Raw genomic sequence first — 144,179 nt, 5'->3', positions numbered from 1 at the left:
TGCGCTATCAGATGTCAACTGCGACAATTAAACTTAACAAAGAGCATTTTTATTATACATGACTGTTTTGAGCATACTTTTACATACTTTTGTCACCTTTCCAGCATGAACACACTGCATACTCAAAACCTGCTTTGAATTAGTACTTAGTACATAATTGGGACTCAACTAGTGTCTACCAGCTTCAGGGGTGGTGTTCAGCTCCTGACCCTGACCCCTGACCTCTCTGGAGGACTACAAGTAGGCTAGGTTTCCTTGCGGTGATCAATCACATTTCATATTACAACTACGGCTAGAATAAAAACATAGATATTTATCTTTCGACAAAGAAAATAATTTTGATTTTAGAAGATGCCACAAAACATTGTGACATTATCTTTCTGGCTGTGCACCTGATTCTTATAGTGGAAAATGGATCAGAAAAAATAAATAGGAACCAATTTTACACATCAAGATCAGTTTACTCGTCATAGGGTACTTACTACTCCCTGTGAAAACAGTTGTATAATGTCTTCTAAAACTCTTCCCAGGTCTGAAAAAAATAACCCTTGTTATGTCATCAGGGGTGATTATATCTCAGCTTGGGCCTAAAGACTTCAAAGAGAAATCCTGCATTTCAAACTGGGATATGAAGTTAGAAAGCAGCATTTGCCAGACAAACAAAAGATGCTTCTTATGAGAAATGTAGGGTCCACCATATCTTGACTTTTGCTGGAATGTTTGACATTGTTTTTCAAATCTGTCTCTTGCAAGTCCCCCAACTTTATGGAAGTGCAATACTAAATAGCTGGAGTACTCTGTTACGATCACAAACCCCAGTGTTGGTACTCCCTCTTTGTGACAGGAAAGAGTAACAGGACACATGATGGGCATAACATGATTTAAAGGGCATAATTCTGATAATGTCAGAATATTAAATGGGTCTGTTCAAAAATAAACCATCTTTTTGGTCAATACATAGGAAAACATTCTCTCAGTTTGGTAATGGGACAGATCACATACTAACTGTGCAATAGTTTCTCTCTGTCCACAGCTCTGTCTGGTCCCATCTGTCCTGTGATTTCAACAGAGCTGATCTTGTTGTCTAAATATTTCCTGTCACAGTTTAAGGAGTTTTGCAGGAGGGCAGATGGTATAAAACTCAGAAGCATAATACTTCCATTTTGCTACTGGGCTGCGAGCCCCTTTAGGCCCACTACAATATAGTGAGTGACAGAGTTACAGAGAGGCACCCTGGGTAGACACAGGCAAGATAATCAAAGCTATATCTTCCAGGTGTAAAATGTTGCCACCCCATTACCATTAATGAGCATGGATGTATATGTATGTGTACTACTCACTTGGCAGAGGCATTCAAACATGTAATATTTCATCAGTAGGTCATAAATCCAGATCATAAAAAGGCATATGCAGCCTTGAAAAGTCCACTTTACCAATTTGTTTGTACACATTCAGACATAGGCCATCGCTTGTTTGACCTGAATTCAATTTACACAATCTCCTCAAGCTGAAATTCAAGTTGTTCTCACTCACAGTCCAGGGCTCGTAAACTTTACAGCCTGGACCCTGTCAGAGACGCCACACTGCGCCTTTTGTCATGTGGACATTCAGCAGCAACAGCATGAAAAGAGGACATTTCTAGAAAACAGATTATGTGACAACTTTTGGCACTGTGAACTTAAGTGTGCGTCTAGTTCTCTCTTTACAGCCTTAATGGAGCTTGTAATGATTTCCATGGTCGCTTTTCTCATCTCTGCTTTTCTGTCCCATTAAAAGATATTTATTGGCAGCAGAAACACTTGATCTGTTGAAGACTGACTGATCTTAGGTGCCAAATATGCTGTTTCATTATGTCCTATATATCTATTGAGAAGATAATGTGTTTGCCATTTTTCTTCTGGTAAGGCAACGTGAGGAATTGTTTGGGATTCTTGCAGGATAAATACTGTACAGTGCTGGGTTGTTACTTGGTTTTGGTTGTTTGCTATGGCTGCATGTGGTATGTAGCCTTAAATGTGCAAATGCAAGCACTCATACAGTCATAAAGAAAAGCCCAAATCTGAGTCAATCATTATTTTGTTCTTTTTTGTTCAGGTGTGCAGCTGCCTTGTGACATCTATTTCTTTACTTTAGCTCCAGACAGCATCTGTATGTACATGTACTGTATGAATGAGTGAACAAGCACTCCACCCATTTGGAGGCTGCTGACACATGAAACACCTCAGGGAAACACACCCAATCTGCTCCTGATTTTTACACTTAACTGTAAATCCCCCCTGTCAATCTGGTGGTGTTTGGAGACAAGCTGGGCTCTCGCTGTGGCAGACAGAGCGAACAGGAATGTCTGTCAGGACGACATATGTGACTGGCTGGAAGGAAACCAAGCAGTGGCTAATGGACCACTGTAAGCCGCAGAGACTAAACAAGAAGCTTTGAATCTGTTTTGTCAGTACACACCTCTGTTCAGTTACCTACTGCAGACACAGTATGCATGGTAACATGATTTGTGTGATATGTGCTGTATAAATGTCACATTGTTCATTCCATAAACGGACTCTTGCACGTAAATGCCATGTAAAAAGAAATACAGGTGACCTGCTATCTGTTGAAGACTGACTGGATCAAAAGATTGGTACCACTCTAATATCGGCCTGTTAAATATGAGGCTTGAGTCAGGAGATGGTTAGCTTAGCATAAAGACTGGAAGTGGGGGCAAAGCTGTAGTCCTGTTTGTTGGTACTGTAGATACTGTACTGTAGCCAGGTCATCTGTTTTCCCCTACTTCTAATCTTTATGCTAAGCTAAGCTGACCAGCTGATGGCTCCAGCTTCATATTTAACAGACAGATAAGGAGATCAATCAGAATCAGAATCAGAATCAGAAATACTTTATTGATCCCCGGGGGGAAATTGTACAGTACCGGTGCTCCCATTCAAGAGTAGAAAGTAGCATAATTTTGAACTAAAAGTTTGTACAAAATATAAAAATAAGAAATAGAAAATACAAAATATACACATTTACAGTATTTAAGTGAAATGAGGTAAAAATATATACAATAACAATGTATATGTATGTATGTGTTGCACTAAAGTGTGTGACTATATATGTATTGCACTTAAACATTTAGAATAAATAGTGAGGTGGTGTATGAACAGGTGAGGTAGATACAGATACAGATTTCCAGTCTCTTCCTGAGTGTCTGACACTCAGAGGGAGGAGTTAAACAGTCTGATGGCCACAGGCAGGAATGATTTCCTGTGTCGCTCAGTTGTGCATTTGGGAGGAATGAGTCTCCCACTGAAGGTGCTCTTGTGTCCGACCAGTACATCATGGAGAGGATGTGAAACATTGTCCAAGATGCCCCGCAGCTTAGACAGCGTCCTCCTCTCTGACACCACCGTCAGAGAGTCCAGCTCCACCCCCACAACGTCACTGGCCTTGCGGATCAGTTTGTTTAGTCTGTTGGAGTCCGCCAATATCACTCTTATATCTAACTCTTGGCAAGAAAATGAAGCATATTTCCCAAAATGCCAGACTTCTAACTACTTTCAAAAGGAGAAATGTTTGCTGTCTCCTCTCAGACTTTGATGCATAATAGATACATTATGTTCTTTGAATGTGGATTTAGCTTTGTGGGGACTTTAATGTAGCATCTTCTGTAAAGCTGCAGGGGAATTTAACCTTCAGAGTATAAAAGTAACATAAAGGGACAATTTTGAATGCTTATCATAAATCTAGACATCACCTTAACACCATCATTGTCATCGTGACTGCATGCATGCTTGTTAGCCAGTTCCATGCTGTGCTCTGACTTTCAGTTTCAAGCCATGTTGTGTTGACAGGGAGACCTTGCACTTAAATTAAGACCATCTATCCTTCTGTTCCCAGGATGGATGGTCCCACTTTTACGATAGAACTGTAACCTCTCTGTGCCCTCAGCCTCCACATCTGAGGTGACCTGTCTGCTGAAGTCTTCACTTACACAACTGTCAGCCATATTGTTCCTGTTCCCTATTGACTCCTTCTGATCTGCTCATACCATACACTGTCAAACGGCTGCAGTGTCTGCTGCTGTTGAATTATTGTTCGTACTCTATGGAATTTTCCTTTTCTAGCAGCTCGCTTCAAACATCTGAGGTCCACATGAAGCCGGTCGGTCATCTGCTGCCGTGGATCTTCTCCAGAGCTGGTTTTGTGTTGCTGCCTATGTACCTGGAAACATGTCCAGTCCAGCACACACATTTGATTCACTGCATACTGTATATAAATATACACACAAGAACACTTTGAAAGGAAATTTCACTTGGAATAAGTGAGATGGAAATCATTACAGTCCAGTGCTTGGGCACAAGGTATCCATGACGGTATTCTTGTATCGTGGCAAATTGCAGTAAGTGATGATTTGTTATGTGACGCATTATATACTTGGCTGAGAATGTAAATAATTTGTCAGAGAAAAAGTAGAGGTAGGCTGTGTTATGTTTATGATGTAATTTATTTCTCAGTAGCAGAGCATCAAAATTGAAAAAACAAGGATAACAAAAGGCCCATAAAGATATTGCAGACATTTAAAGAAATAGTTCAACATTTTGGTAAATACTCTTATTCACTTTCTTCCACCAAGCACCCTGTTTGTCCACCAACCAGCACCTCTAAAACTTACGAATAAACAGGAAGAACAGGTTTGTTCCAGTTATTCCGTTTTGGGGGAGTTTGCACATTATTGCTGTGCTGGTAGGTGGATTTCTTTCGCCTTTGGACAGAGCCAGGCTAATTGCTCCCCCCGTTTCCAGTCTTTATGCTAAGCTAAGCTAACCGGCTGCTGGCTGTGGCTTCATATTTATCGCATAACATGCGATTGGTATCAATCTCCAATCAAGAAAGCGAGTGAGCATATTTCCCGAAATGTAAAGCTAAAGTTTTCCTATCCCATCAATCCTTGTTAAAGTTTCCCTTATAAAATGTACTTCACCCCAAACTTCTGGAGTCAAGCCGTTCAGTGGTGACAAGCAGACAGTGTGGATGTGTGTAACTAGACAAATGTCAGGAAAGTGTTACTGAAAAAGAACATGCATGCTGAGCAAACCTCCTCGGATATTACACAATTAGAAAAAAATCGTTTTCCACTTTCTTTTCTGTGTTGTATCCTTGTAAGGACTGTCCTCCTTGTTTCCTGTAAACTATGTACCATACATAAGGCAGAAACATCTACTGGATAGAGACAAATGGAGTGAGGGCACTCTGAACCCCCTAAATTGCTGAGAAAGGGAACAAGGGTTGAAACGTAATAGCTCTGACCTAAATAGATTTTACAGCCCTCCTTCGGCGCTGGGGGAGCCAGCATATGCAAAAAGCATCAAGCAGAGGTGAGCTGCAGCAGACATTATCTTCCTCTTTAGCATAGTCTGGCATGAAATATAGTTAAGGGTTAAGCTCAATGCCATGCGCGTCGCATCCTGCACACTGTGGTAAGAGCTGTGAGAGCCAGTCATGCCAAGTCTTACATAATGCCTCCCAGACAGGATTCATTCCAGCTTGCCCAAACCCAACTGTTTTTTTGTTCAGTTAACCTCTGCAGACAACATATCTTAGAGAGTTGAGGTACAGTTGAGGATGGATGGGAGAAAGACGTGAGGCTAGAGAAGATAGAGGATAGTAAAGATTGATTGAGCACCATTTCCCCTCAGCATGGTAGGAGCCTTTATGTTGTCTAGACTTCCTCTGATGCATGATGGAATCCCGGACCACTGAGCCCTGGGGCAATGGGGGATGGACACCCATCTGTATTAGAAACCACCATCTCCCTGTTTCAGGCCTCTTTCCAGGAGAAGCTGCGGAGCCTCCATGGTGAACTCCAGAAGCTGCTCTGAGATTAAGTCATGGAAAATCTGGGCCCCAAAGCTTGTAATTGCTTAATTGGACAGCCTCAGTCCCTCAACTATTTCTCTAGTCTTTCTTTCCCTATCTAGCTGACGCATTGATGAGAACATAAACCAGAGAGCTGCATCTGAGAGGTGTGTGTGTGTGTGTGTGTGTGTGTGTGTGCGTACGTGTGCCTGCACGTGCATAATAGTGATTGTTGGAACTGAACGACAGCCTGCCTGTGATTTGTGGTTCTCTGATTTAGAGCCATTTTTTCCACTTAAAACCACAGGGCTGACATGCCGGTGAGCTGGTCATGGAGGATACAGCTGGGAGGGGGGTGGATGTGTGTGTTTAGGGGGGAGGGGTGGTGATTTGTGCCCTTTCTCTGGTGAGTCAGACTGTCAGCTTCTCCGCCCATTGACGAGCAATAAAAGTGAAACATGGGTTCTAATGAGCAAACAGCAAAGAAACTGATCAGAACAGTGTCACTGAATCAATTCGTCCTCACTAGCTGTGATTTTATCAGCGTCAGGAGCAATCACTTCTTTATATCGTGTCTTGTAAACCAGTCAAATTATCATTCTCCACCACTCTTTGATATACTCTTTGTTTGTCATCTATGCCCGAATAGCATTAAAAGTGGACCGTATTACTTTTAAACTTCCTCTATTTGCTTTTACAAACCCGCAGAGAGATGCTATATGAGCCCGGTATATACTTTGCACTACAGAACGTGGGTTATTCACAGCTCTCAGGGGCCACGCTTTTGCCACATTTGCAGTAATCTTAACATCAACGCTGGCTTTTCTGGTGGGACACCCAGGTGAGCGTCCTTCCTGGCCAAGTCGTTATGCCACTTGAGTGCTGAAGCGCTATGAAAGTCAGCAGACCCTGAGGCCCTCGGAGGGCCGAAGATAGACCCACCCTAATACCGCAGAACGGTAAAGAAGCAGAACAGAAAGGGGAAATATTCAAGTTTACTGTCCTTTGAGATCTCATGCTATATGATGGCTTGTTCTCAAGGAGGAGGGCTTGCCAAGAGGAATGGTTTGGAGATCAGTCTGCATGTCTTAATGTCTAGCGGATGATGAATTTCTTTGTATGTACAGAAGGTAGCGCAGTGCAAACATGAGAGGGGCTTTCACTACTGATATAGTTCCCATTTCTTCATATAGGTAATAATCAGCCTGTTGTGACTGTTCTGATTCTCATTTACTCCCATGAGACTATCACCAGTCCTTGGCTGTCAGATAACACAACACCACACTCGTTCATCCATTCAGCATCAGGTTCTGAGCTGTTGAACAGATGCACCAAGTCAAAGGATTTCCTCTCGTCCTATATTTCTGCCATCCCTGTCGGTACGCAGAAGAGTTATGACACACGTCGGTGCTGATGTCATTATTGTGTAAAGGTTTAAACAACAGATTGAAATACCTGCTGCGGACAGAAAGCAGACCTTTCCCGAGCATGTATGACTTAATTTCATGAAAAAATATTTGGATTCTCCTTCACTGTGGTCTCGACTTGACTGCAGCTTAAAAAACAACCTTACCTCAATATTTTTGTTAAGATTTGTATGCATTTTAACATATTTCACCACATGTACTGGCAAATTACGTTAACTGACCCTTTTCATTCAAAGCACGGGACTGTGTAATTGCTGCTGGATGAACGTTGATGGGCTCAATTAAGTAGTAAAAATCCCAAATTACTCTCAAAGCTGACAGTAAAGCTAACACGACAGTGATAATACGGCTTTGGATTTCAAATAGGTAATGACATGTTTAATGTCATCATGCTGCAGATTGTAAAACTGAGAACTTTCTTTCCCCAGCAAAGCCAAGACAACATTATTCTTGGTGTAAAAGTGCATTTCAACATTTCCACAGTAAAATGATGTGGTCCTTTTCACTGCAGACAAATTAACATATCTTATGGGAAGCAAAGTGACAAAACAATCAACCAAGCCTGTGGAATAAAATAACCACATGAAATCATCAGAAAAATAAAGAAACTCAGTTTTAATAAGACAAAAAAGTGAGCTATATTTAAGAGGGGGGGGTCCGTGCTTCTGTTCCAGGGTGATATTCAGAGTTTTCTAAGCATTGAAAACTATCTTATAGAGGCCAAACTAAACAGAAAGAAGTCGGTAACTTCAGACACAAACAGGATGCTTGAACCATATTATGTGTGTGTGTTTGTGTGGGCTACAAACAGCTCAAGTGTTCTCACAAAATCACTTAGTTTGGTGGGAATGATAGGTGGGCGGATAGATGGAGTGAGCTTTACACTGAAAGGATAAATAATGCTAAATTGTTTCACTTTCATATTTGTTCCCACCATTATGATAACATTGGTTTTATTTCTTGTGTCAGTGTGGTAAAAACATTGGTGTAACCACCTTATGCAGACATTTATTTGGGTCTCTAGCGCGCACAACTAAAGCAAGTGAACTTAAAACAAAATCACAGCAAAATCTGATGGATGTTAAAGGGTAATTCCTACATCTTTAAATGTGGGCCCTGTTATCACAAATGTTGGGATCTAAATGACTAATAGTTACCAAACGTGCTTGTTTTTGCCAGGGGCAGGCTCAGATTGTTGAAGTGTCAACAACATTATGGAAAGGATCCCTACAGAGATAGACCCGTTTGATCAAGAGTAAGATCCTTTTTGTTTAACCAGAAACAGAAGTCTCCCTCAAGGAGAAGTCTCAATCTGAAATCCCGCGAGATGCGAGTTGTCGTAGGAAGGCGATGGTGGAAACGTGACTCAGAGTTCTTCTTACTCTTGGTGACATGATGATGACAAAGGATCCTGGCTGGAATCAAACCAGGAACACTGGAGTTACATGGTACACATCTCAAAGCACTAAACCACCAGGACGGCCCATGTTTCACTTTGACACTAAAGAAGACCGTCACCTACGTCAGTGTTGTGATGGATTATTATTCCTGACTGTCCCAGAGTTCTTACACATTCTCTACTTTTAAATTACAAACTCACTCTTAAACAAATTTCTTGACTGGATTTACTGATTTACTTGATCCTTTTTGAGACCAGAGAGCAGCATGTTGATAGTAACTGGTAGGGCTGTATTATGGTCAACTAAACAGACTTTTCTCCACAACAGGAAATATCGTGTTATATGAAATGACAGCAGATATAAAACATCATAAAATGTTGCATGTGCTGCATGTCAGCGAGGGACAACAATATTTTTGATACTTTTTCCAGACTTGTTGTGCAATGTCCAAACCTCAAGATCTGGAAACGGTCCATTAATTTTCTGCATTTCACTTTCCAGACCAGTTAAAGAATTCTGTGTGTAGTTTACCAGATACCCATTTTAACAGGACTTAGTTTACCATTTAATTCAGCATGCATTATAAATAAAATAAATCAGTAAATAAAATTAAGCTTATAGAGCATCTTTATTATAGCGATGATATGAGTCAGGCTGAGAGTAATAGCTGCTGCTTATCTCCAAATGTAGTTCGATGATGCTAATGTGATGATGAGATTAACAGCATGTCATTTTATTTTCTGTTTCTGACAAAAAGCAGTTGGGGAAAAAAAGTGAAGTCCTGACATCGGTTCAACTCGACACAGTCTACCCCATTAACAATCTTTGCTCCTGACTCAATCCGTCTGCCTAAAGAGTGACCTCATACTTCATTTAACACATGGTGAACAAAACTAAATGGAAGTTGCTGATAGCAATAGTGTAGATGATAAAATATCCTGAGGGATGTTTTCTAAAGGGAAGTGATGAATTAACTCCACCAAATGAAGTCATGTCACCATTTCTTTCCTCGCACACGTGTTGACAGTAGGGAGTTTGAGCCTCTGCCGTCTACGGACAGCACAGGGATTCTGTCTCTGCCGGCGCCCACTGGGCTTCATGATTAGTTTCCAAGCCTTTCATGCAAATTCAGCTCCCAGGCTTCGTTTTCCGCTCATTAAAAGCAGGCCCTCAAACTCCGGTTCAGCACGACAAATCTCTCCGGTCATCACATTTCTCCACTAAAACAATACAACAGTGTGTCGACTCAGCACTTCCTCCTCCTCCCACGTTTGTTGGGGCAGGACGCCTGGTTCTCAGGCTGGGACATTTTATTGACTGTTGGAGGAAAGGTTCAGAGGTGTGTGTGTGTGCTGCAGGTGGTGATTCATGGACACACACACACTCACTCAAATGTGTACATTACATCATCATGAGCGAGTTTGCGCTCTTTGACCAGTGAGGTTAAGTTACCCAGTGTTACTCTCATCAAGATTTCCCTTTTTGAAGTTTTCATTTCTCAGTTGTGGTGATGAAACTGAAAACCTGTTGCTTAACACCCTGTGAATGTAATGGGGGGGGGTGGGGGTGATTGCATGTGTAGAAATAATCACCATCCAGCAGGTAATGATGACCTCATTTGGCTCTGGCCAGCCTATATATATGTAACTGCCCCACTGGAATAAAGCTGAGGCTGCCATTATAAGCTCATAAATGGCTTCTGTAAGGATCTTGTACCCTGCAGCACCAGGTCACCGCAGACTGTTAAAAAAAGAAATGCCCCTAGAAATTTGTCTCAGGCTGGCCCGTCATGACCGACCCACAGACACTTCACCCACTGACCCACTTCTCACAGGTTGAAGACAAGAAAAGAGTACCGCTGTATAATCTCATCAACTTTACCATAACAGTAACACTATGAAGATTCACAAAATCCATCAGCGAATCCTGGAGCCATGATGGGGAGCCTCATTCACTGGATCACTGAAAAGTATTACATTGTGTCTGCAGGCAGCATAGTGAAAGCAGCACATCAGCAGCCCAGTAAACAATCACTGTTGTTGATGCAGGTAAAACTTGAAGTGTAAAAATACACCTCCGGTGGCAGCGACACTCCTAGCGGTAAAGTTCCACAGGAGGCAACACAACGCAAAGTTCGCCCTTCATTTTCTATGGGACATGAGCGGATGGCTTTGTCCGCAGTCTGGGATTCCAGGCAATGCGGGCAATGCAAAAAAAAAAAAAGGGAGGGGTGGAAAGTTTAAAACATTTAAAACTTTATGCAAATGAGCGCAATGCAGTGGTGGGTCAGGAAGTTTAGTCTTGAGACATGTCTGTGGAGGAGAGGATCATTGTTGCCCTCTGGGATCCCTCTCTTCTATGTCTTCGGCCTCCAGGATTACAGATACAAAACAAAGTGCGGCTTGGCCCGACGTCACATGAATTGTGGGAGAAAGTGCAGGTTTGTTGATGAAATCCTTGCCCCTGGAAGAGTGCAGCGGAGCTCTTTGATGATGAATTGGACGGAACAGTCAAAGCAACGTGGACGAAAGCTTCGTTCCTGCTGTATCAGACAGTTATCCTGACCAAAATGTAAAGCTTGGTGTGCTTTGAGGGGTTCTTGTGATTGGTGAAATAGACCAACTGTGGCGAATGTCAAGTATTCATGTGATCAGGAGTGGCAAAGTACACCAATAATTATACATTTAGGAGGGAATGGGTTGGGTTAGGGTTAGGGGTTATAATAAATCATTAACATCACAAGTATGAACCATAATTAAGAGTAGAAGATTGTGGAAAAATCTAACGTATCCGTGATCCGATGGTCAATGGATCCAACGGCTGCAAGAGGTCCATTCATTCATTCTCCTTTGGAATAAAGTACTTTGGGTATGTGCATGCGGCGTGAGATGCACAAGTGAAAAACACGGCTGAAACACATCCTGTGTTGACGGGCCTTGGACTTTTCTGAGGAGTTAGATACAGAATGCTAATTTACGTAAACCGGTGCCATGTGGGGACGACAAGGACAGTAATGTAGACAAACACTTTGATCGGATCTCTACTAGACCTGCACCTCTGTTGTAGGTTTAGTGGCTGTCCATGTGGATTAAAGTGGACAAAAACAAAAAGGGACTTGTTTTTTTAAACATCTGTTTATGATTCAGCAACCTTAGCACAAAGTGTAGACACCAGTAAGCCAGAGAAGATTTAACAGATGGAGAAATAACAGGCTGTCAACAAAAAAATCTTGTTTTTATTTTTTATGTGTGTGTTATTTCTTGTCCATGAATTTCTGGTTACCAATATCTCCAAAACTGATGAAAATCTCAGGACCTGGAACTCTAGCTGGCAGTAGGAAGTGTTGTGCTTTGTCATACATTACATAAGTCTTCAACAAAGCCACGTCTGAAGTCGGAGCAATTTGTTGCCGTTTTGCAAACAGAAAAGCAATCAGCATGACTCAGTCAGAATGAGTGTTCACCATAATTTCAGCTGTGGAAGATTACTTGTAAGCTGTGACCAGAGGCGGTCTGCAGCCTGCCTGCCTCCATGCAGAGACTGTAGCTGCTGAGCCCCTTTATTCTCTCTTAAGGCAGGATGTCAATAAACTCACCGAAGCTTTTGGTCAAGACAGACAGAGGAACTGCTCGGAGGCGTTTTATGGAGAATCTCGTAAGTTCAACACACAGATGTTTGAGTATATTCTGAAGGTGGAGGGAGAGCGGGAAGATGGAATCTGCAAAACTATGTACATTACATTTGGGGTCAATGCAGCAGCGCACGGGCTGTTTCTCAATGATACCTGCATTTAAAACCTCTGCATTTCAAGAAGAGAGGTGACACATTCAGTCTCTCTTCAGTTATTTATATGGCCACAAAAAGAGCAATGACTCCATCTGACTGCGTCCCATTTGTTGGGCTACACTAATACCAAGAAGCAGGGCAGGACACCACAGTGAGTAATGCGCTACTTAACGTGCCTTTGATTTGTTATTCTTTGCTTCTTAAACCTTTAAAGGGGTCATGGGTCAAAGTGATTGCCTGGAGAGAGATGTAGCCTGTTGATTAGGTAAACAACATGGTGGCAGTATCAGCTGAGCGCAGAGAGGCGGAGAGACATCGCAGACTCCTCAGTGGGGGAGGGAGAAGGCCAGGACCTGGTAATAGGATCCAGAGTGGTGAGGGATGATGTCACGAGGAGAGACAGGCAGGCGGCCAGGAGAGTCGGCGTGTGGATGGATATATAGACGGGCAAAACTACAGATTTAACACCAACTTTGAAAACATTTGATTATGTTCAACTGAATTCTTTATCTGATTGATTTAATTTAACCATGAATGAAATGTTACCTAATGAAAAGCTTACAAAAGGAAGTGTACTGCCAGATTTTGCACTCATTGAGGATTTTAACCAACTTTCTGCACAATCATGCCACAGTTTAAGTCTGCCGTTCTCAATAAGCTCACGTTAAGTGTAGTTATCTGCAGAAATGTGAAATTTCGATCACGATATCAGGTAGGCCTTTGGCAAGGGTGAGGCCGGGGGGGGGGGGGGGGGGGTCGAGCATTTGGCCAGCAGGTGTCACTGTTCATCTGCAGCACCTCCTCCCAGACTGAGACTGAGAGAAAGATGCTGAGGGCTATGCCTAGATAGCATCAAAGCTCCTGATAACATATCAATTCTGAAAATCTGGCTTGAAATATTTCATCTTTTAAACACAAACGCTGTAGTTATCTGACTGCATTCTGATACCTCCGAGAACCGCCTCAGGGCTCCCCATTGGCTGTTTGTGGTATCATTTGAACATGTGGGACAGGGGGAAGAGGGATTCCATTTTTGGGTGCTTTTGCTGTATAATTTCCCCCAGGAGATCAATAAAGTATTTCTGAGTCTGATTTTTGGCAGTCTGCCCTTTGACTTTTATGGTGCGTACTGACATTTCTACAAGAACTTTCAGTCGGCTATCTTTGGTGCTGCTATCAGAAGGATTGAGTAAGTTCCAGGATTAACGTCAACAGCAAACCATGTAAACATCCTCTAGATATTCACTCAAATTAGGCTCCAGAATGATCAAAACCAATCTCAATATACAAAATACAGCAAAGAACTCTCAAAAGGCCTAAAAAGGCAGCGTTTCTAGCTAAAACAAGGGCTGCAGTAAAACAAGGAACGCACAGAAAGACCTGGGTGTGCAATTCCCCACCTCTCTTAAGCCACAAAGAAAGGGCGTCGTCACACCCTGATTGGCCCGAGAGGGGAATGAACCAAGCTGCTCTCAATTATTATTTAGTAGGCAGCCCCCACACCTTGTGCAACAGGTGATCTGAATAACCCCACAATCAATTCAGAGGAATTTCGACATTCAGCCAAAATGAATAGGGAAAAGGGAAATGACATCACCAGTGAATGGATGACTGCTACACCATGGTTACTGTACACAAAGATGGCACCAGCTGTGGCCTCAGAAGAAGACAGTTAAAAATGCAAGAATTAGACTAAAATTTCACTGACTAAAATGTCTTTAGTTTTGACTAGAACAAACTACATTTTCAAGAGAAGAGGTGTAGGGTTTGAAAGAAGTGGGCAGGGGGTTTTGAGGCCCCAACTTTATGGAAGTGCAGTACTAAATCACTGGAGTGCCCATTCAAGAGACACAGTTAAATATTAACTATCCTTGTTGCAAGAGGCCTAAATCATTTTAAATTTGTGGAACGACACAAAGGCATGGTTTCAGAGACTTTGAGACCTCCTCTCAGAAGCAGATGCACAGAAATCTACCTAACCATGTCTTTGGAGATGAAAGTCACTTAGAACAAATTCCTCAGACTGAGACACGACACTCTACTCACATGGTTGATAATGTTTTCCAATCACACAAGAGCAACCATAGTCATGTTACTGTTTTTAAAGCTGACACACGTATGAAAAATTCAAAGAAATTCACACAGATGGAGATGAGTTGGGAGTGAGCCGCTATTTTTAAATAATTTTTCTTCTTTACACATTTATTCCTGTTGATATCAGAGAGTTACTGGAAATGCTGGGTTGTAAACACTTCAGCAGCAACTGATTCAGTCTTCCCAACATTTTTCAAGCAGTTACGTCATTTGGTTTAATTTGAATTTAACTTGACTGCATTTTATTACACACAATAAAATGAAGTGTATTTAAGGCTCCTCTACCAATCTCCCTTGTAAAAATTCCAATGAAATGCAACTAAATTCCTGTCATGTTACATATATGAACACCACATTTGAGCTAACAATGGACAAACTTAAGTGTTAATTTTATTAGAGTAGACTGTTAAACACTGGAGTATTTTAGAATTGTGGAGAGCAATATCAGGACAGTGAAAGACAATGTGCTTTTCTGCTTATGACACTGACTTTCTGTGCATTGACCCCCGCCTGCTATCTGGCTCAGGATGGTTATCAAAGAAGGTAGATCACTGAAACACCAGGGGACGCCTATTTAATAGCTAACTGCTGACACAAAGTTCACACAAACGCTCATGGATTCTTTATGCGTTATGAAACCATTAGATCCTAGATGATGATTGCGGGTTAATTTGGAAAGACTGTTCTTCTGGAGCGGACTTGCTTCCAGATGTGATCACCTGGCATTTGGATGAATCATTTTCACCATTACTTGGACCCCCCTGGCGGGGAGAAATTTGGACTATGTTTATGTGCAAAAAGTTCCAGTCACACACAGTCTTTTGATCTCACATTGCTGCCAGACAGTCATTCATTGTTTTCTATCAGAACATTTAAAATCTCTTCCGGGGTAATTACCCTTTTATCATTTGTTCTTTGTGATTCAGAGTCTTTTATCAACCATTTTCCTGATCCTCTAGTCTGTCTGGTCTCTCTTTGAGCTGTAGGGCTCTGCTCTCCATGTTGTGTGAAGATAGTCGGACACATGAGTTCTCTCTCATCTTCATCCTCACAGGCCCCAAAACCACAGGCCACATGAAGCTCTTTGCCCCTGAAACACATCTGGGGAATCTGGATGCTACAGGATACACAAACACAAACACAAACACACACACACATACATGCACCAACAGTGCTTCATACCCACACTTACAGATGCTTGTACATGCAAACACATGTACATGAACACACACACAACCAAAGGCATGCCTTCCCTTATTTACTGCATGTGTACTTCCGTAAACGTGTATGATGTGTGTTAATATTTCTGAAGACATTCCAGTAAAATGTCCTCAATGCCTGGGACATTTTGTCAACTTTCTGTCCTTAAAAGGAAATCTGGATCTTCTCCTGGAACCTCATGTATGATAATGTATATACTTTTCAAACTCAAAACATAAAGCTCGGTATGCAGTCTTCTTTAAACCTGGAATCCTTGACTCCTGATTCCCAACATACCTACCAGCTCATTGTGACTAAAGCTTGAGTAATACCCCCAAAATAGTCCCATGATAAGTTTAAAGAGTTGTAATGACTTTTAATTGGCCAGCTCTTTGAGTAGGAGGCATGCCTGAGGGCTGACCAGCATGTCATCAAGCTGCAAGATAGCATGCCTGAACATGAATGGAAATTGGTGAGTTAGTTAATGATTGAACACAACTACAATGGTCAATTCATTGGGTTGCGCTCCAATGCTGCCATTGTAGTGTGTGTGCTTCAAATCTGTTCACTGCTCTTGGGTGGTAAACAAGAAGAAAACAGTCTTAATTAATCCCGGGTAAGCAAATCCTGAGGCTGAGAAAAGGGGCAACAAGGCTGTTAGACTGTAATTAAATAATCACATGTTTGATGCTGTAACGTTTTCCAGAAGTATACTCAGAGAGAGAAGTATACATTTTTGTCTTTGCTTTTTTCTCCAGGGAGTGAAACAATTGGTATTAAATGAGCTTCCCAAAATATGAGCAAAAATACACTCCACAGAGTAGTCAGGGATTGTCTGTCTACCATTTCCCATGGCAGTGTGTCACTGTTTAGTCACGTGAAACCACAACACGCTCTCAGTGTTGAGTTAAGATACCAGTATCCAAACATCAGAGCGACAGCATTCTGTTAAATACCCTCTATTTACCAAACTCTGTAATAATGGCCAAAGGGAAACCCCCACTCTCCGTATTCCTTCTTTACTGGCTTCTATATTGGAGACATCAATCCATACAAGCAACCAAACCAAAAGAGATCTGTGGCCATCCGGCTCTCAGTTGTGGCTCTGGAAGGGGTTTTAGTGGATCCCTCATCAACGGAGCGAAGACAAACCCTGAAATTTGCACCATGTATGCCTCTCTGTTTCTGTCTGCCCAGCAATTTTGTTAACTGTTGCAGATGCTGGAAGGGCAATGGACCAGATTCCATATGGCCTGCAGTCACTCGGGTGCAGAGTAAAATTCTTTACGTTCTGTTAATTCATTGATTAAAAAGAAGTTGTTCCTTTAGGGCCAGTCTTGGATCCGGTTTTTTGCTTGTTCATTCATCAGGATTGCGGTTTGGGTCGAGGGCACGTTTGACTGATCCTCGATACCTAAGAAAGACTGCTTCACGCTGGAGTCAGGGGACCCGGGCCATACATGAGGTTTGGCTTGTTGAGAGAGATTTTCCGTTCCTCTGGACACGGCAGGTCCAGCTGCTCTTTTGCCTGCTTCGTATAGGCAGCCCCTACCCACATAAAAGCTGAGCTCATTTTCACAGAATCATGCAACCCCTGGAGTTTACCAGTCACGATCGAGTGTTGTATTTTCATTTTATAATGCCAAGGCAGACCTCAAGATCTAAATTTAGCACGTAGCTCTATTCAAAGATAATTAGGTATTTAAAACAACAAAGGCTGCTGCATGCACTTTGCTGGTCACCTATTTTTATCTGAGGTTAGTGATGGAGAACATTTTCACATAATTACAAGCAATGTGATTCAAGCTCTACATTCACAATTGACTTGAATTGACTACATTTATGGATAAACTTTTGTTTGGATCAACATACATCTTTAAAGTTAGTATAATCAATATTTTTAGATTAACAATGGATCAAATGATGTGTTATGAGAAAGGGTACATCGCTCGTTGAATCCACAGAGATTTTTCACCCAATTCTGCAGTTCCCCTCAGCTCTATGGAGCACTTTAGCATCTTTCAGCTCATTGTTTTGGATTTACGGCCCAAAACTGTTCTCGCCGAGAGAATGCAGTACCCTGGAGGTTTGTGCGACAGGGTGCATGGGAACATAGACTAGACGCACTATCTTGTATCAACATATGTCCTTTGATGTCAAGCTTTAGACTACTAATGATCTTTCTTTTACACAATCTAGCAACACCATTAGCTCTCCAAGTGGGGTTAATCAAGCAACAATCATCCAAAGTGCTCCTTATGTTCACTTAATCATTCAGGAGGTGGGATGTAAATATTTAACATTCATGTTGCTCACTTTCAGCTTTCCATTTCCTCGCCTTCTTTAAACGATGAGACATTTTGTTACTGTATATACGAACGAAATGGAGCTAATGTAGCGATTGTAGGGGCGGATACACACAGACATTACATTAACTGCGATGTAGATTGTTCTCACATTATTGGCAAGTGTTTCTCAAGGTCTCCAGGAATATATTTGCACGACAAAGAGAGGATTTATAACTTGCTATATAAAATAAGCTATGCTGTGGTGGTGGTTCTTTGCGTAAACAATACGGACATGTGCCTCCAAGGCCTTGTACTATTCAATTACAATCAATTGCTGTTTCACAATGGTGAGATATATAGCTGTCTCTACAGCTAGCAGGCCTTTCAAAAAATTAATTGCTATTGCTCACATTGTTGTGGTTTTTATTAGTATTATCACACATTGAATCTGTGGGAGGTTTTATTTATTTTTTTACTAGCAGCTGAGGACCGTGACATGGGAAGACCTTGTTTGTTACAAATGAGACATAATGAAAGCTGGTTTGCTATAGGAACAAATAAAAGTGCGTGCTCATTCTTAAAAACAATAAGCAGTATTTATTGTAATTGGTCACATCTGGACACACGGTACTGCTGTGGGATAAAAGCAAAAAGAGTGGATTAAGTGCAGTCACTCAGCAGATGATACAACTGTTGTAATCCGAGATATTGTTGAGTTTGATTTCTAAGCTCCGAAGCTGAAATGCACCCAATGTTTGTGGCCGGCGTAGACGAACCTGCCACTCAAAGCCATAGTGTTTGATCACAGTGGGAGTATAAAGTAGCTCCCCATCTTTCATCCCTCGAAACGGCAACATGCAAACGGAACAAGAGAGGTTTTGACAGCAGATCAAATAAATCATTTGATGAGCACTTGTAAGCGTGCCATCAGATCCTTAAAATGCCCTCATTGGAGTGAAATATGTATTTTAAAGCTTGAGGTGTTTGAGTTTGATTTCTAACACAGCCTTTAAACCCAAGTAAGCAACTTGTTCCTTTGAATTGACAGTCTGGAGAATATATATTGATTCCCCCCTCATACCTTGCAGTCACACTGCAGAACTCCCACTAGTAAGAGGCTATTTTGCAGACCAGATGTGAAGCAGTTGCAAAGCTTTTATTGTGTGCCTGGGCCATTTGGGTTGAATTGAAAAGAGTCTCTTGAGGAGAGTCTTTGTAGGAGGATGATACAGTAATTGTCAGATCAAATATCTGTGCTGCTATTTCACCCCAATTTTCCTTCAGATATTCACAGTTGTTGACAGCAGAGCAGCGAGTCAAAGGAACAAGCTGTGTTTGTTTCTTGTTTTAAAACTCAGAACTTGAGGGGAAATTTCTGCTCTGAGGTAGTTTGAATTAAAGCTAACACCAGAGAGTGAACACATTTGAATCCCCTCTGTAGCCTGTTTTGCCAGTTAACACACAAGGCTTCTTTGCTCGACAACATTTCTTCCTCTATTTCACATGTAGAGTAAGTACCTTAAGAAACTATTACTACTGTTTGTTATAGGAGTGAGTAACATGTTCTTTTCAGTTTTCATTAAAAGACATTCAAATAAACATTCCAAGCCAAATTAGTTGTAGTGCAAAAGAAGCATATTGCTGTGAACATTGCTTGATAACCAGAACTAAAACAGCTTGATTGGGTTGCACCAGCTACTGTATTCAGAAATCTATACGTGTGTTAAGTCCTTCCTAAGTTCTTAGTAACTACTAGCTAGTGTTGAACTAATTGCTAAATTGGGTTGCACCATTAAAGAGTGTGAAATGTCTAGTAACGTGTAAGCTGATTGCTATCAAAGAATCCACCATTTAGGGAGTCACTGTAGCATCACAAGTTGTAGCATAACTTCAAAAATATACAGTTTTATGAGGGGTAATGACATATATTAAACAAATGCTAATCCTGTAAGTATAGCTAGTCTGTCATGTGAGAATTAGTTTGTGTGCTGCAACTGTTTTAATTTAGTGATGTCAAAACTAGGCTTGAACTTACAGTGACATTAGCTAATATCCCACCATCTTTTGTCTTCCAAAAGCGTCAGCCTGGTGTTATATTGCACTGGAATAAGGTCGATGGCTAGACCCAGGAGCTGGTTATATATAGATTGAAAAACATCTGCTAAACCTATATGATAATAAGTACATTTTCTGATAGCCTCACTCACTTTAAATGCTCTTTGTACCACATTCCCCACAGGAACAATTTACACAGCAAGCAGCTGCCACATCATGGAAAGAAAATATCAGAGTAGGCTACCACCGCGAGAAGCATCTCCACAAACACGCCAGACCTCTAACCCGTCGTGTGATTTCTATCAGCGTTTCTGTAATTGTACGTTGGTGTATAACTCAATACCACTGTCAGCAGAAGTTGGATGGGATAACGTGAGAATGTAATAAGGAAAACATGGTTCCAATTCATCCTCATTGGTGGGCTCTGACATCTCCCCATCCCTCATCCTTTAATCTGTTTTTATCACGACTGTTCTCATCTGCAATGTCCGGATGGAGGAGATGTCAACAGTGTAAAATGTCTTAACTTTTCTTTCGACTTGCCAAAACACCTGAATCTTGTTGTTTCAGCTGCTTGTATCTCCTCGCCTGCTTGCTGTTTGGTTGCTTTCTGATGTGATCCGTGGCTGTTTGCATGTTTGTCAGTGAGACAGAGAGAGCAAAAGGGCATCTCGCATTAATGCACAACATGTTCATCATAAATCAACCACAACAGGGCTCACAGCATCAGACGCAGACATTTGAAATTGCTGTAGTGAACTCAGCTTTTCCACGTTACACCTCTGCCAGTGTGTCAGACCTCAGCCTGCGAGCTCATCGTCAGTTATAAATTCAAAGCGGGTTGTTGTTGATTCTGGAGGAGGAAACACAAACCCTGCAATCCCACAATGCTTCAGTTCGATGACATCGTGACTGTCAGTTGTCATTATACAAAAACTGAGAATCACAAATCCTCTGAGCTGACGAACGCTGAAGCATAGACAGTTTCATCTGCACCTAATTACTCCGACGAGAGAGACGTTTATATTTCAAACATTTAAAACTGCTTCACAGGAAAAATGGAGGGCAAATTCAACAACTGATCTTTTTACATTTGTTGGATTTGACCAATGCCAATGTCAATGTATGTGTTGTTTAAACATGAATACAAGAGAAATGTGTTCATTATTCCACAGTTTTCACAACCCCATGGGTCTTTAATTTTATAACTGGCAAAACAATGCTGTAATTGTACATGGGTGTAGTCAGTTCCATCTATCTACTGTACAAATGCTGCAATAATCGCTGCTGCATGTCTCCCTTCCTCTGTTTGCTGCAGCTGTAAGGATGTAGTGTATGGTGTATTTTTAACCATCCAGATGTGACTGTTTGAAAACCATCTGGTCCATCTGTCCATTCAGGAAGGGCAGGTACACAGCCTTTCACTTTATTCTGTCCATTGTCATGCTGAAATAATACCCATGGATGTCCGTGGAACATGGGAACAGATGCAGAACGATCCATTGAACACAACACGGCATGAAGCATTTTATTGAATTATTGGTCTTTTGGAATATGAGGTTAGCTGGGTAACTTAGCCAAGGCACAGGGACATTTAGCAAGTGTTGGCTACATGACTGAGTGATCACACAAGTATTGCACTACATGTGCTTTGATTTGCAGCCATTTAATAATCTATGAATTTGTCTATGAAGACACAACATACAGTACGGTAATCAGCTGTGACAATCTGCTGCAGAGAGATCACTAAACATCCAGCTCAGCTCGTCTGACAAGAAACACACAATGTGCACTGAAATAAGCTTTTCTATGCACTGGACTTGTGCATTACTTCACAGAATATTCATTGTTTTATAACAAAATTATAACGTAAACTGTGTCTGGCTGTAAACTTGGGCCTCCCCACCATGCTCAAGTGCCAACTTTGTCAGTATTTTAATTTTGTCCCTGGAGAGCTCATATTTGGATAAACTTCACAAACACAAAATGCTCTCCACATGCAAATCTCACAATAATTATATAATCATTCTTTATTATTCCAACATTGATGCAGATATAATTAGCCCTCCTGTCTTCAGTTGTTTTTGTCCTATTTAACAAGATCAAGATCCTAGTCATTTCAAATACCAAAGCTGAGAGAAAGAAGAAAAGCTCACAAGGCGTTAGTGGCAGACTGTTTTTACACCAACAGAAGAAGGACACAGCAATAAACAAATACTCTCATATCTTTTTTTATGGGCTGATGTGAGCATGTTACTTGTAAAAAAAACCCCCAAAACATTTAAATTGTACTTTTTTTCAATGACAAATGCTGAAAAATATTTAAATAGAGACAGGAAGGGATATAAGCAGAACATCAACTGCAAGTGGTTGACAGTTCAATGGAGACTGGATGAGTAGCACTTTTAGTCCCAGACCAGAAAATGAAACCTATGGTTACCACCTTAAACCTATATGAGTGTATTCTGATATTGCCTTTATACGACTATATGGTTGTGTGAGATCACAAGGGTGAAAACACTCCTCTGTCTGCTTCTTCCTGTTATAATTTTAAAGTTGAGATTCTGCGGTATTTCCCTCTAAAGCCTGTGGGTAAGCAATTAATCAATCCATAACTATGCTGAAGAAAAACAAACGCTAAGTCCAGTCATGAATCTTCATGGCAGAGCAGCCACATTGACTGCACTATGTAGATTTATGGAGTAATTAATGCCTGGAGAATTTCTCCAAATGGAAGTGCATGGAGTGTGCTGCTGTGCTCTTTGCATTAGAGTTTGACCAGAGAAGTAAGTACTTCCTGATTATTATTATTTTTATCCACAGCAGTTGGTGTCTTTTAAAGGAAAAGGCTGGTGATTTTCTATATTTTCTTACTGTGAACCAAAGACCAAAACCAACAATGAGTTGATGCTACTAACAAGTATATTGTATTCCTCTGTGCCACAGACTTCAACAGTTGTCCAAAAACTATAAGAACACACAAATCAGCCACACTGCTGCACTGGGTGACACATTTTTGATTACATTCAACACACACTGTAGATTATTTTGACTCACTCCCACATACAGCATCTTGCTGCTGTAAATAATAATTTGACACCAAACATGTATTGATCCACAGCTGAAAATAGTCCCCAACAAATCCACTATTTACTCCTGTTTGAGTAATGTTTGCTAAAAAAAACAAAAAACAGTGCCCGGCGGTTTTATGAAATTATTTATTACTGCTAATAACTCTTTTAAAACTGAAACTATATATTTGTGGCCCACTTTCAAATGGGCTTGGCGCCACAGACGAGGTAGGGAAGTCGGAAAGTACTGACAGATGAGCAAACATGTTGTTTTTGGTCTTTAGAATAACACCAGCTATATCCTTTAAATAATACAATTTAATATCCATTTAGTGTAACTCTGCAAATTTACCACTTACAAAGTGTATTCTGTAATTTTCCAGGACAGCTAAGAAAACATAAGTGCAAGGGAAGTCTTTATTTTTCCTCAATCTGCCATTAGTCGATGTGTGATGTGTATTCAAGGAGTCTTTGGCTGGGCTCTAAAGAAGAACGCATATTGTCTTAGACAAAGATCAGTGTGGTCTGGAGAGGTGCAGCAGTGCCAAGTGGCCTGCTGAAAGCTTTATATGGCTAGAAATGTGGAGCCTTTCTCTTAATGCCATTGCATAACAAGACCAGACTGAGAATAAGGGAGTTTTTGATGACATAACACTGCCATCTTAAGTTATTTATGATGGTTTGCTTTGGACAAATATTATGCGAGAGTCGTTTGGATAGTAATGAACCTGTCATAGAGGGGGGAAATCATTTTCGTTTCTTAGAAAGAATGTGGGCCCTCATGGCTATTTAAAATAAGACTTCTCACCTCAGATCAGTCTGGGGGATAGATCACAAGAGGTGAGAAAACTCTAAGTATAGTCACTAGCGTTTCATAGATGAAGCAACCGTAAACCTCATAAACAGCTGCTATCATACTTTGTCTGAGTGTCTCATCACATCTCTGAGAATTTTCCACTCGACAGCTTCTACAAAATCTAGTAAAGGGACCAAACTATGATCTGTCTGCTTCTGTCCACTGCTGTTACGCCATTTCCAGGATCCTCTTTGGAACAATAAATTACGCTTATGCAGTGCAGAAGTAGATAGGTGGCCTTGTCGTCCAGTAATGCCTGCAGGAATGGTTTAAGTTAGGGAAGACAATGACATGAAATGTGCAGATCTGCAAACTCAGCGATGACTCTACACTCCTTAAAATGACAATTCAAACTCATATCCAGGTTTTACACAAGATGAAATGAACTGAAGTAGGGTTTCACTAAACAAAATGTGAAGTACTAACAATTGCTTCATTTGTAATATAGATTTATCTACCATAAAACAGTTCACTGGAGATTCAGATCATCTGACACAAGTTTCAACATTAATTTCAGTTAAGATCGGATGGGGGCAGCTCATATTTATTCAAGGATTGTAGGCCTGCAATGAATGTACTGTATGGCATGTGGGTTGAATTAATATATTTTTATATTTTCCTTTTTGGTAAAGGTCCATTCCTGTCATGGTTTTGCTCCACTGGCAGCAGAAAAGAGTGATGTTCTGATGCCAGAGAAGATAACTCTGGACTGCAGTGTCCAAAATATTGGGATGCAATAATTTCTTCAAAAGGAGCTCATATTGTGTGAATTAGCTTGGGCTAAACTACGCAAACCCGCTGCTAGCTGTACCTTCATATTTACCTTGCAATAAAGTGAATAAGTGTAGCCTATTTCCCAAAATGTGATGAAAAGTTGGAAACTAAAAGGTTTTCGGTTCATTTGGTTAATGATAATATTACACTCATCATTGAAAGTGAAATTCAAAGTTTAAAAAGGGAAAACATGAAGAGGAAGTGTAATCAAACATGTACAAATGTGTGGGCCATGTTGAGAGCCATGTACACTGTAATCAGCAAACAACACAGTAATCATTTTTTAGGTTGACTCCCAGCTCGTCTACTCATGCGTCTCTGCTGCAGAGGCGGAGCAGCCTTTGTTGTGGGGGCTCCACACCCCCATGCGGACGAGCCGTTAAACTCACAAGATGATTGACAGCCAGCAATCAGAGAAAGCCGGGGGGCCCGCTTCTCTAACTGATGCCAAAAATAAATGCGTCAAGCGCAGCTGAAGGAAAAAAACAACGGAAAGTTTTGCAGGAAAGCTCACCACATGATAAGCATCTGAAAATGAAAAGCAAAGAAACCAATAATTACATTTAGGCTTTAATTTAAAGTTCTGTTTAGTTTCACAAGCATCCACCGAGTGCACCTGCAGGAGGGCATGTTGCACCGCCACAGTCAAACAAACATGTCCTGATCTGCACCTTTCTCCAGTGAGCAGCCTCCTCGATGCAAAATGTCAACTCGAGTTATGCCAACAATTCTTTTTAAACCTTATTCCTGTTAGAAGAGGCTGTAAAATCCCCATCATGCAAAGCGTCAGCATCCAAAGAAATGAGCAATAAAACCGGCTGCCGTCACATTCCTCCATCTCCATGACCTGTACGTGGCATCTGTGCCAGCACTCCCAGAGGTTGCGAAGCAGTAACACATGTTAGCAGAGGGAATTCCTTCTCTGGAAACACCTTTCCTGCTCCACTTTTTATTCCCCGCAGAGACTGTAGAGGAACACAGCACCTTCTTAGGAGCATGTTTGAACTTGAAAGAAAATAACTAGATGGGTTTTATACTGGCTACATCTGTGGCGAGCAGAGATGAAAACGACTCCACTTCCTTGTCAGTGTGTTATTACAGGTATATTTACAAGTGATGCATGTCAGAGTTATTTCCTACAATACCTCTGTGGTTTTAATGACAGAATCCCTCTATATGGTAGCTTGTACAGTTTGTTATGATGAGCTATTTCTGCAGATTTTAATGTAATTTGATAACTTCTCAGGAACTGAGAGAAAGTTAAATAAACTTGTAATCATCATGTCAATCATGTAATGTAATCATCCAATTTAGGTTAAAACACTGATGATTGGAATCACTAATGCTGGGTTGAGTTAGATTAGGCTGGATCACCAACTGGGCAAAGCGGGAAACTAGAGCCCCAGAGTCTGAGTGCCCACAGAGGCTCTAGGTTGTCTGTGTGGCAAGTAATTTGTGGTGATTTAATTTGTACAAATTTGTTTGGTAACATGAACCACGAAAGCACAATTAACAAGACTAAATGTCAACAGCCACACTAGCCGCTTTGTGAGGATGCAATAAGGGACAGCAGTGCTTTGAGCTAAATGCTAACACCATCATGGCAACAGGTTTAGCAGGTATAATCTGTATTTTACCATGTCGACCACCTTGGTTTAGTATTTTAGCATGCTAACATTTGCTAATTAGCACAAAACAGAGTACAGCTGAGGTTGATTGTAATGTCATCAGTTTTACAGGTATGTGGTCATAAACCAAAGTATGAAAATGAAAATTTTAACTTGATGATGGTGTTAGAAAAGTCCACCAAAGTCCTTATAATTCATCATGAAGGAAACTTGAATACCTTTGCCAAATTTAATTTCAATCCATCTAATAGTTGTTGAGACATTTCACTCAAAACCACAAATGTTTAACCTCATGGTGGCAGTAGGATGCATCCCATGGGGATCATGAATGTCTGTATACAATTTCATGGCAATCAAACCAATAATTTTTGAGATATTTCAGGGGGCCAGCTGGCAGACCAACATTGCAATTCATAGAGCCATGTTGCCAGCATGGCTAACAACTGAAATGGTATTAGGCCTTTTTACCCAGTTATAGGAAGCTCCAAAGATTCATTGCTACCTTGCATGGTGCAATTCGATCTTAATGAAATGCTCCGATCAAATGTGTGTTTCATTTATCAGACTTCCAAAAAAAAAAAACACTTAAGTCGTGTTTGGCGGTGATTTATTTCAAATAAAAAGCAAGTCTGGCTTTTATGAATTCTTCAAGCTGTCTTCGGTATGAAACATAAATGTCTTCCATCCCTGCAGAATGTCGACTTTCAAAATACAGACCCACTGAGCAGCAGATACCAGGCGCTCCGGAGGCCTCAGTGGTAATGAGCAACAGCCGCCAAACTCTCTGCTCAACACTGGCTGTTATATTACTGCCTGAAGGTATGAGGCGATCAACATAACTTCTTACAATCTAAATCATCAGGAGCATGTTCAACAAATGGAGAAAACTGAGAATAAGGATGAACAGGAAAGCTGAAAAATGATTTCCCATCATCCTCCCTCTGCTTCCTGTTCACAGCCACAATAAAACACCCACGTAGAATACACATTTCATGGCTGCAAAAAAACTGGAGTAGACAACTAAATATGGGATAAAAGAGAAGGACTGAGAACATCTGCAACTCTTAACTGTCCACATGTTAAAAACATTTTCCTCCTTTTATTAGTTCTTGCAACCAATATCTCCTCACTTTTTGACAAACATGGAAAATATACTGATTGAGTTGACTTGTTGACAAAGTTTTTATTCATACTAAGCAAACGTGAATGCGCCTTATTAGTCTTTTGCACGGAAGAGGTGGAGAGATTTGGAATTTCCTCTCACACATTTCATTTGAGAATGAAAAAGGCCGCCTGCATCCTCCATTCAGCAGAAGCCTGGCAGCAATGAGGCAAACCAACAGGGAGTCTTCTTGCCCACGGTCCTCCGCAGCATCTGCAAAGCTGTGATCTCAGCCCGGATGAAAATGTGTGAAAACAGTCAAGGGAGTTTGGTGCGCTCTGTTCTGGTCAGGATCAGGTTTGACTGTTGGCTGATCGGTGTTGAGGTGCGCGGGGTGTTTTGATAGGAGGTAAGTGACATGATGCCCAAAGCCAACAGCGGATTATATATCTCACACATCTGTAGAAACTCTTAAAGAGACTCACGCACCAAGCATTTTGGAAATGCCAAGTCCCCAAGCACTGAGGCCAAACTAAGCCATCTAGTTGTGTTGTGCTCCCCGTACTGCGAATATTATGTCCAATATGATCACCTCAACATGCAAACTGATGAGGACTACTTCGAACTTTTGATACAAAAATACAAAGCAGGCATATTAAATTTCAGTTAGAGATAAAAACAAAAAGTTACTAGACCAAAGGTGCTGTCTGTATCTGTGTGGTGGAAAGTTCGAGCTTTAAATCACAGAATATTTTCCTCAACACCCTGTCAAAAAGGAAGATGCAGCCATTAGCTAGTATTAAGTTTATGCTCCCGTGCTGGAGAAAATAACTGGAAAAAAACGACGAATGCCAAACTGAAAAGCAGGAGCCGCAAGCACAAAATAAAATAAAAAGTGCAGACATGTGATGGGCTCTGGAGGCTGAAAACGTGCTGATTTTTTATGGCGGTCTGGTGTATATGATGTCCACTTGAGATGTTAGGGCCAGTGATGTTGCTTTAAATGTTCATTGTATCTGTGTTATTCACATTCTTTACACTTCAGTAGAACAACATGGTTCCAAAACTAAATTATGAATGCAATAAGAGATGTTTTCTTAAAAAATCACTACACAGCAAGAAAGAAACACCAAATGGAATAGTTTCTATCATTTTCCCTCTCACCCATAAATGATATCTACAAACTTGTCCAGTACGTTGTCCATAAAGGTGAAGTGAATGATGGTCTTCCTTTCTACGTTTGCTGTAAATAGATGCTTGTTTCTAAAATGTATAACAGACCTGAATAAGACTCGAGTAGATATATGAGTTGGACTGAAACTCCAGTTCTCAGTTCTCATCCAGGTAAGAATAGACCATTCAAAAGATGAGGCTTCAAGCCAGCAGGGCATTGACATTTCTTAGCTTTTAAGCTGGGCTGCTTTCACAATACACACAAAAACATTACCTGGGAAGATCATTAAATTGTCCTGTTTACTTTGGAAGACTCAGAGGAACTCTTTCCTACCATTCTGGCAGGAGACATAAACAGGGACTGCCATAGCAGCAAATCCTTTAAATAATATTATCATACTTCATTCAATTTGTTTGCAGTGGCATCAGGGTTGAAATTAGGAGATGGTCAATAAATTTTGGGAGACTATAAACAACAAAAAGTGCCAGAGGCTGTAATAGCACAGGAAACCCTCTGTTGGTATTATCAGAGTGATTTACCGATTGGTGGCAGAACTGTGACAACACAAGTTCATTTAGTGTCAGTGCTTACTGGTCTTGTGTGATGGTTTAAGAACAAAACGAGTTAAAAAGACCCAGAATTTGTGATCTTTTGCTTTTATTAGTGCGGGTAAAATCCGCAAACCAAAAATGTTAATGGATCAGCTTGCAAAATTGTGATAGTATCTGGCATTCTTTGTGGCGCCTGAACATCTTCTCCTTCCTCCACAGCCATTTCTGCCTCTGGTTGGTGGAACTTTCTGCTGATTGTGTGCATTCGCCCACCGGTCTCTGATTAGGCTCCAGCTTAATTTCAAATCCAGTTGAGGTGTTTCCAGTGTTTGTTCGTAGCCTCAAACAAATCTCCTGGAAATACAAGCTCCCATAAACCGCAGGACAGAAAACGGAGGAAAATGTTTCAGCACATGGCTGGCTTGAGATGGGGAGAGGCTGTCAGACTGTAATATATACTCTCTTTGGGTGACACTGCCAGAAACCATGGAACAACAGAAATGTATATTATACAATACGATACTGAACGACTGTCTTTGTACACGTATTTTTGTCCCCCTGTAGTTCATATAATGAGTCTGTTTGGGATATAACAGCTACTCTGTTTGAAGACATGGCTTTTTATCCTAATATGTCAAATATGTAGCTACCTTCATGTAGCTATATAATTACTAGCTAATGGGTTCATCATTTACTGCATCTAACAGGAACATGATTCTCATTTTCAGTACATTTATGAATTTAGGAGCTACATCAGCGCTATGTCTTGCCAGCTATTAGCCACAAAGGTGCTCGCTAGCTTGCTACGAAACCACAAAGGTTTTCAGTCAAAGCACCATACAGTGTCATGACAAGTTATATTTCAGCACTTGTATAAATCTTTATTTCCTTTTCATGGCAGAATATTGACAGTGCCTATTTAAATTGAATAGGACCCCCAACTGATTGTTCTCTGACATCATTATGAGGTAAAGTAGAAATCGCTAATAGGGTGCAACAGAAACATTTAAGTACCACTGATTCCCCTATGCAGCTTTAGAATATAAAAATATAAAATAAAACAAATAAACAAACAGATGTCTGCTAACAACGGCTCATAAAATTCCCAGGTGTCATTTTAGATCACTGGAAAAGATTCACGTTGAAAAACATTTTCCACCTGATCCAGTCTCCTAAATCTTAAAGAGTGAGATTTGTTAGATGAGTATGTAATCTTCATGGCTACAACATCCCAGTGAAATAAGGTAATTCTACTTGCCTTTATTATCATCATTAAAGCTGGAGTGCAGGACTTTTACATATAAATGAACGTCCGTTACATTCAAGCCCTTGCCGAGTTTGAGTCTCTCAGTATTTCGCAGTATAGCAGCGTTTTTAAATCTGGTGTCTGTGGCGACATTCCAGCGCTGGTGCCAATGATGCCTTTTATGTCATCCAGCAATGATTGGCTTGCTAGAGCTTAAGGGGGGAGCAACCATAGCAACGCAGTATGCTACAACAGTATAGCAGTACAGTATGGCGGAAAAACCTAAAAAGTGCCCAAGAAAAGTTTCTGATGCTCCAGATAAAAAAGAAACTCTGCGTTTAGAGGAAGTATTACAGTCAAAAAAAGAAAGCGATTGACGGCGAGGACAAACACAGACAACCATTGGTGTAGCTTTTCCTCATCGGCGAGTGCTGAAAGAAGACTGAGTGTAGACGTGGATGTCGTGTTACTGCTCTTGGACAGGTTGGTATTTGTAAAATATTTGGTAGTAGGTTATGTAGCTATGACATTATAGTCTTGGAACTGTGGAAATTTCTCTGAATTTTTGTAACTATTCCTTAACATGAGTCAAATGTCATAAGCATGCGTCACCAGTGTTTGTGTAATTACTTGCACTGCCAGAGGGGGGAGAAATAAGTTCTGCACTGCAGGTTTGATATCTATTTGGTGCTTGGAGTGTAACGATATGGCCAGATGCAGGACTGAGTGGGAGTAAGAGTTCAGGGATTCTGGTCCAGTGGCTGCTGCCAGTTCAGAGAGATCACACTGTCTGGCCACCGTCAGTGTGTTTGTGTAATAATACATGTGTTGGTGTGCTGGTTTGTCTTTTGGAATAGACATATTTCTTCACACTTTGATCTCCTCTCAGCTGGCATTGCACATTCAACCACATATAAGCCGCAGACTGCTCACTCTCCTTCGCTACAACAGTTTATGATGAACAGCTCTGGTCAAAGTGGTGGTTTGGAGATGAGCACAATGTCTTGGCCATGTCAGAGGAGGACGTATTATACATTTGATTTGAGTGATTTCCAATAGGGCAGAGCTGTCAGATGATGAGCCGTGTGAAAATAAAATCTAATAGACAGGCATTTGATATGAAACACATTTACCAGCGTCTATGAGCTCAGCTGATGGAGTGATGAGGCCACAGGATCTCTAGTAATCTGCAGTAAGTTTTTGCTTCTCTCTATCGCCAATTCATTCTGTGAAAATAACGCATTTATCCAGTTGTTGAAAGCTTTCACATTTGTTACAAACATCCATTGTTGGATGGGACTCTCACAGGAAAAAACAAATCCGCTGGCAGTAAGTTATACAGTATATTTTATGATTTTTGGAACAAACAGTTGAACTAAGTACAAGTAATAGCCACAATGGTTGAGAAGGAAACGCAAAGAGCGCATGCAGAAATGCAAAATTTAACAACGAACCAGAAAAGGAATGAAAAACAAAGAACGAATGACTGCTCAGAGGAAGGTTATTGTGTTAGAAAGGGGAGAGACCATCTCTAAGACAGCCACAACTGAAGTGAACAATACGATTAGAAAGATGAAAGGACTCTAAGATAAGAAGGAATGACTCTTTTACTTTTGGACTGTTAGACTGCATGATTCTGAGTGGTGAGTTACTGAGTTGAGTGGCTTCTTATAAACAAGGAAATTGGCAAAGTGTATAAAAACAATTTTTTTTTTTTGATGAAATCATATTTTTAAACAGTTTAGTTTATCGTTAGTTTTACTTAGTTATAGTTTATATAACCCTCTGGGGGAACGGAGAGCCAGAGAGTCCAAAATGGAGAAAACCTATTAGCTGTGTTGCACCTTTGATGTGCATCTATTACAAATGATCCAAGACAACAAGTCCCGGCATTGTGATTACTTAACTGTAAATTATGGCAGCCCTCCACCCCACCTCCAGTATTTTCCATCTTCCATTCACCCTTTTACAAGGACAGAGCAGCCATGCAGTTTCCATTCCCACACTTTAAACATCTTTGCCAATCAATCTTATCAAATACCTGCGTAAGGTTTCTCCAAAAACCTGTAGTTCATTTGCAGCTAATGTGGTTCCTGTGATGATTTGTTCCTTGTGTGTATTTTGTTTCCAGTCTGTTTATCGTCCACATTATTCCTTGTACATGATCTCATAACTGGCATAAAACAACCAGAGCCAAGCAACTAATAAACTTAGACTTTAACATGCTCCGTGAACCGACACCCTTCAAATAGCATCAGTGCAGAGTGTTACACAGAGATGTCATCAAAAATATCCAATGTCCTACTTTTTTTTTTTTACATCAAGTTGATTAAAGGTGAAGGAAATGATCGTCCAAAGGGGTTTAGTGGTTTGTTCAGTTTATCTCAGAATTTCATGGTTGGTGTACATGTCAAGCCCAACATTACAGATTTGTTTGTGTCTTTTTTTTTTCAACATGCCAGGGAAAGACAGACAAGGAAATAGAAAACGGTTGTACAGGAAGGACAGAATATTATTAAATCTACCACACTGTGGTTGTCCCACCAATAGTCTCCTGGCCAGTCTTCTCCTAAATAACAAAATCCAATCCTCTGTGGTGAAGAAAGACAGAAAATGTCCAAACATTGCTCATTTTAAGTCACTCTGGTCAAGAGAGGCAGGTGAATGCCAGAAACAGAAAAATGAAATATCTCTTGAAGGCCCTGTGGGTGTTTTGTAAGAGCGTTAGCGCTCTGATGCTGCAATGTTTCAAAACCATTCACAGAATCACAGAACTGAAAACCACAAGAGGTGATGATCAAAGAGAGTGCAGGTGGTTTGTTAATGGTCCTGTTACCCCTCCATTGCTTTGTCTGTCATGTTCAGATCAGATTCTCTTGTTAAAAGTGTCTGACAACTGTTTGACTTATATATTGGGTGCCGTTATTGTTACATTTTGACTTAAAGAAAATTGTAACAATGGAAATGTGTTGGATCTGTTGTTGGATTGTCACTGTTTGATATTTTGAAAGATGACATTAAATGTGTATACACAGTGTGTTTAGGTATTTTTGCTCCATACTGTATGAATGACTTTACTCAATACAAGCCATTAATCTATGAACATTCTAGTGCGACCAAACTACAGACTGGCTACAGATGGAAAGCATTTACATGATAATAAAAATGATATCCTGCAGCTGCCATTTGGTCTTGTCTATTTTCAATATATATCAAGAGAAACCTTCACTATATACAGTATCTTCACTGTTCACAAAAATACAGGGTGTGGACATAAAAAGAAATGTACCTTAAATAAAACACAGTAGCCCTGCAGTAAATGTCAACTGGGCGAAACTTGTGATGCTGTTCTTTGTGGAGACTGTCAGCCCGCTTTTTGAAGCTGTGGCTTGTATGGTGTTGATACGCAGATATTCTGTTTAGTGTCATTGCTAGTGAGGGTCTACTTGAGTAGTTTTCATGTGTGTGGCATATGTTTTCATGAACCTTTTTGCAGTGTTTGTCCCACATCAAATCAGGCAGCAACTATCTGGCCTCTTTTTTACAGCTAAATTGCCTTGAAACTAGAAAAAGTAAAGGGATAGTTGCTGCCCTACATCATGGGTGCAAGTCTCAAACTCTGCCAAACAAGAATATTGCACTAATGATGAATAACAACAGTTACAGCACCTCTGACAGTCTCAAACACAGTTAGCTTAGGCAGGGCTACTGTATTATAGGGACTCTCCTGTATAAAAAAAACAACAGTATGCCTTATTATTCCATTCACTCCACTTAGCCGGGTGGCTTCAGTTCATCTGGGGCGGACGAGCTGAATGCAGCCCGGTGGCATGACCACCCTGTCGGACAGATTAGCACACTTGTAGCCAGGCGCAGCCAGGCTGTAATTCAGACTGTCAGCTGCGGCCAGGACACATCTTCCTGCTAATGCTGGAGGATTATTAGTTACTTATGGACAAACATCGAAAAAAAAGAAATCACATCTCTGCAGCCCCGTAATTCATCTGTAATTGTTATAACCATGATGACTATTGCTAATAGCTACAGCTGTCACTAACATGGAGTATGGTGTCTGCAGGCTGACGTCATTGTTGAAATGAATCTAACTTCATATGCCCGCCACAGAGGACTTATGGTTTTAATAACGAGAAGAGTTGCAAATTTAAACAAACTTTAAGAGGGGATAAAGTGAGTATGTGGAGCATAAGCTGTACTAAACTTTCAAAGATTTATTTCATATATTTCTGCTTTATTAGAATATACTGGAAAGGAAAAATGAAGTAGTGAAGACAAAGGGGGTGATGAAAGTGTGGTGACGGTCGCCAGCTTCACGCACAATGTCACACGTGCCGTTCCACCAGGATGCCTCGTTGTGGTAACATTAAAAAAAAATAGAAACATTTAATCTTGACTTAATAAAGCAGGATTAAATGCAGTAGCTGCATTAGTCTCTGCCTCTCCAGCTCGCAGGCTTCCTCCTCACAAGTCTCGAGCACATGTGTTGTGAATTAGCCTGCTGGCAACCGGCGTAATCTGGAGTCTTCCTCTGATGGACGCGGCCCAGGCAGACTTTTACTCATCCCCCGTTGATAGATCTTAGTGGAAAGTCTGTGTCCAGTTATACTGTAAAAACACTCAAAGCCCAAACCTGACCAGAGGTGATCAGAGAGAGAGACAGGTCAGTAAAAACGATACCACCGTGACATCAGGACACGATTATTAACGCTGTTACTGTACACGAGGGGAAGAGCGCTCTCCAAATCAACTCTTACACAAATATTTCATCTGACACAGTCTTATTCTGATGTCCATTAAATTCACCTGCTGCTGGTTATCAACACTAGTGACAGCTATGTTATTTCCCTGTTAGTTTTATTTTAACTTTTGCCTGACCTGTTTGTCAAAGCTCCTCATTAATAAGAGCTCCTTGTAGCATGTGTTCCCAATTATTCCAGTAATCTGCAAGCCACTGAGGTGCGTGATGGGGTGTCTTTGAAAATCCAGTGACAGCTTTATGACCATGTTGTGAGATGCGCAAATGAGTGGGTGAGTGATGACTTGTGTTTGAGCACACTTGGACCAGAGGTTGTTTCAAATGCTCTTCGCAGCTTCCACAGAAGATCATAGCTCCCCCTGACAGCTGCTCCCGCTGATTCAAAATTTTTTAATTAAATATGTTAAATGTTAAATATGTTGTCTCTCATAAATAATACTCTTTCCTTTGGGCCAATCACATTCATGTCACATCATCTGCAATTAAGCCCCTTTGGTCCAATCATGGCAGGACTGGAAACAGAGGTTAAATACTTCCCTATAATTTTGTCCGATTTGATAAAGTGGTGTGAGGAAAAAAGAAAAAGGAGAGCCATACTCTTAATTATTCAATGGTTTATATAGTAATTACAGCATTCTGAAAAATCACCTCTCTGTCTCGTGTCCAGAAGTTCGTCGCTCCCTCATTAGCACCGCTTTGGTGCCCTTGAGCAAGGCCCTTAACCCCCCCACTGCTCCAGTGAAGCAAAGGGTCAGAATGTAGTTGTACTGAACAGCTTTACACAAGTGTGTGTAAATGTGAGTGTGAACAGGGCATTGCTGGAAATTACCTGTATTGATAACGGTAAAACTGCATTCTGCATGCCTCTCTTGCTCAAACTGTATTACAATCACAAGTGTGGACATCTGGTCAACGGCCTTTCAGTCTGTCCAAGTTCAAAGAGAGAACCAAACATTACATGAAAATACACCTCAAACAGGTCAGATGTCAAAACAGGAGAAGGTACGTTACACAGCGTGCACATCATCCCAGACGCCTCCTTCACTGCCTCCCTCCATGGCTGTAACACAGAATATCCATCCTGGCAATCACTGGGAGCAGTGTGGTAATTTCATTTCTGGATCTTATGGCGAACCGCAAAGCAGAAACTATCTGTGCCTGTCTGCATTTCTCCTGTTACATGATGGTTGCTTGATGTCTACATGAACATGTGGCAACGCTTAGAGATCTTTTTCCACCGGTGCGAGAATCTGTCATGCATTTTTTTCTTTCCACTTCACGGAGTTCAAGGCCCCAGGGTTTACCGAACATTATGGAAATGTAAACCTGTGCATTCTGAATATGAGTTGTTTACAGAGATACTGTAGCAGCAGGGCTTTAGAGTCCAGCAGACCATAGTGTCCATAGTGATTTCTTGTAATGCCCAGCTGGAGAGTTCCTGCAGGACATAACGGTTCCTGTAAAACAGTGAACTTTGAGAAGTTTTTAGAGGTTTTTTTTAGACAGGTGGAAGAATGATGAGTCATCAAAAACTGCCAAATGAGTGGACCAAATAACCAACTCTCTTGACAGTAAAGTTCAGTTTTCAGAAAACAAGACGTGACAGTAGAGGAAGGAAAAAGCGATGAGGTATTTTAAATTTGGACACACTAGAAGCACACTCACTGCAAAGATGTGAACTATCAAATATGTCATCTGAGAGTTCCCTCATGAATTGAGGGTAAAATGAGTTTGTCTGGCAATTGCATTAAAGTTGGCTCTTTAATTTCACATAAGTAATAATAATAATAATAATAATAATAATAATGATATAAATGATGAACTGTCCCGTAAATGTTACAAGGACAAACAATGAGGATTTTTATTTAGAGCTGGAGCTGATTGAAACATTTCAATGTTGCGTTCAAGCGTGCCAATGTCATCATATGGTAATAAAATATGCTGTGAAACAATATTTTGAAGCATTTGTTTTGTTTAATAAATACCATGTTATGCAGTAATTAATAGTTTGCCAGAGCCAACAGAAAAATTTCACTTTACTTGCTCCAGATCTTTAGGTTCGTTGATCTCCTGGAGATCAGCACCATGGAAAATGGTTTGTTTAAAAAGACAAAACAGTGTGAAGCTGTTATAAATCATCTCTAACTATAATAATTATTATTTATGTAAAAATCTAATCCTGTTGTTGAACTTATAATGGCTTCAGAAAGCGTGCAGCATATTGATGTTGCTATACATATTATTCAAACTTCATATACAAACAGCAGCTTTAAAAGCCCACAGTACTGCAGGTACTGTAAAGCATGTGCATAATGATTTACTGCTCCAGCTATGAATGTGTGTGGAAGGCATCTCAGCTGTGGACATTATGAGTCACAGAGCCCAGACGGCCCTCAGATCCTGCCTGTACAGGTAGCGGGGCCCGGCGGTGGCAGTGTCTGGGAGAGCAGCACCATGGAAAGTGTGGTTTTGCGGTTCATTTGAAAGGACAACAGGGCACGGCCAACAGAGGCACCTTTAGTTTTACTGCAGCTTTGGTTACAGAACACTTAGGGGAAGTCTGAGCATCCCTGTCCTGGAAACCCGTCAGACTTATGGATGGTTTCTTTGTTACCATGCAACAGTCTGATAGATTTGACCCAGAATTCTTGATTAATAGCATATTATGTTTTAACATTATTTATGTATGTACAATCAGTCAACCAATGTATTTACGGCATACAATGGTAAAATAATAGCAAAATGTAAGAATTCATTACATACAGTTCTAGCACCAAAAACAGACATTTAATTTTTAAAGAAGCTATGCCTATACAATAAGAACTGTAATACAATGTAAGCACTTCAGTTGCTGTTTAAAGCTCTGTGGTGTTTTCATTTAAATGCATCATTGAAAATGTTTATGTGATCGCTCTCTGGATGAAGACATGAAAGCGGTCACGGTTGCCATCATAAAGTTAGCACCACACAACACAGCGCAAGCTCTCATTTCATTTTCTTTTTCTGAAACTATTTCCATCTATGAAATCAAGTTCCAGGAAACAAAAGCATTGTTTGGAGTAAATGAATCAGTGGAATATGAGACTTTACAAGGCTGTGCACCCTCTCATGGAAAGCTGACCAAAATGAAGTAAATGTTAATGCACAATGATGACCAGTGAAATATATTCCCTTTAACATCCATGTGTTATAGTATTTACATGTCATACGATATATTATAGGAGTGTAGTTACGTTTACTTAGGAATTTTCAAGAAAATGAGTTGAAATGAGAAGTGCAGCTAGAGCTCATATTAATCACCTTCCCAAACCAAGCTCCGTTTGTTTTCTTTCTAATGAAAGACATTACTGTATGTTATGAAACGTTTCATTCCCATGAGTCCCAAAAGCCTGTTATTAGGTCATTGTGGAAAGCTGTCGCCTGCACTAATTGAAATCATCCTTTAGCAATAAGACCAACTATGGCAGCTCTCATTATTCATCTGCTTCATGTAACTACTGTATATATTTTGTCTTTTCATTTTAGAGATCAAGTTTAGAAGCTATATCCTGTTCATTTTCCCCAGAGCTTGGGGTACTTAGGCCAGTCTCTGTATTTCCACAGGGTTGCCAGACTGTTACTGGACAGGACATTAAGTAATAACTGGTGTCTGCACTGCATTTAACACCAATAATAATCACTTAACATTGTCACTGGACACTGGGCTGTACCATAAACTGAAGAGTTGTTGGCTTCAGGCTGGCAACACTTAGCATGCAAGAGCAAGGGCACACAATGAAGCAATGAATGCATGAATGAATGATTCACTTCCTGGATCCACAACAAATAACACTACACATAATGTATTTGAACATTTCTGGACCTTTTGTTTTATTATGTGGCGTTGTAGTCTTATTATTATGATTAACAAGCGGAGCTCAGACAGTTTGACGCTAGTGTTGAGAATCTCCAGCGCAGCTACAATCAAGTCTGATTGCAGAGATTGAAAGCGAGACTGTGTAACTTTTGAAAGAAGAAATAACACATTTCCTTTTCTCACAAATGAAAAGTTGAATTCATAAGCAACAAAATGCACCCAATTCATTACGCTCAGGGGTTGTGCTGCTACAGCCTTACTTGGCCTGGTGTGACCAGCAGCTTATGGTGGCAAATATTATCTTACATTAGCAAACTTTAGGTAGATGTTGCTGAGTCAGATTGCTGAGTTAATGACTATCCTACCTCTACTGTAACATCAGTTGTGTTTAACAAATGTTACATAGGCTCGCTTGAAAGCATCAGTGTCTCTGTATAAAACTGCCTCTTCTAATATAAAGAGGCATCCTGATGGCATGGCAGTCTGTAATCAGCTGAGGACCTTTTTTGCATGTCCTCCAATGTTTCTTGTCAAAATCACAGCTTATCTAAGTAAGAGGCAGCGCTGCAATCATATCTCTCAAGTAAATGATTGAAAGCAACATTTTTTGGCTTGTTGTTTTGAAGTTGTTGTAAGTAAGTTCTGGGAAATGTATGGAAACACTGTGGTACTGTAAAAGTAGAGGAGAAACCATAAAAAACACTTCATCACAGAGCCATTTCCTGTAATCCTCTGAACATTAAAAACTGATCAAACACAACAATGTTGTCATTTGAGGTCTGAGGGTATATTATTACTCTAACATCGATTTCCCATTGAGTGCACAACAAAACATTTAGCACAGGCTTCAGCACAACAGATGCTAAGATAACCCTCAAAGACCAGCTTTTGTAAAACCCAATTAAGAAATCAGGACTAGACATTCCTCAGACCACAACATGGAAGCTGGAAGTGTTTGACCAATCTGTGCTATTTTCAGCATTACAAGCTCCTTCCTAATGTTAAATTAAAGAGTGAGTCAGGATGTGCTATTTTCACGGGGTAATGAGAAGCAATCCCCGACACTGGAGCTGACTGAAAGCCAGCCGACAACTAACCACAGTCTGAATGTACACATGACGTCATGTATGGATACAATAATCAGCCTCTGATGCTTCAATGCTGCTCCTGTAGCCTCTGGACAGATGAAACATTTGGTCATTTAGCCCGTTCAAGCATGTAAACCGCAATTACAATACATAGTAATTCCTCCATAATAGCGATAACAGGATAAGGCATTAGATTTTACTGTCTGTGACATTTAGGCCGTGTACGATACAGAGGAGATCGCTCCGACGCCAGTGCTCATGGCAGAGAGTTGCAGACTCCTTATCCTTGTCACAGAGTGCAAGTGCAATGAGGTGTTGACATTTTTGCAAAACCTATAATTGCATGGTTGTCATGCTGGTCACTTAAACAGATAGATCAGATGTCAACTGATCGAGTTAGTCAGTTGTGTTTCATCCAAGTTTCCTGTTATTACAGCATCTCAGATTTTAAAGACTGTAGAAATTCTTCACAGGAGACAGACCGGTTTTAGTGACGTAAGATGATGACCTCATACTACGCAACAAGGTCAGAGTCAAAAGGTCAGAATAGAATTAGGCTCAGACCACCAACACTGCAAGTGGGGTTCTTTGTTTAGTTGAGTAACCTATGTGGCCGCCGTAACCATTAAACCCTGAATGTGAGCTACAAGTGCCCTGAGGCTCACATGTTGCTGAGTGGCACTTTTGTGGTTGTGGTTAATGGGCAGACGATGCTCAGAGAAAAAAAGAAAAAGAAAGAGAGGATTGGTCATGCTTCTTATTCCCTGTGTTGGAGCCAAAACACCAGCAATGCCTCCGTCCAAGGTGCAATGACTCTCATTGTTAACCACTGCTGTAATGGCCCGTAATTGCATTCGTGACAGATTTTCCCATTGTTTAAATGTTCAAGTTAACAAATTGACTGTCTGGGAAAACTCAGCACAAAACAATGCACGTAATAGGGCAGAAATGCACTAATGCTCCTGGAAATAGGAGGAGGTCACATGCTTTTCAATACACATAAAACAAAACTGTTTAGGTTCACTTAGCTGACTCCTCTCAAGCTACAAATTATGTTCTTCTTGAGTCATTTCCCCAACAGTGCTGAGGTTATAAAATTGTCGCATGTGGAGGGTTTACAATTCAAAAGTAGGTTGTTTTGTTGATTTTTATTCATTTGAGGAACAATGCAATTCAGTTGTCATCCTCAAGCTATGTGAACTAGATTTTTCAGGCGACCTGGCAAAGGTACTGTAGGTCCAATGTTAATTTTTTGGTCTCCACCAACTCCTGAGGGAGATTTCTGGCTCTTTAGCCGCTAAATCCACTATGTTCACCAGCTAGTCGCTAATTTGTCTGTCTGCTGTTTGGTGCTGAGCAGGTAGTGTACAGTGTGTTTTCAGCGCCTTTCACTACATTTAACAACATTTAAATGAGCCATGAGAGTGAACCAAAACAGTAAAGTTGTGGGCCGTTAAACTAAAATAATGAGCTGAAAGACGCTAAAATGCTCTGCAGAGCTGAGGAAACTGCAGTCAGGTGATAATTCTCTGTGAGCAAACCCATTTCACATTTTGATCCATTGTTAATATAAAAATATTTCTTAGAGCAGCTTTAAAGACATGTATTATTTATTTTGTGTAGATTAACTTTTGTGGGTTACACAATATATCCAAAATATCCAGCATGAAGACAGTTAAACCAATTCTACTCTCATAAACTCTGCTACCTCTGCATAAACTCAGATAATCTCAGCCTTCGTGCTGAATGATTAATAGCTTTGCAGGACTCTATTTATATGATAGGACCATTCATACATGTGATGTCTGTTTTATTGAGGGAACCAAAGTATACAAGCTCAGAGCTAAACCTTGGATTTGAGAAAAACGATTACTATCTTGTCTGGAGGAGGTCCTTCCTTCCTCTCCTAAAAGCATATAGGAGCGCCAGGAATTCTCAAAGAGCAACCTCAATCCCCCGCCTGCGTCATCCCTCAAAAAGAGGTTTAGTAATTAGGAAACAATTCTGGTTGTCTCTTGCTTCTGTGCGCAGCCATTAAATGGTACTGGCCTGGAAGAATGTGATCCTTCACCCTCTGTTCAATGTTGCTTCAGCTAATTTGGGAAGGAGAATAGCAAGAGCATTATGGTTTGAAACAGAAAACATAATCCTGATTCCTGGCAGCGATTCTGGGAGTGTGGGTATTGTACCCCCATAGTTTATGGTGTAATGCTGGGGTGAGCCTTTTCATTTTCCATCAAAGAGAAACCCCAAATGTCCAGGGCCATTGCTTGAAACAGGAATTGGTTTGCATGTAATTACCCACAGGAAAGTTCACAGTCTCTCTTCTTTTTGCATCATTGCCATGTTCCCAGACATTTGAGTACAGCATTAATCATCTACTGTACTGGTCAAACAGGACATGGAAGCACTTACCAATACAATTTATGAAGGCATGAACGCCATAGACAAAACTGTACTTCACTTTTTGTCAAACTTGTATGACAAATATAAGAATCACCCTAACTTTATTCTTCCAAATAAAAGTATATATGATCATTTATGTAGCAAATAGTCCTGTATCCTTTCCTCTGACAGAATCATGTAATTTAAACTACACTTAAATTTGCCTAAAACACAACTAAACCAAGCCTGGAACAAATAAAAAGCTCTCTGACCAAAAGACTGAATGAAGGCCATTCTCCCTTCATTTGGTACCATGCTTTACCCAAACCAAACCCAAAATCATACAAAGCACCCCAGCCTGGTTTGACATCATGATGTAAGATTGGTGCCAAAGAAACCGTCACTCTTCTGCTATTTCTGGTTTCCCCAAAAAGAAAGAGGTTTTACTGGAATGATTGTGGAAAATGACACATGAGGACGTCTTACTGGTTTCCAATGATTCATGATTTCTTCTGAAGCTTAATGTGATAGATTGTAATTACAAAGCGTCTATAAATGACCAGTTAAGAGATGTTTTAAGAGGGTGGAAAGAGGGGGCAAATGCTATAAAAATGTGAGATACACAGCTGTGTTTTATAGGGATGATGGAGGGATCATGCAAATTTGATCATTGATCATGCACAATCTAGGGTAGCTTCAAATGCTAATCAAGCACCAGATCTTCCCAGCATTTTGATATTAATATATTATTACATTTAGGCTGATATCTGAGATGCAAAAGTGAATACAGCATCAGTGTATCAACTGACAGATTGTCTGGCCTTTTTTCCTGTCTACCTAAATAAAGAGCAAAAAGAAAAACTCCCTGCTCTCAAACGCTGGAACTTAAACTTTCATAGCAGATGGAAAATATGAGTGGGTGAAGAGCAAACAGTGGAAAAAGTTCCGGCTATGGTTTGAACATTTCTAATTGAAGCAGACAGTGCCTGACTGCACAGACAAGGATCCCATTTTCTGTACATATTTCACAGCAGGCATGGGAGACTTTCAGGCCGTGGATAAATAAATCAATAACAACTTAAAAGGTGTGAAACCTCTGCGGAGCGCCATGGCAGACCTTTCACGGCCACCTTGTTTAACGAGAAGCAGACATTACAGTTGACAAAGAATCCTATTAAATGGAGTACTAAAAGCAAAAGGTCCCTGAAAGAACGTCGCTGCTGTTCCTGTGGCCTGATGGGCTGTTATTTGGCTAAGTGACAAACAAAATGGATTGTGGGTAGTGAAAGTACATTCAAAGATGACTCTTGTGTCTCTTCACAAGTCTTCCCTTCATTACAAATTAGCCAGGTGTGTTTTTGCTGGCTTGGGCTTTCCACATTCTCAGGTAAACTGTTTTTGTATCATCATAATTCTTTCCATCTTTCACAACTGACTTTGTCTTCTCAAACGTGTTCCAGTGCAGATGGATTTAAGGACTATATTTGCTGCTATATTTGACCATGAAACATAACTCGCTTAAGCATCAATCAGATTAACATTTTTAAAAAACACACACAATTCAGCCTTCTCAATCTGCCAGTGGAAATAATTCATTTGATTTATGTGACTGAACAGTTCAGAACTCCTGACTGACTCCTGACTATTACGGATGCACTGATGTTACCTGATGGTAAAACCTGTTTTTGCTTGCACTGGAGAGATTTCAGCCGTACTTTCCAAAAACACTTACTTTTCCAACAAAAACTGCTGATCAACAAAGCAGCCCTACACGTGTATGTGTCACACACTCATAAAGCATTCATTTTTTTGTGATGAACGATTACAGATGTAGCACGACCCACACAGCATCACATACAGGCAGTGGCTTAAGCCGGAGCTGCTGTAGGTACATTTGAAAAGAGATTTTAAACAAATAAAACAGGCCTTTCTCACAGCAGACATGTTGTCTGCACAGGTGTTGCTAATAACATTAATGATGGCTCAGTTCTTCTGTCCCAGTACGCCATGACAGTAAGCCAACATGCACAACACCAGGACCCTGACACTGAAGCAGCTAAATGGAACTCAGTCATCATTAACTTTATTATTTACACCTGTGCTTTTCCTACTTTGACATGTTAAAATGTCTTCAGTGAAAAGAGGCCTACTGCCATTTCACCAGCCCTGCCTCCCCACCCACTAAAGGAGATCCACATTCAAAGGTGCCCTATGGAGTTTTCTTGCAAATAAACAAAGTTATGTTTACATTCTGCGTTTCTGACCAAAATGAATTGCGTGTATCCTTGAGACCTAACAAATACATAAAGTGTTTTGGCTTCCTAATAAAACACTTGCAAAGCTGATTTTTTTTTTTAATATTTCAAACCTACATTGTTTACATACATGTTGGCCAAATGTCAATCGGTGGAATAGCGTGAATATCGGGAAGCCCTCAGGAAAACATTGCTCAAAAGTGCTACTAGTGGTTAAAAAGTCTACAGGGTACCTTTAATGGTTTGTTTATGGTTAATGGTTCACAAATGTCTGAAATGCCTGCAAAATAAAATGTAAATCAGTGCATGTTCCCATCAGCTACCTTTCTGATCTCATTCTCATCCCACATCTTCCCACATGAGATGGCATTTGTGTTTTCTTTCATTTTTGAATTGAATGAGGTGACATTGCAACAATGAATCAAGCTGGGGACATAGCAGTTACTTTTTGCTTTTTTTCTGGCATTTCCATGCAGTTTGTTTTATGCACAAATGGAATATGTATATAGAACAAATGGATGAAAAGGTACCTATTGACTCTATCTACTGGCTACAGATTCGGGTTCAGAGATATATCAGGAGGTGCTGTAGAAACCTTTTGCAGTCTAGAATTGACACTAATAAGATTAAGACATTTTGTATTACTTTGTAGTTGAAAGTTATGGTAATACTATGCTTTGTTTTTCTTTTTTAAATGTCATTGCTCTCACAGCTGAGGCTTGAGGTTTTGGGACAGCAGTGGTGGTCAACAGAGCTGGCAGTTTGGATGAGAGACCTTGTGTGACTAATCTCTTTCTCTCTCTCTCTCTTTCTCTCCAACACACACACACACACACACACTGGCTGAGTGGACTTTCCCAGTCGCTTGGAGGCAGCACAGTTCCTCTAACAGCCAGTGTCTGAGTGGCCGTCGTCATAAACTTGGCCTCAGTGGCCCAAACAGTGTGGCTCGCAACCAGAGGATCTCACGCTCCGGTGGAAGTCCGCCTGCTGACTCACTGCAGAAGGACACTAAGCAAACTCTCAGCCTTGACTCGGAGACAAATCAACCGAGGGGTCTCTCTACATCCATGTCAGCATCCAAAGAAAGCAGCTGCACAAATTAATAATAATAAAGAACTCTTTACACAGCTTAAGGACGTCTGGATGGCGTAGTGCATCCAAGGACCCGACTTCAGGTCATTTCCAACTTACAGTACACATTGCGTTAATGTACAAGCTCCTCAGAGATCAGAATGAGTCATATTCAATGGACTTATTGTTCTTCTGCTGTTTAACATCAATCTGTGCTGCTAAAATTATTTTAAAGAGAAAATTGTCCATAATGTGCTGTCAAATTACTTCCATAAAACGGTCATAAATCTTGGCGTTACAGTAATATCCAAACATTTGTTATCAATTACCTTTCTATCAAAGACTAATAGCATCCCTGTCATTATCATGATATAATGGAATAATGGGAGAAATGTTTTATAAACTTCAGAAGTAGATTTGTGTCGTTATTTGTTGATTATGTTTATATGCAGCGGGCGCCTCCTTTCATTTTTAATTTTCAAACAAGTCCCTGAATCCGGAAAAGTTCATGCTAGTCCCACTGAGAGAGAGAGAGGATTTCATTTGATTCAGATTGGAGGAAGACACTCTTCTGGGAATCACTGCCAGCAGATCACGTCATTTATGAAATGTCTCTGAGCACTGTATGTCACATCATACACCATCACATCCTTGGTAAGACTAGACTTTGGGCAAATGCTGCTGATGGTGTGCTAAAGTAAGACTGCCATCATTCAATCAGGAGGCCCAGGATCCTCTCTCGAACAAAAAAAATCTGACAAAGTGACAGTTTTAAAAGGCAGACAATCACTCTCTCTGTCCTTACAGGGGGTATGATGTCTTTCTAGGAAGATGACGAAAGTACTATGGGAAAGTTGGAACATTTTTATCATGATAACTTTTTAATCTCCGGACAGGAAAATGAAATCACCTTGTCCTGAGGCTGAGTCTGTTTGCAGGTGCTCTTGTAAAATAATACAGGAGGTAGGTTACCTTAGAGGAATTCCCAGGATTAGCCTTCGAATCACGCAAGAGTCTATTGCCGACTTCCCTCGTCTGTCTGGGAGAAAAGTGATTATTATCTAACTGCAGAGACCTATGTGAGGCCAGAGATGGGGGGGGGGGGTACAGTGTACACTTCCACTGCACTCTTTTCTCGATCTCATCCAAGCTGTTGTGCACAGTAAACCCTCGTGGGGTAGAGGAAACTAAGAAACAAAACCAAAGACATCTGCTGAAACCTGGCTGGACTTTCAGTCACATCATTGAAATACTACAGCTATCATTGGGTAATGGAGAACACATGGGCAGTGGTGTGTTTTCATGGATAGGTGAGGTAAATATGACAGTGGATCCAGTACATGAATGATGAATAGGAGGGAAGGTGCCATGTATTTAGTCCTGTACTGCCTGTGTACGATGTGACCAGAGCCCCAGTTGAAGGCTCAATCTTTAATGTTCTGTCTGTCACAGAAAAAAACAACAAAGCCCAAATCTGATTCATCTTTTCCAAAGCAGACAAATTCCAACACACACCCTTGTTCAATGTAATTAGTGTTTTTACACTAGCAGCATCATTAACTCCTACAGTAAATTTTCTAGCCTGTACATAAAAAACTATAACATATGGTGTGTTTGATACAAGGTAGTTTACCTGTACCTGGACACTGCCTAACATTGTCGTGTCAAATTTGTTATAACATGTTAATTAGTGAGCTTTACAGGTGTATTTTGTTATACACTCCTGCCTGTACCTTCATATTTAGCGCACAGACATGAGAGTGGTATCAATTTCCTCATCTAACATTCGGCAAGAAAGTGAACAAGCACAAAAATGTCAACTTATTCCTTTAAGTACTATTCAGAATATATATACATATATATATATATACATATATATATATATATATGTATATATATATATAAAACATGAATTTGGCTTACAGTAAGGCTGGTAGAAAAATTGGTCTTGACAGCAATGTAAGCATGCAGCTTTAAGTTTCCTGATTACTTTTTCATGTCCTTGACTTCTTTGGTTCCTGAGAACACAGCAGAAAGTGGTAGCTGCAGATTGTATCATGCTGCTACAAGTAGCAGCTAAACAGGCCTACAAAACCACAAAATAAACTCTGTGGAGGAAGAAGGTTAGACACATGAAACTGCTCAGTCCAAGTTACATAACCACGGACTGCAGTCTCTTGCTGTTACATGGACATGAAGACATTTCTACAAAAATAATCAGTGGTTGCCTTTTGGGTCAAAGTAGTGAGAGAATCAATAAAGATTGGAAGGACACATGATATACTGTAGGCTCAGAGCCAGATTTTATATGGTGCACACCTTAAACCACAAAGTCACCAGGACGTGTTAAGTGAGTCAGGGTCAGTTTCAGCGGGCAAGTTACGCAACAAACCTCTCTTGGAATCACAGTGAAGACAGCCCAGAAGGAAGCGTTAAACCCTTAAGCTAAACAAAGGAAAATGGGAGGTTTGCAGACAAGAAAATCACCTCCACTATTGGGAGTCTCCGGTGTCTCCTGCCTGTAACTCAATTCTGCCTGAGCGGAGGAAAGTTTGGACCTTTAAGTTCTAAAAGTATGAAGACAAAGTCAAAATCTATACAGAAAGAAATGAATAAGCCCCATGACCCCAAACAAACCCCCAACTACAGTAGAGTTTGGCCCAAAGCTCAAGTCATTATAGATATACAAAGTGAAAATAGATGGATTTTGACTGAACAATGGGATATTTATACAAGATTATGCTTCAAATGATAGTTGGATGAATGTCTATGCAGTAAATGCCTTTACGCCATATGATAGCCACGTACACACAGGTAGTATACAGCCAATGTGGAATTATGCTGCTAAATAAAATGCACATAAAATAATGTAGAACAAATGTTTCATCTGGGAGAATATACAGAGAGAGAGAAAAATAGTCACATGCTGTATTAAAGGATAAAGCTGGAGTTGTTCTATATTTTTCTTATTGTCAATAAATCCCATGACCAAAAACAAAACCAACAATGTGTAAGTTCGTCTGTCAGTACTTTCTGACTTACCCACCCTTTCCGTGGCACTCAGGTCCAAGCCCATTCATCCCCCTAAATCTTTAAAAACTGATTACAAATATATAGTTTCATTTTTGTAAAAGGCTCAGTAATTTCATGTCAACATTACTTGAATAGAAATAAATAGTGCATTTGATGGGGCTATTTTCAGCTGTGGTGTATGGGATAGAAACAATATAAACTACAGTGCCCATGATAATTGTAATGAGGAACCAAGTGCAACAGTGTGACTAATGTAACTGTGTGTGTGTTTAAAAGTTTTTGGAGAACAATGGAGGTCTATGGCAGTGGAATAAGCTTCATCAGGCTTTGGCTACACAGAATACTTGGATCAGGTCAGGTATATGGTTTTTGTCTTTTCATGGGATTTGTTGACTGTAAGTAAAAAACAAAATATCATCAGAGTCTGGGTTAGAGATGAAGTCAAACAAAAAATCAACAACCATCTCCTTTCATCTGACATTGGGTGGACAAGTTAAAGCAGAATAAAATTGACTGAAAGCACAACAGTACAATGTTAAAATTTATTCACTCTCTATGGAAATGTTCAAATCTGGAAGGAACTCCAAGTCATTCATTTTACAGAATAATCATTTGTTGAGTGGTGCCATTTAAATACATACATACATACAGGGCAATACCACAACCGCCAAACCAGCCTCTTAATCACCAGTTAGCTGACATCTAGGGCTGAGGATGAAGCCCAAATTACAAACTTGATCAGACACCAAAACCTTCCATTCATGATTCATTCTAAATACATCATGAGATCATACAATGATTTGACTATTTTCTTCAGCAGCAGTTCAAAATATCTTAACAGAAGATTCGATTAACTCTGGCAAAAGGGTCAAAGTGCCAGTAAAAATGACATAGGGCTCTCAGCCTTAATCAGTTTAAACCAGTGATTGAGTTTCCGTTAGATTACTAGGCGGCATTTTTCCCAGAATCATGCAAAAATGTCAGCATGTGATTTACTAAAAAAAATAACATTGTTAGACAAAGTGAAGAAAAACATCAGGCTACACTTCAAGCAACTGGCTTTGTTCTCATTAGTCGTAAAAAGACAACATTCTTGTCAGTTTTATATTAAACTACAGCAGGATCTTATTAATCAAACTGATCTGATTCATCTTTAGTTTGTTATTTCCATAAATTATTCCGTAGCAGATACTTTTAAAAGACTTGCAGTTCTGCAGCTGGTCTTCCCAAACTGTAAAACCGTGAGAAGAAACGACCCTTGTTGTTCAGATGGAGATTTATTAGACCATTAAAGAATAATGATTAATCTTGCAAAAAGACCTGGCCCTAATTGCAGCAGTTAGAGTAAATTACAGGGATATTATGCTGTGTTTTGGTATTGCTGCTCACCTCATGTTGAAACAAGACAAGCAAAGGGCATCATGAATCAGACTTGTTTTGACTGGGGCCAAACACAGCAATATCAGATGAACTATGAATAAGTATCATCATTTCATTTTCAATCGTAGCTTAGCAACGGTAACTAGACACAGCAGGTCTGTCAAGCTTTGAATTTCTTCACATATTGACAAAGTGTGCATGGAGCTCTACTAAGAGTGATACTTAGTATTCAAAGAGTTTGGAGGGTTGTGTCTTTTCTAAACCAAAACCAAAAGTACAAGCAAATAAGAGCAAAAGTGTAATAAATGGATTAAATAATTATCTGGCCTAACGCAAGCTGCAATTGCTAGCAGGACATAGCTAATCAGTTTACTTCCTAGAGTAACAACCACGTGTTACTTCCAAGGCCAAGGAGCACATCATTAATTAACCACGTTAGTTTGTGGGGTTGCAGGTTAAAAGCCTGTTCACAACTAGCACTGTGTGTCAGCCGGAAACATTAAAAAGTCAGTGGTCCAGTTATGTTCCAGTTTAGAGCTGGGTGTCCCGAGTCCCGACAAACATCTGCAAAACACTAAACTGTACCGGTTTTCAACATTCACCACCAAATTGTCCCGGTTTTCACCATAATTAAAATAATAATTATTTTCAGTGCTTAGATATACATTTTTCATGTTCTGTCCTATTTGTTATTTCCTTACCCAATATAAAAACATAAACAATGCACCGCACGTCTGAATTCATTTCTGTATTCGTATTTCGTATTTGTGTCAATCAATCAATGTGTCGTTTTCAAGGCTGTTGCTTGGCTATGAGTCAGTATGCCAACAGTTAGCTGTCATGACAAAGAGAAAGTTGGTTTTCATAATAAAGGGTTTATTTTTACATGTGCAATAGTAGCACAAACAACAACATGAGGATTCACACACCGTAAGCTGACACACATTGAATCATCCAGCGCCGAGGCCGCTATTTAGAACCTTTAGTAGATATAACAGCCTAGATCTCCTGTGTATAAAAGTATTTTATAACTTATTAAAATAAATAGCCTCGCAAATAGAAGCCAGACTTTGTAATAGGCTAATTAATTAAAAAAAGGGCTTGTCTACTGGTTTTTATTCAGAAATAGCAACGTGTTGACATGCTGTGGGGTTAGTCTTGACTGTGAGACCTGCGGCAGAAAATACCCGCTCAGATGGTACCAATGTTAACATCCCTAGTGCTGAAACATTGTCAATCTGTTCAATTCAAACCAGAACCAACTGCTGCCAATACATGTTATTTGGAGAAGACATTGGGGCTTCTTGGGGAAACAGAGGGGGTGGAAAAGGGAAGACCACAACTCCTCCAGTTGTCATCTGGTTCCTCCTCTGTAACAGCACAGCAGTGAACAGCAGACAGTGATCGTCTGTGAAATCCATCACTGATAGGGACAGGATTGTAAAACCTCCACTATCATCCAATTGGAATGTCCCTCCCACACAGATGAAGACCATCAGGCTTCATAACACCTCCATCATGTTGCTCCCCCTTAATATGTAGTCTGAGGAAGAAATTACTCATGTCACCCTGTGGGAGAGTTCAAAAGAGGGAATACACAAGACACATAATGATTCATGTTATAATTATAGGTGTTTTATCTATGATAATGACACAGATAAAGACATTTTTGTAATTTAAATACAAGCTTTTGTAGATGCATTTCATCATGGTGACAACTTTAAAGGCTGTGATGGAAACACCAAGTCAACACACAAAGTCATGATGTACTATATGTAACCTTGTTCCACCGAGACATTTGACAATAACTTCAGTGTGAAGCTGTAAAATACCTCCAAATCACCAGCAAGGGACACATGGAACAGCTGCTGAGAATGTACTTTTATTCCACTGGCAGTTCAGTACTTGCAGAACTTGTTAACTGCAGCAGTGTGGATGGAATTAGTATTTTAAGTATTCTGCTATAATTTTGTGGAAAGGAACTGCTGCCTTTCCAGCTAGAAACAAAAAAATCCACTTATCCAATCTGTCATGGTGTCAAGACTTCCTCTCCTGAGCCAGTTGAAGTGACAAGAAACTACTGACAATTCAATTTAGACTCAGCTTCTGTTTAAGCTAGACTCTATGAACTTAACCATCAAATTAAGCTCAAATTTCTGACACAAACCAACAGGAACACCTTTACAGAATAACTGAAACCAAAAAAACTAGTGGCTCGGCCAAAGGATGGCAATGTTGGCCAGTAAATTGGTCTATCCAACACAAAGTCTGGTTACCATGAAATTAGGTATGAATAATGTATGGTCCCCAGAAGGTATTCTAATGATTTGGAGACTCCCCTGATGTTTCTTATAGCACCACAGTCCAGTTTGTTTCCCCCAGACCGATTCGGCTCATGACAAAACGTAATAGCCTGAAACTTGCTGTAGGTTTTGTAGGTCTCCCAAAAGAGAAATAGTTTTTATGGTGACCACCTAACCTTTCCTTTAGCACCAACCATACATCCATCTATTTTATGATGCATATCCAAGGTCTGGGTCACCATGGCAGCAGGCTAAGCATGGTAGCCTGTACGTCCTTCTTCCTAGCTACATCCTCCAGCTCTTCCTGGGGTATCCCAATGTGTTCCTAGGTTACATGGGACAAGTAATGCCTCCAGTGTGTTCTGGGTCTGCCCTGTGGTCTCCTCCCAGTTGGACATGAAGGAAAACCTCCACAGGGAGGCATTCAAGATGCATCCTAATCAGATGCCACCTCAACTGGATTATCTCGACAAGAAAGAGCAGAGGTTCTATTCCGAGGTCTTTCCAGATGTCTGAGCTCCTCACCCCATGTCTATGGGTAAGCCCAGCCACCCTATGACGACAACTCATTTCGGCCGTTTGTACTCACTATCTCATTCTTTTGGTCTCCCAATTGGGGCACCACCGTCAGGCCAAAATATAAAAAAATTATGAGTAGATTGCCATGAAATTTAGTGAGCAGATTTATGGTGATGGAGATAAACCTTTAAACTTTTAAAGATAAACTTTTTTCCCCCCCAAGACATCAAAGACTACCGTAATGGCTAGATTTCCATAAAACTGGCTATGGATATCATGATCCCCAGAGGACAAATCCTTAAGTTGTTGATGACCTTCTGACTTCCCTCAAGCACTTTACTCAATCCAAAGGGGGTATCTTTACAGACATATTTACAAGACTTCTCATAGGAAGATTGCCATGATATTTGATTACCACATTCATTCTAAAAGGGGGATAAATGTTTGAGTGTTTAATGACCCCATGGCCCTTTTCCTCTTTACATGTTTTTTTTTTGATGTTTTTTTCCAGGTTTATAAACTGAAAAACTCTCAGGATATTATAGTATTATAGATGTGACAACTAGTCCACTACTAAAATGATTGTCATGGATAAGAATTCAGTACGTCTTCAGTACAACACACATACAGTACAACCAACCTCTGTGAGGTTGGAAAATTCATTCTAAACATCAAAAATAATTAACTTTTTGAAAATGTCTTAATTCAAGGACCACTTACTAGCTTTTTTTCAGAGCTTTCAACCACAAGGAAAGTCTGTTTTAGCTGAACTCCATCTGCTAATGAAGATGAGATGCCTTGAGTTAAGAGTTTAAATGAAAGTCGTCAAAGTAATTCATCCTAACCTCAATCTATGCTAAGCTAAACCAAAATATCAACAACTGACCAAAATCATAACCAAACACATAACCAAACTAATTCATATGAATTTTCATATTTATATCACAGAAGGAGATATGGTCATATGAAAATGTGGGAACCCTGCTAGAAATCAATGGGGTGGGTTGTAATTACACTGCAACTCTGAAATACCACTTGATTGAGAAAATTCAAACAGTTCTCTTCTTCTTCTTCTTTTTTCAAGCAGCTTCATCTCTAAATCTTAATAATAATAATGTACATTTTCTTTCCTGTTGTTGGCCTTTCCCGGAACAGCAGGCCCTTTTTTTTCTCTCACTGACATTCACAGACTCCTCTGTAAGCTGAGTCACGGAGACTCTTCCTCCATTGGGGGCTCCAAGGTCATGATGACGGCTGCCCTGCCAGCTGCTGTGGCCTGGAGGGGAAACTGGAGTTGCTCTACAAGGAAAGAGTGAGACAGCATTACATTGACCTCCGTAAGCGTTTTTTCTCACTGCCCTCTGGGGAACCAGGCACTGACTGTGCAGGCCCACACAGCCAGACCCCACACCATCACCCACACAAACATCCGAATGAACTCAGAGTGTCAGAATGTCTGCTTACAATGTCCAACTCTACTCCAACGCTATTCTGAAATGTAACTTTTTTTTGCTTAGTAGTTTGGGGTTTTCACTAGGTCAACTATCATTTATTGATAATATTCCATGATTGATTTTGATCAGTGGTTTCCAACCTCTGGGATGCGACTTCCTAAGCGCGTCCAAGATAAATCTGAGGGGTCACCAGTCGATTAGGGATAAACGGAAAATAATGGTACCGAAAATCCTTTATTTTTTCTATCTTTTTTCCATTTGTTTCTTGTTTTTCTTGTGAAATACTGGATACTGTAATCCCTTCAGGCCCTTTACAGTCCATAAAACAAAAGTGAGTGGAAATGCTGGATACTTTGTGGGTTCAAAACATTTTTAAAGTAAGTGAAATACTGGGCACTTTCACCTTTTAATGCTTCTGAAAATACTTACTGGAATAGTTGGGGAAATATTCTTATTCGCTTTCTTGATTTAGCTGAGAAGATTGATTCCACTTTCATATCTGTCCATTAAATGTGAAGTTATACCCAAGAGACAGGTAGCTTAGCATATCACAAACACAGGAAACAAAGGGAAACTGCTAGGCTGGTTCTGTCTGCTTACCGGCACCTCTAAGCTCACTCTATGTTGCTCATGTGTAAACCCACAGTGACAACAAGGCTCCAGGAAGTCACTGCTTCAGGCCAAGAAATAGTCTGGTACTTAACCCCCTGTAAAGCCACAAGCTGTTGTTTTTACACTTTTGTTCTGTACGGATTAAACAAATGAGATGTGTTAATTAGTGAGCTTTAAGGTCTGGTCACACCAGGATTTAAAACGGTGGGCGGATCCTCTGATCATGGAAATTCCATTGGAATGAATTGAAATCGCCATGATCAGAGGATCAGCATGAATGTTTCTGTAAAGAGTTCAACTTCGCTCCATTGAACAATAGCAAGCCATGTTGACAGTGCTGACCTGTGAGGGGACGGAGAGCCGGAGAGTCCTACATAGAGGAAGCGATATTAGCCTATTAGCTGTGTTGCACCATTCCTTTTTATTTCACCTCCTATGTCAGAGTAGTAATAGTTCCACAAAAGAGCAATGGCTTGCTGACAGTTATGAGACAATATGTCTTTTGAATAAACGTTGTGAACTTATTGTCCCATTAGCAACCAGCTAAACTATTTCCCTCTGAATATCCCTCAGATGAGACAAATCCCATGACCACACTAATGGCATAACTCGTGATCGCAGGTCACAAGTATACATTGGATGGTTTAAGGGGTCCCAAACCAAAAAGGCTGGGAATCACTGATTTAGCTGATCTCACTAGCAAGACTATCCTTCCTGTTGGGATTTATCTGTTGTAATGTTTTCATTCCAGTGTGCCCACCTCTGTGGAACACCTGCTGTTCATCATTTAGTGCTTGTATATAGGAGCATCCTGTCCCAGCTCAGTTAAACTGTGTGAAGTCATGTGGCTGTATACTGTCCCCTGTCCTCCAAGGCATATTGTTAATTGTCTCTCGTCTTATTTTACATTCAACAACTGATTGCAATGGATACATTCTGCACGACTTCAGAGGACAGACATTTAGCGTGGCACAAACTTTAGAAACAACTAAACCTTTCCTCAGTCCTGCCATGAAATCATTCTTTCTGCATGTACAAGTGGTTGTAACTTAATCAGTACAAGATGACACAGATGACATCTTGCCTGCATGTTTGTCACACTTCATTCTTGACTCATACTGGATCACTCTGACAAGCAGCTGCATAGGGATGTCATATATTTTCAGTGAGAAATGGTAACTAGAGGCACTGTGTGCTGCCACAAGATGCTTGATGTCTGCATCATTTGGCCTGCAATGCTGTAAAACCTCACTGGGCTTAAAGCACTGGAAAATAAGGCTGAAATAAGTGAGCTCTAATAGAAGCAGATGGGCCATGTCAAAAGTTGGGATGACTTATTCCAATGAAATATTTCACAGCTGCCTGGGAGCATTTAAACCACCCCCAAAAGGGAAGAATAAACATGTAAACTGGTTACGTTTTGGAGGAAAAGGGTGTAGGAGAATGTTACATCAATCAGCTTATAGACACCTACGCTCTTGGATGAATTGAAGATTTCAAAGGATGTTGATTTTCATGTGTCTGCCTACAACATTCAACCATTATCTTGTGTTCACAAAGATCCCCTGGTGAGTTTCACCTCATTAGCCCTTAGTCACAACAACAGAGCATCAGAGACCACCCTCATCTCTCAGTAAATACACCATCAAAGCTCACCCTGCAAAAGGGTCAGACATTTCACAAACATCACTACACCTTTTGTGGGATAGGCAGAGGAATCAAAACAATTGTTGGCCTTCAACCAGTGATCTCTACAGCTGTGCTCTCCATGTGCTGTTTCCTGTAACAGAGGGCAGAGCTCTGAACTGGGTGGAGGACTTTCAGAGACTCTAATGCCTTGCAAAATAGACAACCTAAGCAAGGGAACTTAAAGTTATATAAAATTCTCATTAAATCAAACCATGATTTTAATGCCATTTATGTTTGGCATTTGTTCAGCAATAGCCATTCAATATATTTACATTCTGTAAATTCTGTCTCTCTGTATAGTGTTTTTTATTGTTAGTGGTGGTGTCCGCCATTCCCACACTGGATCCAAATTCCCTACCTAAGCACAAAGGATTCACAGGAATTGCATTATTGTTTTTAATTTTGTCTCATTGATATCAGCCTCACAGTTTACTGTTCACTTTCCCACAGCCATATCAGAGCTGTATTAAGTTACTGTCAATGGAAACATAACAGTTCCTGCTGCTGCTGCTTCCCATTAAAAGCAACTGGGGAAACACAGGGCGGCTTTAGTTGTGAAGCAGCCACAAGAAACAGTGTATCTGTCACATAGGTTAGCACTAACTGTGACTGTTCATCAAAAATGCATCTACAAAACAAGGCAATAGTTATTTCCAGCATTTTTTCATCAGCTGATCATTTTTAATTTGTGCCACAATGAGCTGTTAGATGAAGAGTTGCAGGCTTCTCGGCAAGGTAACAGTACATTGCCCTGCTGTTTTGTGGAAAACTACTCGCATTGTGTGCAAATCTGATCGTGGTGGGAATTATTTTGGATTGACTTCTTTATTAAAACAACGTGAGTTTGTTTAGCTGCACCGTAAATAAATACAGCAGTGGCTCTTCTGATGTATTTCTGACAAAGTAGCTGATTGTCTTCTGCAGTATTAGATTGCACATGCTGTTATCACAGTAACCAGGGGTGCTGCCAAATCAACCAGGACTGAAATCTTAAGCGTGACAATTGTAAGACTCCAAGCTTGTGAGACAAAAAGGCTAAAAACACTAACTAGCATTATATAACCTGACTCATCAATACTTGGCTTCTAATTTTGAACAGAGCTTCCTTTTGAGAGTTATACGTCACTCTTATTAGTGATTTAAGTTATATGATACTATAGGCAACAGTAACACGGACAATTGAAAGGGATCATGTATGATTTTTATCTATAACACACTGCATAGTTCCTTGTTTTGTTTCCTGTCTGGAGGACATTTTGGTGACAGGTAACGAGAGAACAAATGAGGACATGGGTTTTTTAAGAGGAATAATTCACAATCAAAGCTCAATTTTTACAAGGTCAGCTGGAGAACTGTTGGCTCTCCTTTTCCCATATTCAAAGGGGAGTACTGCTCCACTGTTGCTTTTGGCATCCCAGTCAGTGGAAACCTACTGTCTGCATGCTCACTGAATATTTGCCCTCTGAGGACTCAACCCCCCTTCATGTTCAAAAAGACTACTTCATTCCTTCCTCAGGTTTTGGTTGGCAAGCCATCATCAAAGCCACTCCGTTCTAATGGGTGGCTGCTTCAGGCCAAGCAATTCATATACACTTGTGTCTGGTTCCCTTAAGTGACTCCCTTTCTAAACCACATTAAAGCTAAGCTGAGATTAAATACATTATGATATGATTGTGCTGTTTACTGGAGAGAAATAATTTACAGTAGATTGGTTTTATTGAGTTTTTTTTTTTTTTGATGGGATTCCACAAAAGTATCCACAATGATAAATTATTCTACAGCATTTTACTAGTGTGCAGTTGGAGTTGTCCAGAGGATTGTCCACACTGCCAAAAGTCAAATTCAGAGGGAAATATTTTGGACTAAGAAAAAACAAACATAAAATTAGAACAGAATTTTGGCTTGTAGCAAAGGCCATCCAATAAAACACTTTATTGTTATTGGTCATCGAAAACCCATATTGGTTAGCCTCTGTTGTTATCCCATTGTAGGTTTGAAACCTCAGCTCAGCTCTTGTGTAAAGACACTATATGCAATATGTCACATGTGTGATGGATCCCAGGCAAGTTCATGTGACAGCATGTGTCCACCCAGCTGTGTACTACAGTCAGCAGCCAGTTAGTTTAACTTAGTTTAGCTTAGCATACAGGCTGGAGACACAAAAATTAAAAAAGCTCCATTGAATCAAACAGAAAAACAATACCAAAATCCCTAACCACAAAACAAGAGGAAAAGAGGGAGGCACAATAAATGGCAGAGAACCCCTACAAGGCTTCCTTAAGTTACGAAGGCTAGTTCACCAGGGAACTTCTACCAATCAGTCAGCAAAGACAAAGAATAGCTAAACAGAGCTGTATCAAGGCTATCAAGACAACAAGGCAAGCTCAACAGCAGCACCAGACCGACGGCTCAGGAAAAACACTGATTCTGGGGGATGATCAGATGATCAGATGAAGTTCAGGTGTGGGTGATTCAGGCACTCAGAGAGGGGCGTGGCAGACCTGAAACAGAGAGAGAGAGAGAGAGAGGGAGGGAGAGAGAGAGAGAGAGAGCTCTCTTCCAAAAAGAGGCCAGAGGACTTATGTCAGTGGACATGACAACTTTCGTTTTGATAGATATGATGTTAATTAGTGAGTTTTAGAGGTGCTGGTAGGTGGATTTTGTTAGACAGAGCCAGTCTCTGTGCTGTGCTAAGCTAAGCTAGCCAGCTGCTGGCTGTGCTGTGAATGTTGAACTATTCCTTCCGCATATTGAGCCTGACTGTTCACACTGTAAACGATGTATGGTTTGATGTTGGTCTTCGCTTGCCAGAAGGCCCTTTCATGACTGTTCTCTGTCTCTATAGGGTCTGCATTGTAATGATGAACGTGCTGTCCAGCAGAGCTATAACATGTTTTCATGAAAATATGAAAACGTTCCCGTGTCTGTGTTCCACAGCATGTGCTCTCCATTATTTAGCTGTCATCCCACCAATTCTCATGCTAGTGCTTTCATAGCGGTCCTAAAAGTCCAAATAAAACTCTACTTTTCAATCACTTACGATTACTTTTACCTTTTACAATACCAGGCTAATTCATCTCATCTGCTGCCCAGCGCCCTGCATGGTTCCATTCTATATTATAGCATCCATATAAAATGCCAGGCAAGAATTCACCGTGAATTTAGGCTGCTTTGATTAATGCCATGAAATTATATTTCATAATAAACTGTTTAACAAAGATACAAGAAAAATGTCTTGCAGTGTTCTTTAAACTTTTACTCAGTTACGCTGAGTTTTCCTATTTTTGAACCTCGGTCTGTGTTTTAACATGCCAACGCTGATATCACATTGCTTGATATGAATGTACTGCTGCCACACTGTTATATTCTATAACAGTACATCAAAGCTTTTAAAGAAATTACACAAAACATTAGTTTATATACAGTAATATTAATCCTTAATCATCCTATTCCACATTACATTTATCGACAATATGGTTGCAATCTAACATTGTTCCCAGATTTGACTCTTTGATTGGCGGAGACCCTCAACCTTAAAAGAGTTTGTCTGCACATTCACATAAACCACCTTTATTTAATTAAGGCATATCAAAATAATTTAAAGCTGCTGTAGTAATGAATCCATAGAGAAAATCACCCAACTCTGCACTTCCCCTCAGCTCTAAGGAGCATTTTAGCATGTGTTAGCACTGTTAGCTAACATGTTTGCCATATCAACTTTGCAAGGGGATACTATAGGCGTTCCCCAGAACTGTTGGACCAAAAATGGCTATTATCAGTGTTGTGTTTCCAGTTTTTTTCTGCCGCTCGAGTGGACAAAAAAACAATTGATGCAGGTTTAAGCCTTAATTTGGGAATTAAATGCTAATAATAAGACCATCAGTAGTCCTACCAAATGCTGTGGACACTGTTTGCTGTTTGCAAAGGGACACCTGGAGATAAAACAGAAGTTAGTTCAAATCTGTAAATACCGCAGACTCTGGAACAGCCCACTTGAAACCCTTGCCACAAAGTGAACACAGATGCACACTGGATTGTCAACAAACTCAAAGAAATCAGCAGACAGAAACCAGACAGGGTTAAAGTGAGGATGGTATCAGGCATCACTGAACACAGTCTTTTATATGAGTTTAGAGGGAAACATAGCATGATTGGTTGTGGTGGAAAAAACGGCGACTTAAAGGCTACAGCAGCGTCTTGAACGATGTCACAGAATGACATTAAAAATAGAAATCAGAGCCTGATGTTGAGAAATAGTATGGACAGCGTATCATTTATAACAGGTGTGAACATATTTCAATAAGGCCAGTGTGTCTCAGAGAGTGTTGCTGGAAGGTTAAGTATTGTAGATGAACAGGGGCTTTATAGAAAAGCCACATCACGAAGTGTGCACTGAGACCATAGCTATGGGTGTACCTGCTTAAGGGAGATTTACATGGCAGACAGAGTTCTCTACATGTGTTCTCGTGTAAGCTCTTTTCTGTATGTGAATGCTTTTGCAGACTCGCCTCCATCTCCTTTATGATTAACACCAGTACCAGCTGTTCAGACACTCATATTGTACTGTACCTGCAAGAATTCCCAACTCTCATGAAATATAAACTTCTATGAAATCTATTTGAGGTTCCAAGAATAATTGAGGGTAAATTACTTAAATTAAAGGGTTTATTAAAGAAGTCGTCCTCAGACAATAAACACAATAAACAGAAATGGTGTCAGTTGTTCCTTACCTCATACGTCTCTTATTTCACCTTTAGATATGCTTAATGGGTGGAAATCTGTTTTTAAGTTTTTCCAGGGCTGTTATCTGCCCAATCTTATTTGCATTGTTTCCTCATGGAAATCTATGGATAATCGTTACAACCTGATGAAAGGATGAAAGCCAACTGGGTGCATGTAAGAGACTGTGAAGCAGTTCACATGTTGGAAATGTTAGGTATTGTGGACTGTTTTCTGTTTTCGCACTATCTCCTTTCTCTTCTTGTTGCCCTGACACGAACTGACATTCTGGACGGCGCAAAACATCTTAAGCTGTCAAAATAAATAAAGGTTCAAACTTCAAAGCGTATTTCTCAAGGCCTAATGTTGGAAAGAAGCGGTTTTGTCACTCAAGATCAAATACACTCTGTTTCATCTAGAGGAGTTTGGTATGAAAAGAAAAATGATCGCATGTTGAGGTGTCATTAAGACAGCAGCTGAGGATCCGACCTTGGATTTTTCCACAAATACATGTGAGCCCAGATCTTGGGCTGAATACACAACGTACAGATACTGTGAGAAGTTCAAGAGTTAAAAATGACTGGAGAGCTGAAACAAACGCTACATTTTCAGTAGTTTTATTGAAAAATGCCTCTTCTGTTTCAGAAATAAATAAGAAAATAAGGCTGTGTGGAATTCACAAAATGTGCAGTTAAAACATGAGAAAAGCAATTCTATGTCCATAGTCTTGCAACCAAATCCAAACTGCATTGATAGAAAACAACAACTATATTCTGACTTAGAAATCCTCAGTAAATATACAACACAAACATGCAATTCCACCTTTGGTAACAAAACAAAATAAAAAATAAAAACAAGTTTGGTTTGTTACAATGAGTCAGATTATCATTTGGTTTACAGGCCTAGGAAAACATCACAATGAACAAATCTTTGGGGATCAAATTAATTGTTTTTTTTGTCTTTGATGGAGTATCTGAAACAACCTTACATACTGAAGTTTGACATAGAGTGAAAGTGTTCAAAAACATACATACTGTACTTCTTTCGACATACTTTCTGCTGGTTTTCACATGATTAGTGCATTACACATTGGAGTCCGATAAACACTTGCAGTTATATTACAAGCAGACACTTAAAGGGAACAATTAGCAAGCACACAGGTTTGTAATGAACGAACATGTAGGTTTGTATTCATCTTGCTAAACTTTCTCATGTCAAAAAAAATATACGTTCAATATAGCCAGGGGTATCAAACCCATATAAGTACTAATTTTGTTCTGAAAATGACTTCATCCTCACATAAGTGATCATGGAAGTTATTTCAATAATACACTTTCTGAGAACTCCTTATTGCAGCTATGATGCTAGTGTTTCTGTATTTTCTTGTGGTAGTGATCTTTTTCCTCGTTGGTTTCGTGAGTAACCGGGTGATTGTATTGTCTCAAACTCTCCAGCTGGCTCCACAGGTATAGCCACTACCTCAGGGTCAGGCTGGTAGCGGTCGGCTAGAAAAATATTTGTGAAGGCCAATCAAAAAAAGGCTTCTTTCTATACCTTATTACATGCACAATTTAAATTATATTGCACTATGGAATTCCAAAAAACTCCCTGTGTCAAACTATTGCTTCCTAAAGTACCAAAAAAAAGCTATATAAAAAAACTGTTTCAAATGCTGTGATGACATTTACAATAAAATCCATCAAGCTATTGAATAATAATACGTAGTAAAATAACCAGCTGATACTACAAAGGACACATGGAAATGGCAAGAGAGCAACATTTAGCGCTGATTTGGCCAACGTACACAAAGAACATGATGATTAAAAGTACAAGTGGAACATGCTTCAGTCTGGACCAGAGCTGTTTAAGTCACTTGAGGCGTCATAAACAGAGGTTATGCTGGTGGTAAGTAAGCAGAGGGTTATGAGGCACAAGCTCAATACAGATGTTAACTCGATTTTTAGTGAAATGTCCTGGTTCATACAATCATTTACAAGGCACAAAAATTAGTTTTATTTACACATACCACCTCCACATTAAACGTTGCTTTCAGTTATGAAATCCTCTCTGTTAGTAGTTGTTTTGGGTGGTATTTGTACATGCTCCTTCCTTCGTAGAAATGCTCAGTCTCTGTTTTTTTTTTTTCCCCCAACGGTTTGTGGTTCAAGATGCAAACAGGCCAGCAGGTTGCCATCACTGTAGCTTGTAGCTGTGAGATGATGTTAGTGCCAGTCCGCTCCGCTCTGTGTTTTGGCTTTCGTAATGTTTGCTTTTTTAATGTTCAATAATTATGTCCATGGTGATTATCTTTACATGCCCCATAGCAAATGGGCAAACATCTCAGAAACAGGACTTCAAAGTGTAAGCGGCACGGGTGACTTAGAACGTTTACTATGCCAAACCTGAAAATAGTTCAAAGAGGGTGTGAGTTTTCTGTGGAACAAAGTTATAAGCATCTTATTTGATTTAATGCAAGTCATCATTCACAACTAGCTAGAATGCTTTACATGCCAGTTTTAAAATTTTACATCAAATGTATGGAGGTATTAGAACATAGTGGCTCCTAACTGACTGTTCGCTAAACCCCTCTCCCGAACAGCGATTGTCCAATCCTAGCTTAGCAACAGTAACTAAGCATGGCAACCACAAAGAATTACAAGAGTAAAAGTGTAAGCTGCAAACGTTAGCATGCTTAGCTAACTAGGTTACTACCTACAGTGACAGTGCAGTAACCAAGCATTACCTCCAAGGCCAAGGAGCAGTTTATACTTCTGTCTTTTTAAATGGGGTAACAGGTTACATCACCATACACTGTGTAGTATTTTCCAAGTGTCAAAGCCAGTCCATGATGTTATGCTATTGTGTTCTGGGAAGTTTACACTCAACAACTCTGGCCAAGGTCAGCATTACGTTTCACTAAGTCTTCATTCCAAAAGCCTTTTGTCTTGTAACTTATAGTGAGACACAGTTTGAAATTAAGAACAGCTTGAAACATTCAAAAGTCAACCAGAGACAGCGCTTTCAACCGACTCGTAGAGCTAACGTTAGCTTAATTGCCTAGCTAGCTACAGTTGATAAAATCTGCTAGCGACAGTTGTATTTTAAGTCGGTAAATCAATGGTTGCAGGCCAGAAATGATAACACTTCTTTTGTGTACCTCTGTCTGAAATCAAGGACGAATTGTTTCAAAAATGACTAAGAATTGTGATGGTAAATCTGTCACAATATGATTTTAAATTGTATTATGTTCCATTGGAGAAAAAACGGCTTGACGTAGCAGACATAGCAAAAGTGAGCAGGGCTTAGTGAAGAGTCAGTTGAACGTCTTGTGAAAATAAGTTATAACAGCTTTTTGTTCAGAAATCAATATTCTGGAACACTTACATTCATTCATATCTCCATACATTTTCAAAGAAAGAAATGGTGCACTGAGTTGCAAATGTAATTAGTCTGCATACACTTAGTCTTTTATCCAATATAGTACCATGCAGAACCTAGACAGTGTTGAGTGTACCTGTGTATCCTTGTCCATTGTAAGGAATGCCAACACACTGAGAGGAGTCGCAATATCCAGAGGGTCCTGGTGGTCCCCTCACCCCTGGAGTACCCTGGCGACCTGGAGGGCCACGAGACCCAGCGGAGCCAGGAGGACCTGGGGGTCCTGTTCTTGACTCTCCCGGTGGCCCTGCAAAAGGGAGAGAGAGAAGGTGAGTAACACCGGTTTAAATCTCCAGAGCTCAGTGCAAAAACCCACTGACATCACCCAGATATCTTCAGTGAAAATGGTGGGGGTAACACGGGGCTGCGGCACTGCAATTTAAATTTTTCAATGGCTCAATTAAAAACCTTGACCAAGAAAAGAAAAAGTCTGGGGCTGAGTGGAGTTACCCCCCCGGCCCCGTCTGTCTAGACGGTAAAAACTCAGGATGGAATTTTCCCCCTCTTTCTTTTTCTCTCCCTTAAGTGAGCCCATGTGTAGTCAATGAAGCCACCAAAGAAAGCTCATTGTACAACAATCTGATTCTCCCACACACACATATACAGTACACACATACAAAAGTGAGTCATCAGTGTGGCTTTCCTCCCACTGTCCCTCAGTTGTTTCTCACTTAATTTACAGAAACAGACATGTCAGTGTTTGTTGTTGTGGGGTAGACATCAATAGAAGGTTCCTGTTGTTTTGCAACAGCTTCCCTAGGGAAAGGAAATCTTCTGAAGTGATGAGCTTTTTGTAATAACCATTGGATATCAATTGGAACTGAGGACAGGCTAGGGCCTTTTCCAAACTGAAAAATCAGCCTAAAAACAGTCTCTAACAATTGTTAGAAAACTGATTCAAGATTGTCTAAACTCCAGACACAGAAATTCTCTTCTTAATGATGAACATAAATACCTTCCTTTTACTGTATAATAATTCAAATATGCACAGTGTTTGGAGAAGCTCAATATACACGAGACATAAATCTTTAAGAAAGGAAAGAATTGGGAATATGTTTGGGGTCCCTCCAAAGAATTTATGCAGTGCAGCTGCCCAAACGAAGGTGCCAGAGACACATATACTGCAGGTAAATTCTGGCCTCTGGCTGGAATGTGTCATTTTAACTGGACTAACGGGAGTACTCGGGTGTCCTTGAAAGGTCCACAAAAAAGCTGTCACTGTGAAACTGTGTTTTAGTGTAAAGATAAAGTTGTAAGAGAACAGTGGAAGACCAGCAGATTCTCTGCAGCTGCTGGAGAACAATGTTCATGTGGAAATGTGGGTTATTTCACACAAGAAAAGGGAGAAAAAGAACAACTGTGTTACCTGGTGGCCCACTTGGACCTCTTTGTCCTCTGATACCAATTCCTTGAGATCCTCTCTCTCCCTTCTCTCCTGGCAAACCTACATGAACCAGAGAAAAGAGTTCAAATCCCTTTCACACCAAAAAAAAATGTTTTCAGAGAAATCATCAATATCTGGAAATGAGCAGAAATCTAAAGGACATGAATGAAACGAAGAGCAACTTCTTTATTGAATAATATATTTGCAATGCTAACTTGAATCTTGAAGGTGATGCGATTATGTTGTTATTCCACTCATGTTGGACCAACACTAGTCTACAGAGTCAATACCACCATGACCATAATAATGCATGGCTCACCATTTGCTTATTATTTCACTGCTCGCTGCTTTGTAACATTCAGAAAAACACGAGAGATAAAGTACCTCTCTCTCCTTGACTTCCAGGTAAACCTGAGTTCCCAGGGAAACCAGTTCGTCCAGGTTGTCCAGGCTCTCCGCGGGATCCCGTGTTGCCAGGAGGGCCAGGAGGGCCGGGTGGCCCCGGACTGTTGCTACGATATCCAGAGGGAATCTGGTTGAGCATCATGTCAACTCTGCTCATCTGACCTGCAAGAGAAGAACAAAATCAGTTAGATTTGGATTCAATTTCTGCTTTAACAACTTTGAAATTCCCTAAAGATTAAGAAAGGTTCTGCTCACTGTTCACAAGCTGCTCACAAACTTGTCTGGCAATGGAGCGCATCATGTTCTGGGATGCAAAGTCTCCCTGCAAAACAAAGACATTTTCATGAGGATTGCTTTTGTCATTGATGATGTATAATAACTGGTGTACGCTAATTTCATTTAAAACATATTACATACCCTCTCTCCTTTCTCTCCTTTAAGGCCAACAGTTCCCTGTTAACGAGAAGAACAGTGTTAGAACAAGCAACGACCTCCACCTTCCCTTAACAGTGTCAAGTGACTTATTCAGTACATACTGGGTTTCCTGTATCTCCTGGTTTCCCTGGTTTTCCAGTAATTCCTGGTACACCTGGATTTCCAGGGCTTCCCTGGAAAACACAGGAAGAGTAGTGTTTATTTTAAATTACTGCATTGTAAACATAATTGTAACGTTTAACTCCTGCTCCCTGTTAAAGGTTGTGTAATAAGCTTTAAGTTGAGATCTATGCTTTGACATCTGCAGTGTGGGGGCATGTGGCACAAGCTGCCAAGAACACTAAAGGGAGATGGACACACACACACACACACACACACACACACACACACACACACACACACACGCCAGCCACCAGGCACAGCTAATGAGTCTTGGAGCACTCAGGATGGTATAGTGCATGTGAATCCTATACTGGCATGTCGCCTGTTGGCATGGTGACTGCATTAAGTAGATTCAGACCTCCCCAAACCACAGACGAAAATGAGATGCATGCCCCCCTCCTGGTAACAGTGGAGTCTGCTTTTTTTATGTGCTGTTCCAGCAGAGTGCAACTGTGGAGCCAGAGGAGTAATTGTTGCAGATATATCAGGAAATAAAGCACGCTCCAAGGAATATTTATTTGGCTCTTTACTGCACAACACAAAGACACAGAGACAAACACACACACACTCACCATGGGCCCTGATGGGCCTCTGGGTCCAGATGGTCCCTCCTTTCCAGGTGGCCCCTATGTAGGAACAACATACAATCACACGTGGGTTACAACACACTGGGGACCCCATTCATGCAATACATCAGTGTCATGACTTTATATTGCTTTCAGCCTTGAGTCTGTCTTTTTAAATTACATTTATAAGTAGTGGCCCAAATATTCTGGCTGACGCAAGTGAGAACATGCGGTGCAACAGCAAAAGCTACACAACAGTACTTCTGTACACGCCGAGCTAAGTGGGTGATCACATGCAAAACATTAGCTTAACTAAGTGTTGGATCCATTTGGAGGGTTTGAACACAGTGTGTACACTAAACAGGCCTGGAGGTGGATCTTACCCGTGCTCCGCTTGGTCCAACGGGGCCCAGAGGGCCGCGTGGCCCGGGAGAACCCTGGAAAAAAAAGCAGACACACTTAATCAAATGCTAATGATCAGGAACAACACTCTTATACGGCTCCCTAATGCCTCTGTTGAGCTAGAATTTACAGCAAAAAAGTCCTGCAGTTTCCCAGTTATGTTGCCAAAGATAATATATCATCTTGTTTCTAAAAACTGAAACAATTTCCCTCTTGTCTGTTGACACATGATGTCTACTGGATAATTATAATAAGCTTTATTGTGTAAAGGAACCGAGACAATGCTGCCAGTAAACTCTAAAGATCATAGAATAGGACATTCTCCCATGTCTCAATTCGCTTATTCGGAGGCCAGAATAACCAAGTGGTGACGCTCTCTCCAGTTTGAATGGTGGGAGTTGGCTGAATGACCTCAGTTGGATGAATGAACGGCCGCTCGGGCCAAGAGATGGCTATGTAATACCAACCCACTCAAAAATGCCCTTCCACCAAAAAGTGAGATGAAGAAAAGTACAGTCTACTGTCTGTCAAAGATGCTCAACCTTCAGGCAGAGTCACAATCATCTTCAATTACAAGGTGGGGGGAAGAACATGTTCCATTCCCTATTTCCCCTTTGGTAACATGAGTCTGTGCTCCATAATAATTTAACTGCATTACTGGCCTTCTACTGTTTGTCAATCAACAGGCTGATTTAAGAGCGTGGGTCTCCCTGAGGATGGCATGGTAAACCTCCCACTCAGAGTGTGGTTTCAATTTTGCCGTGTGGACTGAATCCAGGCTCCAGTAGCAACGGCGCTCTCTATGGATAGTCTCCTGTTTCCTGTTCATAAACCACAAAATGAGTGGGGAGGACTTACTTGCAGGCCAGACAGGCCCGGGTCTCCAGGATCTCCCTTTGGTCCCGAGCGACCCTGAAGGTGGAAGAGGAGGAAAAGAGAGGTTTGCAAAATAAGCTTTAGTCTTCGTTTTATCCTTTTCAGTCTGTAATTGTGATTGATTTCATGTTTTGACAAGAACATCTGCAGGTAAGAAGCTGGATAGAAGTAGAGAGGAGTTTAATGTGTTTTGACTTTAGCTGTAAATCCCACTCACTGGTGGATCTGCTACCAAGAATATTTCAGCTGTTGTACAATTGTCATACAGACTGCACATTCATATCAGCATGGGCACTACTCATAAGTGATGGAGTTTAATGTCATATACATTAAACTCCATTTACCACGGATACTTAACTATTTCTTCCTTGGCTTTTTGTAGTGTAGGTTAACTTACAGGTTCTCCGGGCAGAGACAGTCCGTTCGGGCCTTGTGGACCCGGTGGTCCCATTGAGCCTGGGGGTCCTGATTCACCGCGTGGACCCATTGGACCCTACAGCATTACCCAGACAAAAACAAAGACATTTCACAGCCATACTCTTACAAAAGAACAACCCTAATCAGACTTTTTATTGCACAAATATGGAAAATGAACGTTAACAGTGAATATGGGCCTTTAAGGTACTTGACAGAGGCCCCTTCTCAGTCAAGTTGATACACAGTATATACAGTCGATAACTGAATTCAGATGTATGCAACTTGCTTTGGCTGATGATGTAAGCCAACGTAAGGCTGTAGGAGAGCAGTAATAGCTCCTAAAATAACATGCCAGTGAGAAGTGGACCACTGTTATGTGTGGATTTAGCATTATTGATAGTGTCGGCAAGCTTCATTGGCTATGAGCTGGTTCAATTAAAATTCAGAGCCTGTAAAAGAAAAATGATAACAATTTATCATGTACTTAAAGTGATGTATGGTGTTACTCACAGTGTTGCCGAGCTCTCCTCTATCTCCTCGTGGTCCCTTAGAACCGGGGCTGCCCTGGAAAGGCAAGGAGCCAGAAACACAGAGTGAGTGTAACAACAGGAGCAGATTCCAAAAGCCCTAAAACCTCAAGCCCTACGATATCCTCGCTGGGGCTTAGTGAGGTTACTGAGCACACATCTTCCAGACTTCTCCTCAAGACTTTTTTACTGTTGTTTTTCCGACAGGCATTTCTCTTTTGACACTTCTCCCTAAGCCCACATTTCATTGCATGCCACTGGTCTCATCCTCAACTGCTCTTTCCAAAGGAAAAGAAAATACCGCTCCTAATACAAGGGACATCCTCAGTCTACTCAAGTTCAAACTGTATAGCAGGCAAATTTCAGGTAGCTCATTACAGCTGTACAGTCATTATAACACAAGCAGAGAAGAGTATGGCATTATCATCAAAACATGTATGAAAACCATTTTATCAGGTGACAACAAACAGAGGTAGAGGAGGTGAAGATAGAGGACAGACGACAAGGATGGATGATAGTGGGTCTTTACCGAAGGTCCAGGAGGCCCCTGAGGGCCGATGCTGTCCTGTGTGCATGTGCAAGAGTGGGGGAGGGATGGACACTTGGCCTCATCTCTCTGAAAGAGAAGACAGAAGATAAAGAAATTAGAAAATAATAAATGCACACATATTCCTATAGTCCATATCACACCCACCCACTGATAATTGAGACCATGTCTTGGCAATCTACAGAATACGAGGGGCACAACAGAAAATCCTTGATGTAATTTTATGACAGTATCCTGGCAGGCCGTGGTTTTGACTTTGCTTGGAGTTTAAGAAGAAGAGACAGTTTAAAAACCCCAGCAAAGGTCATGATGGAATAGCGGCTCATGCTGCAATGTGACTGGAATCAGCAAAGTCAGTGAGGGACTTTAAGACCAGATGCTCAGTGACAGTCTTTCACATAATGAGTTATATAACACTGCAGTCATTGATGTGATGTATTAATATCTGATGCAAATTATAAATGAATTGTTCATAATTGGATAAATGTGCATGCATCCGGTATTGGTACTGATCCGGTATCCAGTACTGCTCGATCTGAAGGAGCACTTGTTTTCGTGTAATTGGGAGATCATACTGGCAACAGTCCGATTAGCACAATTTCACAGGATACAGGGTCCCATTCAGTTCAGCTGAGGCACTTTCTTTTTGAACAGCAATCTAGTTATCAGCTTACTGACTACATACGAGCATACGCAAACCTCGGAGAAGGTATGCATGTATACAGTATATACAGTAAATACAAAGGCAATAGTCCCTCTACTATTAATCCTGAACAGCAAAGAACCAACAAAGTACAAGATTAATGATCCAGTTCAACTACAAATGCAATCAGTCCTACATGTACATCAAAGCGTGTGAAAGAAATCTGCCAAATAGATGGTATTTTGACTTGTTAATTTGTTCTTACTGTGGAGGGCAGATCGCAGCATCTGTCTCGGCTGACCCAACTCAAGCTGCAGACAATATCGAACATCTGGAGCTGGAACTGCACAACAGAAGAAGGGAAAAAGGGGTGTTACAAATGGCTCCAATTCGTGCTGAAAATGCAGACAACAATGAGGAAAAGAAAGATGCAGGCTGTCATCCTTCCAGCAGCCACTGGGAGCAGTTAAATTAATAATAATTCATTTAATTGTGCATCTACGCACAAAAGGTTTTGGATACTGATTCTTTGGAAAGTTGTGAGATGCTCTTCCAAACGTGTGTTTCCAAGCCTCCGCGTTTTTTCAATGCAAAGGCCTCCTTTTTCACTTACTGTTGCAGACTGCCTCTTCCCGCCTCCAGACTTGACCATCTTGCCAAGCACTTCATAGCCGTCCAGAGTGATGTTGTTGGCCTCCTTGATGGGCTTCTCTGCCACCTCTTGGCAGTCCACGTTGAGCTTGACTTTCTCTGGAGAGATGCTGATGTGGAGCTGCAGGAGGCAGATGGAGATGGAGAGAGGGCACGATTAACAAAACATTCTTGTCACCTCAATACTTCCCAGCTGCCAGCTTTGTTGCAAAACAATCACTTCACAAAGAGTATTAAGAACAGTGGAGCTTTTGAAAAGCTGAGTTTGGCATTCATTTCTATTTTGAAGTGGCATGATTGCCCTTTTAAAGAGAAGAGAAATTCTTAAAGAAAGTGCAACCATAAGGCTAAGAACAACCTCATTGAACCTTTTTAAACCACGTTGTCTGAAGCTTATAAAGACGCTGATACTGTATTCCACATAATTGCTAGATTGTTTAGACTTTGCAGAACCATGTTAATTACAGATTCTGTTATTACCCCAGAGTGGTTACTGATTTGGCACGGACATGCTGTTTGATGCCTCTACAGATGAATACACCACAAAAATAAGGAAATAAACAACAGTTGGCATTTCCATGCAGCTTTAAAGCTGTAGTTTGTGATTGTATAACAACACAGAATGACAAAGTGCCAGATTTTGACGTTTCCTGTCCAGAGAACCCTGCTCCACATCTTGAAACAATATCATTTGCGGTGTGCCATCAAAAGACCTACACTTTCCTTACTTTCCCCTCACAGTTGCAAATTTTCCCCTGCTAAACAGTCAGACAAGCTTTCTTTATGTCAGGAAAAGCAAGGTACCATTTCTTCATACAAAGCCGTACCAACCACAGACTAGGCCACAGTTCTTGGCAACCAATCACAAAATTACAGTTGACTTCCTTGGCAACAGATCAAACTATCTGGCAGACCGCAACGAGAGACGGGTGTCGTTTATCTCAGGATCCTGGCATGGATATATTATACCATGATGCTCCTGAGGGCTTACCAAAAGAGTTTTGGATGATATACTGGGATGGCAAATAATAAGCATGTATATATTACCTCACTGACCAATAAGTAAACACAATAAAAACACTGGAAATTAAGGCCTCAGAAAAACTAGCTCGGTAGTGACCACTGCTCCCTCACTTGATGCTATTTACTGCTAAGTGATCTGGTCCTACTGCAGCGAAGTGTTGACAGATGAACCTTTTTCCTTCATCAATTGTTAACACAGAAGGCTTCACTGTGCTTCGCTGTGTCAACACTCTACTGTCAGACTACATATGGTAAGATTTCAGGCTGACACCTTCTCCGCTCCAATGCAGTTGACATATTTGCACGATTTCTATCAGATTAGATTTTACTGTTCTTGGCTCTGCCCTGACTGTTCCATGGTTTTCATAATCATGAACCTTAAAGACCTCATGGCTTTAATTTCATGCATGCACTAATAAGCAGGTGTGAGTCCTCTCTGTAGAAATACCTCCAAGATTAAGTTAACTTTCATTGAGAGTGAAGGGAAAAACATAATCGGTATAGAATCTACTTTAGATTGGTGTTTCAAATCAAACAGCGCTGTGACTGATTGTGAAATCCCCAGTTGGGCTGATCATTTTCATTGTATCATTCTAGATGGGAAGCTCCCATGTCTGCGGACAGACAAGGCACTGTGGATTTCTTTGGGAAGAGAAGTTAATATATAATTTCCTGTATTTCTAGTGTGGTTTTTAGTGTCAGCAAGTCTACTGTACTTGTCCAGGTCACAGAAAGAAGACGTCTTCATGTCCAAAAGAAAGTTGTCACAAATGGAGAGTACAATGAGTGCAGTCAGTGGACAATTTGGCAAAAACCTCCCCCTCTGTTTGAATTAGTCTATGCATATATTGGCACAATTTCCCCAACAAAGTCCCTGAAAGGAAAGTTTGAAGGACTGAGTTCAAGACTTCCCAAAGAACAATGAGGTTTGAATGTTTTTCAGTATATAGGCAAACTATAGTGCACTCTTCAGCAACTTACACACTCAAAATCCAACCAATGTAACTCTGAACACATGACTAGTCACTATGACTTATGGAAAATTTCGTCTTCACCTCAGTTAACAGGAAAGTTCCCTCTGCGGACTCCCACCCCTTCAAGTGTGGGAGGGGATTCCCCAGTGGGCTAGTGAGTGGCTAGCATCTGTTTAAGCCATCTCTGAGAGCTTTCCCACATGTTACACTAGCGGTAGACCACGACCTCTCCAGCCTGGGTGACTATTTATTAACTAGCTAGAGGAGAAAGAAATCTCAATCTGCAAGCACTCTCTGAGCCAGCACTGTGGCACATAAAGAGCAACTAACATTTGTCAAAAACAGAAAGTGCAGTTCCAATGAGAAAATACTGGTTGGGTAGATGTGTTGTGATGCTTTTGACATACATTCTCAACGTAATTAACTACTGCAAAAGCAACATGCATATTTAGAATTGAGATTTGAGGGGAAATTCTGTCAAAATCAACTGCCAGGAAAAGCCATGATTAAAAGCTCTGCATTATCAAACACTAGTACTGCGTAAAGATATTTGTACTGGAATGGCTGGTAATAGAAACAAAACAATTAGTAAATGAATATATTATGCAGTTGACAGAAAATGAATTGTCTATATTTTTGATAGTGGATTTAATTTTTTAGAAAAAAAATATCTTTCTGCATATCTCTGTTTTTTGGACTGTTGGTCTGACAAAACATGACGATGACATGAAGATGTCTCCATGGGAGCATGCGATGGGCATTTGTTTACTATTTGCAGACATTTTATCGACTAAAGAATTAATCAATTAATTGAGGAAATAATCTGTATGCATAATCTGTATAATCTATCAGGTGGCAATGAAAATAATCCTTAATTGAAGCTCTACCTCGTTAATTTAAAACTTAGAAGGTCAACATCTGTGTTCATTCGGTTTTGTTTCGTTTATCTTCACACATGGACAATAAGCCCCATCTGTGACAACCCTCATGGTCACTTTCAGCACACACACTGAGGTCACTCTGTAAGAGCCACCGACAAAGTGTTGGCAAACCACTGACAACATGTAAACACACACCACCACTGCAGTCGGCAGTGGCACTTACTCAGCAGACCAGCAAATAAGCAGCTAGGTAGACCGCTGCAGACTTGCCAACTCATGGAACAACAACTACCGCACCACAAACTAGCCACCCAATGTACAGTCAGACTACAGTCTCCACCATGGCCACAGACAAAGAGAACACACACACACACACACAGATCAGGCTGCTGTCCAACTAGACCAGCAGTGATGTCATTTACATACAGTCCTGACCCAACATTTTCCAGGGTCCTGTTCATTCATGAAGTTACCCTACAATTAGTTGTGTAGATGCTAAATGGTCAAACTGGAAAGCCATTTACAGAACGCTCTGATCTGGGGGCCAACATATCGCTCTCATCAGTTTCTCAATTCAAAAATCTGCTCTCTGCTATATCAGGAACTTTGATGTCGGTTAAGACCCTGCTACATTAAAAAGGGTCATTCATTCTGATTACTTTAAAATTAGGGGGGAAAGAAAGCTGTGTTCCAAATAACGGGCACGCTGTCCTTGGAAACGAACTCAAATGCAATTGGACGTGACTTTGAGTACATTGGAACCAGTCGTTTTCCCTCCAGTGATAAATCTCACATCTTAAGTCATTCCAGGTCGATATGAAAATATACTGTCCCTCATTGTTCTGGTCTCTACACCCTACTGTGGTGGAACATAACAGAGGATGTTTTATATTCACTGCTGCTTTGAGTTGGACTTAAAGGCATTTGATGTCTCTTTTCACCTCTTGCTGTGGCCCCAAGAGACTCCATACTATACAAAGGCTGTTTATCTCGGTTGCAAGCTTGGCATGTGGGCCTAATGTAGTGGTTAAACAATTGAAGAGAGACAAAGAGTTTGCAAAACAATAACACCACTGTGGGTGGTTGAGAGGTTTTGACAGATTATTTGAAGAGTAGTTGATGTTAATGAATCTTTCAATAAGTGTGCCCCTAAGGGAGGTCAATCTTAATTTCTTGCATGAAAGACAGGGTGGGAGATGGCATGGATCAGTTTCAGAGTCAAGACAATGTATCATTGAGACAGTTGGAAACATCTGGAATGCCAATGTGTATTCTTGCTTCCACAACTGCCTAGTGTCCTTAGAAAGCCTGTGTTATAAACTACCCCGTGCCGTTTGAAAGACAATGGCAAGGGAAGTCTTTGGAGATTGACTCGTACTAGGAACTAAAAGTCAGGATATCTTGGCCTCAGTTGCATCGATTTTGGAAATTATTTTTTGAATGTGTCTCCCAACTTTCTGTAAGTGCAGCATTAAATCGCTAGAGAACTCCTTTAAAGAAATACCATGAAGTCTGCTTATTTAGTGAAAAATGTGCTAACTTTAGGATCCACTCATGAAATGCCTTATGCCATTTTTGAACCCAACTCAAGTGAAACCCAAATAAAAATCGATCCAGTCCCCTGACTGGTGCTGCAGTTAGGAGTAGACTAGATTGGAATTCACTCAACAACTACCAGGATAGTCTCCAGCCTTGATGTGGTCAGACCTCCATGGTTAGCTGTAACACTTTGCACATTATGCTGGGTCACTGAGGTATCAAAATTTCCCTCCAACCTCTCTTTAAATGTATTTATTGCCTCCATGGCCCCATTTATCAAAACCAAGCTTAATGTCAAATCATAAAAAAGATCTCTTTGACAGCAGGCCCGACACTAAAATGGCTAGCAGGATACTTTTGACAGGTAATATGATACAGCTACATAGCATTGGCTGTTTGTCAGATCTTCACATTAAAAGGAAATTTAGCCAACTTAAATGACGCATAAAAGTCACACAGAGACTTATGAAAGGATTTAAAAACAAACTGAAAGGAAGTGAAAACAATGAAAACAATATTCTGTATATAAAAGGATAATCAGCCCACAGGTGACCGCAAGAGATTCTCAGTCTGTCCTATTAAAGCCAAACTTTAATAATATCACTATGTGGTTAGCGCAGCACTCCTCTCTTTAAGTATCATGCATTGTGTTTACCTTGTGGAAGCTCCCATGGAAAATGCGCTTCACTTGCTCCTCATTAAACGTGGCTCTCTGGATCTCTCCTCGGGTGTCCTTGTTGTAGAACGCAATTGTTTTGCTGGAAGCTGAAGAGAGAAGAGCCTTTGATGAATCCCTGACAGTGTGTTACGATGCGGTGGCACGCAAAGCGCAGACACGACTATAGAGAACACATGGTTGTAGAGAGAGGAGAGGGATAAAGAGAAGGCTAGGAGGGATTAGCTCTATGCCCGTAATTATTCACATGCGTTTACCACGTGTGTAAGCGCACACATAAAAAGATATTTATTTAAAAATGAAGGCTTTCTATGAGGGAATAAAAGAGACGAGCCAAATCCAAAATCAGAATCTAACTCAGAGCAGTGGATGGAAGTCAGTAATATTTATTTCAATATGCTCCCACTGCCTTATTTGTCATATCTGACATATCAATTAACTTTGACTGTCTGTAAATTAGGTACGAGAGAGAAAGAAAGCAGCTTCAGTTGTTAATAAAGAGTTTACAGCTGTGTATATGTTGGGTCAGCTACAGCAGCTTCCCCTCCAGCTGAGGGCCAAAGCAGGATGGGAGGCTTACGGTTGACGGTGATCCCGACCTCGGGGTTGTTGTTTTTGTCGGCAATCTGCCAGATATCAAAAGGTTCAGAGGGTGTGTCGGGCAGCAGGCGGAAGAGCAGGATGATGGTGTAGGATGGGGGAAGACCCTCCGGATGGATCTCCCTGTTAGTGTTAAAAACATACATCGTGATGAGTCATGAGTCAGAGCTGTGGCCTCACTAGCAGTCAGAATATCACATGTTAGAAATTAATACCAAGACCATTAAATCTTGCTACAATGATACAGCATGCAGAACCTGTAAATGATTGCCAATTCTCCCTCCGGCTTTGCAGAAATTGCCCTCATACTGAAAGTATTTTCTGTCCCCTCTTCTTTGCAGCAGTTCTAAGTGTTTCCATTTGTGCGCATTGAGGCGACAGCTGCGCCCACGTACACTGAATACACTGTGATAAACATATTAACAAAGTATGCAGAAGAGGGTTGGATACTTCTGCAGTTCCGCAGTGGCCTAATACCACTTAAATGAGGCCCAATAAAGAGACACAGCTCTTGACCCAGGGGTGATTTGTTTGCTCCCAGTTTGACATTGGTGGGAGGAGGGCCTGATCCAAGAACTTTTTAATTCTACGACCAATTTTTTTTGTTCCTGCTAGCACCTCATATTCCACAAGCTGCAACAGCAAATAGAGCTGTGGGCTTATTGCCAAAGGGCACTGGGGAAACCCCTATGACTACAGAGGCTATTGAACCTCATTATGAATAATGACTGTGGGCTGGGCAACATAATAGTGCACAGGAGATAAGGCCAATAGGCTGGGAATATGCACATAATGAGACTCACACTCCCAATGTTTGACACACACAAACACCATTCAGCCTCAGCTCTTACTTGGTGGGCTGGTTTAGGAAGGAATCCTTGTGCAGCCTGTAGGCGATGTAGCTGTTAAAGGAGCCTGGCTCCATGGACACGCCATTTAAGCCAGCAAATGTCCGGTCTGTGATGTTGAAAGCCTCCAGCATCCTGAAGCCTGGAAGGGATAAAAAAGAAAGGAGCCATGTTGAGAGCATGGAAATAGTGAAGCCTTCTTATAGAATAGCATAAAAGCATTTTAGTTCATATGTATTGTGTATGGTGATGCTGTATGCTTACCAGGTGTTGTGAACCCATTGATGTAGATCAGAGGGCAAGCTGAAACAGGACAAAAAGTTGTAGCGGGTTGGAAAAACAGACTAAGGCTTAAAGAAAGTGATTCATGTCTGTTTATACATTTCCTGGCAGTAGAGCAGTTGAAAAGTACAGCAATGGGTGAGCTTCCTGTTATCTCTGCAGGAGCACTAATCAATCACAATAGAAGTTACAAAGTCAAAAGAAATGCTTTCCTCGTGCAATGCAGGTATACTAAATTCTAGCAGTGTTTTAATGATTTAATAATTAATGTCTGCCTTACTGGAAGTGGCCGTTTCACAGATGAAGGTGATCAGGTTGTCCTGGATCTTGGCAAAAGCGTCGTAGTCGTCTACCACAAACACATGTCTGTCGCTGGGCTTGCTGCCAATAATTCTCAACTCTGACATGTCCACATCGGCCACTCCAACCACAAACACACTGTAGCCTGTGGGGGTAAAACACATACACACACACGCAAAAAAAACAAAACAAAGACCATTGTTAAGCTTCCAATAACCACAGGCAGCTTCATCGCTGTAGGGATTATAACAAGAGTTTATTAAATCAGCCACAAACTTTGGCTCTGATGAAGGAAATCGAAAGTTTGGGAGCAAACGGGAACTTGGATAATTGGAAACAGCTCTGCTACATACAATATGTACTATACATACAACGCAGACCAAAACACACGACAATTATTAATTATTCCACACATACCAGAATGCTGCAGTTTCTCTGCACTCTTCTTCACGTCATCCTGGGAGCGACCATCTGTCACCACCACCAGCACCTTCGGGACGTTCCTCCTCATGCCACTGTCTGAGGTGAAAACCTTCTCATAGACGTGCTTCAGAGAAATGCCTGGGTGAAGGAGGAGGATGAGGAGGAAGGAGAGAGTACCGTGAACTTCAAATCATCAATTTATCTTCTTTAGAACAATTAGATTTTTTTGCAGTGACGTACCTGTCTTGGTGTTGCCTCCTCTGTAGCGGACTGTCTGCAAAGCTGATAGCACTATGCCTTTGTCATGGTAGGTGTTCAGCTTGAACTCAGTTTTGGCGTCATCGCTGTACTGCACAAACGAAACCTGTTCAAAGAGAACAAATAATATAATATATGATAAAACACAGAGAAATAGCAAAGGCATCTTTCAAAAACATTGCATAAGGTCAGTTTGTCTTCAGAAGGGAATGAACATTAAAGGTTTATGCTGACCTGCATGCCACGCGGGCTGATGACATCAAAGGCTCCAGTCATGCTCTTGACAAACTGGATGACCTTGATGAAGCTCTCATCTCCAATACTCCAGGAACCATCAATGAGGAAGACCAGGTCTGCCTTGGCACCTTTGCACACTGTGGTGCGGGTACAATGATGTTAATGTAAAGCCTCATCTCCGCTAAGCCATAAGAATTATTCTTTTAGCACACAAATGTCAAAGCTCTCCTCACCATCAAGTGCAGGGGGGACTGTTGCCGGAGCAGGGGGGGTGGGAGGCTCAGTTGGCACCTCTGTGGGTTTGACCACTACAACAGAAACACATGCATAAAATTGAAAGAAACATACTACACTGCGCTAGCGAGGGCATATCTGAGTAACGCAAAAGAAATCGGAGGTTTCAGTAGCTTTTAGCGTTTAACTGGCATAGAGGATCTTACATGTCCTCTCCTTTACGCTGACTCCAGGTCCCTCCAAGTTGGGGGTTTGGGCGTACACCGTGGCGTTGTAGAGGGTGTCAGGGGTCAAGCCATCAAAGCAGTAACTACTCTCCGAGCCCCTGACAGTGATCTCCTGAGCTCCACTCTTGGAGGCTTGAGGAGAGGAAAGAGGAGAGGAGAATCCAGATTAGATAATGCAGTAATATAACTAATTCAAAGTCTAATTCAACAAAACCTTTAACAGTGTGTAGTTGAGTAAAGCCCTTACTGTCAAAAGGATTGACTTTGAGTCTGTAGGAGGTGGCTGCTCTGTGAGGGGCCCATCGGAGGCAGAAGGAGTCATAGCCGACATTGTAGGTTGTCAGGTCTGTCACATTCAGGTACACTAAAAAGAAGCATTACTCTTAGTACATATTCTGCTTTCACAACAACGGCTTGGCAGTCAAAACTAGAATCATCCATTTAATTATGTGCAGATAAACCTGTCAACCTTTAAATAACAGCATCATCAACTTACATGTGGTGCCTTGTCCAATCAGGGGTGCACTGACGCCTGTGCTGTACTGTGCCAGCACCTTCAGGTCATAGGTGGTTCCAGGTTTCAGGTTATGCAGTTGGTGGGAGGTCACGTCTCCAACGAGCGTCTCCAAGACCTCATCAGAGCCTGAAGGGAAACATAAAGATAAAAAAAACTCTCCATATGTGTTTGTATTAAAAAGAAAGTCCCTCTGATCTCATAAATGTATTATATAAACACATATTTTGTTATATCCCCCTAGCAACATGTACATACCCTCAGGCTGGTAGATAAGCTTGTATCCATTAACCCTGGAGGGGGCAGGGTCCCAGGACACCCTGAAGCGGGTGTACCACTCATCAGAAACACGAAGGTTCCTGGGGCCGAGCATTCCCACTGTGGAAAACAAGACAGGACAGCACAGTCAATACAGGCTTGCAATGGGTTGGAATTCCAGTGTACTCAATGCTGGTGAACTGTCAGCACAGTAATTACTTTATTATAGCTTATTATAGCTTTTGAATTATGAGTGAAATATATCAACATGTGATCAAAGGGATGATAAATTGCACCACATCAGAGAAATTAGAAAAAAAGAATAATAAGCCGCCTCAAGGAGCGGAGTGAAATTATGATATGTGATAGGGTTTCTTTCGTTTGAAAGACAAAATTAGGCAAGACACTGGCCAGCACTGCAAGCATGAGATCTCCCTCACTGGAGTACAGCCAGTTCATAACTCTCTGGCAAAGGCTCTTGGTGCTTTTGGCCTTCATGAAAAGTCAAGAATTTCACTTATTCCACTTTTTCTACAATGATTCAGGATCCCAATCAATGGACCACTCTATTCATATTTTCTGCTGTGGACTCCTCACTCTGGTGAGGGCATGTGTGTGTGCAGTACTGCATGATATCCTTAATACTCATCTGTCAGTATGTTTAGTTTCATATCCTGAAATGATCTCTGCATCAGTTACAAAAGGTACACACAGGTTGTACAGATTATATAGTTTATACCTGTGCGTCCATCTCCTTCCAGCTCTCCTCCTGGTCCATCAGCGTAGACGGCAGTCACTTTAATATTATAAGGAGTGTCTGGATCCAGATTCTGAAGGACCACATTGTTTCTGTTTCCTGGCACTGTAGTCTACAAGCCATAAGACATATCACATGAAGAAAAGGATCAATAAAAGAACAAATCAAGAGCATATCTCAATGAGAGTTGGTCTGTCACTTAGGACTATGGTCAAAAACTGGATAATTGGCACTCTAAAAAGAGTGAATTCATTAAACCATAAGCAACAGTGGAATAACGTAACTATAAATGTGCTTACATATTCCTCGATGGGGTCTCCTGTGGTCTGGGCATAGGTGATGCGGTATTGCATGACGGGACCTTCAGCATGTTCCCAGCTCACAGAGAGAGTACTGGTGGTGGGGTCATACACACGCATGTTCCTTGGGCCACTTCGGGGCACTGAGCGAGGAAACATGAAGGAAAAAAGTGTTTGAGCTGCACAGTCCAAACAGCTCTATGTCCCAGAGATGTTTTCTTTTTGTGTTAGATAAATGCGGCTAATGTTGATTACTGAAATACCTACACTAGATCTGAACACAGCATGATACATAGGGTCCTTAGACTGTTTTTCCTACAGTTCTTCCTGTCTTTAAACCTGGCCCAGGTACTTACATGTCTTCCCGCTGTCACTGATACTGGGTCCCTCACCATCACTATACAGAGCAACCACTCCAACATTGTAATCAGTGTTTGGGAGCAGTTGCTGCAGCAGGGCCGTGGTGGTGGTCCCTGGTACCACAACCTGCATAGAGACACAGAACATGTCATGACTCAACACTTTTGAAGAGTTTCAGTGCAGCATGTGTAGACAACAATAATACTGTAGCAAATGTGTTTATTTTCTTAAAAAACCTAAGCATTTTTGTAGCGGTGCACAGACATGATGCAGACCCGGCGCCCAGCACATACACAAACAAAGACCTTTCCCATTTCCTCTGACAGCTGCTTGTTTTGTCCACTCTCTCCAGCACCTCCCTTTTACTCAATAGCCCCTTGCTGTCAGCACTAAGTAAAAGGAAGGGCCAAATAATCCTTTGATGTTTGACAGCCGGCACCGCTGTTTAAGTCTGACAGTGACAACAGCTGATTACATCAGGGGCCAGCTCCACCTCACTCTCTCTCTTTCTGTGGGTTAGTTAGTAACACAGAGTAAGGTCAGGGCTCCTCGAGGGCTCTGGCCCGGTGATAACCTCTGCGAGTAAGTGAGGAGGGGGGGGGGTGAACACTTGTGTGGGTGCTTTCGATGGAAATAGAGAAACTGTGTGGTGAAGGGGGTTGTGCGTGAAAGAGAACACCATGTAAATCGGTTGGTGAATCTGCTTATTTTCTCTTCATGTCACATGTAAAAGCGACAGCAATGTCCCTTTGTCTACTTAAGTTTGATTTTAATTGTTGCCACAGTTGGCGCAGACGCACATCATTGGCTCTAGCTACGGAAAAGACCTGAGCCTGCCATGAATGTGCTAAAAAACAGGAATAAAGGCAGAGTGCACCTCTGACCAAAGACCATGTTATTAGAGTCCCAGTGAAGAAACCATTCTTAATGGTGCAATCTTTCAGGCAGATGCTGGAGAGAGCTAATGGTGGTGGATGGCAAGTAACACTTCAAAAGGTCCATGTGGATTCTTTAAGCAACCCGGAAATCCTTTACACGTGAAAGATGTGGGCACACTGGTGCCAGATGCCACATATCGTGTTGAGAACGGGAGTAGCAATTTAAGAATTTCTGCTTTAATGAACACAGTCTTGGTTAAAATCTTTAGCAGTTTGTAAAAGAAAAGAATTCAGCTGGCAGTAACTGCACACATGCCTGCATCAAACACTCTCACATGGACCATTTGGTGAACAGACTAATGTTTTCTTTTAAAAGTTAAGGATGAGGCTGGTTTATTCCTGACAACATATGGCTTACTGTAGATGCTGGTCAAAATTTTAATTGGTTGTTGCTTGGGCAACATGTGTTCTTACCTCAACCCGGGTGTGCTCTAATCCTCCTCAGTGTTTGTGTGTGTATAATGTGTGATTTAAGGGCATTAGCAATAAATGGTTACTGATGGGCTGTGATGACACAATAAGTAATTTACACAATAAGTATTTGTAGTTATGGGTGCTGTTGTGCACCTATGTAAATGTTCTTTCTTTGCATGTATGGATGCACAGTGGATGGAAACTCACCGACTCAGAGGGCCTGGTGCCAGTCAGAGGAGAATAGACCACCCGGTACTGCTGGACTGGGCCTGTGGCAGCCTCCCAGCGAACGTTCAGAGTGTTGGTAGAAGGGTTGAAAACCTGGATGTTCCTGACAGGGCTGCGCTCCACTGCGCCGGGAATGTTGGGTGGTAAGACGGTGGGTGAGGTAAAGCAAAAAGATGTTACACAGTTGGAGGAATGATGAAAGGAAGGTCAGACAAAGAGGAGAGAGTGTCAGAATGAGGTTAAACGCCAGCAACATAAGTGGTTGTGCAGATTGGGGTGATGGAGGGAGAGAGGGAATGAGATAAGCCAGAGGAAACAAAAACAGAGAGATTGTTTAGGTTAGGTACTCATAAGTGGGTAAGGGACAGAGGTCAGAAAATTAGAGGTTAAAACCATCAATTACACAAGAACAACACCCATATATTGCTACACAAATGCTGGTAGTATATTCCTATTTGTATTTTTGTTTCATTACTTTAAGTTTGAACTTATGTAGTTTCATGGCCGTTATTTACAAGTGTTAAATGCCTCTGTGAATCTCCTAACTAGTGGTACTGTCATTCTTTGTCTTTGTCTCATTTAACACAACATGGTCCAGACTAGTTTTGTGGACAGCAGTGCAATGACTACATGAGAACATTTCAATAAAATGGGAACAATACTGCCCAGCAACCAACGGAGACAAGTTTAAGACATCATTTAACAATACCACTATCAACAGGACACTTCCTGTCAGTGCCCTAAAGGTTAATGAAAAGGATATACAGGGCGTATATGCAGCCCTGCATGAAGCCTGCCTTCTAAAAAACCAAAGCAGATGTTTCGAGGCTTTGTGCTGCTCCCCATTATAACCCCATAAATGCAGGGGGAAAAACACAGTGAGTGAGCTTCCGTACTTTAAAGTTTCACAAACCAAAGCCTGTTGCCTAGAAAGCTGCTTTGAATTTTAAGGCACACTTAACAGTCAGTGACTAGCAAAGCTAGCTCAAACAGTGAGAGTGGATCCTTCCTTGAATAGCATAAAAAGGGGAGAATAAATGGAGGTACTGCAGTTTGAATGGGAATGACAATATATTCCACAGAGGAAGTAAAGTTACAAGGTTAGCAGTAAAATGTTTTGTAGCAGTATGATCTGAGATACTGTACATACTGTAGAAGAGTTTGGTTAACATGTCTAGGAAAAAGCCACAGAACATGAAGGACCACTGCTACAGAAGGGAAAACGGGGGTAACAGTAGCAGGCATGGAGCATGACCTTCACCAAGTGAGTTGAGAGCCATAAAACATATAATGCTCTCCATTCATTTCCAACCCCCCTTCTGTTTCTTTTTCCCAAAGGAGAGCCAATTACTCAATATACCCCCTCCCCCATTCCCCAGCCCCACCATTATCCTGACCACTACCCTTCAATCCAACCTATAAATGGACAATATTACGGTAAAGAGAGAGGAGACACCATTATAACACTGCCAACCCGGAGGAATTCCTTCCTACGCAATCACCCCGCAAAATGCTGACTCATTCCCAGCAGAGATTGGTGGTTTGAATTTGTGGGACAAACTGGAAAATCTGTGCTCCTCGACAAAGTTCAGACTAAGCTGACTGAGCTTAATACTGCCATTTTATGTTATGTTTTATGTCACATTTTTACATGTAAGGTGTGAATTAAGCGTGCATTAATTCACCTCTTGAGAAACACATGGCATCTGGTCAGATTGGCTTGGTTTACAGGTTTTGAAAGGATTTGGATGATGTTATGAAACAAATCAGTTATAACTGGCGGACTTATTGAAGGTTCCCTACGTACAGTAACAGCAAGCCAGCAACTGAGGCCAGTAAGTTCATTCTGGACAGACATGAATGGATTCCTGATTTAGGGGAAGAAAAAAAAATCCCACAGCCGTCATGCAGTATGTCATTCTAAGAAGTTAGTGGGCTATTATAAACCCCGAAAGCTGTCTTCCAAGGATTTCACTACCGCTCCTAAACGTCCCTGCATGGATCACCATTGAAACAATGTGAGCTGCACCAATTATTATATGCATGCAGGGCTTACATGTTTTGCCATTCTCAGACATGCGCTGTCCCTCTCCAGCAGAGTAGACAGGAACCACAGTTACAGTGTAGACAGTATCAGACTGCAGGTTCTTCAGCACAGTGTTGTAAGTGCTGCCTGAAACCTGGACCTGGATAGAAGTATAACAAAACATACATCAGGTTGTGCTCTAGCCTCTATACTGAAGATATGGCTAATTATGATTATAAAGAGGAGAGCATTTCACTCGACGTGGTTTAATGCTCTAGAACAATCTTCCAGCTTACCATCTCTTCCTCTCCTCCAGCTGCAGGGACATAGAAGATCCTATACTGACGCACATTGCCTTCAGCAGCCTCCCACTGGACATTCAAAGTGCTAGTAGAGGGGTCAGTGACTCGCAGGTTCCTAACGCCACCCAAAGGCTCTGGGGTAAGATGAAGGTATGATACAGTTAATACTGCACATGATAGCCATAATGGTAACAACGCTCCAATGATCTGAGAGATCCATGAGTGAGCTACTTAGACATTCAGTGTCACACTAAAACCATTACAAAACAAACAACATATATAATAGGTGTTATCACTTGTCATTTGGGAGCGCCCACAGTGGAGGACAACTTACTGGTCTTTCCGAGGCCGTTCAGCTCCCTGCTGACTCCTCTGGCGTAGAGCGCCACCACAGTGATGGAGTATTCAGTGTCAGGGGTCAGCTTGGGAAGCAGGACAGTAGTTTTCTTCCCTCCAACCTGGGTCTAGTTGGGGAAGAATAAATGTTGCATCACATTGACTTATATTTTGTTAAAAACTGTCACTGATGCTGTCAAATGTTGGTGAACCCTGTGATGTGATGAATTTAGTTACTCAAATAATATTGCTCTTCTTCAGTTGTCAACGAGGCTATTCATTCTATCAGAAAGCAGTTGCTTTTTTTCTGTCTTGCTATGTTTTTAACAAGCTTTAGCTAAAATACACTGAGGGAAAAAATATTTCATCTGTTTCTAGGATGGGATAAAGAGTTTAACAACTCTCCATGGGTGCCTTAAATTGATGTCAATAACCTGATGGAAAGAATTCTACCTGAAAACTACTGAACTGTCAACGTTTCAGAGGAGGAATGTTTTGAGTGTTTTTGGACATGGTTATAACACAGCACACTGGCCAAGGTAAATTCACTGATAGCCGAAACAGTCAGTCTTGTCATAACAGTCATGACTGTTGATGATGAATTTGCTACATTACTTTTGGCTGAAGCTGTAAGAAGTGGGGACACAGTAATTCTAAGCGAGCTGGGAGAGTGTGTTTGCATGTAGATTTGTGTATGATACTGTTTGCACCTGTGCTTTTACGTCTGCTTTAATCCTCTGTGGTTTTCTTTAATCACAGTACATCTCTGTCTCTCAACCTACTGGCTGAAGATCAGCAAAGAAATAGAAAAAGAAGGACGGAAGTTTTATTATTTGGTACTGGAGTAGTTTCTTGTGCACAAGTGCAAAATGTGTGTCAGACATTTCCGAAAACAGACTTGTTGTCCCAGACGAAACAACGCAAAACTCCCTGGGCTAGCTATACTCCTGACAGTGAACCAAGACCACTTGGCTGATGCTAGCTTGTTCGCTTCCAGTTTTCCTTCAACCTTCCAGTCTGATATCACCCAGGCAATCAGCACAACTAAATTTCATGAGGTACTAAAGAGGAAAACATTCCACATTGTGTTAAAGGGGAAACTAATGGTCAACCAGTGACCTATGTAACGCCAGCTGAGCTGAAGCTGAACTTGGTCCACAACTTCTGACAGGGTAAATTATAAGGAAAGAAAAAGAAAATTAGCTTAAACCTTCAGCTGCCCTCTTCAGTATGACAAATGTTGGATGCCATCTGGGCCTCATTAAAACAGGTAAAAACAGTGAACTAATAGCCAGGTTTGTAAGTGCAGCAGCTTTGTGCAGCACTTTAAACACAATTCACTGTATAATATATGACACCCGTGGCACAGTACTCTCTCATTACACAAACATAACATACACTGACCTGACAGGGCAAGTGCACTCAGTTTTCTATGTACAGACACATACAACTTGCAGATGGTCGAATAGCCCACACTGCATGTGAACCCATCAAAGCATAGTGCAGATGAATGTTAAATATCTTAAGAATCTGTTCACTGTCTCCCCAGAGTGTTGTTAAATTAAAATATCCTCAAAATGTGTCATGGGAACTTTTTACAACATTGAAATTTGATCTCTCTTAAGCAACTTCTCACAACCCATAAATGCCAAGTAGTGAGGATGAAATATCTTCACCAAAGTTGGTTGGAGCATTTAACATTGATTTAAGGGGTTGTTTCGCAGCTTATCAGTGTGGCTATCAGTCCGCAGTCTTGTGTAGAAGCGTGTGCATGAGCACCATTTAGCACGCTTCAGTCTCGCTTTTAAGTCTCGCTTGTGGAAGCAATGAGAAATGTCTGACAGCAAATTGAAACCAAATATTCAACCGTCATCCAAAAAGACTTTTGCACATTCAGTAAGGCGGCCAAAAATGCATGACCAGCGGGAGACAGTCTGCAGTGTCAGGAAATATTGAGAAAAACTAGGAAGGGTTTTGTCCACATTAATGTTGCCATATCCAAACAACAGATTAAGGGATTTGACTTAGAATAAACTAAAATAATGCAATACCGGTGGCAGAGTTTTAGCTGCACACATATATTTCTTGAAGGCAAATCAGCTCTGGAGGAAGAAACAAATCCAGTGATTGAGTTAAAGCTCAAGGAGCCATGAACGACAGTCTGGCTAAGTAATGCTAGACTGACGTCAAGTGAAGAAGGCAAGGAGAAGAAGAGTAAGGAGATAATATTTGAATGCCTCGTAGGCTGCTAATAACAAATAACCATGAGTATATAAAACATGCTATTTATATTGCTTTATACTTAACCTGTTCCTTCAGTTTTTATGAACTGCCTCTGTTTTATTGGTCATTAGGATTTCAGTCATCATCTCAACCAAGTGTATTTTCTTTTACCGATGATGAAAATCACAACTTGTTTTTCTTCTTTGCTACCAGAGCATCGCTCTTTTTTTTTTTTTACAAAAACCTCAATCTGCTTTTTGGTGTTCCTTGAAACACAAAGCAGTATGAACACAAGGTGTATTGTGTGTACGGTGTGTTGGTTTGTTGTGTGACTTACAGTCTGGCTCCTGCCTCCAGATGTGGGGACATAAGTGATCTTGTAGTTCTGGACGCGGCCTGGAGCTGGATTCCACCTGGCGTTCATACTGGTGATGGTTTCGTTGAACACAACCAAGTTGGTGGGAGGTCCATTAGGTGCTGGAAAACGCACGTGCACACACACATATCACAATTACAACCATGTCAATGTGTCTATCCATTATATGTAGTGGGAGCATTTTTTTCCCCCATGGATTTACTGAAAAATATCCTTTAAAGAGACAGTCCTTGATATTTTGGTCAGCTCATGTTAAGAAGTCTATTCTTAGTCTTGAAATGCTCATTTGTAATCAAAATATCTGTTAATTTACTTCTAGATAATGCACTTTCTTTACTTTATGGTAAAACAAAGCAGGTCTAGCACTGGTTGGTATCAAGGATTGCAGCTTTAAAGAAGAAAAGGCAATCCTCTTCTGGGATTTTGTCTTTTCTGAAGCAGGGATGGATTCTCTTGAACAGCAATGGATTGATGGAAAGATGATGATGGATGGACTGATGAATGCATGGATGAATGTGATGGATGAATAGATGATGGATGATGGGAATGGGCTTCAAAAACAAGGATTGAAAACCCCCGTTTTGAAGGGCATGCATAGTTGAAATCCATCTTCGGCCAATTAATAAGACATTTTACTTAGTAAGAACATATTCAGGAACAGCCGTGGCATGAATGGCATGGACAATGGGACAAATGCAGACAAGGACAGACAAACACATAATGAAACCGGCTGTGTCAGATGCAGCACAGCACCACTGGAGCGGTGGATGGATTAAGGGCCTTGCTTGATGATGAAATGATGGATATCCAATGAACAAAAGTGCTGATGACTTGGTTGAAATAGTAAAACATGCTTCCATCACTTGAAAGAAAAAGCATCCTCTTGCGTTACCACAAACATACTTACTTTGACTACCATCTTGCTTGGACACTATAGAGGCAAAAATAGAAAGGTATAATGGGCATACCCTTTGCTGAACATATTTCCAAAAGGTAAAATCAAAAGGTTAATCATTGGTCTAGCCTTTCGTCAAGATCCAACAGAGATTCTGTCAAGCAACTTATGCAAAACAGTGTTAACTAAAGCAACTGTTAAGTGGTCGTCACAGAGCCGCTGGGGTGTGCGTCTTACATGTCCTCTCAGTTCCCAGCAGATCCTCGCTCTCTGATTCATCTGGATAGATTGCAGTGACAGACACATCATAGGGCGTGTCTGGCTCCAAGTTCTCCAGAACGTGGGTTGTCTCATCGTTGTTCAGAATGGCCTGATGAGGAAAACACAAACACAGCATGTGGGAAGGTGCTTCACTAAAATTAGAGCCAATAGTAACCAAAGACAAGCAACATAAGATCCATATTAGAGTGATTGTAATTGGATTGGTGCAAAAAGTTTGTTGTTCTCACTGCCTCCACTGGAGGTCTTTTTCAAAGCATCACCAAAGCGCTTCCTGTGGGGCTCATCAAGAAATACCTGCATGAATTATTAGAAGTGTGGCAGGGGCTTTTCTCTTACGTATTGGAAGTTGGTATCTCCCTTCTTAGTCCAGCCAATGCGGTACAGAGCCACATCAGGGGCTCCGTGCTCCCAGGTGGCTCTGAAGCTGGTCTGGGTAACCTCTGAGAATCGCAGGCTCTTTGGGGCAGGAACCACATCTACAGAGTAGAGGGAGGGAGGCTAAGTGTGACCTCTATCTCAGTGAGAAGCAGTGTTATTATCCACAATATCATTATAATACTGATGATTTTCAGTCTTACCAGTGATTGCCTCTCCCAGCATTATCTGACCAGGTCCCTCATCATAGATTGGAGTAACAGCCAGGCCATACTCAGTCTGTGACATCAGGTTGTCCAATTGTCTGGTGGTCACACTTCCATCCACTTCAAGCTAGAACAATCAAACACGCTTGTTGAATATTATTACACAAAATCAATAATGCCAATATATGGAGCTTTGCAAATAATGTTTGAAAGCAAAAAGAACTTCAGATGTTTTTCTCTTCAGCCAGATTTTGCCAAGTCTTGTGAAACTTTAATTCCATTCACAGCACGAGTTTCCAGGAACACTGGCGACAGTGGGAATGTGCACCTAATAAGACTGGTAGGAAACTTGACCAGAAGGTATAAAACTGCTCGTTTCCAGAGGAAAATGGGAACAAACAAGCCACACAACAAACAAAAAGCAACAAAATTTGACCTGGAACACCTGGAATACTTATAACACCACACTGGTTTTACTGCTCTTGATTCCATTAAGTTTAATTAGCTTAATCTCAAGAAATTGAATTAATGGGATTTATTCTGAAAACCCATTAACTTGAACAGCTGCTGCATGTTTGTCTGATCTTTAACATTTCAATTTGAGTTCTAAGTCTAAACAGACACTGTATTTGCCTCTCTGGGCCATAAAACCAAGCTCAAGGCTTCACCTAGAGGGAAATGTCCTGCAGTCTGTGTTGTGAGTGACATGTCACTGTCCCTTATTGGGCTCTATTACATAATCCATATGGTCAAACATGACATTCTGCTACTTTCTGAGCTCTTCCTCCCCACGCACTACATTTTTTGACAATCACATCCTCGGCCCATGGGTCACTTTCACATGTGTGTTTCCATGAGATGAGCTTTAAAGATCACCTCCACCTGATTCATGGTTAAGGAAGTAGCAAAAGGCAGACCACAGAGTTTTCTGCTGTAGCCCAACAACTCCCAAAAGGGGACATGGCTTAAACCATAAAGTATTGGTCCAATCCCCAGCACCAGAAACACCCATTAACTCCAGCAAAACCATGTTCTGATAGTTTCATAATCTTTTCATTGGACTCCAAAACATTCCCTAATGTCCACCCAACCAGCTGCAGTCTCCATTATGTGGTCTCAGCCAATATATTGAGGGATCAGTCAAAAACATCTATATAAATTCATCACCATCAAACCTAATGGCTCAAACAGACAACAGGCAATGAAAGTTTGTAAGAAAAACATGGGAATATAGGACTGGTAAAAACATAGGCTGCTAACATCTTCTTTACATGTACTGTATGGTTTCAGCAATGCCAGGAAAGAAGAGCTAAACAGGATTGGAACCAAACTCACTTCTTTAGCATCTCCATCCTCAGGCTTATAGCTGATGAGGTACTTGCGGACAAGACCAGGAGCAGCATCCCAAATAAGCCTCATGGTGCTGTGGGTGACATCACGAACCCTCAGTTCACCCGCAGGTGGCAGGGGCACTGAACAAGGGCCAGAAGGTGGGTTAGTTAGTTTCAGGGCAGGGAGTCCCCAGTGGCCCCAACAGACCTACTGTCAGATATCACCAATAAACTATTAGCTATATCTGATCCATGAAATATGTGCTTAATGCTCAATGTGCTTAATGAAATCGACTCGTGATTTATTGACAAACATACGGGTGACTCCCTGCTTGGTCAGTGGTTCACTAGCTGATTCTCCATGCAGGGCGAAGAGGGAGAGTGTGTAGGCCGTGTTGGGGAGTAACTTCACCAGCTGGACATCAGTTGTATCCCCTCCCACTCTGACCTACAAGGGGACCAGACCAAAGAAACAACATAAGGTCAAAGGGGAAGCGGATGACAGTGACGTAGATAGAGACATTTGGATAAAAACAGTGGGAGAAATATTCTGGTTGCGGCACATCTGCTGATTCCGGTTTTGACCCACTGGGTCTGACACCTCATGAACAAATGATGATGTTCCCTTGGCAGAGTGAGCTCATGGTTCACCCACCCCTTAGTGAATAACAATGTTCCTCTGTATTTTCCCTTTTGCCTCGTCGGCTGAATGGTCAGGCAAACACTGGTGGCTTTGTAAAATGTTATTTCAGTGTGTGACATCTGTATTTTGTCAAGAACTGCTGACAGTAGGTTGAAGTGCTTGGTCACTTCTAGTGTTTAGCAATGTGTTTGGTGCATGTGAATGCAGACAAGCATGTACGATCCTGTCTACCCATAAACACATGTGCATGGGTTAATTCTTTCCTTGTCCAAATCTGTTATATCCACAGCTGATTGGCTGTGTGCCCTTTCGTTCAGTCACACTATGTTCTCAGTGTTCTGAGAATGTCTCTTACCTCCTGCTCGAGGGTGGACTGAGTGGCATTGATGGCGCTGTAGAGCAGCATGTAGCCAGAAGCACCCACCACCTCCTCCCATCTCACCCGCATGGTGGTGGTCTGCTCATCATAAATGTCCATCCTCCTCACAGCACTCAGAGGCACTAGAAAACAACATGATGTTAAAGACAACATTTATTGACACAGTGATATTGACACACATATATGTCTATGCTCACAGGGATACGCAGAGGCATGAATGTTGCTTTGATTGCAGGGAGAGCCTTTTTGTATGCCATTCACACTGCACAATCTCAAAAATCAGTGCTGTTTTATGTGTGCTTTTATAGTTACTATATAACACTTTTAAATATCTGCTACCCTTGAGAGCACAAATAAAACAAATTAACAACATCTTAAAAGAAACAAAGAAAGAAGTCAAAATTGTGCCTGAACTCCAGTGTAATCCTGTAAACCGCCTTTGAATTTGCATCTAATTAAGATTTACTATTGCTATCTTTTTGCAGCCACATATGCTTTTATAAACAAGACCAAGATATATATATTACCTTTGAAAGTTTGATTAATGGAGACCACGCAAGAATCACAGTCACTGAGTGCATTAAATTTGTGTTTTGCAAGTGAGCCAGAGACATCCAGTGACGGAGGCAAAAAGTATGCTTCTTTAAGTAAGTTCACAATATGGTCACATCTACAGCCAATGATCAAAGGCCAGTCAGCCAATTTTTGTTGGATAGTTTGGTTTAGGTAGTTTACATTCTCACTGACAACTTTTAACATATATGGATTTTTATAAGTGGATCTCTTTAAATCAAATGATACGGGCCTACATGTAAGCCAAAAAGCCAGAAAGAGAAAACATACGTGTGGTCTCAGTTCCTTCGAGAGGTTCGCTGCTCTCCTCTCCCACCACTGAGTAGACGTTGACCAGGTACTCTGTCAGAGGGTTGAGGCCCTGGAGAACCACTGTGGTCTCAGTACCATCCACAAACACCTAATGCAGAAGGGGTGGTTAGAAGATTGCAGCGAAAGGAGTAATCTGTGAGAGTCTGTATGTGTTTTTCATTCTCATATGATCCAGTGAAAAAAAGATTAAGCATTTGTGAGGGGAGGGGGTTATCAATTTAAAAGTACAACAATCAAAAGCTGGATTCACTTGAGCATTTTGGAAAGCTTTCCAATTAAAACCAGAAATACCTCTGAAAGATTTTTACTGGACTAAAAACTCAGCATGTGTTTCAATTCCAGATCCATAAACAATAATAAAACCTCATCTACTATGTTCGCTATTAAACAAAACCATGGGAGCTGGACAAAAACAAACATTCTCCCACATGTAATTAGATTCAGACAGCATAAAATGCATCTATTCCACATATTGTGGAGCCGAGACCCTGATGGCCAATAGAGCTATCACTCATGAAGCCAGTATTTGCTTTCTAATCCTCTAAACTGAGAGCTGTGTGTTTCTTTTCTTTGCCCTGTGTCAGATCTTAATATAATTAGACATCCAAACAGCGAGAGGCCAACGCAAACAGGAGGCTGGAAATAGTTTCCCATTAGTCTCAGAAACAGTGTGTCAGGATGCATGCCAACAACATCCCCTCAACACCCACACAGGGAGATGCGCTACACATATTACAATTTTTGTGTGATTTAATTAGTGGCAGTAGAGATGTTTTTTGGTGCTGTAATGCATTATTGTGTGTGGCAGGTATACCTGCTGTGGGCGTCCTGACAAAGTCACGTACTCCACGCGGTATTTCTCCACCGGGCCATCAGGGGCGGTCCAGGTGGCTCGGAAGGAGCGGTGAGTCACCTCTGATGTCACCAGGCCAGTGGGCGCATCGGGTGCACCTCCTATTCAGGTGTATGCATAAAAAACAGAAACTGTAATATGGGCCATCATAATGAACACTATACATCATCATGCAAATGTATGCCTGATTTCTTTCTACCTTTAATGTTAATGCGAATCACTGATTTAGAATTCATTATATAAACTATACATTTGAGAGCAGTTTCATGGTGTACTTTTATACAAAGGGGCAGGGAAAAAAGATGCACGAACACATAAAAACATGCCAGTTTAGTAACAAGTCTTAACAGACCCATGTACACACCACAGTACTTATTGAGACTCTAAAGCCACATCCTCTCCAAGGAGTTCCCCTACAGTATCCAATAGCAGGTCTTTAATTTGATTAAGGAGCAGACAATTTCCTATTCCAGGGAGGCAGAATAAATATTAGGGGAAGAGGAAAATAATAGATCTGCAATAGTTTCCAAGAGCTTGGCTGGTTCTTTGCTTCTAGTGTTCATGTAACCGTCTGTGGGTCTGGGATGCCACTATGTTTATACTGCTTATCAAATATCTGGTAATGGAGCAGTTGGCTTAGACTATATGTGGATGGTTTCATTGTTTGTAAAGTAGAAGGCGTCTGTCCTTGCAATCTGTTCCTGTACTGTTCCTCGGAGACTCCTTTACTTTGATCAGTCAGCTGTGTGCATACTTGAAGATTGTAAGAACATATATGTACCTGGTCCTTTGACACTGTTGCAGAGGTTGTCAGTGAGGTTGTCAACGATGTCCAACAGGAAGGAGAAGTCAGCAACGTTGTACATGTGAATACTATCTGGATCAGTGGCAATGGACCTCAGCTCATTCTCGTCAGCATTCTTCACACCTAAAGAGCAATAAGGAAGACAACAGCCATCAGCAATTTGATACATAATGACAATTTTATTTCACATAATGAATCTGTGCAAGCAAACAGAACTGATCTTCGCTCACCGATGGCATAGAGCTCAATGCCCTGATCACGCAAGCTCTGAGAGTTGACAATGACATCATCCTGGGATTTGCCATCAGTGATCAACACACCGATCTTTCTAGAGTTGGGTCGCATCCCGACATTCTCTTTGAAATTGTTCTGAAGGAGGTAGTTCAAAGCCAGACCTGCAATGAAGACACCAATGTTCATGTTTCATTCTGATAGGCACACAATATAAAATGTACTACTGCGCTTACAGAAGTAGAAGTGGCACTGCTCCCGCTAGAGAAACATTAAGTAAATAGATTAAAGTACCGGTCAAGGTGTTTCCTCCTTTGTAGGGCAGGTTAGCCACAGCTTCCAGGAGAGAGTCCCGGGTTCGATGAGCATCCAAGTGCCATTCAGTCTTTGGGTCTCCGCTGTACTGAGCAAGACCTGAAGACACCAAAAAACATGTGTTATACCAATGCAAAGAAGTCTCTTTTTGTTTTATTAGTAATAATCAGTTGACTATAATTGTGCTTTTTCCGGGTGGACCCACCGATCTGAACCCTATCAGGGCCAATGTCAAAGACTCCCACCATACGGGCAATGAAGGCACGAATGGTCTTGAAGTTGAGACGTCCGATACTCCAGGAGCCATCCACCAGCAGCACAATGTCAGCCTGTGCAGTGGTCTTACACATCACATCTGAGAGGGCAAAAGTTCAGTGTCTTAATTGGACAAAGATGAACACTTCACATGAGATATACAAAAGAGTTCATGTTCATGCTGTCATGTACAAAAAATGGTGTGCATGGTGAAGTGTAATTATGTGAGAGGTGCTCAAAGAGATGTGAGCGGTAAAGGAAATAAAGAGAGAGGAAAGAGAGTTCTGTGACATCAAATTTCATTTTGGCATTGAAACAAATTAAATAACATCCCCAAGGTGCTAAACAAACAACACATTCACAAGCAAGTGGTAAAATATTCCATCTTTTCCTTCTTTTTTTTATAAGAGAACTTTTATTTTCCAGGTGTTATAATGATTATCTTCTTGTCTTGTGGCATGTCGAGGCAGTATTTCTCTCAGTTGCTCTTTTAGGATCCATGAATCCCAGGGGCAAATCAGGAATGCACGCCCTTAATGGCCTGTGACATATCAAAGGCCTCCATTGGAGAGATTACTGTGCCCTCCAGAGAAGCAAGGTAATATTCAGATCCTGTTTTCCAAACACCTGCGTGATGACAAGGAAGGCATCCGATCCTCTGCACCTAAAAGAGGGCTGCAGATGTGCATTGGAGATAGGCAGATGCTGCACTAACTGCCACTGTCTGCAACTGAAAACAGGTTACACATTTGATTTACAGATTAGTTTGCTCACACAGGAAGCCCAAACCCAACCCCCAATGACGGACAACCAGCTGTCAAGCTTCCACTGAGAGGGAGAGAATACAAACATGTCTGCTAACATGCAGTATCTTCAACAGGTAGCTCTGTTAGAGGTATATCAACAGAAAAAGGAAAGAATAATATCTGAGACTGCTGACTACCTGTTGGCTAGGAGGAAAATGCAAAAAGGGGAATTATGTAAAGGTACATTAAGGTTATGTTCTAATGTAATTTCAAATACTTCTTTGTAAATTAGGACAAGGAATGAAAGTTACTTAAGACTTTTAACACACCCACAATTTGCCCTCAAGCTCCAGAGGCTTGTTGAGATCTGACCTGTAGTCAATAGACGGCACACGAGAGAGTGAGGTTCTCCCACCTCTTCTATCTTATCTTCTGGAGCTGAATCTGCCTTCTTATTAGGACGGGGCCTGCAGCTGAGCGGTCAAGCTGACCTTTACAGTTCCTTCCAGCAAACACTACATTTTTCCTCCTCTCACACTTCCTGCCTGACTCACAAGGTAGTAAAAACATTTTATAACTGCAAACAGATTATACGCGTATGGCTCAAATCTACACTGGCTGTATTTAGACTGGAAATAAAAAGCGGAAGCCCAAAGTGACACAATGAAGAAAGCGAGAAAAGGGCAGACAGATGGAATAGCCATTACATCTGTTATTTCGTGAGACAATTAGCTTTGAGGAAAGGCATTTAGAGAAACTCTTCAGCTTTTATGGGGCATGGGTTTAGAGTGTATTTTCCTAAGCAAAAATTTACTATATGATACAGTCTCCAATGTTTGACTGTTGCTGCACAGAGACATAACATTCTGGAGACACTGCCTTAAATGTGTTGACAGGAAGTCACAGAATGGGTAAAACCATTTCAGTTGTTCATGTTCTAGTTAGCGTACAACATGTTTTCTCTGTTATTCCTTTTATGATATATATATATATATTTTATAGTAGAATATTAGATAACTTTACCTGATGCCTGATAAGGAGGAAGCTCAGTTACATCAATGAGAGTGGTTTTCTCCTCTCCAGCCAATGGCATACTCTCTCCTCCATCAAACATACCAAAAACACTCACTGAGTATTTGGTACCAGCTCTGTAGACCAAAAAAAACAAATTATTTTACATTTATACTGGAGATACTGGAGAATATATAATGAGAAATCAGCCTGAAGACACACCTCAGCTCCTCTAGCACCACAGTGTTGTCATAGGGACCAACCAGAAGTTGTCCCAGGTCAATGTCCTTCCCCACAGGATGGAAAGTGACTTTGTAGCCCTTAACATCACCAGGAGCATGGTCCCAGGTTACACGGAAACTGGTCTTGGAAGGTTCCGAAGTCTGAAGGTTCCTGGGACCTTTGTAAGGTGACACTAGGGAGAGAAATGCATAGATTGACAAAAAGATACAAAACTGGCTGAGGTCTATATGATGAAGATGAAGAACAAATGCGTATTTTTACTGGTAATGACTGTGATGAGGATGTGGTTGAGTTTGTAATGGATAATCAAACCATTCCTAAACTTGGCAACAGAAAGAGCAACATTAGTGGTGTGGGGAATGATAGACCAACGTACGTGTTGTTCCTTCTCCTTGCCTTGCTTTGCCTTCTCCGAAACGGTACAATGGCAGAACAGTGATGTCGTAGGTGGTGAGGTGAGTAAGGCGTTTCAGCACAGTGGAGGTGTTGCCACCAGACACCTTGGCTGCTAGCTGGCGCCCTCCTGACTTGGGTTTATAGGTAACGCGGTAGTTGAGTACATTTCCAGGTGCCGCTTGCCATGTCACCTTCATGGTCTTCTCTGTCTCCTCTGAGACAGCAATCACTCTGCCAGCAGCTGAGACTGCAAGGAAGGAAAAAAGGAACAAAGGTTAAAAGAGGAGAAATGATGAATGGATGGTCTGAGGGAAAATGTAGATTTTGGGCCTTGTTCAGGTGGGAATATGTGCTAAATGTGTGTTTAACCGCCTATGTTTCCAATATACCTTTGGAAATATAAGCAGCATGGCTTTCCTGCTGGTAAGTAAACTAAACAGTAACACGCTTGGCTACCTCACAGTCTTTCATCCGGATATCTGCTCAGTTTCCACATGCGTGTGGATACAAACCTACCCAAATATTTCTGATTTTGAGAAGTATACATTAAACAGGCCCAAATTTACATGATTGATCATGTTTAGTTGGTGGGTTTGGGAGCCAGGCTTAGATGTCTTGTGAATTTGAGCAAAGCCATAGTTCTCATTTTTCCATTGAGTGTTTCTTATTTTCAGAGCAGGAAGGGCAAGTGTGAATTGTCAGAGGCCTCAAAACGGGCTGAGGAAAATATTCAGAACGCTCTACTTCAGACTTTTATTAACGGAAAAAAGCAGCACATCCAAGTTTGCCGTGTGTGGCTCAGCCCAAAGAGACCTGTGATTTGTGTAGAGCCCAAGAAAAGAGAGCAACAGATAGTGGGTGCAAAGTGAAGGAAGGAATGAGCAAAGTGAACATTTACAAAGCTGCCTCATGGTTTTGTTTGGTGTGTATGTATGCCACCTTTCTTGCTTGCCAGAATCAATAAACACTAATGATGGTTGGAAATATTTTTCCTTGAGCACATTCCATTTCACTAACCGGAGGACAAATTCCCTCCCAACTGGAGTTTCCGCTCAATGTGCTTTTCTCATCCGAGCATGAGTGTAGGCTAACAAGGGAGAGGCCAATGTCTATCTGTCCTGCATCTCCCATGAAAACCGGGTGCAGGTGCGCTGGACTTTACGTCACCTCAGTACATACATATGACACACACGCACAGTCTTAAAGATGTGCACGCGGAGACTCTATAACTTTGACAGCTCAGGCAGATGCCAACAGCTATGACGTTATCTCTTCTCTCAGCAGAATGACCAAAACAATTAAGTGTCGCTGACAGATCTGTATTTCTACATAACACCAAAAAATGGCACTCACAGCTAAACTGTATTTCCTGGATCATTTTCAAACCTGCTTCACTGCCCCATATTTCTCAACGATGATCTCCTAAATTTTATCTCTAACTTAACAGGCATATTAAAATTTAAGGCTTTAGATGTATTTATGACAAGAACGTCTAGTCCTGCATTCTTGAAAAAACACAAAATGTGCAGTTATCCCTTTGTGGTCATGGAGCTTTTATGGCTTTTACGCTTTCATGGTCATAGAGTTAATTCACATGTACCTTAGCTGCACACTCTCTAGGTAAACCACAGATGAGACATTCAGAAACTCAAAAATGTAAAGTGTAGACCAGAGAGGAGGAAAGCATTTGAAAAATACTGTGAAAAAGAAAGAAACAAAAAAAGAAGGGAGCAGATGTAGAAAATGAAAAAGGGAGAGAAGTTCAGGATAGGGGAATACGTGTTTGGTGAAAGAGTTAAAGCAGCTAAAGTAACTTACCATCCGTGGTTTCCTCTCCAACCAATGGCTGGCCCTCTCCATGGCCATAGCCAGCAAACACAGAGACCTGATAACGTGTCTCTGGGGTGAGACCCTCCAGAACTGTGGCAGTGGTGTCCCCTGGTATTGTCTTTTCCCCAGCCTCTTCAGTGAACAGAGACTTCCACCTGATGCGGTACTGACGAACGTTTCCTGGGGCCGCGACCCAAGACACAGCAAAACTGGTGTCAGTGACGTCTCTGGTCACCAAGTCTCTGGGTGAACCAAGCTCTGTGGATAAATGAGGAAAAAGGGACAGCATTAGAAACAGAGGCAGAAGTATTACATCCATCATGGATATGGAAACTAAGTAGCACCACATGTTCACTTTTGTTTGCCCAAAGAATTTTCTCAGCTTTTTCTTTGTTTAGATTTGCTCCGATGCAAAATAAAAGGACTAAGGTGATAGTGTTATTGCTAAGGTACAAAAATGCTTTGTCCAGGTTTGTTGATTTCTAATGCAGATATACAGAGGTTTGAGGAAGTGAGTGAGACACAAAATGGACAAAACAAACAACCCCGACGATAAATCAACAACAATCACTCATCTGTCTCTGCTTTAACCCCTCAGGATCTGTTTGAACAACCTGATTTCCTCCCTTCATAATCAGAGACTGCTGGAAAAATCTCTGCAAAACTAATCACAAATCACATATCCTCAGCGCCTCTCATGGCAGCACTTTAATTTTCCATCGAAAAAGAGGAAACCTGATCCACAAAAGTGTGTTTGCTACAATTGCAGATGTTGCGCTCTCCCTTTCTCTCATTCACTCACTTTTCCTGAGAGACTATCATGAAAGGAGAAAGGCACATAAATACGGTGGAGGGGATTTTGTGGCAGCATTTCGTGACGAGCAGCCAGCACACGCATGGCTGAGAGGGATGCCCATGTTGAGATGGACTCTCAACACTCAGGTCCGGCTGCCATATAGAGGAGCAGTATCTACCGCAAGAGGATAGGCTGCCACACATAGCCTCCCACACAACTTCTGGGATCCTGATCCCGATTCAAGCCCCTAAGCCCCTACATGCCAGCACCTAATGGCAATATAATCATAGGCAGAGCAGTGCAGCTGGGTGGTCTCTCTCAAACCCCATTCATCAAACCTCACCAAATGAGGTTCAATAAAAAAGCCAATTGCAAAGAATGAGCATCACAAATCTACCACACGTGCAATGCATGATAATTTGGAAATGTTAAGTGACCGTACAGCAGAAAAGGCAGCCACTGTGTCCATCTGTCAGCCTATGAGTCCTTCTCAGTATCCATCTATCAAAGATGAATTGGAAACTGATCTGAGCAGAAATAACAGCAGTAGCCCCGCCTGCCAAGCAGAGCGATCTGCACCTTGAGAGCATAGGCCAGATATGAAGAGTAATGGCCACGACCACAAACTAATGAAGAGTTCCAGATTTTCAAAGACCATGAAAACAGTGTGGGCCACTTATAAATACCCAGATCCCTCCATCAAAATGATTATCCTTGCCAAAAAGCAAAGGATGAACTTGACGGATTTTTCCGGCTGTATGTGAACCAAGGGCGAAAGGATCACGAGATAATGACTTCTGCAGACAGTGGCTCACTTTTCATCAGTACTCACAGACAAGCTAAAGAGAAGGGGCCACTCCAAGAAGCAAAGCACACATACATGAAACACATGGTCTACAGGCCTAGCAAAAACTTCAGTTTGCATGTAATTTATGCACGCACCAATCATATATATCATATCAGTGTATTAATTACCAATTTTTCAGTCTCAAAAAGTATGTTCAGATCTAGCAACATGGTTGTTACAATTATCAAAATAGAAGAATTACAGTGGCATCTACATATATAAATACAGATGAGTATACAAGCATAAACATGTAATTTCATTCTAATAAAAAAATCTGGATTTCCTTGTCTTAGCTTCTTTCTCAACCCCCCCACCCCCAAACTGCATCCTACCCTTCAACTCTACTCTCAAATTAAGACCTTAGACAAGACCAGATCACAAATTGCCATTAAAGCCTCACCCACTTCTCTAGAAAACCACATATGACACAAATGAAGATCATCTTAGGGATTTCCCGCAGGGCTGTGCTGACATAACCTTCACATCTGCACCCAACGATGTCTAAAGCTTGAAAATATAAACAACTGTTCAAAAACAAATTCCAGCAGGCAAGCAAATCGCACACCAAAACACTACAAGCTCATGCTCGTAATATTGCTGTTGGATCTCTCACTCCATTGGGTCACTGTCTGTCTTGATTTACCACCTTGGTATTATACAGTGATTATTTGGATCTCAGTATAAAAAAAAGTTGAGAGACACTGAGTTAAAAGACCCAACTACGCTCTGACTTGCTCAATCTTGCTTTCTCTGTAAACTCCTCCAAAATCATGGACGGAAATTCATCGTTCCTTCAAAGTGCCATCTCAGCACTGGCATCCCACTTCAAACTTCCTTTACTTTATTGCTCTTGGTTCACTGAGACATACATCTGAGCCACTGAGATGAAGCCTTCAGTGTCTATGTGCCAAGATTGCCTGTCTCTGGCCTTTTTACCTCAAAGGACCTTTAGAGTGGTGGGGAGAAACAGTCTGGAAGTACCACTGAAAGAGCCTGGCACTGCCTAAAAGTTCCCAAAGGCATCAGTTTAAGAGGAAATCAAGCCAAGATGCTACAATTGCAATTTCACCTGCTGCTCTCCAAGTTAAAAGATAGCAAAAAAGAATGTAAGTCTCTCTGGCACATGTGAAAACATTTGCTGTGTCATGCAAGTATTTGAGAAATTGGTACAATGGCAGCTTCAGGGGCTAAATATATGGCCGCTAAGTTATGGGCTGAGCTTTTTATCCACCAGGCCAAACTAAAACTGCCTTTTTCTACTCATCCCCACCCTCTCTCTCTGTCCTGTCCTTTGCCTGTCCTTTGCCCCACCCCGGAGGAAGACAAACAGACAGTTCTCCCTGAGACCAGACAGACAGCTCACGCAGCTTTCAAGGTCCTCTTAGGTAACATCTTCCACATGCTGGATAAAACTCCCTCTTCATAAGTAAATAACATTGCCATGTTTGTGTATAATATCCACATTTGGGATGTTCATCTAAGCATTCGCTATGACACCTTCTCTGTCCACCTTCTGAGTCATTTCAGGATGTTATAATTCTGTCCTACTCAAGGCTTCTGTATTGGCTACCATCCACTGTTAGCCACAAGGGATAGCTTTGTGCAAGCTACTCTCTTCCAGTTCTCGCCTACATGGACTTCACAGGGAGGGTCACTCAAAATGAGTGGCACTCAAAACAATGAGATCAGTGTTGAGGCATGCTGACGTCATGACAGCTTAATAGAGCTGGCTAAACAAAGTGCTTTGTCATGGAGCTTTTTCCTGTGGGGGTGTATGGTTGATGACAGCACGTTTGATCTGTGGAAACTAACTCCATAATCAAAATCAAGCCCTTTGGTCAATGTGGGAACAGGGAAAAAAGAGGAGAAAAACCAAACACTGCACTCATCAAAATCCAAACAAACATGCATTATTCCAGTTGTGAATTCAAAGAAAATGTGTTAATTTCCAGAGGACACAGTATGTGCCAGTGTACAGGTCCATGTGGTCTGCAATAAACGTCCCTGTTAAATAGGGACACGCCCGGCACTGAGGACCTCACTACTGCCAGGAGTGTAAGGAGGCGACATGAAGGAACAAGAACTCAACTCTTGTTATTATGATGAATAGAATAGCTTTGATGTGTCTGTGGGCTCAAACTGCTCCTTCAGAGAGGAGTCCATTTCAGGTTGTGCTAACCATGGACACGATTTAAGACAGCTACCGTGCTGTTTTCATCTTGGCACACAAAAAGTTAAACAAGACAAGACAGTAACAGTTTTTTAGTATTGCTGCTCTCTGATCTTTTAGCAGCAAAAATAACTGAAGCTAGCCAAGCCTTCCTATTTCTTCTCTCTGCCCTTTTGCAGGCAGTTTTACCAAAACAACATTAAACAATAATCTTTTATCTCTAAACACGGTAAATCATCCTCATTCATGCACAGCTCAGGCTACTAAAGAGCATTTTATCCAATACAATCCTCACTATAATCTATTGCCCAGCCAGGTAAGCTCTTCTGATTTCACACATACCACATAAGTGGAACCGACTGAAAGCCAAAGATATTCTGTGGGATACAGTACGCCAGAACTTCCCCCCTTCTGTTTCAAACCAGATCTCTTTGACTTCCTTTCCTGTGGTGTGACACAACAACAATCCCTCTTCCCACTCTGTGTGACATCAACACAAAACCTGCCCCCTGGAGTGTCGTGCACTGTCTAAACTGTCATCTATAAACAGGAAAAAGATGCTCAAACACAGATGCCTTCACTTAACCCATAGGTAAAGTGTGATGACCATTGTCAGATCATTGTCAGATGAACTAAACTTGAGATGGTCACCAATCACTTATTCCACATTAAAAAAACAGAATAATATCTGACATCAATGATCAAATAATCTCCGCATGCCTTAAAAACCACTGTAAAGCAATAAATTCTATGTCTCAGACAGGCCAAGATGTAAAGGTATTACCCAGGCAGGCATATGGCTGTCAAAGCCTGTTCCAAGCCATTTCATAAGTTCTCTAGGTTTACAAGCATCCCCCACCCATTTCCATCTTGCTGCCTTCATGGGCGGCAAAGCCACCCTAACTTACAGTCTATGCCAAAAGAATTACATCAAGTGCCACATTCCTGTCTTTTCCCCTCTAACCACAGCCCATATACTCACCCAACCTTGAAAAGTAAAAGCTCAACTTAATTCTGTTGTCATTGCCTGTGAGAAATACCAGATGCTACATTCTTGGAGGTAGACAACTGACCTAATTTCAGTAGTTTTACATGATACAGGATCTTATAAACATAATGAAATATAAACAATAATAAAAAACTACATGCCATTTTTGATGCCATTTCCTTGCTGAAGAAGAAGAAGCTGAACACAATAATTAATTTGTAGTACCCCCCGCTGAGCCCACAGCCACAAAGCATGCTTCACATTTCTGTCACACATTGGCTATAGAAACAATCCTACCATGCTTCGAAGGTTTCAAATTATTTAGCAACGTGACATTCTCTCTTACCTTCTAAGGTGATTCCTGTGCCCAGAAGGGGATCACCCAAACCAGAAGAGTAGCGAGCAGTAACAAACAGCTCATATTCAGTGGCTGGTTGGAGGTTCTTCAGTATAGCCTGGGTAGTATCTCCCTTGACAGATATCTCCTTCCTCTCACCACCCTCAGCAGGTTTGAAGGCAATGCGGTACTGAAGGACATTTCCTGGAGCAGCCTGCCATGCCAGTTTCATTGTGGATATGGTCTCATCAAAGACGCGAAGATCACGAGGAGAGCCACGAACTGAAAGCAAACAACAAAAGATCAGACACTAACTCATATCCATTACGCAGACCCCAAGTTTCACATAGGTGTTCGCCACTTGCTGTTAGTTTTCCTGACTCACCTTCCTTGGTGGTGCCATCTACTTGCATCTCATCTCCTATGCCTGTAGAATACTCAGCGGACACAGACACACGGTAGGTGGTAATGGGGAAAAGCTCCTGGAGTACTATGGTAGTCTCCGATCCAATGGTTTGGGCCTCCAGTATTTCCCCAGTACCACTCAGTGGGACATAGGACAGGCGATACCTGATCACCGAACCTGGAGCAGCTTGCCATGACACCCTGAAAGCGTTTACTGTCTCCTCTGTAACGCGTAGGTTTCGTACAGTCCCTTGCTCTGAAAAGTAGAGAATATTTTAGATTTTGAATATTCTCATTTTGATGACTATTACACCATTAAGTCAGGTCCAAGTAAGTCTCTCTTACCTTCTAGAGTGGTCTCTTCACCAGTCAAAGGGAAACTATCTCCTTTGTCATACTGAGCAAAGACGTTGACCTCGTAGGCGGTGACAGGGAACAGGTGGGGCAGAACGGCTGTGGTGGTATCACCAGGCACTGCCAGGGAAACATAGTCTCCAGTGACATCTTCAGCCTTGCGGAAACGCACCAGGTAAGACATGACACTGGCAGCAGGAGCTGTCCAGGTGGTACGGAAGCTTCTGGAGGTAATCTCGGAGAACTTCAAGTCATTGGGTGGAAGCAGACCTGAAAATAAAAGATTACTTGTTATGAATGTTTTATTAATTTCTCCTCTCTGCCCATGCTTTGACCACCTTCAATTACTGGAAGCAATGAAAAGCAAAGCGTTGCTGTAACCTTGTTCAGCTAACAAAGTTAAAAGAAATTAAGTTGCCAAGCATGGAATGCTACACTCACTAAGTGGTGTGTGTAGCATGCCATGCTTTTTTTTTAAACTACAGGCTTCAGCATCAATAAGCATATTGTGTGGTGTCATGTCATTCTACCACTGGGTGGAACAGCCACAGCTCTGAGCTGGGGTGGCCTTTTGAATCAGAATTATGGTTAAGTTAAAAAAGCACTATTATTCCAGTCATTGTAGTGTTTTCAAACAGTAAGTGATAACAAATGGTGTGATAGAGCTCATTCAACAAGCGCATTTGTGGTTTTGTGGTACTTATGGGCAGACTATGGTCGAGTGAGTTGATTAAAATTTGCCTGTGCCTTGCCTTACAGCAATTTATACAGTGTTATACATCTGAATTTCTTTTTCTTAATTGCATGGACTCTTTGCCATTACACCTACTCCTAAAGGCCGGGCCATGAAGGTACTATCTGATGCCAAGAAGTTATTATATGGCTACACTCCAAGTCATAGTTATTGGGTTTAGATATTCTATCCTCCCACTTACTTCTCTTTTTGATGTTGAGCAGCTCCTGCTCAATCCTCAGACAGATGGACTGAGTCAGCTCCTTTGAGATTCTCTGGAAGGCATCAAAGTCCTCCACCTCAAAGACATGACTGTCTGATGGGGGATTAGCAATGGCCTCCAGCTCTGACCTTACTGCATCCTTCACACCGACGGCAAAGATCTCCACATCAATATTCCTCAGGTTGGTTGCTGCATCCTTAAACGAGTCTGATGACTTTCCGTCTGTGATCAGGACCATGACACGGGGCACATTCTGTCTCGCTCCACGGGCAGGGACAAAGATCTTCTCCCTGACATAAGTCATGGCCTTGCCAGTGTTAGTAGAGCCTCCACGGTAGGGGAAATTGCGCACAGCTTTGACAGCGGCATTAATGTCATGGTGGGTGTTGAGGGCGAACTCAGTGTGTGGATCGCGACTGTACTGGACCAAGCTTAACTGGACCTTGTGGGGTCCAATGTCAAAGGAATTGACCAGAACCTCCAAGAAGGCACGGACTTTGGCGAAGTTTTGTAATCCAATACTGTACGAGCCATCAACCAGTAGGACCACATCAGCCTGCACATCCACTCCCAGAGAGCACTCTTGAAAGGGACAAGACATAATGGGTTAATTAAAGGCCTTGTATGGCTTCCATGATGAAACAAGGTAATGAGGGAACAACTTTATCTAAAGTACGAATAGTCATGGAAAGATGACGTGCTATGCACAACAAATAATCTTACCTGTTGAGACCTTGATGGGCTGGGTCTTCTCCATTGCCATGATGGGTTCACTGGGAATCAGACCTTTGAGGGCATACAGGCTGATCTCATACTCAGTCTCAGGGGAAAGGTCACGGACATTGATGGATGTCTGGGTGGGCCCCATGTAAAGCTCTTGGCGTTTCATTCCAGTTAGCATGGGGATGAGGGTGACCTTGTAGCCTGTGATGTCACCCAGGGAGGAATCCCATGTCACCCTCATTGACTTAGATGCAATTTCTGTGACCTGCAGGTTAGAGGCTGGCTCTACCACTGTGGGAAAAAATGCAGGAAATATATTATTACACAAACTTTCAAATTGTATTCAGCATCAAAATGGTTAACAATGATCCATCCAACATCCTATTAGGACCATTTTGTGTCAAAACCATTGAACCCAATATAATGTATAATTTGAAGATCTTTTGACTTACTTTCTTCTCCGCTGACCAGAGAGCTGAGCTGCTCATCAACTCCGGAGCACACCTCTGTGATGATCTTTTTTTGTACCTCTTGGATCATGTCAAAGTTGGGAACATTGTATACATGTTTGCTGTGAGGTGTGGAGGCAATTTCCCGTAGCTCATCCTCATCTGCTCCTTTGATACCTGAGTGGGAAAATAGGAAGCACAACAACAATAACTCAAATGTTCTTTACTCAGTGGCTGCATTACAGATGTGGTTAAGTGTTGACGGTTTTTAGAATACTGCGTATGTTTCAAAAAACAATAGTACTTGACTTTTACCGAGTCAAATATGGATATTCCAATCAATGGAAAATCAAATGGTTTCCAAGGAAAGGCAGACTTTCACATGGGAGAGAGCACTATTCAACAAAACACTGAATAATAAACCATACCTAGGACAAATATTTCCACTCCAATGTTCCTAAGCCTTTTAGCATACTCCTCCACTGGGTCCTGAGATTTTCCGTCAGTGATGATCATGGCTACCTTAGGAAAAGCTTTCCTGGATCCAGCTGCCTCCGTAAAGATGTTTTGCAGCAGGTAATCGATGGCATCACCTTGAAACATAAATGTACGTGTATTCTTAAATATGTGATGCATTCTTACATTCTCACATATCGTAACATTAAACAACTTCAAGGTAATAGATTTGCTGGGCTTTCCACATTATAATGTTCTAACACTAACAACCATGCAAACCCATATTGGCTCAATTACAGCAGAGTACAAATCGACAAATGAACTCCTTTCAATCTCTGTACCTCCTTCAGTGATAAACTTACCTGTCATGGTATTTCCCCCTTTGTATGGCAGGGAGTTGATGGCTTGGAGCAGGTCTCCTCTTCTGGTGTAACGGGTGAGGGGGAACTCTGTGCGGGTGTCTGTACTGTATTGAACCACAGCCACCCGGGTCTTGTCCTCGCCAATGTCGAAGGCCCCTGCCAGGGAGCCGATGAAACTACGGATGTGCTTAAAGTTTTCTCTGCCAACACTCCATGAACCGTCCACCAGAAAAACCAAATCTGCAATTGCACTGACCGAACACTCTAGGGAAAGAGAGTGGAGAAATAAGAGTCAGTCAGGAAAAGAGCCATTAAAAAGTATGTAGCAGGTTTTGATTGATCCAGATTACAAAACGTTTTACTACCGGTTAATGATTGGTGTACAAACCACATGAACCACATCAGAAATGTGCCAATATAGGTATGGCAGCAATATTTTTACACTGGCCCATTTCTTCTCCTGTCTGTCTAAATAATATAAAATCCTTGACAGTTAGCTGGATGGCTCCTAGACATGCATTCTGACATCAAAGGAAATATCAGCCAGTGCCAAACAGTGGGCTGGTATAGTCATTCCAGCAGACAGAGGCAAAAATGTGGCTCATAGACTAAACATTTAGCAGGTTCCACCAGCAATGCTCACTTTTATACTTTCAAATCCTACGAGGCTTGAAATCATAGACGAAATTCTCTGGAACATTTAAAATGACTCTATTGAAATAATTGGCAGGGCTTATGTGGATGGACTTTAATCCTCATTCCCCTAGGTCTCATTGACTCTAAATTCTGTTCCTCACATCTCATAAGCCTCGTCCTTAAAAGGACATCTTTTTCCTCAAAATTCCCTGACCTAACGTTGAAAATGATGGCATCGAAGTAGGGGTTTAGTCAAACTATTTGGGTGGTTGTGAAATAATTTCTTGGTGCTTAACCATGAATAAGCGTTTAGGAGAATCTAGAAGTGTGTGTATAGTTTCCAGAAGAATCAACAAGTGGGGGGAAAAAGTGAGTGTGTCCTCCTGTAAATCCACACAGATTGGTCTAAGGGACAGCATTTGCCTCTAGGTGGCACAATGAATACGTCATTGCTTGACAACCCCCTCCTGCTCACCTCCACTCCATGACGCATAATAGAACCCATGTCTCCTAGCTTAAAGCCTTCCTTTCCTTTTTTCTTAATGTGCTGACTGGTTTCAATTAATGGAACCAATGTGTGCTCTCCCAGTCACTGTCGGATCCCTGTCTGCTTACCCGGTGACAACCCCAACAGAAGGTAAAATGTAAGCCTGATCAAATTATTCCATGGGAGAAAAAATATTATGACAGTCACGAAGGGGAAAAATTATATTTAAAAAAACTGGAAAGCCGCGCAGAGGGCAGGCCCTGTTCAGATGTTGGTTGACACTACAGTAAACATACTCACTGATTGCATCTGACTGTGGCCTCCTGACTCGTCCGCTGGTGTTACTGGACTGAACTGAAACACAGGAAGCACTTGGTGAGTTAGCACCACATATTGCCACCCCTGCTTCACTGTGTGCTTTTTCACAGCGGAAAAAGGCAAGACATTCAACACATCATAAAAGCTGGTTGACAGAATCAAAACCACATGCACACAAACACATATCTTTATGCTGCATTAGCTATAAACAGTGAGCAATTCAAGAGTCAGTAAACAGATGTGATTTCTCCCTACTTTCCTGCGTCTCATGTTGCCAGATGAAAACGCAACATGGAAAAAGTGATATTCTTATTAAAGGGGAATATCACTTTCGAGCATATTAGTAGCAGTCAAATATTATCCCTGTGTTGTAGGAGGAGATGGTCTGCCACAATTTATTCTTGATGTCACACCAATGAACATCAGCAGGTATAATCAACGAGAAGACAATGAAAAAGTTTACTGGCAGTCATAAAAACGTTTACTGGCAGTATTTCAGGATACATTTCAGGATAGTACCTTTTGTGGTAACACATTAGCATTAGTGTAACATTATTGTAATGCTAGTGCTAATGAAATGTATCTAAACGTAAATGCAACTACACTTGTGTCTAAAAAATCTGACCTTGTACTTGTGTCTTTTGCAAAAATAATTGTGCACTTCCATTTTTCAATGGACGATTTTAAGGCAGAAGTTTTCCAAACAATCTAAATGAACCCACTGCAAAATATGTACTTACTTGTCAGTTGTCCGAAGATGGGAATGCTCTCCTCTGACCCATAATAGGAGTTTATGGACACTGAGTAGTCCAAGTCAGGGGTCAGGTCAGTGATTGAGGTCGTAGTGGCATATGCATCGAGGGTAAAGTATCTGGCTGGTTCATCTAGGAGAGGGAAGTTAACAGTAAATCAACTGCTGGGGTGCATTGTGTGTATAAAGTGTATGTATATACACTGGTGGGGTCAGATCAGCAACATACTGTAAGTGCTGACTCCATACTGACCTGCATCTGACACAACTTGTATTCTGAAGCCCTCTATTCTTGACGAGGGTCTTGTCCATGACATGTCCACCGTGTTTTCATTTAGAATTTTAAATTTCAAGTCTGAGGGCGGTTCCACTGCAAATAAGAGGGGAAACACTGTTAAATCACAACAAACAGAAACATATGTATGGATATGGTTATATTTATGATCAAAGTAAGGCATTTTCAATCAAGCATTCACATTGATCCCAACGACAAACACTTCATGACTGAAGTGGACTTGTTCGTTGTTGGGGACAGACACATAGCACTGACGTCCATTTGTGAGGGTGACAGGTGAGGAACACGTGACAACATTGAAAAAGTGTGAGAAGCCATTTTGGAGTAAAATGGCATTTGCTTGAGTTGCTCAACCAAGATGGCCAGCAACTCAAGCACTGGCATACACAACATGTGCACGACTTCGTGCAAACTCTACCAAAGTGCAAACATTGAGTGAACCATCCAACACATGCTGAGTGCAGTCATTACAACGCATGCCCGACCACATACTAAACTGCTTTTATGAAGTTGATCTCAGCATTACAAAAATACAACAGTGACTTCATTCTCAAGTTACTGATTATACAATGGAATCAAGGTTGCCATGTAGTTGTTGAAGTAACTCTTGACAAAATTGAACACCATATGTTATATATACATTGTATATAAACATATTTCAAACACGAAAAGTAGTTTGTGGTTTATTTGGTTAAAACTCTTTACACAAGTGAGTGGCACACATCCATTGCAAACCTTTTAAAAAGAATACACAATTCGTCACCGGAGACCCTTGTGTACTTTTTCATTTGCAGCATAATGCATAAGAAGGTGACAGAACAAAATTACTCTAGACCCTTAAAAAGTTCAGATGGACTATAATAGAGAAGGTGTGTACATTAAAATAAATACAGGAAAACATATACAGTGTGACAAGACCACGCGCCTTTACACTTGACTTGATCACAGCGTCATGCATCATGTACATGAAAAAGTTGTTTGGTTCAACAACTTTGATTGACTGGACGGTAGTTTCCATGTACAGTTGGGACCACACAGACAGAGATGACAAACATATTTTAAAATGATATTCTTTCTTACGGCTTCTAGGCTACCAGTCAATGGAAAAGGGTGAATGTTAATTAGCAGAACTGTGTTAACATAACATTAGTGTCATTTACATGCATACATGTTATATCACAGTAAAGTTGAATCTAAAAGTGCTGAATTCCCTTTTTGTTAATCAAGTTACCCACTGTCATTTAAAAAGTGTCATACAGTTAGTTTTAAATTTGTGTCCTCATTTCTTCATAAATTAATTACTTAACGAAACTAAATTCCTGTTATGTTGTTCATGCGACTCGGCTCAAAAAGTTATGTTATTATATAGTAAATTAGTGTTTGATGACAAACATTCTTCATAGTGACACAATGAACAGCTGAAAGACCGTAGAGAAGACACGATGAATGACATTTTGTGAGAAAATTCAAGATGTTAATGAAGTTAGCATGATGTCAATTGCACTGACTTGTAGTGCTAGGATAAGCCTTAAAGTATGCACAGTGGTAGTATACCATGATGGGCATGATGGGCATGATGTAAGGTAAGTGAGCATGCGTTAGACTTTAAGGCATCAGCTAAGAGCTTTGCCATGTGTGCATGCTAGCTGTTAAGTAAGAACAAGAGTGCCATGGGAGGCAAGAATATCATTGTAAAATACACGTTGAGGACGAAGCCATAGCTTGGGACACACTGAATGCACAGGCAGATGACAAACAGGAGCCCATCAAATGATTAAAAACTGGGATTGGAGGATCACCAACCTGGCATATCAACTCAAGGAGCCCCGATGGACTGCATTCCCCCTGATTTCTCCACGAGTACTCATCTTCAACACCAAATGGTAAGGGGTATGGAAGTGTGTGTGGTTGTGTGTGTGAGAGGGGTAGAAAAGCGATGGATGGTGGATTGAAAAATTCAGATAAAAAAGTTTTAGGTGGGTCTTCACTTCCATGTGCAACGCACCTGACACTCCCGCGTTTCTTCGTGGCAAAATGCTGTGAGCGTGTCATTTCAATTTGTTACAATCCCTTTCACCATATGTCCTGCTGGTTTTAATATATACTTGAGGAACAAAAGGTGGTTTTGTCAAAATAACTATCTCTGGTATGCTATTTGGACCTTGTGGCTGCTCTTGTTATGCGGATGTCTGTCCCATCAGCTCCTAATAAAGGACACCTCTGGCCAGAGTCTGGCTACTGTTCTGTTAGTAACCTCAGTCTCCAGCCAGCCAGCCAGCCAGCTATCCTGGCCTGAGCTACTGCCAGGAGGAGAGACCAAAAAGAGGAGGAAAGAACACCGACTCTCCCAAAGAGGCAGGACAGATGCCAAAGTAATTCCACAACATGTGCTGACATTAAACATTACTGCATATTAACTTTCCATATGTATTGCAACTCAGCATTTTTGCGAATGCCCGCAAAGAAGCCGAGAAAGGCTCTTTGTCTTTGTGCTGTCTGAGGATTAATTTGCTATTCTCGTATTTCATCTTTCCATTCCGTTAGTGGAGATATGTGAGAGTAGACGTTAGACTCCTCTCACCCCGCCAGAGAGCTTTCAAAGGGAAAAAATCAGAGGGTTTCCATACCATATTTCCATATTTGCCATTATTTTGGACTGAAATGTTTCATACGAAACTACTTTGGGTCATTTTCTGTCAAAACTACTGACAGATTGTTAACAATCAATGACATTTTAGCTCTTGTGACATTTGCGGGAAAAAGTATTTAATAGCTACTAAACAGTAATGTATAAGCACAAAACCAGAGTTGGAAAGTAACAAAGTTATTCAAGTATGGCAGTTAAGTACAGTTTTTACCAACAAAATTACAATACTGCCCCAATAATGCAACACTGTGAAAAGTACTATTCTTCTGAATGGACACGTTCACTTTTGTGACATACAGTAAATGTATCACACCACTTTTTACACATTTTTAATGTTGAATGCAGGATAAACTTTAATGTATTTTAAATGATTGTACTCTACTTCCACTGTTGTACTATTACTGCTGTGGCACAAGTAATTTAATGACTTAAAACACTGTATTTACTGCTGCAACCACTCTAAAACCATTGCAGAGAGATTTACAAGACAGGTTTACAAGATCCTGCTACAACCTCTGCATAATCATAATAACTCGAAAATATGTGATCTAGCATTTCAGTGCCTAATGACTTGGAAGTCTTCCAAATTTTGCTTTGGAAAAAGTGCAGAGGTTTGCCATCATAAATCTGAAACAGCAACAGCCCTGCTAAAACATTTATGGGGAAACATTTAGCCATGAAACGACTTTTGTTCTACTCTGTGTCCTGCTGTTTAATGCATTTAATTAGAAATTGGAAATGAAATAAACTTTAGTGTGCTTTGTTTCTTATACTAGCCAAATCTGAATGAGAAAATTGCTCCTGAAGTATTGGTTTATACCATCTAAATTAGAGCGTAAATACAAGTAAATGGGATCTGGATTTGGATTTTACATCAGAGGCTGTAATGAGTCCTGACAGATAAATAGGGGGGGGAAAATAAGCTACAAATGAGGGATAAAAGGAAGACAATCATCAAGGAATCAGTCAGTAGTCCAAAAGTCACATAGTCAAATAGTATACACATGAAATAAGAATAACTTTATTCAGTTTATCAATACAAAGAGTTCAGTGTCAATGTGATGACTCTCTGGCATTTAAGTAAAAGACTAATCCCTGTAACATAGACAACCTGCGGAGATATACAGGTGAAAGAAGAGAAGCAGGAGATAAAGAGACAGAGAGGGATAGTGTATGTAAGTGGACTGAGGCCAGGTGGTTTCATTTACCTTGAGCATCTATGGAGGATAACAGGGCTGCAACGAAGGCAGCAGTGGCCAGAGACAGCCCTATCTTCATGTTTGGCCCTTAAGGGTCAGCAGCACATCAACCAGTCTGAGGACAAAGAGAGAAAATGTGTTGAAGCTGCAGATCTATGACACAGCTCTCTTTGTCAGTGCGGTGTAATAGGCACCACATGCAGGGGATATCAGACGGAGTATGAGCTGAAGAATGGCAAATAATGCATGTGAGCAACATGCCCGGTGGACCCAAATGCTCTCCTGAATAATTTTTGTATTAAATATGGAATCAATATTGATAGCTCTTATTATTTAATTATTGCTTTCCATTATGACCAAAAACTGCAGGATCCTTCTGGACTCCCTTACACAACAAGCGGCACACCTCGCTGCCTCCAGCTGACGCCCATACCCTGAGGTGGGTACTTAGTACTGACTGACATACTGAAGGTATTTAGTAATGAGGGACTGAAAAAAACATTTTAACACATGCTCATCTGTGTGATCATCATACGCATAGTCTTGAAAATCCATTGCCCTCTAGCTGTCTTGATGATTTTGGTGGCCCGCTATGCAGCTCATGTCTTACCTATGGTGCTCACTCACTTTAGCCATACAGGGATGGGGTACGGGTGGTCCCCAAATACTCAGTCTGTGATATTATTGGTTACTTAATGGTATTTTTTAATATTAATATTAAGGGCCATCTTGATTGCAGTCCCTTTTGTACAAATCACATATTTTTGTATCTCAAATCTAAAAACTGCCTCCCTAACTCCTCTCCTTGCTTTGACTGGATCTATTTCTTTAGATTCAATAACAGAAATCAACGAGGGACTACGGCTTTTAACTAGATTGTCATTATCCAATATTAGTTCATCTGAAATCGAATTATCTCATGCAATGTGGTTACTCTTTTTTAAAGGATAAGTAGAGCACAGAGTAGTCTGAACTCAGCTTCTGTAATCTTTAGCGCGGGCTGTGCGCCCCTCCTGGTGCACAGGCACGAAAACTGCAGCCGCGGGGGCCGAAATGACTCGCTTGGCCCTTCGGACACAACAGGGACCCATTTAATTAAAATGAGAAACTCACACATAAAGCACACGAGCTCTGCCTGCCTTGCTACTGAAACACTGTGTGCACAGATCTTAGCTTTACTCTCAGACTCCAAACCAATGCTTTGTCTTTGCATTTTCATTCGATTAAGTTCAATAACGTGATTGAGGGTCTAATCTTGAAAAAGTAACTTATTAAAAAAAAAAAAAAAATACTTTGTTAGACAGTTTTCAAGTTATTTAACTTGTCTTAATGGTGCTCATCTTTTTAAAGTATATAGCGGTAGGTCTACAAAGGTGCGTTTAAATGACGACATTTAGATCAATATAACTTATTTCTAGTCTTAAAAATACCAAAATAACTCATTTACAATAGATAAAAGTCGGTCCACTCACCTATTCAACCCCCCAAAAAGTGACCAAATGTGAGAGCAGCCTGCTTGAAGCCTCCCCCTCTGGAAAGTAGCTGCGGCTGGACCTCTCTCTCCTCTCTCTGGCTACTGGAAGCTCCGCCAGCAGATGTCCAAGAAGGAAAAGCCTCTTTCCAAGTGGGAAGAATCTTTCTACCATCGGCTACTTAATAGGGGGGGCAGTCCCCAGCTCTCAGTTTACCATCAGATGGGCTTCTTACGAAACCTCCGCCTGTCAGTTGATGTATGTCCCCCACTAAGAGCGATCCACTGTTTGGAAATTACATTTCTCCCTGCATTCCTTTGGTCTGGTGGTTTAATGAGTTTCCAGTGCCAATGCGACATTACAGCAGGGGCACAGTTGGCCAGACAACAGAGAGAGGGGAAGTGTTTTATATGCGCAACAGGCAGCCTTATCCGATTTATTTACTCAATGTCAACTGAAATAAAAGTAGGATTTTTCACTTTGTAAACAGTTATCATGACGTGACCATTTCTCACAATGCCTTCAAGATGCTTAAAGAAAGAAAAATAAGTGTAATGATATCAGCCCGTTCATTTTAAAAGTCTTATATAGTCTTTGTATAATGTGGGAATCGATGGAAAATGACTGTCGGGAAAGGCAAAGTATTTCAGAGTCAACCCTGTCACTCACCACCACAGTGAGAGCGCCTCTGACTGTTGGTTGTTGGTGCCCTCTAGTGCTCAAACTAAAGACCTACATCAGACACACGGTTGGATTGGTGAGAGAAATCAAATCTAGTCTGAATAAAATACTCCAGTAACAAACAGACTGCAGTCAGAAGATCAAATTATGGGTGAAGAATAAGAAAGGGGTCTTGATCTATTTCCTAAAACATATAAACTCACTTTGAATCTATGAAGCAACGTTTAACATCTACAGCGGTGATCAAGTTTTTAAAAGTGACACAATTGAATGAGATGCATTTTCTTTTTATTATTATTTGCAGCTCATGACTTGTACAATCAATAAATATTGGTTTCAAACACACTGATAGCATTGATAGGACAAATAATTTCCCAGATTACAAATTACAAATCTATGATTGATTCATCAGATGAGGAGGTCCAATTGGTCGATCCTGTTTCACTGTGGCTTCTTGGGCATTGCAGCACTAAACAGCTCATACACAACATACCCACTCCCTGTAAAGAGACCAGACAAGAATTACAGATGTGACAGAGAAACAACACAAGCTAATTATCCTTACTTCAAACAGCTCTTGATGATGCATCAAATTACAGTTATTTTACTTTCAAAGTCAGTTTCAGTAATAACATTGGGGTCAAGTCATTGGTATGAAATGTGTTTTATCCAAAAGACAGACTGAGACATCTGGGGTGAGGCTGACTCATCAAATCTTAGACAAATGCTGACATACCAAACACAGTGAGAGCCATTGTGGCTCTGTAGAGCAGAGCGTCCTTTGACCCGCCCTTCAGATGGATTGGCATACCGTTGTCCTCCTGTTCAGGGAGTGAAGAATCAAGGCTTATAGTTATATAACAAGATAGCACTACTTTCTGTTCAGTTTCTGTTTCCATGGTATTCAAATTTTTGTAGAGCTCATCTCTGGTTAACCATAGCAGTAATGTGGTGGCGTGCAGTATACTATGCTATGAAGCAGTGCTTGCTCTGGGATTTAAAAGCAAGGGTAGGCCATTTGTCAGCTATGGCTACAGTCATTTCTGGCACTATGCAAGGATCAGCCAAGCCTGCCACATTGGAACGTTGATTTTGCAATGGCTTTTTAATTAGCAGCTTGCAAGCATAATTAGTATAACTCCAGCCCCAGCTACAGTCGAAGGTCATTTAAAATTGTAGGGGGGGGGGGGGTCCACTGATACTTATCTGTCAGGCTACAGAGAGGATAAAATTAGATTCTGTCTCCAGAACCTGGGAATAAAGTGGAAACTTTAACATTATCATTATCAGTACAAAAGAGCTCATTCTCTGTCTCACTTTAAACATTGCCAAGTGAAAACAAAGTCAAACAGGCACATCATTACTAGGTACCTACACACTTCACCAAATTGGTCAGGTGTAGGTTACATTAACATTGTGATTTCACCTCACACTGCTGAGAACTGTCTCATACCAACAATCTTTCACAAATCAGCCATACTGTGTAAGTGAATACATATTTACAAATGTTTAACTTCACATCTATGATATAACCTTTGCTCAGATATGTCACTCCAAGTGTCAGAAAGAAAGTTCTTCAAAAGACTAGACAGCATCTGAAACACTGTTACAAAGACCAATAAGGATATTGATGGGATTGTACGTTTCCAGATGTTAATCCTTGTCCTCAAAGAGATTAACCCTACCTGAAACAGCCTTTGCTTGTCCTTCACAGTGTTGTCAACCTGTCTGCGGGCACTGCTGCTGATGGTCCGCCTTGAAAGCTGCCGAAGTCCCTGGTGGTACAAACACTTAAGTGAAGATTTTATAGTTTACTTGGTTATAATTCAAGCATGACAAACAGCAGATAATGATGTAAACAACTAATAAGCACTCCAACAGTGTGAGAATGTTTAAATGACACAAAATACTCCAACACAGAAAGTTAGCAAAGCTTCTATGACAGTTCAGCAAGCTGGCCTCAACTAGTGACGGGGGAAATTGCAATTCATGTAGCACTGAACCACTTTGAAGCAAATGCGCTAAAAATAGTTGTTTCAAAGTGTTTGTGTGTAGTAACAATAGTGGTAGTAAAATGGTGACATCTGCTGGCCAACCCTCTGTATTGCATGTGTATAAAAGGATTAAATGCAAGACTCAAAGTCAAAACAGAGGTCACCTCACAGTTGTCATCTTTGATTATGTTGTTCAATATACGTGGCACACACAGATATGGTCAATGCATATATATCCAGAGTTATTAGATGATAGTTAATGGCTTGGCAATAAGTTCTAAGTTGTCTGTAATAGCAATAAACGTGGGTGGATCTATGGTAATCCCGATGAAAATTTCCTTACATAGTTATATTAAATCCTACATATATTTATTTTCACCTGAAACCTCAACCTCACCTTGCCACCCACCCTGTCTCCTCAACATATACACGTTCAAAGGAGGGTTCCTGAGAGTTTTACGCGGTGTGGCTGATTGACAAGCAGGTCCCTGATACGTGTGTGTCACAACGGTCAAGGGGCTTTTTGTTGAGTTGAAGCGAGGCAATCGATACACATTATAAATGTCAATATATTGTCGAGTATTCGGCTTCGTGCGTAACATCACGGTCACAAACTTCAACCTGACTTTAATGCTCGACTTGTTGCTTAACCTGCCAGCTAGCTGGGTCCTGCCCAACAGGGCAACTGTGTTAAAGTTATAACGTTAAACGGCATAACAACATAATATAACGTGAATAATAAATGTATTTCTTAAATTAAATAACTTCATTTCATGGTATCATTTGTCATCAACTTCTAGCTGGGTAGCTAGGTACGTTAAGTAAGTTTGAGAAGTTTAACGTTAGCTAGGGACCGTTACTCGTAACGCTAATCAGAAACTAAGCTAGCAAACGTTTACATGAATTAGTTGCATCATAATGTCCCACTAATAACACCTTCATGACAAAACTGGAACGTTTTATGGTAAACACAAAAGATTAAACGTCTCTCTTACCATAAATTGTCTGTACATTTTGGCCAACTTCTGTGTTATGTTAAGCTAGGAGGTAAAGGCAGAGCACAAGGACGGACACTGACAGTCTGACTTCCCACAATCCTTTGGTGGTCTTGTCACATCCGGTCGCGTGAGATTGTTATTATTAGTGTCTTTAAGTAATTTTCATAATCACATAAGAATATTAATTATTATTATTATTATTATAATACATTTTAAAAAAGGAGAGAAAAAGTGGCAGTTACAGCTGTTAGTGATCTGTAATAACACCACAAATGACACCAATACATTCAGCAAGTTTTTTTTAATTGGACCCTACAAACCTTATAAAAATCCATAAATTTCCTATTTAAACAAATTAACTAATTGTTAATAAATCAGGATCGGATTTTTCTAACAGAAAATGAAGTGAAACAAGGGGGAAAACTAACAAACGTGACACTTTTAAAGTGCATATCATTTGGTCAACATTGAAGAACGCAAGATAACTTAACACTCAGGCCAAACTGTAAAAACAAGATGTTTGTGCTCTAATCAGTCCGAGATGCTTCCCAGAGTCTTAGAATTATGAAACCTGGATATAGTGGTACAGGTTAATGTTTCCATCATTAATAAGCCTTAGATTATAATTTTAAAAAGATTCCTTTGACTAGCTCGGTCTATTTATACAACCAGTCACAGCGGAGGGTAGATGACCACACTTTTGGTACTACTTGTCATGAGTATTCTGACTCTCCGAGGATAAAATACTTCTTATTAAACATCAATGCTTACCATAATAAACGGCACTCAAGCAATGATTATCCCATCCTATATTCAAGGTAATCTCAAAAACCACAAGAGGTATGTCAATGAAATATAATGGTACATTCATCAGCAGGACATATTACAGTACATAGTATGGACAAATACTTGCATTAAAAATACATACATCCTTCAATAATTAAGCCATTCGCAAAGCACTGCTAAAATAAAACACATATACTTTGATAATGTATAGATAAATAGAAGATAAAAACTTTCTTTTGAAGACAGGACATGACATTCTCAGCAGCTGACATGACGCTGTATGCACAGAGACACACACTCTAACATCCTTCTTTTGCATTAGTTGACATACACATAAACACAGCTTTTGATGAAACACTTCAGACACTGCGGTCCTTACACAAAGACACAACAGACAATTACAGAGACCAGTGTATTCACGCTAAAATCAACAAGCAGTCCAGAACGGGCCCTTTAGGGTCACTCATGCATGCAGAGACGGGAAAGTGCGATACGCGAAAGGATTAATTTGGAATATCTGCACTGTTGTTGCGGGTGTCATATTTATGGTGGATGATGAGCAGAACCACACCCAGGAAGAAGCAGATGGAGCCCACGGTGATGTAGGCAATGCCAAGGAAGGGGTTCTTCCCTCCCATCCAGGAGATGGTGCTCAGGATCATCCGCTTGCGACCATCAAAGCTGAGCACAGGGTAGTCTGGTTTCATGCGGTTAAAGAAAAAGGATTGGAGCTTCTGGATTGAGAGAAAACTACATTTGACAACAGGATTCATAAATAGTCTACACATTTACTATAAATCTTCCAATATGCATGGTGGTTGTTCAGATATTTACTTTACGTTGTTAGGTGTTTTGTTGTTCACAAAGTTTCGATTTGTCACACTCTGTAGACAAGATTTGTGAATTTACAGTAAATCTATGATTTAAGATGAGCTAAGATTAGTGTGTTTCTACATAATAATCTTACTCTGTGAAGCTTTATATAAGGAAAGAAATCATACCAAGCCAACCCTCCAGCCTAAGGCTTGCTCTAGTTCTGATTGTGCAGTAGAGTTTCCGGCAGTAATTCAAAGGATACTGTAAGTGACGTCCAAGATGTATTTGCCACTAGGTAAAGTGGGGGTCGTGCTAGACTTCTTCTGGATGATGCGATAGAGCTTGCGAAAGGTGGGCAACGCGGCCGTGCGCATCCACACAATGAAGTCCTCGTTGATAAACCCGTTGTTCTCAGGATCTGATGGGTCCAACTCGTACACTGGCTTTCTCCAGTTCACCGGCTTATTGGTGCCTGAGAAAGAACAAGACAAAACCAAGCTAGTCACCGCAACTTTAGTGTTTATGAACCTAAAAGATCCTGTGCAACGTTTGCTAAAATCACCTTGGAAAGCTACAGTAAGGTTGTTGTTTCCACCAGGGTTCCTGAACTTCACATGCTTGTCGGTCCACCACGCAATGCCCTTCTTTACCAGAGGAATTGCATTTCTGGTGCCATTGGAGTCAATATGATACAGCTCCAGAGTGTCTGAAAGAAACATTACATTCAATATAGTTGCATTAAGGAAGTGCAGCAAATGAGCTGAACTTCCACAAACTGATGTCAGAGTTTTGTTACATACAGAGCTTTCAGTAGGAGTTTCAATGGTCAGATATAACTCTTGTTGAACCCATAAGTAGCAATAATCCTTACACTGCTGAGGAGAAAAATATTTAAGTTGTTTACCATGTCTCACTTACCATTGAAAAGGCTGTTAGCTATGGCCCCACATGGAGCAATGGGCAGTCCTTCACTTGTACGGTATGGTTCGCATTCCTTGCTGGGGCTCTGTAAAAAGCGGCCAGCGTTAAACTGATACAAGAAGCATTCATTGAAATCTCTGCATGTAGTAATAGTACATTTCCAAGATCATACCGTCAAAGCAGACCGGTCACCATTCAGTTGGCTGTCATCCCTGGACTTTACATAGCGTCTATGGTTCTGATAGAAGTTGGATAGGCCGTAGTACATGAAGACATTGCTCTGCAGGGGAAGAGATCTCGCATTATAGACAGAGTGTATCAGTAAAGGCTAGGAAGTACTTCCGTAAGGTGACACAGCTCTATCTGTACATAGCTCACTTCACGTGTATTAAATATAGTTTTCTTTATGTTCTTAAATGAGATAGATGTCATTCCCCCCCCCCCCCCCCCCGTTTGATTTTAGTTGCTCCTAAAATGTATGCTAAATTATAACCCAAATCTAAGCTGTACTTAGTGACACTGGGTTGTCTTCGGAATCCAGAAACTGTTGAGATGAAAATGCAACTGGCTGAGAGCTTTTTATAAAGGAATCAATAAAAGCTTTCTGAAAGTTGCTGGTCTGCATATTTTAAGTCTGGAATAATCAATGATAATGACGGCTCCAAACAAACCTTGAGTGTGCCTTTCTTTGGACTTAGAATAGATCTTAATGGACATTTAGTGTCAGGAGGGGCGTTTTTTTTTTTTCTTTTATTGCACTTCAAGCAACACTATCAATTGCGAAGCATATATTATTCATCGGGTCCACATACTGTAATCTGCTGCTCACCTCAAATGGCTGCTCCAACGTGAAGGGCACAGAGCAGAAACATGTAGTTGTGCTGTTCCAGCTGAAGTTCTTGGCACAGCTGTAGCATGGATTCGAAATGTCGACACCAGTGTAATCGATCTGAAAATGGGAAATGAAAAAAGAAAAAACAGCAAAATTGAATATATTAAGTACACCCAGTTAAAATAAATGCACACTGTTTCATACTGATCCATATCCATATACACTAGCCAGTTCATTCAGTATAATAAAACTAATCTGCAATAAATTGATTCAACTTAAAAGGTCATTTTGGAAGCTGTAGTTGTCTTTTTTCATAGTTTTTCTAATATTTTGATACAAGTGGGATGTTAAACTAAAAGGGGTTTCTAATGTTTCATAATACCCCAATTGTGATGTATGTATTTCTAACATTTTGATATAAATGTGTGGACACAACAATAGAAACACTTCTCATTACACTGCAATACAATTCAACAGGACCTAACTGTAGCCTCCACAAAGTTCAATTAACACCTTTTTAAAAGATTATTGTAACCTTTCATCACAGTGGACAGTAGACTGCATTAGTTTTAGCTCGTTAGTTGCTAGCTACTTAGTAAACTGACAGATGAGTGTATATGGTAATTTCAACATGCAAACAGTATTCAGCAATATGGCGAGCTAGTGAGGTGTCACTTTCTATTTGTGTTCTTGTTTGTCGTAACACAACAGGTTTACAGGTCAACCGGTTTTACAGTTATGTTACATGGCTTGCTGTCGCCTCTTGGTTAACTTAACGTACTAGTAGCCGTGGGTGAGTAGAAAAACCTAGACGAAGCTAGTCAGTAGTGGCTACAAAGTTAGCTAGGCAGACGTTACAGTACGTTACCTCGAACTCTTTGATGTTGTTTGATGAGACAAACAGTCCGATGCCGATGGGGATGAAGATGAGACCGATGACGAAGAAAGCAGGCAGCACGGTGCCTGCTGTCAGGATGGGTTGCCAGGCTGGTAGTCTCTGCTGCTTAAACGCTGTGTTGTCCGGCTTTTTACTTTTCGCAGCCCCTGCGCCTCCGTGGCTCGAAGCACCCGAGTGGTGTCCGTCCTCTTCCTTAGCGTTGTAGCTTGACGCCATCATGGCTGCAATCCGCTTCGAGCTAAAATAATCTACTGTAGTTGACAGCCGACAGTTCCTAGTTAATCCCAAACGGTAAACGACAGACAAAACGTTAAGGCAGAGGGGGGAACTGTCTAAGGAGTGAAATTTGCCCTCTATCTAATCCAAATATCTACTCATTGTAGTATTGACTCTATCTGTCTTGTTAATCTCATACAAGAGGAAGAAACCGGAAGCTTGTGGGCCAATAGGATGATGAAACGTAACAGTTACATCATCACAGCAAGTAAAGACGCCCTTTTCTCACATCGTCTGTTGTGCACAAACATCTGATGCAAAAATGTGTGTTAATGACATGATTTCAAAATGGAATTGCAAGTATGGAAGCAAAAAGGCTGCAAAATTTTGAATTTTGTAAGCAACTTAACACCTAATTGGGAAATTTAATCATCAATTAATCAATACTTAATGAGGACATTTTTATACCACTGAATTTCTAGCATTCAAATTTTATTTTGAGAACCACCTGCCCATCTGAATGTACGTGGTTTGATTCCCCCTCTTTGAAATTTCCAGCAGGTAATTTCAAAACGTGCAAGTTTAAAACTTGATTTAACATGTTTAAGTATTTTGTTTACGGTCCACAAATTCGTACAGAAAATTAATGTGTCCATTATTCAAAAATAGTCAGGTCAAGTAAAAGAAAAATTAATTAGTTGTTTGTTAATTTTGTACAACTTCAAATGACCTTCTGGAGGGAAATTTAAATAACATAAATGCAGATAGATGGTTTTCAATGCATGAATATCTAAATGTTATAAATTCAGTGGTATTTAAATACATAAATTGTTTTCATTTTGTCGATTATTTATCTATTTGTTTAAATCTAAGATTATTGTGGCTTTTCTTTGCTTATGTATACAAGCTTAATCATTTAATTGTTTTTCATTGTATCGCAAATTATATGTACATTCTCTAAAGATCAAGAATTTAAATTAGTACATTAAGCTTTTGCTTCAATACATGTGAAATAACAAAGTGAAAAAACTGAGGCTCACATTTAACAATTCCCTTATTCCATGACTGCATTGTCCAGTGTAGCAGCATCTGGGAGTCAGCTCTGCCTGAGTGTACCAACTCTGTAATGTTGTAAAAGCTGACTCACTAATGAAACAGTAATATGAAATAGATCTGGCCTGTTTGAAAAGTTAACCTCAATTCTGTCTCTGGCTTTGCTGCATTTTTGTGTTTCCTTCATAAATGAGCATGTCACACTACCCTTTGAAACCACATTTATTTAAAATATTTTTCAGTACAAATCCTTTACAGAAAAAATAAACATAATTTACATGAAAACAAGTATTTCGATTTATAATGAGTACTTATAAAATATTATCAACAAACTCTTGTGAGGCAACCACTCAAAGCAAGATGCAGTTAGTAGCAGCATATTCTGATATAATGCTTAACCCAAATGCCCATCACAATACACGCTGTAAATACAGAGAATATGTTTCCATCTAAATGGCAGAAATGGATATGAGACAGTCAAGTACAAAAGACATTAATGGTTTATTTAATTACAAAAAAATGCCTCTGTACCTTATAGTGTCTAGCTAAATTGTATAGTGACATCAGAGCTTTTTCTGTGGGTGTTGTCATAATCTCTCTGAAGCACCATATTTAGATTCAGTCTGTTTAAGTATTTTATTGGTACTATTGTGTCAATCAGGCTTTTCCTCCATTTTGTAAAGTATTACTATTCACAGTGGATTTTTTAACTTCTATCCTCATAGACTGACTCTCAGCTCGTGACTCCAGCTTCACTCCACCCGAGATCCCCAAGGATCCCAGCACAGCCTTCCCCGTCTTCAGGCTCTTGGACATTGGGATGCGGGTCAGCCCTGTGCGAGGCGTCTGGGCATCATGCCCAGTCTGTTGACAATAGGGAGAGAGAGTACAGTTTCTCAGGCAGGAGAATGAAGACAGGGGAGCACTTGAGGGGAACATAAAGAGTAAATAATGGAAAAGGGGCAAAACCCATTATGGGGAAAAAAGGAATTCTGAATTTCTAAACAATGTAACGGATCATATGTGCTATAGGAACTGTGTGAATGAAAAATGTAAATATTTATTCATTCTTTCACCTCAATCCTAGTGGGTGAGCACTTGTCTAGGATAGGTTTCAGTGTGTTGTTACTGGTGCAAGGCTGTTTTGTGTCAGCCAGAGGGCACTGTGCCCTGCATGGCTGTTTGTGAATGTAAACACTGAGTAACAACTATAAATTACTGTAGCAGAGTGGCAAAATGCCACATCATTAGCTCTGCTGTTCTGAGGCCTGCCCATAGGGCCATTTCTGTCACGCTATCCATCTGATCCACAAAGAGCATATTATAAGGTCCACTGAAACACCAACGCTGTGTTGCTTCATCTCACACTGCTAGGACAGGGAGATGAAGCAACACAGCGTTAGTGAACATATTTACCTTATGAAACGTCACATGTGTAGTGTAGAATATGAAATCACTGTCAATCTCAATACAATGAAGAAAATACTCGAAGCATCTTAAAGAAATAGTTCAATATTTTGGAAAATAAGCGTATTCACTGTTTGTCTGAGAGTTACACAAGAAGATCAATACCTTTCTCATGTTTGTACGCTAAATATAAGCCTACAGCCTGCCAGTTCGTGTAGCTTAGCACAAGCACAAGTGAGCGAGACTCTGTCCAAGGCAACAAAATCCTCCTACCATCATGTTTCAACCTGTTTTCAGGTGTTTTGGTTTGGGCAGGTATCTCAAAGAGTGGACAAACTAAACCAAAGCAATCTAACCAGGATGAATCTAACCTTTAAGAGAAACTTACCATGCTTTGTGTGGGTCTGGAAGAGGTGGATGTAACAGGGGAAATTGTGATACTGCTCATCACTTTGCTTTGTGTGCTCCTTGTAGCAGTGGTGGTGATTTGGCGGGGGGAGCGCAAAACTGTCCCCGTTGATAAGGTCATTTCCTTGCCCTCTGTTACAGCAGCGACCGGCCTAACTACCATCTTTGGGGTGATGCTGTTTCCTAGATGAATATGGATCCTGTTGTCATCAGTGGTGGTGATAATGCTAGTGTTGTTGTGACCCTTCCGTATAGGCATTGGGACCATCTGCTTCTCTGGGGTAACCTTGAACACAGCTCGACCCATGGTCATCTCCTGGGGTTCTGGGGATGTAGATACTTCAGGCACTATAGCAGTGCTCACTGTCATAATAGAAACAGGGGACAAGGGCCTTCCTGAGGCGGAGGAGGGAGCTCGGCTGCTTTCTGGAGACTTGGCTCTGGATATTGTTGTGATGGTCACTGGTGACTTGGCTCTGTCATGGCCCTGAGGTCCAGTGGTGGGCTTTCTTTTGGGAGTAGGAGCAGAGTAGGTGGGAATGATTGTGATTCTGGATTTAGGTTGAGATGGGTTGGGGCTCAGGGGAACTGAGCTAGAGAAAACGTCCTCAGTAGTGGGGCTGCTGATCTCAAAAGTGGCCATGTTGTTTTGGTGGTCTGGTGTTACTCGGATGTGTAAAGGCTGCCCTTGCTTTTGGGACATGGTCAGTTCAGAAGGCAAATGATTTCCATTAATGTGCAAACGCTTTTCCAAGTTGGTCTCTTGAGGGGTGTTGTCTTTTTTCCTCATCCAGGGAATCCAGGATTTCTTCATACCCAGGTCGCTGCTAGATGAAGGGCAACGCTCAATAGCGCCACTCTTTTCTGTTGGCTTCTTCAGGCACTTCTGTCTGAGGTTGTTCATGATGTGATTCTCTTCTTGAACAGACTTCCTGATAAACACAGCTGGGGTATCCTCCTCTGCTGGCCCAGTGGATGATGCCTCTGTCTGTACTCCAGTGGATGTCACGGCAACGTCCACCATCCTTCTCCCATTCAAACTGGGCCTTAGTGCTCGACTATGACGCTTTGCTATCTCCAGTTCTTTGGTGAGATGGAAAACTTCAGTCCCCATGTTCTTGGCTTTCTCCTCCTCTTCCAAGAACCTCTGCTGCAGGATAGAGTAATCCACTTGGAGCTGAGAAAGTTGGTCTTCCTTGTGCATCAGTTCATGGATCTTCTCCTTGAGGGCTACGACATCAGCCTGCAGTTCCCTGGTTTTGACCTCTTCTCTCTTGCATCGTTGTTGGAGGTCTTCTTCCTGGCTTTCTTCCTCTCCTTTCTCAATTGCTTTGTTTCGTGCTATCTGACTCCTCATTTCCTCCACCTGTTGGGAGAGAATGTTGGCTTTGTCTTGTTCAGTCATGAACTTCTTCTCCAACATGCCGTACTGATCCTCTGTCTTGATCAAATCTCCCTCAACTACTTCAAGTTGTTTGAGACGATTTTTCAGGCGCTCAATTTCAAATGTTAGTTCCTTAACCTTGTTGTCTTCTCTTTTAATGGGATCAGACATTCTTCCCAGTTCACATTTTACTGAATTCTTCACTGATAGCTTTTCTGCTTGCTCGAGCCCATCTAATCTCTTTTTCATTTGACTGACCTTGGAATTAAGATCCTTAGTTTTATCAATTTCGTAGGCTAGCTTAGTGCATAGCTCCCCCTTCTCTATGGTTAATGTCTCTACTTTGGTTTCCATCTCTGATTTCAACTTCAGGAGCTTTTTGCTTTCCTCTATCAATTTCTCTGTCACCTCCATAACTTTACCCTGCTCAAGTTTGACTATCTTACTCAAATCCTCCTTTTTCTTCTCATCTGACTTCATTCTTTCCACCAGGGTCTTTCGTTCTTCCATCAAAGCAACAGTCAATGACTTTAGCTTAGTCAAGTCATCCTTAAGGCTCAGCTCGGACTTTTCTAACTTGAGTTCAGAGGACTCAAGCTCTTTCATTCTGATCTTGAGAGCTACAAATTCATCTGAGACCTCTTTGGTCAGGCCCTTCTCTCTCTCTAGAGCAGTGTGTAATTGTGCACACTCAGCCTTGCTTATGTTGAAGGCACCCTCAAGTTTCTCTAACTCCATCATTCTTTTCTGGAGCTTCTCCACTTCCAGCCTGAGGTCTTTACTCTTACTATCCTCCTCTTGTAGCCTCTTTCTCAGCTCCTTACACTGATTTTCCGTCTTGGTAATCTCCTCATCCTTTCCTTCCATCTCCAGCACCCGTTTCCTCAAGTTCTCCAACTCAGCAATCACATTGGAGTTGCCACACTCTCCTTTGCCGATCTTATCCCTTAGCTCCTGCAGTTCCTCCTCAGATTTCCTCAAGGCCCTGTTGCTCTCCTCCAGCTCTTCCACTTTATGTGTAAGCCCTAAAAGTTTGGCATTAAGTTGACGGTTTTGGATCTCCTGATTGGCCAGCTTGGCACTCATTTCCTCGTGTTGTTGGCTGAGCTTGGCAGATTTCTCTTTAAGCTCAGCCTCCAGGCTCAGCACCCTATGGTCATCCTCCTGAGCACGCTCCCTGGCTTCACTCAGCGCCTGCTCCCGCTGCTGGAGTTGCTGGCTGAGTTCCTGGACCCGCTGGCTCTGTTGGTCCATTTGCTCTAGATGCTGTTGGCGTTCATTGACTAACATCAGGGCAAAGGACTTAAGCTTGACCAGCTCCTCTTGCACCTTGGCCAGACGTTTAGAGTGCTCCTTCTCCTTTCTTACCTGGTAGGCCTTCTCGTTCTCAAGCAACCTCTTCAGTCTAAAACGTGAAGGGAAAAAACAAAGGTATGGCATTAGTTTGGAGTCTTATTGGTTTCAAAGTCAGTAACTGTGTATCTATGTGTATCATGTTTGCCATCATGTCAGGGAAAAATTAATAATTTATTCCAGGATGCAATGTTTTATCCCAGTTAATCCTGATTGTATTCAAAATTGTAGTTTGAGGGTTTTCTCTTTATGGAAGTTATAATCTCAATACACACCCCCAAGATAGAAATTTTATTAACCATTTAAAGAATTATTCAAATAAATCCACTAATTTACTACACAAAATAATATATTTGGCTGCTGAGTCCAACACTTGAAGCTGTTTCTATCTGAGACAAAAACAGAATTTGATATAACATCTGATCATTATATACAGCACATTGTGCAATAAAAGAAAGATCATACATGCTATGCAACTATGCAAAACAAGAAATAAGATCAAGAGGGAAAACGGGCAAAGATTTACACGACAACTCCCAAATACTACTACTTTCATCTCTGCTGTAGGGATAGAGACTAAGAACACAAACTGCTAGTGAAAGTTTAACAAACACCCCCTCACCAAGTGGTCTTCTTTTCTCTTAGCTTCTTTCTATGCTGCTCATGCCCATTCTCATCTCCGGCTCCAACAAAATGCATGCAAAGCAGATTGAATGCAAAGCTGCATCTTCTCCTTGTACACCCCCAGGGACATGCTAATACAATATCCAACCTGAACATTTTTGCATTGCAAATGAAACCAAATGAATACAGGCACCAGCACAATAAGGGAGATTGTGCATCTACAGCTTAAACAATCTCAAAAGTGAGCCTCATTCAAAACATATCCAACTCTTTACAACAAACCCCATTTAAAACTTACCCACATGGATGCTTTACAATCAGCACATACACATGTGTGGCTATATACAAAATCCACTGAGAATAAATAAGAAGTAGCAAGGGCCTCCTTTTCCACAGATCTTCTACCGTCACATTCCAGGCCTGTTATCAGGACAATGAAAGGTGAATAAATACAGTGGAGCACCACCGGACCTCTAGTGAGTGATGTCACCTCATCCATATAAGGCAGTACTGTGCGTATGAGAGTATGTGTGCTGCTCTGCTTTGGACACTGTGAAGGGGGTGGGATCCTTGCCACAGGAGGAGTTTTGTAAAACTCCTCCCAATGTTCATGCTTTTATAAAACATTGCATGTTTGAGGGGAAAACAACTACAGCAAACAACCTTTTTCCCCCAGAAAGTTTACAAAGGTACTACAAATAATGAAGAAATATTAAACTTTTTGTTAGACAAAATCAGGACCAGTGTAAATTTGGTGCAAATTAAATTACATCTCTGTTTTCCAAAGTGTCTGCCTCTGCAGACCGGAAGCCACAATCTCACTGGTACAGGAAACAGGAGAGAATGTCTGCTGTAGTTCCACTCGAGGGGAAACTGGACTTGAACTGGGCTCCTTGCAAAGTCTACATGTGATGAGGAAACCAGATATGGATGAGTTGGATGTTTCCCTTGAGGTGAAGAAGATCTGGGAGGATACGTAACCATGGTAATAGGTTTATGAAGTGCTGTGCCCTGACTTTTTCATGGAACTGCATAGATACACTTAATCTTATAACAGACCACAGTTGACACGACCCCACATCTCTGCGAATGATTCTCAGTTTGTGAACAACACGAAACAACTACATTGATTCATATTACCAGCAGCCTTCATTGCCAAGTGGGATTAGTGGCTCTGGCTACTGTACAAAGGAGCCATCCAGATATCAGAGTGCAGCTCTTAAAATTCATACTTTAACAGTCAGATGTCATTGACACCCTAGAAACTGGCACTCTAAAATTACTTTCACGCAAAGGTCAAAGTCATGATGTCAGTGGTATTTGGCTCCAGTGGTCAAGTCATGGAAGAAACATAGTTTAGTCTTGCAAGGCTGTGCTCTGTTAATAAGGAAGAAATAATTATGGTTTTAGCATTTTGAGGTGCATTGTGGATTTAAGAAAGTTGTTTGAATGAGGGTTTCAACTTTTCAGGCAACTAATGTGTGTATATAGAAATAAAAACACATATCTTAACACAGGTGCTATCCATAAGCCGACATCCACGAGAGAACATTTTTTTCACCATGGAACAACATCTCATCCCATGTTTCCTGGGGAATTTGATTTGCTCAGAGGCACTGCAGCCCCTCTGTGTCAGGAGGATTGAAGTAGACATGAACTGCCAAAAAGCTGTCAAAACACTGTGTTGTACAGTAATGACCTCTCTTGACAGAGAAAAACCATTACATGTTAAGCAAGAGAGTCAGTGATAGTGTACAGTACATAAAACTGATGTGGTGTTAAAAGAGAGAAATCAGAAGCAAAGTGTACTATTTAAAGTCAACCGCAATAGGTCTACACATACTGTATGCACATGATCTGCTGACAGATGGTTTAATAATGTGATTTTTTTTGTCATAATGCTTTAAAAAACAAGAAAACAATCATTTCAGTTTTCAGTTACAGGTCTGCATTTTTATTTTGTGTGTGCGTGACTTTACACTCTTTCGAACCATCCTTCAGGAATGGGAGCCCTTCCTTCCTTTAATCATTACACATACCACCATGCCACTTAAATATTTGAACTTCTTGACATATAAATTGCTCTGTTGTCTGAGAGGGTGTTAATGGCTGATGGCTACCAGTCAGAAACTGCTTCTCCTGTGCCCATCCTCTGCATTCCTGCAGATGTTTGGCACAGGACCTTTTGACTTTTCTCTCTTCACTCTCACCCAGATGGCTGGAGGAGATCACATTGATAGAGATGATGACATGCTTCCATTTCACCTGAAAGAGTGAATGTCAAAACAGAGCAGTGCCAGACATGGCAGATGTGTGCGCGCTTGTGTGTAGGTGCTAATATGTTCGTGCAAAGAAAGTAATGTCTTCATGCATTTTTGAATCTGTTTTTGACACACTAAATGTGCTTGCCTTGTAGTTTGTTTTATTGATATCAGCTCATCCATCAATCCTTGGTGTTTTCTGTTTCTCTGTCTTTTCACAAAAGTCAGTTTTGCGTCCTTCTACAGCGACAGATAGAAGAATCTGGGCTCTGCAGGTGCTGACAGATCAAGACCTAGCAGAGCTCATTCCCTCCACTCTCTCTGTGAGGTGACAGAGGCCGACCTGTGCATGAGCCAATCCTGCTGGAAACCACCTGGCATAAGAAGGAGGTCACCTCTTTCTTGCATGCAAACCAGGGATCAAGTGAAAGTTAAGTGGTGGTTAACTTGGGATTTGTGCCATATGCTTCAAACTGAAGCCTAGGCTTACTGTTCCCAATGTTTAAAGGTTATGACCATGATACATTCATACATGCTTTATTTATTTGCCATGCTCGCAGCTTGGCTCTAAGGATGGCAATGTCAGTCGGTCGGTGATCTCCGCACACATCTAGTGCCATCATCAGGTCAAAATACTTTGGTTTTATGACCAAATACCTAATGACATTCATCACCCTCAGCTGCACTTTGTGTTTAGTGGTAATTAGCTAATGTTTGCATGCTAACACGTTAAACTGACGGTGAATGTAGTAAACATTATATCTGCTTAGCCTTTGCATGTTACCATTGTCACTGTGAGCATGTTAGTATGCTGACGTTAGCATTTACCTCAAAGCACTGCTGTGCAGCCCCACAGAGGCACGAGCTGTAGACTGTTCTATTCACCACCTCCTAAAGGCCCACCTGCACTGTCACAACTAATTTTGTTAAGACACAGCACATCAAAGTGAAAACCAAACACTTGACTTTCATCTCAGGATTTTATCTCTGCCCTACTTCTGTGCTCATTCATGCATATATTTAGCTTCAGGTTAGATATGTTGTGGAGTCAAGTTCAGAAGAATGTCAGTCAAACAAAATCCTCAACAGAACATAGTATGTGTTCAGCCTTACATAACCTAAATTGTTGCACACAAAATCTAAATTCCTTCACCAGTTTGGTTGAAATCATAAAACACGGTACGTGTGCACATTGATTTACAATCAAGAACAAACTCTTCATTGAAATGTTATGAATCATGACTGGCCTCTTTCCGTCTCATGAAACCAGCCAAAGGAGTAGCACTATAATACAAAGCTAAAGTCTGCTGCTCATTTCCCAGCCCTCTCTGCGGCGTGTGATGGCAGCTCAGCTGTCATGATTGTGATTTAGCTTCCATGGTCTGTTTCCTGTGTCCGGCAGTAAAAACTCAAGAAAAAGAGGTAGTCAGTGCCTCCACTGGGTCAGTGTTGCAAATGAACTGTTTGAAGTTTCGACAGTTCATGAAATGCAGCCCATAAGTGGTCTCTAGTCTGCTCTACAGATGACTGACTACATGTGTATATATATATATTATACAGTGCATTACAGATGCTCTCTCTCTTACTCTCTCCCTCACACATGCTTTCATGTTGGCAAACTACTAATGCTAATATGCATAGCAAACCACATATTAACTTAAATATTCAGTATACAATGAATGCATACAACATCCCCATCTCTCAGGGCTATTGTGTGAGAATGGACAGTGATGAGTTATGGGAATTGCAACAAAATACATTCCCCAACCTGGGGAACAGCCAATTAAACTCTTTCAAATGTAAGAACTTTAATTAGTAGGCCTCCTTCCTCATACACATTCAGTGCACATCTACACACTCACAGCCAAGCTTGTTTGATCTCTGTGAGGCCCTCCACACACACGTGATGCAACCATCGACCTCTCACCCCTTGGCTCCCCTTGACCAACAAGCCAGGTCGCAACCTCAGCGATGACTTCATTTCACAGATGATGTCATGGGAGAGTCGCTCCTCTCAAAGCCCTTTATTCCTTCACTTGTCTCCCCTCCTGTTCCGTCACCCATGTTTCCTCCACCTCTCTACCCCTGACCTCCCTTCTTTCCCACAGCAAAGAGCCCGACCCCTTCCCCACCAACAAGTTCCACTCCACCTCCCTCCCCTCTTCCATAAGCTCCCTACCTCTCCCTGTCAAATGAAGGTATGTGAGGTTATCACTCTAGTAACCAGCCCCCCCTTCATGATGAGGCCAACTCTCATACAATCTACAATGTCGATGCATTCCTTCGCGACACTTTCTCCCTGGATTCTCTCACTTAATGTGTTCCACACTGATTTTATAAACCATGTTGGCTGTCTAATTCATGTTGTCAGTTTCTCCCTCTTTATCTCCACTCCTACTGCTTTCACCCATTTCCCTTTGGCCATTACTCAATCACTTCTTTCACCTGTCTCCGTCGCCAGCAAATTATATGCAAAGCACATACTGTTTGTTTGAGTATTGCAAATATAGTTATATTGACATCAAATACTGTCTTATGGTACCACTTGTACTGTAAATAAAATCAATGTTCAACTCTTTCCAGACCATATAATTACAATCCATCATGAACATTTTTGTATTTTAATGTATGTTGAACTGTGTTACACAAATGCTCTGAACAAAAATATGCAATTTATGCATATTCTTTTCTTGCTTCAGATTTTTCACTTCTCTCACTTTTTTGTATTGAAAATAATAGATTTGAAGAACTGTGAAGATCAGGTTTTAAGAATTAAACTTGATGCAAGGACTTTGCTGTGTTGTCTTCTTTTCCTCCTCCACCTCCTCACCTTTCTCGCTCCTGCTCCAGAAGGTTGGTGAAATCGTCGCTCTTGTTCATGTAGTCTGCGTGTTTGCGTTTCTCTGTGTCCAGCTCGTGGACGGTACGGCGGTGGCACTTTTCAGCGAGCAGCAACTGACCCAGCATCCTTCTGTACGTCTCCCTGTGCTTCTCCTGCAGACGCTCCAGCTGAGAAAAGGGCAAAGACATGTCAGTACTGTTGGATCAATAACCTTAATGTTTTTCTTATCATTTTACTACAATCTTTGACTTTTGGAAGATGTATATTTCAAATGGAAACATTGCTGTGACTGACAGTTGCCTACTGACCTCAACCATGGGCTTTTGGTAGACACTGTGGTTGTGTGGCTCAGTGCCAGTGATGGAGTCATCCCTCTGCAGGGCCTGCAGGGCCGAACCAGGGACCGCAGAGCCATACCGCGATTCAAGGGCCTCTGGGACAGTCGCTTTGGACTTAAGCATGCAGATAACATCCTCTCTAGCCTGAAATCACATAGACATACAAAGATATACAAATTACACAGCATATTATGACTTGAGGAGAAGGAGAGTGTGTGTTCGCTCCATCAGGATACCTGTTTGAAGAGACTTTGTCCCAGACATGCAAATGTGAGAAATGATGCACTCAAAATGGCCTCAAACACGTCTTGAATGTGGCATTTTGCTCAAATGTCTCTGGATACAGTACTCCCATTTTAGGTTGTTTAAACCCCTGTAGCATTTGATTCATGGGTTCCAGATTTCTCTAAAATAGTCATTTGGTAAACACATTCTGGCATGTTAAATGCCATTTTCAACCACAAGATGGAGCTATTGTGCAAAAAAAATGCAGTCCAACTCAATCCAATGAAAGCATACAGTAGGCACTTACCATTCAAACTGACTTTATGTTCATCCACAATGACTTCCACAGGTCAAGCAGCAGGTCAAAGGTTAAAGAGATAGGTCATGCCAAATACAATGGGGGACAATACTCAACCCACCTGAACCTCTCCTTCCATGATCCCCAGCAGTTTCAGCAGACCCTCCTTGGACAGGTCCATGATGTCCCCTCTTTTGTCTCCAGCCTCAGGGGAATCAAACAGCAGCTTCTCTTTGTCAGAGATCACCTCGACCTCCACCTTATCCTCACCCTCCTTCTGCTGAACTTTAGCCATCAGGCTCTTCACAGGTAGACCCACTTCCTGTTCTTGGCTGATGTCATGGTCACCCTGGGGAACCCCAAGCACCCCATTGGCCGGGTTCTCCACCCCGCTGCTTTTGGACCTCATCCTCTACCTGCACCAAGAAGACGAAAGACGAAATAGAAGAAACAGTTTTTTAGAGCAAATAGTACCATTCTGGTGGGGGTTAATTCATGTTTTATTATCCTATACCACCATTTTAATTTCAATCTAGTAAATTGTCCTCTGAGTATCTTTCCACTGTAATACTTCAGACTGTGCACTGTGTCACAATTTACAGTGAGTTTTAAGAACTTGGTCATGAGTACCTTTCCTCATATCGCAACACAAACTGTACTGTACTGTACACATACACAAGATTACAACTGGATGACATTGTCCTATGTTACATTCCTAATCTGGAATAAATATCCATAATTACCCAGCACTGTGTGTGTATGTGTGTGTGTGTTTTATGGCAGTGTGTGCATTCCTGACACATCCCGTTGTCTCACAAGGGTTGTGTATCTCAAAGTGTTGATGGTCTGGAAGCACATTTGTGGCGCTCCTGGGTGCTTTAACCTTCTCTGCTGACATGAAAAGTCTGAGTCAAACATTTTATCCAGATCCCGAAAATAAATCTGTTGATGACAAGACTCCAAATTTAATTTTACTACATTTATCATTCATAACGACACAAGTCATGTTGAGGTGGCCTGTAGCATCCTTGTATTGTAACGTTGATTACTTTGAGTGATGTATTGTTCACTTGTACAGTGCACTATTTCAGTCTGATGTACCACCACGACGCTTTCAGAGGAGCTCGAGTGTTCGTGCTCATTTGAAATGATTTTTAAAAATATAAAAGTGGATGTGCTATATGTGTATATATATATACATGTTTATCTGTCACTTTTAGCTAACTATTTCAAGTGTTTATAAATTACTTTTAGCTTCCTATTTCAATTATTTATCTATTACTATTAGCTAACTTTTTAACTTCTCTGCTCGCTTGTTGTGTTACAACTGTCTCAGGTTGGTGGGAGGGGTGTACTGTGCAGTCAGCTTATCATAGCTGGCAGCTTACTTATTGTGGTTATTGTGACAATAAATTTACTGAAGATGAGCATCACACCAGTTTCCTGTTTGGTTATTTATTTTCCTCCTTAACACAAATGTGTGGAAACATTTTTCACAAATTAGCTGCATTAGTACCCCTCTTTGGGAAGCAGTAAATGCAGTAAATGATCAAAGATCATGAGGATAGAATGTGTGAATGTGTTTAAGTGTATGTGTGTGCAGGCATGTGTTTGTTTAAGGTCTCTAACAACAGCCTTGAGACATTGAGCATGTGCACTCTTTGTGATCGATTTCAGATATGACATCAACATCACTTTTTAATTACAAACAGAAAACGCCCCCAGGCCTCCAAAATCCCCACCATAGCACCCTGGTGATGTCATAGCACCCTGACCTCTGAATCATGCATTGAGACATCCTGAACAAGCTCGCCAAAATGTCATGAATTCTCTCTTAAGCACAGGATTGGATGCATGCAATAGCATACACAAAACACATGCATGCGCACTGTGTGTATATATGGTACAATATATGTCAACACACACATCTATGTCCAGATAATCTCTTTGAGACAATCTGCCCGAGGTAGAACATTAATAACCATTTGAATCGGTCTGACTAGATGAAAACAAGGTGATAAAAGCAAATGGGCTGTTATAGAAGAGGACTTAGACTTTCTATATGCAACGTTGAAAGGTTTGAAAGCGAGTCTATCAAAGGTTTCGGTTCACATCAAGAAAAATGTTTATCTTCTTCTGTAATAGTGGTCGGCGAAGTTAAGACTGCAGTGAATACTAATGATGCTTGAAACCAATCTCTTTGAATCCCACCTGCTTCCAGGAAAAAGATCCAAGCACATGAGAGGGAAGAGTGTAAGATAACAGTGAATGCATCTCTCAGTTCAAACCAACACATTAAGTCCATTCCTTATCTTAGTTCTGGGAGTTCAGTGAGTGCACATTGGCTCCAATGAGAACTGGTTCTTAACTGGAGATTAATTGCAGTGCCTTCTTTCCTGTCCATAACTATTAGTTTCAGCTGTGGGCTCACTATCATTTAGTCAAATGTCGGAGCACAGCAGCGTGCACAGCAGCGTGCACAGCAGCGTGCACAGCAGCGTGCACAGGCGCCGACAGTGTTCATTCCACCATTCAAGCAGCGCCAGAGAGTTTGAATGACCAGAGAAATGCCCAGAAGTGGAGGGCATTAAAACTGGCACCACTGGAGCATGACAGTGATGAAACATGTGCAGTACTGTAAATGACTTGGGCAGAGTATGGGCGACAAAATGGTTGATACTGAATTAGGCACTCCACACGCAGGTTTATTTTTAATTTTTGGGCTGATGCCATGAAAATCCAGAGAAGCTACTGTAACAGCTCACCTCGCTTTGTGGTGTCACTCAGGGTCAACAGCGCAAGCAGGAGAGTGTGGGTGTGTGTGTAGTTGAGAGCTAAATGACTGTAAAAAGTTATCATAAAATAGCAATTCAATAAACAGTCAAGTATCTTGTCTCCCTCATTTGATTTATTGCAGAGGGTCTGAAATTCAAGCAAAAGACATTTTTTCTGTTGCATGTGCACTGCCAAATGAATTTTCCCTTAACAGTTAATACGTTGATATATATCTCTGTGTCAAAAGCAATTCAAATGTTTACATTAACGCCCTTACACTCCATTTGGCTCTGAATAAACACATTTCTCTTAATGTTGCGTTTCCTGCGATGATTGGATTATATCAGAAACTCCAAGGCATGTGGAAGTTTACGTAAACCTTCCTTTATTGATGTTTTGGCCACTTGGGGGCAGCACATCAAGCAGTAAACACAACACTGATTTATTTTCAGCTTATAAAGTTTATATGGTGAACGTGTAAGCACACAGTTGCCTTTTTACCTACATTATCAGCAGCAGACATGGAGTAACATTAGCATTCATTTGGAGCCCTGTTTAAGTCAAGCTGATGAATCTAAGTCGATCATTCCGTCTTCTTTTAGCTCTGGTTTGGTCTCAACCAACTTCAGAGGAAAATATCTGCCACTTGAGCTGCCAAAGCGCCATTAAATGCATCAGCTTCTAACTTTGTGTGTCTGATGTTGCTTGTGTTGGGTAGGTCGCTCAGCTCACAGTGAGTTTTTCGTGCAGCTGCTTGCTGCGTCTGGAAACGACACTGATGAGAGCAATGAGACTGAATCAAGCCAATAGAGTTGTGGGCTCTAAAACCAAAACAATGAGCTGAAAGATGCTAAAACACTCTGTAGAACTGAGTGAAACTGAGGAGCTGGGTGGTACTTCTCTGCGGGTTTGTCACTATGAGCAACACCGTTCACATCTCACATAGTCATTTGATCTATTGTTCATATAAAAATATTGATTATAGCAGCTGTAAGTTTCATTAAATGGAGTCCAGTTGATGCAAAACACGTTGACAGCTAATTGTAGAAATGATCACTACAATTTCACAGGTCCTATTGATGACAAGGCTTTGATCCACCTTGACTAGTCACTGCAGTCTTGATTGTAGTGAACTCTCCAGAGCAACAAATGGGGATTCCAAAGCCACATGGCCTGAATTCCTGTCTGACATGCAACATTCCCAGTTGTCTTTATGGAAAATAAAGGAGAGCTGGCAGACAATAAGCCTTTACTCTGAGGTCTGCGCCAACCCGCCACAATGCCCACATGCATTCACGGCATCTAAACCATCAGCACAATGTTACTGATTGCCCGACATCCGATTCCACAGTGCCTTCTAATATGAAAGGGTGGCCTAATACCCTGCGAGGCCCCAGTCAAGGCCTGAGCCTAAATTTAAAGCGGGACCCCAAATCTATCCCATGGTTTGGGAAAGTCCAGCTGTCACATATATATAAATATGTGAGTATTTATAGGCTCAAACAGAACACGTGCCTCCACTCCAAAGAGAAAAAACAGGCTATAAAATTTGTCAGTAGTCAGCAAGTTCGTGAATATCTCCAATGTTCGCCACGTGACTTTTATCTTTGGTCTGAAATTCCATTTACTCCAAGCATTATAGACAAGAACACAGTGCTCTTCGATAGCCGCCACATTGGGAAGCTGTAACACACGTCAGATTAACTTCATATTATCAGTGATAGACGCTCTGCTTAATAATTCAAACAATTAGTTGATTTGTCAGTCAATAGAAGATCAGCAGCTGTTTTGAATGTTTCAGTTGTTTAATTAAGCAAAAAATATTAACTGGTTTCAGCTTCTCAAATGTTAAGATTACATTATTCTAAATTAAATATCTTTGGGTTTGGTTTTTTTCAAGTTTCAAGTGATTAATTGATGAATCAAAAATGATTAACTGATAAATAATTAGTTGTACTCAAGTGACTTTTGTGTTACTTTGTGAGACGTCAATGCTACAGAAGATGGGTGAATGTTAATGTGCGCATATAGTCTGGATTTAAACTAGCTAGTGTTTATGTGCAGATATTCCAGTTGCTGAGCTGTAAAATACTAGCAAGAACATTAGCATTAGCAAGATTAGCAGAACTGTTGGCATGATGGCTTCTGGTAGTTGTAGTCCCAGCCCTACAGTAGTGACACCTATTATATGTTATTTCTCTCTTTACACTATTCACATAGAGAGAAGAAGTGAGGAAGGGAAAGGCCTGGTGATAAACGTCTGACTTGTAGCTTAATTCATTTGCCAGAGATGAGGGATGAGGACTGCAACTGCAAATAATGTAACAACATGCTATAGGAAACATGATTTGTTTGATTCAGTGAGTTTGATATATTCACACCACAAACCCAACCTGACTAAATAAGGAGTGGGAAATGTTCTTTGCATGCGAGCGTCTGGCAACTTGTTGACTCAGAGGACACTGATAAAATGCAGTACGCTTGAGAGGCTCTTTGGTCCTGACAAGAAAAACACACTGGCCCGCCAAGATAGGGGGAATTTCAATCAAAACTGTAGCCGCGGATGAGATTCGAAGCTACAGGTCAATCCATCTGATATTGAAAGTTCTCTGAGCACCTATTTCCTATGCCAGGGCACAGAGCTGCACTCCGTTCCAGGATTTTGATGGACAGCGCGTTCCAGCCTAGACGGCCAGTGACCTCTGGGGTCAGATTTTACATAACAGTCATGTTCTAGGAAAATAAAGACGCTTTAGACAGAGAAGGATGACAAGCATTTTTATGTTCACATAGCAACGCCGACTCAGACATGGACTCATTCCCTTAAGATTCTGCTTCTTTTTTCCAGTAATACTAAATTGAACTGTCAAAGAGCCTTCATGGACAAAACTGAAGCATTTACAGCTTGTCTTCCTGTAATGATGGCTTCTATTAATACCTCATTGCGACAATAACTCTAATGTTGGCATGCCATGCTGGAGCAAAATGTCAGCATAGGTGGTGGGTTTCATCTTGTAGTATTCTCCTGATGTCACATTAACCTGATCCTCTCACTGGAGACTACTGTAGCTTCAGCAGTTTAGGTTTCAAGAGGAATGTAGGTACACAGGTAGT

General features: G+C 41.1%; 4 protein-coding genes across 5 annotated transcripts; all 4 read right to left on the bottom strand.

Annotated features, from left to right (window-relative positions):
- Positions 1 to 62,274: 62,274 nt before the first annotated feature.
- col12a1a (collagen, type XII, alpha 1a) lies at positions 62,275 to 118,078 on the bottom strand. The gene is made up of 65 exons (XM_070920358.1): positions 117,956 to 118,078; positions 116,493 to 116,598; positions 112,596 to 112,712; positions 112,332 to 112,475; positions 111,574 to 111,627; positions 110,151 to 110,414; positions 109,761 to 109,925; positions 109,336 to 109,509; positions 108,884 to 109,174; positions 108,140 to 108,742; positions 107,196 to 107,474; positions 106,831 to 107,106; positions 106,455 to 106,727; positions 101,296 to 101,565; positions 99,458 to 99,724; positions 99,061 to 99,253; positions 98,851 to 98,975; positions 97,032 to 97,181; positions 96,806 to 96,925; positions 96,511 to 96,675; positions 96,257 to 96,403; positions 95,437 to 95,573; positions 94,581 to 94,710; positions 93,714 to 93,859; positions 93,034 to 93,163; positions 92,720 to 92,856; positions 91,382 to 91,511; positions 91,140 to 91,279; positions 90,759 to 90,891; positions 89,588 to 89,727; positions 87,026 to 87,155; positions 86,686 to 86,825; positions 86,420 to 86,549; positions 84,343 to 84,485; positions 82,780 to 82,909; positions 82,424 to 82,566; positions 82,107 to 82,236; positions 81,368 to 81,487; positions 81,092 to 81,238; positions 80,843 to 80,959; positions 80,575 to 80,727; positions 80,368 to 80,442; positions 80,132 to 80,271; positions 79,880 to 80,003; positions 79,634 to 79,777; positions 79,197 to 79,361; positions 78,899 to 78,937; positions 78,638 to 78,776; positions 77,767 to 77,909; positions 77,166 to 77,275; positions 72,056 to 72,214; positions 71,708 to 71,785; positions 70,782 to 70,868; positions 70,236 to 70,289; positions 69,706 to 69,801; positions 69,291 to 69,344; positions 68,414 to 68,467; positions 68,037 to 68,090; positions 67,404 to 67,475; positions 67,285 to 67,320; positions 67,123 to 67,189; positions 66,847 to 67,029; positions 66,445 to 66,522; positions 65,155 to 65,325; positions 62,275 to 63,145 (listed from the first exon to the last, which is right to left on the bottom strand). The coding sequence occupies exons 2-65, from the start codon at positions 116,560 to 116,562 to the stop codon at positions 62,997 to 62,999; spliced, it is 9,324 nt and encodes a 3,107-aa protein (XP_070776459.1). The 5' UTR covers positions 116,563 to 116,598; positions 117,956 to 118,078; the 3' UTR covers positions 62,275 to 62,996.
- Positions 118,079 to 118,921: 843 nt separating this feature from the next.
- On the bottom strand, positions 118,922 to 121,726 carry cox7a2a (cytochrome c oxidase subunit 7A2a). Its single transcript, XM_070920367.1, has 4 exons — positions 121,626 to 121,726; positions 120,322 to 120,411; positions 119,373 to 119,457; positions 118,922 to 119,136 (listed from the first exon to the last, which is right to left on the bottom strand). The coding sequence occupies exons 1-4, from the start codon at positions 121,641 to 121,643 to the stop codon at positions 119,078 to 119,080; spliced, it is 252 nt and encodes an 83-aa protein (XP_070776468.1). The 5' UTR covers positions 121,644 to 121,726; the 3' UTR covers positions 118,922 to 119,077.
- A 218-nt stretch (positions 121,727 to 121,944) lies between these two features.
- tmem30aa (transmembrane protein 30Aa) lies at positions 121,945 to 126,303 on the bottom strand. 2 transcript variants are annotated; one of them, XM_070920077.1, is made up of 7 exons: positions 125,852 to 126,303; positions 124,981 to 125,100; positions 124,324 to 124,431; positions 124,149 to 124,236; positions 123,793 to 123,936; positions 123,493 to 123,702; positions 121,945 to 123,111 (listed from the first exon to the last, which is right to left on the bottom strand). In XM_070920077.1, the coding sequence occupies exons 1-7, from the start codon at positions 126,098 to 126,100 to the stop codon at positions 122,918 to 122,920; spliced, it is 1,113 nt and encodes a 370-aa protein (XP_070776178.1). In that variant the 5' UTR covers positions 126,101 to 126,303; the 3' UTR covers positions 121,945 to 122,917. The 2 variants fall into 2 exon arrangements, with proteins under 2 accessions (XP_070776178.1, XP_070776179.1); XM_070920078.1 differs by lacking the exon at positions 124,981 to 125,100.
- A 1,504-nt stretch (positions 126,304 to 127,807) lies between these two features.
- On the bottom strand, positions 127,808 to 138,699 carry LOC139298042 (filamin-A-interacting protein 1-like). The gene is made up of 5 exons (XM_070920868.1): positions 138,412 to 138,699; positions 137,738 to 137,911; positions 137,418 to 137,596; positions 128,946 to 131,754; positions 127,808 to 128,014 (listed from the first exon to the last, which is right to left on the bottom strand). Exons 1-5 carry the CDS (start codon positions 138,697 to 138,699, stop codon positions 127,808 to 127,810), a joined length of 3,657 nt encoding a protein of 1,218 aa, XP_070776969.1.
- Positions 138,700 to 144,179: the final 5,480 nt, after the last annotated feature.

Source organism: Enoplosus armatus, chromosome 15 (assembly GCF_043641665.1).
Source record: "Enoplosus armatus isolate fEnoArm2 chromosome 15, fEnoArm2.hap1, whole genome shotgun sequence".
Taxonomy (NCBI): Eukaryota; Metazoa; Chordata; class Actinopteri; order Centrarchiformes; family Enoplosidae; genus Enoplosus; species Enoplosus armatus.
This window is presented reverse-complemented; position numbering and strand designations above follow the sequence as displayed.

Bases quoted from the DNA above. Each gene is read 5' to 3' on its own strand.
- col12a1a (XM_070920358.1), bottom strand. From the start codon at position 116,562: ATGAAGATAGGGCTGTCTCTGGCCACTGCTGCCTTCGTTGCAGCCCTG. The intron at 109,926-110,150 runs GTAAGTTTATCA...TTATGTTTCAAG, and splicing joins AGGGGGAAATACCATGACAG to GTGATGCCATCGATTACCTG. The intron at 78,938-79,196 runs GTAAGGCAGACA...GTCCTGTTTCAG, and splicing joins CTGTGAAACGGCCACTTCCA to CTTGCCCTCTGATCTACATC.
- cox7a2a (XM_070920367.1), bottom strand. The intron at 119,458-120,321 runs GTAGGGTTAATC...CTCCCTGAACAG, and splicing joins ACAAGCAAAGGCTGTTTCAG to GAGGACAACGGTATGCCAAT. The intron at 119,137-119,372 runs GTATGTCAGCAT...GTCTCTTTACAG, and splicing joins AATGGCTCTCACTGTGTTTG to GGAGTGGGTATGTTGTGTAT.
- tmem30aa (XM_070920077.1), bottom strand. From the start codon at position 126,100: ATGATGGCGTCAAGCTACAACGCTAAGGAAGAGGACGGACACCACTCG. The intron at 124,237-124,323 runs GTATGATCTTGG...CGCTTTTTACAG, and splicing joins GTGACCGGTCTGCTTTGACG to AGCCCCAGCAAGGAATGCGA. The intron at 123,112-123,492 runs GTATCCTTTGAA...GCATGAAACCAG, and splicing joins CATCTTGGACGTCACTTACA to ACTACCCTGTGCTCAGCTTT.
- LOC139298042 (XM_070920868.1), bottom strand. From the start codon at position 138,699: ATGAGGTCCAAAAGCAGCGGGGTGGAGAACCCGGCCAATGGGGTGCTT. The intron at 131,755-137,417 runs GTGAGGAGGTGG...TTCACGTTTTAG, and splicing joins CTGGAGCAGGAGCGAGAAAG to ACTGAAGAGGTTGCTTGAGA. The intron at 128,015-128,945 runs GTAAGTTTCTCT...TATTGTCAACAG, and splicing joins CCAGACCCACACAAAGCATG to ACTGGGCATGATGCCCAGAC.